This window comes from Dendropsophus ebraccatus, chromosome 14, assembly GCF_027789765.1.
Source record: "Dendropsophus ebraccatus isolate aDenEbr1 chromosome 14, aDenEbr1.pat, whole genome shotgun sequence".
Taxonomy (NCBI): domain Eukaryota; kingdom Metazoa; phylum Chordata; class Amphibia; order Anura; family Hylidae; genus Dendropsophus; species Dendropsophus ebraccatus.
This window is the reverse complement of record NC_091467.1, coordinates 8,470,293-8,614,471: the sequence shown is the minus strand read 5'-3', so window position 1 is coordinate 8,614,471 and position 144,179 is coordinate 8,470,293. Positions and strand designations below refer to the sequence as shown.

At 47.7% G+C, this 144,179-nt stretch overlaps 7 protein-coding genes across 21 annotated transcripts; 4 read left to right on the top strand and 3 right to left on the bottom strand.

The window, feature by feature from the left end:
* Positions 1–12,977: 12,977 nt before the first annotated feature.
* Positions 12,978–29,524, top strand: NSFL1C (NSFL1 cofactor). The gene is made up of 9 exons (XM_069954045.1): positions 12,978–13,123; positions 15,584–15,681; positions 16,667–16,741; positions 23,656–23,824; positions 23,933–24,025; positions 24,129–24,238; positions 25,127–25,264; positions 25,358–25,522; positions 29,136–29,524. The coding sequence occupies exons 1-9, from the start codon at positions 13,019–13,021 to the stop codon at positions 29,296–29,298; spliced, it is 1,116 nt and encodes a 371-aa protein (XP_069810146.1). The 5' UTR covers positions 12,978–13,018; the 3' UTR covers positions 29,299–29,524.
* A 7,134-nt stretch (positions 29,525–36,658) lies between these two features.
* On the top strand, positions 36,659–44,830 carry FKBP1A (FKBP prolyl isomerase 1A). Its single transcript, XM_069953690.1, has 5 exons — positions 36,659–36,785; positions 37,319–37,366; positions 42,811–42,923; positions 43,009–43,162; positions 44,296–44,830. Exons 1-4 carry the CDS (start codon positions 36,749–36,751, stop codon positions 43,135–43,137), a joined length of 327 nt encoding a protein of 108 aa, XP_069809791.1. The 5' UTR covers positions 36,659–36,748; the 3' UTR covers positions 43,138–43,162; positions 44,296–44,830.
* Positions 44,831–54,990: 10,160 nt separating this feature from the next.
* On the top strand, positions 54,991–68,457 carry SDCBP2 (syndecan binding protein 2). Its single transcript, XM_069953689.1, has 9 exons — positions 54,991–55,110; positions 56,617–56,678; positions 57,067–57,178; positions 59,406–59,506; positions 61,036–61,197; positions 61,280–61,455; positions 64,276–64,447; positions 64,712–64,803; positions 67,181–68,457. Exons 2-9 carry the CDS (start codon positions 56,628–56,630, stop codon positions 67,233–67,235), a joined length of 921 nt encoding a protein of 306 aa, XP_069809790.1. The 5' UTR covers positions 54,991–55,110; positions 56,617–56,627; the 3' UTR covers positions 67,236–68,457.
* An 87-nt stretch (positions 68,458–68,544) lies between these two features.
* SNPH (syntaphilin) lies at positions 68,545–81,497 on the bottom strand. Of its 6 annotated transcripts, none has more exons than XM_069953110.1 (5): positions 81,456–81,497; positions 75,630–75,720; positions 75,436–75,540; positions 75,192–75,341; positions 68,545–70,911 (listed from the first exon to the last, which is right to left on the bottom strand). In XM_069953110.1, the coding sequence occupies exons 1-5, from the start codon at positions 81,469–81,471 to the stop codon at positions 69,984–69,986; spliced, it is 1,290 nt and encodes a 429-aa protein (XP_069809211.1). In that variant the 5' UTR covers positions 81,472–81,497; the 3' UTR covers positions 68,545–69,983. The 6 variants fall into 6 exon arrangements, with proteins under 6 accessions (XP_069809211.1, XP_069809212.1, XP_069809213.1 ...); XM_069953111.1 differs by having other exon boundaries at positions 75,630–75,717; positions 81,456–81,491; XM_069953112.1 differs by lacking the exon at positions 81,456–81,497 and adding an exon at positions 78,377–78,808.
* A 4,348-nt stretch (positions 81,498–85,845) lies between these two features.
* On the bottom strand, positions 85,846–117,292 carry RAD21L1 (RAD21 cohesin complex component like 1). 5 transcript variants are annotated; one of them, XM_069952335.1, is made up of 13 exons: positions 117,169–117,292; positions 109,459–109,636; positions 108,906–109,035; positions 108,716–108,815; positions 106,080–106,171; positions 101,005–101,160; positions 100,429–100,524; positions 99,800–99,913; positions 99,389–99,618; positions 90,238–90,337; positions 89,316–89,446; positions 86,842–86,919; positions 85,846–86,617 (listed from the first exon to the last, which is right to left on the bottom strand). In XM_069952335.1, exons 2-13 carry the CDS (start codon positions 109,600–109,602, stop codon positions 86,429–86,431), a joined length of 1,560 nt encoding a protein of 519 aa, XP_069808436.1. In that variant the 5' UTR covers positions 109,603–109,636; positions 117,169–117,292; the 3' UTR covers positions 85,846–86,428. The 5 variants fall into 5 exon arrangements, with proteins under 5 accessions (XP_069808436.1, XP_069808437.1, XP_069808434.1 ...); XM_069952336.1 differs by lacking the exon at positions 117,169–117,292 and adding an exon at positions 117,095–117,115; XM_069952333.1 differs by lacking the exon at positions 117,169–117,292 and adding an exon at positions 116,718–117,084.
* TMEM74B (transmembrane protein 74B) lies at positions 116,853–134,098 on the top strand. 5 transcript variants are annotated; one of them, XM_069952342.1, is made up of 3 exons: positions 116,853–117,394; positions 119,211–119,359; positions 128,343–129,744. In XM_069952342.1, the coding sequence occupies exons 2-3, from the start codon at positions 119,348–119,350 to the stop codon at positions 129,069–129,071; spliced, it is 741 nt and encodes a 246-aa protein (XP_069808443.1). In that variant the 5' UTR covers positions 116,853–117,394; positions 119,211–119,347; the 3' UTR covers positions 129,072–129,744. The 5 variants fall into 5 exon arrangements, with proteins under 5 accessions (XP_069808443.1, XP_069808441.1, XP_069808444.1 ...); XM_069952340.1 differs by having other exon boundaries at positions 116,853–117,502; XM_069952343.1 differs by having other exon boundaries at positions 116,853–117,502; positions 119,211–119,773.
* Positions 134,099–135,459: 1,361 nt separating this feature from the next.
* On the bottom strand, positions 135,460–140,267 carry PSMF1 (proteasome inhibitor subunit 1). 2 transcript variants are annotated; one of them, XM_069952188.1, is made up of 7 exons: positions 140,245–140,267; positions 138,605–138,767; positions 136,863–136,945; positions 136,267–136,437; positions 136,126–136,179; positions 135,667–135,813; positions 135,460–135,591 (listed from the first exon to the last, which is right to left on the bottom strand). In XM_069952188.1, the coding sequence occupies exons 1-7, from the start codon at positions 140,250–140,252 to the stop codon at positions 135,540–135,542; spliced, it is 678 nt and encodes a 225-aa protein (XP_069808289.1). In that variant the 5' UTR covers positions 140,253–140,267; the 3' UTR covers positions 135,460–135,539. The 2 variants fall into 2 exon arrangements, with proteins under 2 accessions (XP_069808289.1, XP_069808288.1); XM_069952187.1 differs by lacking the exon at positions 140,245–140,267 and adding an exon at positions 139,851–140,050 and having other exon boundaries at positions 138,605–138,751.
* Between the last annotated feature and the right edge of the window lie 3,912 nt (positions 140,268–144,179).

The window sequence follows — 144,179 nt, the reverse complement described above, 5'->3', positions numbered from 1 at the left end:
AAAAATAATGATGTGCAGCTGAATATGAGATGAAACCTGTGTCTGTAGCTTTAAGAAGCTGCGTCATCCTTTGCTCTGGTTACAGCTCGCCATATTAATCGCCCCGATGACTTTGATGGTGATCATTACGATTCTGCTGATCCAGAATATTGATCGCTGACTGGACTTATTGCAATCAATGGCAGCAGGACCCTGCAGTAGCCTGACCTGCTGAGCCCATGTGCAGGGGTGTATGGGGGGGATCAGGGACAGGCACCCCTCTAAGCTGTGCGCTAGAACATGTAGGCTTCCTCTATAGGGGCTGGAGGGTGTGTGTAAGCTATTGCTCCCTGGTATCAGCCATCCTGTTTCTCTTCCCATTGACAGGTTGCAGAATCTCTCTGGCCTTAGCTGGCTGATAACAGGGAACAATAGGCTGCAAACAACTGCACCGAAAATAGTAGGAAGTAATAGTCACAACATGCAGCCCCCCAGCTGTCGCAAAACTACAATTCCCATCATAACAGGAATGGAGTCGTAATTATGCAAGCTGTGAGGGCATGATAGGGGTTGTAGTTTTACAACAGCTGGAGAGCCACTGGTTGGAGAACACTGCTCTAGGTGCCTCAGGCCGGACATGCTGAGAGTTGTAGTGCCGCAGGTTGGAGGACACTGCTCTAGGTGCCTCAGGCCGGGCATGCTGAGAGTTGTAGTGCCGCAGGTTGGAGGACACTGCTCTAGGTGCCTCAGGCCGGGCATTCTGAGAGTTGTAGTTCTGCAGGTTAGAGAACCCTAATCTAGATGCCTTAGGCCGGGCATGCTGAGAGTTGTAGTGCCACTGGTTGGAGAACACTGCTCTAGGTGCCTCAGGCCGGACATGCTGAGAGTTGTAGTGCCGCAGGTTGGAGGACACTGCTCTAGGTGCCTCAGGCCGGGCATGCTGAGAGTTGTAGTTCTGCAGGTTAGAGAACACTAATCTAGATGCCTCAGGCCGGGCATGCTGAGAGTTGTAGTGCCACTGGTTGGAGAACACTGCTCTAGGTGCCTCAGGCCGGACATGCTGAGAGTTGTAGTGCCGCAGGTTGGAGGACACTGCTCTAGGTGCCTCAGGCCGGGCATGCTGAGAGTTGTAGTGCCGCAGGTTGGAGGACACTGCTCTAGGTGCCTCAGGCCGGGCATGCTGAGAGTTGTAGTGCTGCAGCTTGGAGACCACTGCCCTAGATACCTCAGGCTGGACATGCTAAGAGTTGTGCTACAGTTTGAGGAGCACTGCTCTAGATACCTCAGGTGCAGCCACAGACTCTTGAGCATGCTGGTAGTTGTAGTACTGCAGCAGCTGGAGAGCCGCAGGTTGGGATTACAGCCTGGCAGAAGTATGATTGCAGCTCTGGGAGTGAGTGCAGGATAGACAGCGGCTGTGTGTGACAGTGTGTTGTGTGCCTCATCCTCCTCTCCTGCCTCATCCTCCTCTGCTGATGGGCGACCTTCTTCTATAGTGACCCCATTTAGGCTGCGCGCTCGCCTTCCCCCGCTGTTCTGCCATTCATACACCGCGTCCATTTATATACAAGGTTAAGCACATTGAGCCCCTCTATAGATCCTGTACCTGATCTGCGTCTCCACGGAAACGAGAAGAAAACGCGGAGGAAACGGTGACCAATCCGGGAGGGTGAAACCGATACATAGTGTAAGTGGCTGATGGGTAACCAAGCCGTGTATCACCGCCAGCCACAGTCTCAGCTCTGCTACATCTGCTGCACAAAGCACAGTATCATGGGAGAGGATTAGATACAGCAGACAGTATCGCACATGAGAGGCTTAGATACAACTCCGCAGACTATCACACATGAAAGGCTTAGATACAGCAGCTCAGCACACATTATCACACAAGATGCTTAGATACAGCTACTCAGCAAACAGTATCACACATGAGAGGCTTAGATACAACAACTTAGCAGATAGTATCACAGCTGAGAGGCTTGGATACAACAACTCAGCACACAGTATCACAGCTGAGAGGCTTTGATACAGCAGGTCAGCAAACAGTATCACACGAGAGGCTTAGATACAGCTCTTCAGCAGACAGTATCACACATGAGAGGCTTAGATATAGCAGCTCAAGGACAGTATCACACATGAAAGGCTTGGATACAGCAGCTCAGCAGGCAGTGTCACACATGATGGGATTAGTTACACTGGAAAGCAAGCAGTATCACAGGATTGGATTAGATACATCACTCATCAGATAGTATCACACATAAGAGGATTAGATACACATCTCAACTACCAGTATCACATATGATAGGATTAGATACATAGTTCAGCAGACAGTATCACACATGATAGGATGACTGTGACAGAGGGATATACAGTACTGTATATACTGTGAAAGAGGGATATACTGACATATACTGTGACAGAGGGATATGTGTGTATATATATATATATATATATATATATATATATATATACACTACCGTTCAAAAGTTTGGGGTCACATTGAAATGTCCTTATTTTTGAAGGAAAAGCGCTGTACTTTTCAATGAAGATAACTTTAAACTAGTCCTAACTTAAGGGTACAAACACACACACCGTATACGCAGCGTATTTACTGCTGCGATATGCAGCAAATACGCAGCAGATTTGTGGGGTCAATTAAACGCTCAAAATGGCCAGAAAAAGAGAACTTTCATCTGAAACTCGACAGTCTATTCTTGTTCTTAGAAATGAAGGCTATTCCATGCGAGAAATTGCTAAGAAATTGAAGATTTCCTACCACAGTGTGTACTACTCCCTTCAGAGGACAGCACAAACAGGCTCTAACCAGAGTAGAAAAAGAAGTGGGAGGCCGCGTTACACAACTAAGCAAGAAGATAAGCACATTAGAGTCTCTAGTTTGAGAAACAGACGCCTCACAGGTCCCCAACTGGCATCTTCAATAAATAGTAGCCGCAAAACACCAGTGTCACCATCTACAGGGAAGAGGCGGCTGCAGGATTTTGGCCTTCAGGGCAGAGTGGCAAAGAAAAATCCATATCTGAGACTGGCCAATAAAAGAAAAAGATTAAGATGGGCAAAAGAACACAGACATTGGACAGAGGAAGACTGGAAAAAGTGTTGTGGACGAATGAATCCAAGTTTGAGGTGTTTGGATGACAAAGAAGAACGTTTGTGAGACGCAGAAGAAATGAGAAGATGCTGGAAGAATGTCTGACGCCATCTGTTAGCATGGTGGAGGTCATGTGATGGTCTGGGGTTGGTGCTGGTAAGGTGGGAGATTTGTACAGGGTAAAAGGGATTGTGAATAAGGAAGGCCATCACTCTGCACCGCCATGCCATACCCAGTGGGCAGCGCTTGGTTGGAGCCAATTTCATCCTACAACAGGACAATGACCCTAAACACCTCCAAATTGTGCAAGAACTATTTCCAGCAGAAGCAGCAGCTGGTATTCTATCATAGGTAATGGAGTGGCCAGCGCAGTCACCAGATCACCACCCCATTGAGCTGTTGTGGGAGCAGCTGGACCGTATGGTACGCCAGAAGTGCCCATCCAACCAATCACACTTGTGGGAGCTGCTTCTAGAAGCGCGGGGGGCAATTTCTCCAGCTTACCCCAACAGATTAATAGCTAGAATGCCAAAGGTGTGCAATGCTGGAATTGCTGCAAAAGGAGGATTCCGGGAGGAAAGCAAAGTGTGATGTAAGAACAATGTTATTTCACATACAAATCATTATTTCTAACCTTGTCAATGTCTTGTCTCTATTTTCTATTCATTTCACAACGTCTGGTGGGGAAGAAGTGTGACTTTTCATGGAAAACACAAAATTGTTTGGGTGACCCCAAACTTTTGAACGGTAGTGTGTGTGTGTGTGTATATATATATATATATATATATATATATATATATATATATATATATATATATACTGTGACAGAGGGATATATATATATATATATATATTGACATATACTGTGACAGAGATATATATATATACTGACATATACTCTGACAGACATATGCTCTATATACTGACATATACTGTGACAGAGGAGGATACTGACATATACTCTATATACTGACATATACTGTGACAGAGGGGTATACTGACATATACTCTATATACTGACATATACTGTGACAGAGGAGGATACTGACATATGCTCCATATACTGACATATACTCTGACAGAGGGGTATACTGACATATACTGTGACAGAGGAGGATACTGACATATGCTCCATATACTGACATATACTGTGACAGAGGGGTATACTGACATATGCTCTATATACTGACATATACTGTGACAGAGGGGTATACTAACATATACTCTATATACTGACATATACTGTGACAGAGGAGGATACTGACATATACTGTGACAGAGGAGGATACTGACATATACTCTATATACTGACATATACTGTGACAGAGGGGTATACTAACATATACTCTATATACTGACATATACTGTGACAGAGGAGGATACTGACATATACTGTGACAGAGGAGGATACTGACATATACTCTATATACTGACATATACTGTGACAGAGGGGTATACTAACATATACTCTATATACTGACATATACTGTGACAGAGGAGGATACTGACATATACTGTGGCGCCCATTAAATGTAATCTGTTAGTGACTGTGTGCGCTATAATGTCAGATTGTGCCCACAGCAGCCAATCACAGCTCAGATTTCAGCTCTGGTAAAATGAAACAAAAGGGAGGAAACAGCGCCCCCTTATCCTCAGGCTGTGTGTGGTATTGCAGTTTAGTTCTATTGAGGGGAATGAAGCTGAATTGTAATACCGTACACAACCTGTGGACAAGGGTGGCGCTGTTTTGGAAGAATACACCTATGTTTTTCTAATCCTGCATAATCCCTATAAGAAAAAAGCAATGTGATTTGTTTCAGTGCGGGAAACCAGAGAGTTTGGGTTATCATGGTTTTTAGTAATTTCCCCAATGAAGTGGCTGCAGCTCCGCTACGGTATGTGTCTGCACTATGCCTTACTACCAGTGTCCTATATTATAGCGGCATAGAAAGGAAGCGGCCGGATCCCTCCTGCTGCAGTCAGTCCCCTGTGATCTGCCACTGGCCGGAGGGGCTGAGAACACAGGAATGACCTGAGCGCCACCTTGTGGATGATGACGACATGACACACACATTACACCACTGAAAGTAAGTGAACCCCGAATATCATCCCTGATTACTGAACTTCTCTCCCTAAAACCTGGGACATTAACCGGCATGTTTTACTGACTCAGAAACTGCAACAACTTTAGCATCAGTGTCCACTCACATCCACCTCAATGGGAGACGGCGAGAACAAAATGTATAGGGGATGTGTAGATGTGTTATGGGTAGTGGCGTAACTACCAGGGTCGCAGCGGTCGCCGCTGTGATCCGGCCCGCCAGAAGGGGGGGCCGCGGGGCCCCCCTCATCAATCACTCTTGTGACCGCAAGCACTGTTTTGCTTGCGGTCACAAGAGGCCGACTCAGTCTGCCCTAGGATCATGCGCGGCTGCCGGGGGTGTCGCGTCCTATCCCCGGCAGCGTGCGCATCATAGAGTTCCCTGTGCGCCTGTTACCTCCGGCACCGGGAGCGCACATTAGAGACGCTCCCTGTGCTGGAGGTCCCAGCCTCGGCACACAGGGAACTTTATGATGCGCGCGCTGCCGGGCATAGGACGCGACACCCCCGGCAGCTGCGCATGATCCGGGGGCAGACAGAGGCTGAAGAAGGAGAGGATCGCCGGGGGAGCAGGTTGTGTGTGTTTTTTAAAAAAAATTTTATTTGTTTTCACGGAGGAAAGAGGGGGCTATCTATAAGGAGGGGGGAGAAGGGGGCATCTATATAAGGAGGGGAGAGGGGGGCATCTATAAGGGGGGGGCCATCTATAAAGGGGGATACACAAAGGGGGCATCTATAAGGTGGCTACATAGTATGGGGCATATACTATAACGGGGCATACACAGAGGGGGACCATCTATAAGGAGGCTACATAGAGGGGGGCATACACTATAAGGGGGTCACATAGAGTCAGCCTACCCACTAAATGAGGGTGTAAAGGGGCCAATACAGATGTGCAGTGTGTATATAGATGAGGATGGTGCCAGAGTGAGGAGACTAATATGTCTGTCTGGCAGATTCTGTGAATTCGTGGCTCAGAGAAGTTCTTATGATGGCCCAGGACAGAAGGAGAAGAAGATGAAAAGGGAAGAACTCCGAGCAGAGAAGACGCCCTCTGTGAGTCACCTGATGTAACTGCACTGTGATGTATATGGTGTACAGAACCTGTGTGGAGCTGCGTCCACGTCTATATGACTGGATGCGTTGATGTGTACAGTGGATGTTATTCAGTAGCAGCGGTGGTGTTAGTCAGTATGTGGTGGTATTAGTAGCAGCGGTGGTGTTAGTTAGTATGTGGTGGTATTAGTCAGTAGCAGAGATGGTATTAGTATGTGGTGGAATTATTTGTTACTTGTTATCCGGTACTGTGTTTTATTGGTCTTAGTATACAGGGTTTGGTCAGTAACAATATGGTGGTGATGGTAGTGGTTGTGGTGTGGCGGTAATATTTCCTTCCTATATACTGGTAATATTGGTCTCAGTATACAGGATTTGGTCAGCAACAGTATGGCGGTAATATGTAAGGTGATATTTTCTTTTCCTATATGCTGGTGCTATCAGTAATATCTGTCTTGGTGTATATATATATATATGTATATGTATATACACACACACACCAATAGCATCACCTGGTCGTGAAAGGAGCCGGGGGGGAGGAGGGGGGTAATGGGGCCAAGTTGACCTCTCGCACCAGGGCCCAGGAGTCATTAGCTACGCCCCCGGTTATGGGGGATGTGTAGATGTATATGGGGGATGTGTAGATGTATATGGGGGGATGTGTAGATGTATATGGGGGATGTGTAGATGTATATGGGGGATGTGTAGGTGTATATGGGGATGTGTAGATGTATATGGGGGGATGTGTAGATGTATAAGGGGGGATGTGTAGATGTATATGGGGGGATGTGTAGGTGTATATGGGGAGATGTGTAGGTGTATATGGGGGATGTGTAGATGTATATGGGGGATGTGTAGGTGTATATGGGGGATGTGTAGGTGTATATGGGGGATGTGTAGATGTATATGGGGGGATGTGTAGATGTATATGGGGGATGTGTAGGTGTATATGGGGGATGTGTAGGTGTATATGGGGGATGTGTAGATGTATATGGGGGATGTGTAGGTGTATATGGGGGGATGTGTAGATGTATATGGGGATGTGTAGGTGTATATGGGGGATGTGTAGGTGTATATGGGGGATGTGTAGATGTATATGGGGGGATGTGTAGATGTATATGGGGGGATGTGTAGATGTATATGGGGGATGTGTAGGTGTATATGGGGGATGTGTAGGTGTATATGGGGGGATGTGTATATGGGGGATGTGTAGATGTATAAGGGGGGATGTGTAGATGTATATGGGGGATGTGTAGATGTATATGGGGGATGTGTAGGTGTATATGGGGGATGTGTAGGTGTATATGGGGGATGTGTAGATGTATATGGGGGATGTGTAGGTGTATATGAGGGATGTGTAGGTGTATATGGGGGATGTGTAGATGTATATGGGGGGATGTGTAGGTGTATATGGGGGATGTGTAGATGTATATGGGGGGGATGTGTAGATGTATATGGGGGGGTGTAGATGTATATGGGGGATGTGTAGATGTATATGGGGGATGTGTAGATGTATATGGGGATGTGTAGATGTATATGGGGGATGTGTAGGTGTATATGGGGGATGTGTAGATGTATATGGGGGGGATGTGTAGATGTATATGGGGGGGATGTGTAGATGTATATGGGGGGATGTGTAGGTGTATATGGGGGGGATGTGTAGGTGTATATGGGGGATGTGTAGATGTATATGGGGGATGTGTAGATGTATATGGGGGATGTGTAGATGTATATGGGGGGGATGTGTAGATGTATATGGGGGGATGTGTAGGTGTATATGGGGGATGTGTAGATGTATATGGGGGATGTGTAGATGTATATGGAGGATGTGTAGATGTATATGGGGGGGATGTGTAGATGTATATGAGGGGATGTGTAGATGTATATGGGGGGATGTGTAGATGTATATGGGGGGATGTGTAGATGTATATGGGGGAATGTGTAGATGTATATGGGGGGATGTGTAGGTGTATATGGGGGGGATGTGTAGGTGTATATGGGGGATGTGTAGGTGTATATGGGGGATGTGTAGATGTATATGGGGGGGATGTGTAGGTGTATATGGGGGGATGTGTAGGTGTATATGGGGGGATGTGTAGGTGTATATGGGGGATGTGTAGATGTATATGGGGGGATGTGTAGGTGTATGGGGATGTGTAGATGTATATGGGGGATGTGTAGATGTATATGAGGGATGTGTAGATGTATATGGGGGATGTGTAGATGTATATGGGGGATGTGTAGATGTATATGGGGGATGTGTAGATGTATATGGGGGGATGTGTAGATGTATATGGGGGGGATGTGTAGATGTATATGGGGGGGATGTGTAGATGTATATGGGGGGATGTGTAGATGTATATGGGGGATGTGTAGATGTATATGGGGATGTGTAGGTGTATATGGGGGGATGTGTAGATGTATATAGGGGATGTGTAGGTGTATATGGGGGGGATGTGTAGGTGTATATGGGGGGATGTGTAGATGTATATGGGGGGATGTGTAGGTGTATGGGGATGTGTAGATGTATATGGGGGATGTGTAGATGTATATGGGGGATGTGTAGATGTATATGGGGGATGTGTAGGTGTATATGGGGGATGTGTAGGTGTATATGGGGGATGTGTAGATGTATATGAGGGATGTGTAGATGTATATGGGGGATGTGTAGATGTATATGGGGGATGTGTAGAGATGTATATGGGGGGATGTGTAGATGTATATGGGGGATGTGTAGATGTATAGATGTATATGGTGGGATGTGTAGGTGTATATGGGGGATGTGTAGATGTATATGGGGGATGTGTAGATGTATATGGGGGGATGTGTAGATGTATATGGGGGGATGTGTAGATGTATATGGGGGGATGTGTAGGTGTATATAGGGGATGTGTAGGTGTATATGGGGGATGTGTAGATGTATATGGGGGGATGTGTAGATGTATATTGGGGATGTGTAGGTGTATATGGGGGATGTGTAGGTGTATATAGGGGATGTGTAGATGTATATGGGGGATGTGTAGGTGTATATGGGGGGATGTGTAGATGTGTATGGGGGATGTGTAGATGTATATGGGGGGATGTGTAGATGTATATGGGGGGGATGTGTAGATGTGTATGGGGGATGTGTAGATGTATATGGGGGGATGTGTAGATGTGTATGGGGGATGTGTAGATGTGTATGGGGGGATGTGTAGATGTGTATGGGGGGATGTGTAGATGTATATGGGGGATGTGTAGATGTATATGGGGGATGTGTAGGTGTATATGGGGGGGATGTGTAGATGTATATGGGGGGATGTGTAGATGTATATGGGGGATGTGTAGGTGTATATGGGGGGATGTGTAGGTGTATATGGGGGGATGTATAGATGTATATGGGGGATGTGTAGATGTATATGGGGGATGTGTAGGTGTATATGGGGGGATGTGTAGGTGTATATGGGGGGATGTATAGATGTATATGGGGGATGTGTAGATGTATATGGGGGATGTATAGATGTATATGGGGGGGATGTGTAGATGTATATGGGGGATGTGTAGATGTGTATGGGGGATGTGTAGATGTATATGGGGGGATGTGTAGGTGTATATGGGGGATGTGTAGATGTATATGGGGGATGTGTAGATGTATATGGGGGGATGTGTAGATGTATATGGGGGATGTGTAGGTGTATATGGGGGGATGTGTAGATGTATATGGGGGATGTGTAGATGTATATGGGTGGATGTGTAGATGTATATGGGGGATGTGTAGATGTATATGGGGGATGTGTAGATGTATATGGGGGATGTGTAGGTGTATATGGGGGGATGTGTAGATGTATATGGGGGGATGTGTAGATGTATATGGGGGATGTGTAGATGTATATGGGGGATGTGTAGATGTATATGGGGGATGTGTAGATGTATATGGGGGGATGTGTAGGTGTATATGGGGGATGTGTAGATGTATATGGGGGATGTGTAGGTGTATATGGAGGATGTGTAGGTGTATATGGGGGGATGTGTAGATATATATGGGGGGATGTGTAGGTGTATATGGGGGGGATGTGTAGATGTATATGGGGGGATGTGTAGATGTATATGGGGGATGTGTAGATGTATATGGGGGATGTGTAGATGTATATGGGGGGATGTGTAGATGTATATGGGGGGATGTGTAGATGTATATGGGGGGATGTGTAGGTGTATATGGGGGATGTGTAGATGTATATGGGGGATGTGTAGATGTATATGGGGGGATGTGTAGCTGTATATGGGGGGATGTGTAGATGTATATGGGGGATGTGTAGATGTATATGGGGGGATGTGTAGATGTATATGGGGGGATGTGTAGATGTATATGGGGGGATGTGTAGGTGTATATGGGGGATGTGTAGATGTATATGGGGGATGTGTAGATGTATATGGGGGGATGTGTAGCTGTATATGGGGGGATGTGTAGATGTATATGGGGGATGTGTAGATGTATATGGGGGGATGTGTAGATGTATATGGGGGGGATGTGTAGGTGTATATGGGGGATGTGTAGATGTATATGGGGGGATGTGTAGGTGTATATGGGGGATGTGTAGGTGTATATGGGGGGATGTGTAGATGTATATGGGGGGATGTGAAGATGTATATGGGGGGATGTGTAGATGTATATGGGGGGATGTGTAGATGTATATGGGGGGATGTGTAGATGTATATGGGGGATGTGTAGATGTATATGGGGATGTGTAGATGTATATGGGGGGATGTGTAGATGTATATGGGGGATGTGTAGATGTATATGGGGGATGTGTAGATGTATATGGGGGATGTGTAGATGTATATGGGGGGATGTGTAGATGTATATGGGGATGTGTAGGTGTATATGGGGGATGTGTAGATGTATATGGGGGATGTGTAGATGTATATGGGGGGATGTGTAGATGTATATGGGGGGATGTGTAGATGTATATGGGGATGTGTAGATGTATATGGGGGGATGTGTAGATGTATATGGGGATGTGTAGGTGTATATGGGGGGATGTGTAGATGTATATGGGGATGTGTAGGTGTATATGGGGGATGTGTAGATGTATATGGGGGATGTGTAGATGTATATGGGGGGATGTGTAGATGTATATGGGGGATGTGTAGATGTATATGGGGGATGTGTAGATGTATATGGGGGGATGTGTAGGTGTATATGGGGGATGTGTAGATGTATATGGGGGATGTGTAGGTGTATATGGAGGATGTGTAGATGTATATGGGGGGATGTGTAGATATATATGGGGGGATGTGTAGGTGTATATGGGGGGGGATGTGTAGATGTATATGGGGGGATGTGTAGATGTATATGGGGGGATGTGTAGGTGTATATGGGGGATGTGTAGATGTATATGGGGGATGTGTAGATGTATATGGGGGGATGTGTAGATGTATATGGGGGGATGTGTAGATGTATATGGGGGGATGTGTAGGTGTATATGGGGGATGTGTATGTGTATATGGGGGATGTGTAGATGTATATGGGGGATGTGTAGATGTATATGGGGGGGGTGTAGATGTATATGGGGGATGTGTAGATGTATATGGGGGATGTGTAGATGTATATGGGGGGGGGGTGTAGATGTATATGGGAGATGTGTAGGTGTATATGGGGGATGTGTAGATGTATATGGGGGGATGTGTAGGTGTATATGGGGGGATGTGTAGGTGTATATGGGGGATGTGTAGGTGTATATGGGGGATGTGTAGATGTATATGGGGGGATGTGTAGATGTATATGGGGGATGTGTAGATGTATATGGGGGGATGTGTAGGTGTATATGGGGGGATGTGTAGGTGTATATGGGGGGATGTGTAGGTGTATATGGGGGATGTGTAGGTGTATGGGGATGTGTAGATGTATATGGGGGATGTGTAGATGTATATGGGGGGGATGTGTAGATGTATATGGGGGGATGTGTAGATGTATATGGGGGATGTGTAGATGTATATGGGGGGATGTGTAGCTGTATATGGGGGGATGTGTAGATGTATATGGGGGATGTGTAGATGTATATGGGGGGATGTGTAGATGTATATGGGGGGATGTGTAGGTGTATATGGGGGATGTGTAGATGTATATGGGGGGATGTGTAGGTGTATATGGGGGGATGTGTAGGTGTATATGGGGGGATGTGTAGATGTATATGGGGGGATGTGTAGATGTATATGGGGGGATGTGTAGATGTATATGGGGGATGTGTAGGTGTATATGGGGAGATGTGTAGATGTATATGGGGGATGTGTAGATGTATATGGGGGGGATGTGTAGATGTATATGGGGATGTGTAGATGTATATGGGGGGATGTGTAGATGTATATGGGGGATGTGTAGATGTATATGGGGGGATGTGTAGATGTATATGGGGGGATGTGTAGATGTATATGGGGGGATGTGTAGATGTATATGGGGGATGTGTAGATGTATATGGGGGGATGTGTAGATGTATATGGGGGATGTGTAGGTGTATATGGGGGGATGTGTAGATGTATATGGGGGGATGTGTAGGTGTATATGGGGGATGTGTAGGTGTATATGGGGGATGTGTAGATGTGTTATGAGGGATGTGTAGATGACACTGTTATGGGGTCTCCTCGGTTATGTGAGGGGTAACCAACTGTCCTCAGGTCTTTGAGAAGGAAAGCTCTGTTTCCCGGGGACAGTAGAGGCGGTGGCACAGGCCGTCTCCCTGGGAACGTTATGCGCCTGGCCATGTTTCCGGGGACAGTCAGTGTGGCTGCACAGTAAGATGGCGGCTCAGCAGGAGGAAGCGGTGCGGGAGTTTGTATTGGTGACCGGCTCGGAGGAGGAGAGGGCGCGCTTCTTCCTGGAGTCCGCCGGCTGGGACCTGCAGGTAGGTGGCCGGGCAGTCGGGGAGAGAGGTGAGGCCAGCGGGGAGGAGAGGCCGGGGAGCCCGGGGACCAGAACGCAGTGTCATCTCCGCGGACCCACCCGAGTCCCATCCACGGCTCCTCCCCCGTCCCCCAGCCCTCTCATCCTACAGCTCTGTGCGGCCGATGAACCACAACTCCCATCATGCCTCTACATCCCGTCTATGTTAGGATATGCTGGGACTTGTAGTCCCCCTCATTGCAGTGAGAGGATATTACAGCCTGGTGCTGCTTAGTCCATGAAATGTCACATGACCGGGGCCGGTTATACGGCCGATCGGTGACCGGTGGGACATTACAGCCGCCAGTGTTATACGCTGCATCATGGGGCCCGAAACACCGGAAACCAAAGAGGAGAACATTCATGATGGGAGTTGTAGTACTTGTACAGTCTGGGGGGGGGGCTGCCATAGTGGGTACAGGTCTCTATTACCGTCTATCAGAGCGGTCACAGTCACCGAGTGCACAGAGCAGATTAGAAGTGTCCAGGTGTGTAGGTGACAGCCATCATACCTGCCTGCCAGCTGTCACCGCACCCTGCTGCCCTGGTCTGTACTGCCAGAAGGTGAGAGGCTGCAAGCTGAAAACAGGACCAGGAGCAGTCACAAAGCTGTCACTCCGCACCGTCAACTTCTAGAGCTCTACCATCCCCCCCAACTTGTCACTCCGCACCGTCAACTTCTAGAGCTCTACCATCCCCCCCAACTTGTCACTCCGCACCGTCAACTTCTAGAGCTCTACCATCCCCCCCAACTTGTCACTCCGCACCGTCAACTTCTAGAGCTCTACCATATCCCCCCCAACCTGTCACTGCGCACCGTCAACTTCTAGAGCTCTACCATCCCCCCAACCTGTCACTGCGCACCGTCAATTTCTACAGCCCTGCCCCCCCCCCAACCTGTCACTCCGCACCATCAACTTCTAGAACCCTGCCCATCCCCCCCAACCTGTCACTGCGCACCGTCAACTTCTAGAGCTCTACCATCCCCCCAACCTGTCACTGCGCACCGTCAATTTCTACAGCCCTGCCCCCCCCCCAACCTGTCACTCCGCACCATCAACTTCTAGAACCCTGCCCATCCCCCCTAACCTGTCACTGCGCACCGTCAATTTCTACAGCCCTGACCACCCCCCCCCCCCAACCTGTCACTCCGCACCGTCAACTTCTGGAGCCCTGCCATCCCCCCAACCTGTCACTCCGCACCATCAATTTCTAGAACCCTGCCCATCCCCCCCAACCTGTCACTCCTCACCGTCAACTTCTAGAACCCTGCCCATCCCCCCCAACCTGTCACTCCGCACCGTCAACTTCTAGAACCCTGCCAATCCCCCCCAACCTGTCACTCCGCACCGTCAACTTCTAGAACCCTGCCAATCCCCCCCAACCTGTCACTCCGCACCGTCAATTTCTAGAACCCTGCCCATCCCCCCCAACCTGTCACTCCGCACCGTCAACTTCTAGAGCCCTGCCCATCCCCCCCAACCTGTCACTCAGCACCATCAACTTTTAGAGCCCTACCCATCCCCCCCCCAACCTGTCACTCCGCACTGTCAACTTCTAGAACCTTGCCCATCACCCCCAACCTGTCACCCCGCACCGTCATCTTCTAGAACCCTGCCCACCCCCCACCCTCCCAACCTGTCACTCCGCACCATCAACTTCTAGAACCCTGCCCCCCCCCAACCTGTCACTCCGCACCGTCAATTTCTAGAACCTTGCCCCCCCCCCCCCCCCCCCCCCAACCTGTCACTCCGCACTGTCATCTTCTAGAGCTCTGTGACTCAGCAACTTCCTCTCCTAGAACCGGTTCCCCAAATTGTGACTCTGCACTGTCATCTTCTACAGATCTGCCTATTGCCCACTTATCCTGTAACTCAACAGCTTCATATTGTTGAGCCCTGCTCCACAACCTGTGACTGCAACCTCATCTTCTAGAGCCCTGCCCCCCGACCTGTGACTCTACAGCCGCTGCTTCTTCTAGAGCCCTGCCCCCCAACCTGTGACTCTACAGCCCTGCCCCCCAACCTGTGACTGCAACTTCATCTTCTAGAGCCCTGCCCCCCAACCTGTTACTCTACAGCCGCTGCTTCTTCTAGAGCCCTGCCCCCCGACCTGTGACTCTACAGCCGCTGCTTCTTCTAGAGCCCTGCCCCCCAACCTGTGACTCTTCAGTTGTTGCAGAACTTCAATTCCCAGCATGCACTGAGCACATCAGGCTGTCAGGGCATGCTGGGAGTTGTAGTTTGGTATCAGCTGGAGAGTCCCAGGTTGGGGGACCCTGCTGTACTGTGTATAAGTCAGTATCTGTTATTACATGTGAGCACAGTAGTGGCAGTGCAGGGCATCATGGGAATTGTAGTCCATGCTGCTTTCTAGTATTTCTATGTAAACCCCTTTAACCCTCTTCCTCTTGTGGTTGCAGCTCGCTCTGGCCAGTTTCTATGAGGACGGAGGAGATGATGATATAGTGACACTACCACAGCCGCCCCCGGGCTCCACTTCCCGCAGTTCTGGACCCAGGTAGGTACCTGGACGGCCTTATGCTTCCTTGTATTTTGAGCTCTCCAGCTGTGGCAGAACTACAGTTCCATCATACACAGAAAGGTAAAGGCATAATGGGAGTTGTAGTTCTGCGACAGCTGGAGGGCCGGAGTTTGACACCCCGGTTCTAGATACTTCTACATCACTGACATTTCCTATTTATCCTGTTAGCCCCTTCCTGACATTCGGCTGATACTACTACTTTATAATGTCAGGAAGGTTGTGACTAGGGATGGTCCGAACCCACCGAGGTTCGGGTTCGGATGAACCCGAACGCTCTGCATCGGATTCCCGCTGTCTGGCTGCTCCGTGCAGTGGGCGGATCCAGCGGGAGTAACGCCTGAAAAACTGGGATACAGCCTATGGCTATGGCTGTATCCCATTTTTCCAGGCGGTCCTTCCGCTGGATCCGCCCACTGCATGGAGCAGCCAGACAGCGGGAATCATTACCGAGGGTTCGGGTTCATTCGGACCATCCCTAGTTGTGACCACTGTATCTAAGCAGAATGTGATACCCCCCATATTTCCAGTTGCAATTTACCTAGACCCAGATATGTCTGTAAGGTATATAATTTTTTTTAAGGTGTCAGTGTCCATTTAAGTGGCCTTTAATTCACTAGGGATTTTTAGAGACCTTGACTGTTAAGTGAGTGTAGTGGGCATGCTCTGTGAGGCGGTTATATGACTATAATGGGTGGAGGGCATAAAGAATCTATAGACCCCAAACAGACATGCTCCTTTCCATTAGACTGTTCCACCTCCTATGTTATCATGTGTCAGAGCAGAGTGTAGTGCAGCAGCCATAAAGTGAGACAGTGCTGCTGCGTTGTACCCTCTCAATCATCATCATCATCTGCTTCCATGACTGTTATATTTATTAGATCTGCCCCCCCCCCCCCCCCCCCCCCCCCCAAATACCCTGACAGACCCGGCAATAACTCTGTATCATTTTCACCTGCTACAGTGATCACAGGGTGACGTCATTCCGAGACCTGGTGCACGCACAGGAAGAAGAGGAAGAGGAGGAGGAAGGGCAGAGGTCAGAGCTCTTTTCCGTTCGCCAGGTGTTGTGTGGATGACATGGATAGTGCTGCCTGCTAACACTTGGTTACAGCTGCACTGAACCCTCTGAAGGAAGCTGAGATGCAGGGAGCTGTTTGTTGTAGAGTTGATTTAGTAGTCAGTATTTCATAGTGGGAAGAGAAGAGAAATCTTACTGTAGGTGTATGGCAGGTCTGTACTATACTAGTTACGTTGTTATATTCTAGGTTAAAGGAGCAGTATTATAGTAGTTATATTCCTGTATATAGGAGCAGTATTATAGTAGTTATATCCCTGTATATAGGAGCAGTATTATAGTAGTTATATTCCTGTATATAGGAGCAGTATTATAGTAGTTATATTCCTGTATATAGGAGCAGTATTATAGTAGTTATATTCCTGTATATAGGAGCAGTATTATAGTAGTTATATTCCTGTATATAGGAGCAGTATTATAGTAGTTATATTCCTGTATATAGGAGCAGTATTATAGTAGTTATATTCCTGTATATAGGAGCAGTATTATAGTAGTTATATTCCTGTATATAGGAGCAGTATTATAGTAGTTATATTCCTGTATATAGGGGCAGTATTATAGTAGTTATATTCCTGTATATAGGGGACAGTATTATAGTTATATCCCTGTATATAGGAGCAGTATTATAGTAGTTATATCCCTGTATATAGGAGCAGTATTATAGTAGTTATATTCCTGTATATAGGAGCAGTATTATAGTAGTTATATGCACAAGACAGAAATGGCTGCACATCGCACCCATGGCTGACATGAAAGCTTATTCAGCTACATTTAAAACCAACATCAGAAGTTAGTATATAATTTGGCCAAACCATATTGCCTCATGTACCACGTGCAGGTCTTCTGATACACGAGTCCCTAACCAAAAAAACATCACTGTGCCGGTCAGCGACCACAATCCCCGCAAAATGTGCGCAAGCAGAGAAAGGGGGGCCACGGAATGGCCTTGCAACCCCATTGTCACAGGACCAGACCCTAAAGGGCCCCCCCGGACCCCGCAGGCGCCACCGGCGGAAAAAGTGGACGCCAAGCAACACAAATGTGAACCAGCTCTTACCTCTCTCTCCATTCCTCTGCAGGTAGAATGGGAGAATACTAGGAGATCCTCCCCTTATGTACACAGGTGCTTCCTGCTAATTTGGATCACATGGGTCTTACAAAGCACGAGTGCTAGCCACAATGAAAAAAGGGACAGAATACATAAAATATGCACAAGCCAACAAGACAGAAATGGCTGCACATCGCACCCATGGCTGACACGAAAGCTTATTCAGCTACATTTAAAACCAACATCAGAAGTTAGTATATAATTTGGCCAAACCATATTGCCTCATGTACCACGTGCAGGTCTTCTGATACACATGAGTCCCTAACCAAAAAACACCTGCAGAGGAATGGAGAGAAAGGTAAGAGCTTGTTCACACTTGTGTTGCTTGGCGTCCACTTTTTCCGCCGGCGGTGCCTGCGGGGTTCGGGGGGCCCTTTAGGGTCTGGTCCTGTGACAATGGGGTTGCAGGGCCATTCCGTGGCCCCCCTTCTCTGCTTGCGCACGTTTTGCGGGTATTGTGGTCGCTGACCGGCACAGTGATGTTTTTTGGTTAGGGACTCGTGTGTCAGAAGACCTGCACGTGGTACATGAGGCAATATGGTGTGGCCAAATTATATACTAACTTCTGATGTTGGTTTTAAATGTAGCTGAATAAGCTTTTGTGTCAGCCATGGGTGCGATGTGCAGCCATTTCTGTCTTTTTGGCTTGTGCATATTATAGTAGTTAAATTCCTGTATATAGGAGCAGTATTATAGTAGTTATATTCCTGTATATAGGAGCAGTATTATAGTAGTTATATACCTGTATATAGGAGCAGTATTATAGCAGTTATATTCCAGTATATAGGAGCAGTATTATAGTAGTTATATTCCTGTTTATAGGAGCAGTATTATAGCAGTTATATTCCTGTATATAGGAGCAGTATTATAGCAGTTATATTCCAGTATATAGGAGCAGTATTATAGTAGTTATATTCCTGTATATAGGAGCAGTATTATAACTACTATAATACTGCTCCTATATACAGGAATATAACTACTATATCCCTGTATATAGGAGCAGTATTATAGTAGTTATATTCTTGTATATAGGGGGCAGTATTATAGTAGTTATATTTCTGTATATAGGAGCAGTATTATAGTAGTTATATTCCTGTATATAGGAGCAGTATTATAGTAGTTATATTCTTGTATATAGGAGCAGTATTCTAGTAGTTATATTCCTGTATATAGGGGGCAGTATTATAGTAGTTATATTCCTGTATACAGGAGCAGTATTATAGTAGTTATAGCAACGGGAGAAAATAAATCCAAGCACTCACTAGACGAGTTGATCTTCGGTCAGTTTAATCAAACATCACAGGGAGGAAGCAGTGACATTGGTGCGGGAGCGTATAGCAGACAACTGTTTCGCGCCTCAGCGCTTTGTCAAGTTCTGTGATGTATGATTAAACCCACCGAAGATTAGCTCGTCTGGTGAATGCTTGGATTTATTTTCTCCCATTGCTGTATTTACTGCCCTTGTCTCTGTCCGAGCACCGCCGATACAGATCAATATGGTGAAGGAGTGTTCAGCACCTGTGTGCAATCGTAGATTAACCAGGACTCTGACAGTGGCGGCGCCTATACCTTTGTTCACATTATAGTAGTTATATTCTTGTATATAGGGCCAGTATTATAGTAGTTGTATTCTTGTATATAGTGGCAGTATTATAGTAGTTATATTCCTGTATATAGGAGCAGTATTATAGTAGTTATATTCCTGTATATAGGGGATAGTATTATAGTAGTTATATTCTTGTATACAGGGAGCAGTATTATAGTAGTTATATCTCTGTATATAGGAGCAGTATTATAGTAGTTATATCTCTGTATATAGGAGCAGTATTATAGTAGTTATATTCTTGTATATAGGAGCAGTATTATAGTAGTTATATTCCTGTATATAGGAGCAGTATTATAGTAGTTATATTCCTGTATATAGGAGCAGTATTATAGTAGTTATATTCCTGTATATAGGGGCAGTATTATAGTAGTTATTGTTTGTGTGGAGCAAGAGACCTCAGCACAACCGATGGACAGCTATCCAAGCCATATAACGAGTGGAGCACAGGTGTAGGTAGAGGTGGTAGTCTCCAATAAAGATAGCCTAAGTGAGCGGTGCACGGACGGGAAAGACCGTCTATGTAATGCGAACAGGTAGAAAATAAGTCCAGCACTCACCGGTTTCTTGGATGTAGGCTTACTTCTTTATTTCATTTCAGAGTGTGAACAGGGAGGGAAAGGGTGCGCGGCGTGTCTCTAATGGCGACGGCCGTTTCTGGCCACTAGGGCCTTTCGTCTAGCCGAGAGCATGCGCCGTGTAACAGGAAGGGATGTGAAATAGACACAGGTAACACACGTGATCAGTAGTATAAACTTATCTATAGCAATAAAACATTACAAGAACACTGTAAGATCATTTCTTTCGTTAAGGCCAAGCGGGCCCGTAGCTTTTAAAACTATCAATATCACTATTCACCCTCCTCAGGCACAGCATCTGTCCATAAGGTATAGCTTTTTTAACGACAGGGGGGTGTGAACCAGTTAAAAAAGCTATACCTTATGGATAGTTTTAAAAGACAGGCTGGTGATCTGGAGGAGAGACTTACACGCAGAGGATACCCTAAGAGACAATAAGAGACGCATACAACCGGGCTCTAAGTCAAGACAGGTCTGAATTGCTACAATCCTCTACTCGCAAAAAGGTTACAGATAAGATTCATGTTCATTTTCCAAAATTCGCCACTTAATGACGTCATTAGGCAAGCCATAAATCGCCACTGGTTCCTTTTAGAGAGCGATCCCGACCTGCACGATATTGCTAGCCGCAAACCGTGCATTACTCATAGAAAAAATAAGACTATAGGAGATATGCTCAGTAATAACATGGACCAAGAAAAAAAGAAGAAAAAAAACACACTGGTTGAATGCGTCTCTCCCCGAAGGTAATCGTAAGTGTGGTCAGTGCAACTACTGCCCGCAAATGCTTAGCGCCGCATACATTCATTTAGGAGGCAAAGATTGCTACATAAAAGATTTTATAACTTGCAGAACAACTTACACTGTGTACGCCCTGATATGCCCATGCAAAAGATTCTATATAGGTAAAACTAAGCGCCCCCTCTGGAACAGATACAAAGAGCACATGTATTCTGTACGCACAGGAAAAGGGGTACCGCGCCTGATAGAACATATCCGCAAAGAGCATGGGGGCGACACCAAATGTGTAAAGTTTTTGGGCCTGGAAAGGGTTAACCCCAGAGGTAGCAGTACAGACCAACACCGGACTCTACTGAAAAAAGAGTCCTTATGGATTACAGGTCTAGAAGCTACGGGCCCGCTTGGCCTTAACGAAAGAAATGATCTTACAGTGTTCTTGTAATGTTTTATTGCTGTAGAGAAGTTTTTTTATACCACTGATCACGTGTGTTACCTGTGTCTATTTCACATCCCTTCCTGTTACACGGCGCATGCTCTCGGCTAGGCCCTAGTGGCCAGAAACGGCCGTCGCCATTAGAGACACGCCGCGCACCCTCTCCCTCCCTGTTCACACTCTGAAATGAAATAAAGAAGTAAGCCTACATCCAAGAAACCGGTGAGTGCTGGACTTATTTTCTACCTGTTCGCATTATAGTAGTTATATTCCTGTATATAGGGGGCAGTATTATAGCAGTTATATTCCTGTATATAGGAGCAGTATTATAGTAGTTATATTCCTGTATATAGGAGCAGTATTATAGTAGTTATGCGGTTCAGGGAAGAAACAGAGTGCTGCACCTCACACCTATGGCTGATACTAGTGGCGCTAGGCTAAAAAAAAACACATCAGAATTTTGTGTATGAATTGATCAAGCCATACTGCCCCATGTACCTCGTGCCGGTATCTGATACACATGGGTCCCTACACTAAGTCCACACCGTGCCAGTCAGTGGCCACCAACCCCGCAGGCGTGCACAGTCAGGGAACGGGGGCCATGGGACGGCCCTGCGACCCCCATGCCACAGGACCAGACCCAAAAACACCACACCAGAACCCGGCCAGCACCGCCGGCGGAGAAGGTCGCCCCCAAGCAGCACAAGTCTTGATAAGGAATTACACTCACCATAGCTGCAGCAACACGGTGTGGAGTTAGCGTAGGGACCCGTGTGGACCAGAGGACCTGCGCGGTGGTACACGGGGCAATATGGCTTGATCTATTCATATACAGACACTCTGGTGTTGATTTTTAATATAGGCCTGGCGGCATTAGTATCAGCCATAGATGGGATGTGCAGCGGTTCCATTCTCTCCAGTTCGTGTTTTGCAATTCTCCCTCTCTGAACAGCTAGCACTCCTTTATAAGACCCACATGACCAAAATTAGCAGGATATGCCTGTGCTCACATGTCTGGACCCTATGTCTTCCCCATTCTGTGAGAGCAGCAATGGTAAGTGTAATACCATATCCATACTTGTGTCGTTTGGGGGCAGCCTTCCCCGCCGGTGGTGCTGGCTGGGTTTTGGTGGGGCTTTTTGGGTCTGGTCCTGTTACATTGGGGTTGCAGGGCCATTCCATGGCCTCCCTTCCCTGCACGTGCACGCTTTGCGGGGTTGGCGGTCGCTGACCGACACGGTGTGGAATTAGCGTAGGGACCCGTGTGGACCAGAGGACCTGCGCAGTGGTACACGGGGCAATATGGCTTGATCAATTCATATACAGACACTCTGGTGTTGATTTTTAATATAGGCCTAGCGGCATTAGTGTCGGCCATAGATGGGATGTGCAGCGGTTCCATTCTCTCCAGTTCGTATTATAGTAGTTATATTCTTGTATATAGGGGGTGGTATTATAGTGGTTATATTCCTGTATATAGGAGCAGTATTATAGTAGTTATATTCCTGTATATAGGAGCAGTATTATAGTAGTTATATTCCTGTATATAGGAGCAGTATTATAGTAGTTATATTCCTGTATATAAGAACAGTATTATAGTAGTTATATCCCTGTATATAGGAGCGGTATTATAGTAGTTATATTCCTGTATATAGGAGCAGTATTATAGTAGTTATATCCCTGTATATAGGAGCGGTATTATAGTAGTTATATTCCTGTATATAGGAGCAGTATTATAGTAGTTATATTCCTGTATATAGGAGCAGTATTATAGTAGTTATATTCCTGTATATAGGAGCAGTATTATAGTAGTTATATTCCTGTATATAGGAGCAGTATTATAGTAGTTATATTCCTGTATATATGAGGCAGTATTATAGTAGTTATATTCCTGTATATAGGAGCAGTATTATAGCAGTTATATTCCTGTATATAGGGGGCAGTATTATAGTAGTTATATCCCTGTATATAGCAGCAGTATTATAGTAGTTATATTCCTGTATATAGGAGCAGTATTATAGTAGTTATATTCTTGTATATAGGAGCAGTATTATAGTAGTTATATTCTTGTATATAGGAGCAGTATTATAGCAGTTATATTCCTGTATATAGGAGCAGTATTATAGTAGTTATATTCCTGTATATAGGGAGCAGTATTATAGTAGTTATATTCCTGTATATAGGGGGCAGTATTATAGTAGTTTTATTCCTGTATATAGGAGCAGTATTATAGTAGTTATATTCTTGTATATAGAAGCAGTATTATAGTAGTTATATCCCTGTATATAGGAGCAGTATTATAGTAGTTATATTCTTGTATATAGGAGCAGTGTTATAGTACTTATATTCTTGTATATAGGAGCAGTATTATAGTAGTTGTCTGTGGACAATGATATTCTGTCTTTCTGGCAGGTTTTATGCCGGTGGCTCAGAGAGGAGCGGGCAGCAGATTGTTGGTCCTCCCAGGAAGAGGAGCCCTAATGAATTGGTGGAAGATCTCTTTAAAGGAGCCAAAGAACATGGAGCTGTTGCTGTTGACAGAACTAGTAAAAGCCCTGGAGAAGGCAGCAGTCGGTCATCGGTAAGACTAGGAATGAGTTTCTTATACAGTTGGCATTATAGCAGCTGATACTCCATGTTGTACAGACATATATAGCTGTAAATGATAATCCTCTCTGGTTCTTCTCAGCCATTTACAGGTGGTGGGTACAGGTTGGGGGCAGCCCCTGAGGAGGAGTCTGCCTATGTAGCCGGTGCCCGCAGACACCATCAAGGACAGGATGTGAGTATGTAACCATATCCTGTGTCTGGCGATCTGCAGGATGGGGTGAGCTGGTGCTGCTGCTTTGGTTTATAGATGGTTAGCTTCTCATTCTCTGCTCTAGGTCCACGTTGTTCTTAAGCTGTGGAAGAATGGATTCAGCATGGACGAGGGTGAACTACGTAGCTATCAGGACCCCAGCAATGCCCAGTTCTTGGAAGCCATTCGCAGAGGGTAAGTCATCTCCTACAGTGTTTCTTAGTACTGAGGTTTCTCTTTAAGGGGCTTTCCCACCAACAACACTCAAGGGGCACCCCAGCGAAAAGCTTTTTCTTTTAGATCAACTGGCGTCAGAAAGTTATATAACTTTCTAATTTACTTCTATTTAAAATATCAATTCTTCCCGTACTTATCAGCTGCTGTATGTCCTGCAGAAAGTGGTGTATTCTTTCCAGTCTGACACAGTGCTGTCTGCTGCCACCTCTGTCCATGTCAGGAACTGTCCAGACCAGGAGAGGTTTTCTATGGGGATTTCCTACTGCTCTGAACAATTCCTGACAATGGACAGAGGTGGCAACAGAGAGCACTGTGTCAGACTGGAAAGAATACACCACCACTTTCTGCAGGACATATAGCAGCTGATAAGTACTGGAAAACTGGAGATTTGTTATTGGAAACCTATATAACTTTCTGCAACCAGTTGATTTGAATGAAGAAAAAAATTGTTGCCGAAGAACCCCTTAAACCTCTTATCTACAGGATAGGGGGTAAGTGTATGATTGCAGTGGTGTCATCCAATGGTCTTGAGAACAAGGAGTCCATTGTCTGAATGGAGCAGTGGTCCTGCATGTGCGTGGCTTTGTTCTCTACGGGGAGGGTGAGAGAGCTCTGGTAGTGACTTTCCTATCCAAGAACAAGGGGGTCAGGTAATGACTTTCCATCAGGCCACAGCCCAGTGTCCACTGATATTATTAATCGGTGGAGTGTCAGGAGAGCCCCATCCACTCTAAACATCTAGAGAAGGAGGAATGGAGGGATGCAAGTTATGTCTCTAAGGTGTTAACAGGACGCTCTCCTCGCAGCAGCTATTCACCTTTTATCCCTACTGTTTCTGGGTAACAGGGAGATTCCGGGCGAGCTACGCAGATTAGCCCAGGGCGGACAAGTGAACCTGGATATGGAAGACCACCGTGATGAAGACTTTGTGAAACCTAAAACTTCCTTCAAAGCCTTCACTGGAGAGGGTCAGAAGCTGGGCACGTAAGAGCGGGGTCCCCAGCCATATTGGTGTCTATGTATTAGGACATTACTTGTTTCCCTAACGCTTACTTTTTGTCCCCCTGTTGCTGCCAGCACATCCCCCAGTGTCCTCAGTGCAGCGTCCCCATCACAGCAGGCGGAGAACGAGGCCAGAGCCAGCTCATCCATTGTCATCGAAGAGTCCGATCCCATCACTAACATCCAGATTAGGCTGGCAGATGGGGGCAGACTGGTGCAGAAGTTCAATCACAATCACAGGTACGATTTCTGTTACTGTCAAGTATATTCACGCCCATTAACCTCTTAAGGACATAGGACGTATGCGTACGTCATATGTCCTCACTTGCACATCAAAGCGGGGCCGCGCGGCGGCCCCGCTTTGAAGTGCCGCGATCTCGGGTGCCGCGAGTAGCCCGGGACCGCTGCTATTAGCGGGCACGGTCTGATCGCCGTGCCCGCTAATTAGCTAATCGGAGGCAGCTGTCAAAGTTGACAGCTGCCTCCGATTACCGGAGGCAACGTTTCCCTGGGGTCTAGTGGGGGAGATCGCTCCTCCGGGACCTTGTCCCGGAGGAGCGATCTCCGTTACTGATGCCGGCCGGGGACGCGTCCAAGATGGCGCCGTCCTCGGCTCGGCACTCGTTCGTTTTCGGCTGCAGCAGCCGAAAGCAAACGAGTGCCGATCTCATGGATCTCTGCAGCATATCTATGCTGCAGAGATCTCAATGAGAGATCCAAGTGTATATACTAGAAGTCCCCTAGGGGGGCTTCTAGTATATGTGTAAAAAAAAAAAAAAAAAAATGTTAATAGTAAAAAGCCCCCTCCCCTAATAAAAGTCTGAATCACCCCCCTTTTCCCAGGTTTTAAATAAAAGTAAACAAATAAATAAATAAACATGTTTGCTATCGCCGCGTGCGTAATCGCCCGAACTATTAATTAATCACATTCCTGATCTCGTACGGTAAACGGCGTCAGCGCAAAAAAATCCCAAAGTGCAAAATTGCGCATTTTTGGTCGCATCAAATCCAGAAAAAATGTAATATAAAGCGATCAAAAAGTCGTATATGCGCAATCAAGGTACCGATAGAAAGATCACATCATGGCGCAAAAAATGACACCTCGCACAGCCCCATAGACCAAAGGATAAAAGTGCTATAAGCCGGGGAATGGAACGATTTTAAGGAACGTATATTGGTTAACAACGGTTTGAATTTTTTACAGGCCATCAGATACAATATAAGTTATACATGTTATATATCGTTTTAATCGTAACGACTTGAGGAACATGCATAACAAGTCAGTTTTACCCCAGGGCGAATGGCGTAAAAACACATTTCCCCCAAATAAAAGAAATGCGTTTTTTTTCAATTTCACCACACTTTGAATTTTTTTCTGGTTTCGCAGTGTACTTTATGCAAAAATTCAGCCTGTAATTGCAAAGTACAATTAGTGACGCAAAAAATAAGGGGTCATGTGGGTTTCTAGGTGGAAAAATGCAAGTGTTATGACCTTTTAAACACAAGGAGGAAAAACCGAAAACGTAAAAACGAAAATGGGCCATGTCCTTAAAGGGTTAAGACCCGGGCGTTCACAGCATTGTCACGGGATTACACGGCACATGCGTTTCGCTGAGACATACCAGATTTACCAGAAATCTGAAATCACCGGAGTGGAGCATGCTTGAATGCGGAAGACTCTGTATTTAAATACCAGAGGGTGAAGAAGTTGGATGCAGCCCCAGGGAGTTCTGAAAAACATGGATATGGCTTATGGTTGCATTTATGTTTTCCAGACTGCTGAGGTTCGAGAGACCAGAGCGTTCTAATCTTCACCCATAGCAAGAATAAGGGGGTCTGGTTTGTCATCTTAGATGAGCTGGTGACCCAGAGCAGGATACTTGTTGGGGGTAGTCAGAGATTCATAGCTACATAGAGGATGAGGCAGGGCTGCAGCTGCACAGGGTATCTTAAAGGAGAAGTCCGGCCAAAATTAATTTTTGATATGTTGTTACTTATGAAAAGTTATACAAATTTCTAATGTACATTAATTATGGGAAATGCACATATACTGCTATTTCCCTTAATTTAGTAGATCAGGAAGTGTTAGAAATATCTCTGAAGAAGTGACGTCACGACCCAGGGTGTAATTCCTATGGAGTGTCCAGCAGGGGGCGCTCTCTATATAGAAGTCTATGGGACTTTATTGTTTCTATGGGTTTCTATGTAATGTAATGTAATGTAGTGTACAGTGCTTTATTGAATGAATACATCTATGGAATACTTTGGGGAGCAAGTGTCCTTGCTCCCCAAAGTATTGCATAAATGTATTCATTCAATACATTCAATACACAGTAAGCCCGCCGATCCGCCGCATTTCCGCCGAATTTCCGCCGCATTCCCGCCGATCCGCCACACGCTGATCCGCCGCATTCCCGCCGATCCGGACCATATACATTGAACTACAGCTCCCATCATCTGCTTCTAGTATGAACAGGAGATGGGAGCTGTAGCTGGGTAATGGATATGACATGCCGCCGGGCGCAGGGGGGAGCCGCTCAGTACACAGGAGCGCTCCCCCCTCCTCCTCCTCCTTCCGTGATAACTTCCGCCTATACCAATGCTGACTCCCTGCCTGGCCGCCGCTCTCCGCTCTCCCCCCCATACATACCGGCTCCCGATGCATCCTGGTGTCCGCGCTGATGCCGGGAGCCGGTATATGTGAGCGGGGAGCGGCGGCCAGGCAGGGACTCAGCATTGGTATAGGCGGAAGTTATCACGGAAGGAGGAGGAGGAGGGGGGAGAGCTCCTGTGTACTGAGCGGCTCCCCCCTGCGCCCGGCGGCATGTCATATCCATTACCCAGCTACAGCTCCCATCACCTGTTCATACTAGAAGCAGATGATGGGAGCTGTAGTTCAATGTATATGGTCCGGATCGGCGGGAATGCGGCGGATCAGCGTGTGGCGGATCGGCGGGAATGCGGCGGATCGGCGGGCTTACTGTGTATTGAACGTATTGAATGAATACATTTATGCAATACTTTGGGGAGCAAGGACACTTGCTCCCCAAAGTATTCCATAGATGTATTCATTCAATAAAGCACTGTACACTACATTACATTACATTACATAGAAACCCATAGAAACAATAAAGTCCCATAGACTTCTATATAGAGAGCGCCCCCTGCTGGACACTCCATAGGAATTACACCCTGGGTCGTGACGTCACTTCTTCAGAGATATTTCTAACACTTCCTGATCTACTAAATTAAGGGAAATAGCAGTATATGTGCATTTCCCATAATTAATGTACATTAGAAATTTGTATAACTTTTCATAAGTAACAACATATCAAAAATTAATTTTGGCCGGACTTCTCTTAAAGGGGTTCTCTGGTAAAAATCATCTTCTTTCAAATCAACTGATTTCAGAAGTAATATTTATTTATTAACTACTATATAAAAATCTCCAGTCTTCCAGTACTAATCAGTTGCTGTATGTCCTGCAGGAAGTGGTGTATTCTTTGCAGTCTGACACAGTGCTCTCTGCCGCTACCTCTGTCCAGAGCAGCAGCTCCATAGAAAACCTCTCCTGCTCTGGACAATTCCTGACATGGACAGAGGTGGCAGCAGAGAGCACCGTTTCAGACTTAAAAAGAATACACCACTTCCTGCAGGACATACAGCAACTGGTAAGTACTGGAAGACTGGAGATTTTAAAATAGAAATAGATTACAAATCTATATTGATTTTGAAAGAAAGATTTTTGTCTGAGTAACCTTTTATACACTGTAACATAGGGAGCAGAATCGGGAAAGGTTTGGGGTCCTCTCCACTTAGTCACTAATATTACCGTGATGTTCTGTCTCTGCAGGATCCGTGACATCCGTATGTTTATTGTAAGCGCCCGGCCAGCCATGGCCGCTACCAGCTTCGTACTCATGACGACTTTCCCAAACAAAGAGTTGACCGATGAAAATCTGACCCTGAAGGAGGCAAACCTTCTAAATGCCGTCATTGTGCAGCGATTAATATGACATCACGCTCCCCCCTCCCCCATCCCGCCATTCTACTCCACTCTTCCCTGCTGTTCTGATCTCCGCTGGTGACATGGAGCCATTCTGTCTTGTAGTCCTGGGTTCCCCAATGCTTCGGGTGGACTCCTGATATCCTCTCTAGACGTACACTTTGCAGGATTTGTAATAAGCATTGGACTTAAAAATAAAAAAAAGAATTAAATAGGAAATAAAATAATAAAACCTTCCCCTCTGTCTTAGTAATTTTACTGTAACCCTGAACCTGAGTCCTGAGCTGTGACTATTGATCCCGAGCACCTGTGGTAAGGATAGAGGAAAAGCTTCCTGTATGTCTATGTCAGCCTGTAGCTTTCTGTCTGTCACCAAACTCCAACTCCCATAGTGCCTTGGTCTCTATGTCATCACAGCCCTCATCTAGCCCTGGCATCTCCAGCTGTTGCAGAACTACAAGGGCATGATGGGAACTGTAGTTTTGATGTATTGTGGGATGCTATTCTGTGGAGTGCAGTTATTACTGCTCATTTGAATGTGGCATGCTGAGAGTTGTAGTTGAGCAGTAACTGGAGAGCTACAGGTTGAAAGCCAGTTTAATTCTATCTTCCATGATAGTACCGGGAGAAAGTGTCCCCCCCCCCCCCAGGGCAGGAACCTGCAAGATACAAAGGCAGAACCTCCCACCCAGGCGTGTAATTACCACCATGGCAGCTGCTATGGTGCCGGCTGCATCAGGGGGCCTGGTGGGCCACACCTGCAGTATACTGCCCCCCCCCCCCCCCATGCTGTCATAATTTGCAGCACTCGGTGGCCAAGAAGGCCTCCTGGATGCTGCAATTGTTCAACTGCAAATACTCCTGATGAGCACTTGCAGTTAAATGTGGCACTGTGCTAGAGCAAGAAGCCATCGGCTCCCCACCCTGCCAATTTTTTTTGGCCACAGGCAGCACTGTGCCTCCATGGGGGGGACGCCTAACATGGGGCACTACCTACTGGGGGGATTTTAGAGGAGATGCCTAACATATGCCATTTACTGAGGGGAGGGCTAATAAACATGGGGATTACCTAGAGTGGGATGTCTATAATATTGGGGAATACTACATGCTGGAGGGTGCTGACTATTAAGAGGTTTTACCTACAAGAGGTGGGGGGGGGGGGGTTGAGTTATGGCTCTGCTACTTTAACTATAGTCACCTGGAAATACTCCCCCTACTAATCAATCTATCTACAGATACACATTATTCATCAATATGTAGCATAAGGTTATGATTACACGTGACTGCTTTGTGGTCAAGGGGGCAGAGATGCTTTGGGGCCCACCCATTACTATCCTGAACGCTGTGGCTTGTACTATACCTCTGCTTGGTGTGTGTGTGGCATGGAGCTGCTGAGAGGCCGGAGCACTGGAGAACGCTGGAGCTGAGGAACAGATGTATGCAGGCTCGGGTGATGTCACATATGGGGCGGGTAGTTTGAACCTTCATCTTGGATTCTCCTGTTCAAGATATCGATAAGTTGCTTAAAACATTTAGAAATGCAAATTGAGGAATGTAGGGGCCATATTACATGGTGTGATAATGGTGCAGCCCCACTCACCCAAACACTGGCCGAGACGGGACAGTAGCAATGCCAGTGACTGGCTCAGCGGCCTGTCGCCTTAGATCAGGGATGGGGAACCTTTGGCCCTCCAGCTGTTGCAAAACTACAATTCCCATCATGCTTGGGCAGCCGAAGCTTTAGCTTCGGCTGCCCAAGCATGATGGGAATTGTAGTTTTGCAACAGCTGGGGGGCCAAAGGTTCCCCATCCCTGCCTTAGGGCCCTATTCCACCGGACGATTATTGTTCAGATTATTGTTAAATCGTTCGAATCTAAACGATAATTGTTCGGTTGAGATGCAGTTAACGATTAACAACCGAACGAGAAATCGTTGATCGCTTTATAAGACCTGGACCTATTTTTATCGTTGCTCGTTCGCATTGAATAAGACATCGTTCGGTCGTTCGTCATAGATACGAACGCAATACGAATAAATAGCAAAGAAAAACGATCGCAATTACGATCATAAGTAACGATTATCGTTCCATGGAAATGAGTGAACGTTTTCAGGTCTTTCGCAATAGCGGTCGTTTGAGATCGTTAACGATTATGCAAACGATAATCGTCCGGTGGAATAGGGCCCTTAGATGATTTTTAAACCTGCTGAAAGACAATTAGCTGAAGATCAGATCCTCAGCTGATCATTACATGGAGCCATATCGGCCTAGTCGGACAGATACTCGCCCCGCGTAAGGTTAGCAGGTCTGAACAGGAGATTTTGGAGGAAAAAAAAAGGTTCTTTATTAATAAAAAAATAAAATAAAAATGTGTCGGCTCTCATTGACAGAGAATGAAAAAAGCCAGAAAGCGAGGCGTCTATTCCCAAGTCTGTTACTGCAGATATCTGCTTGAAGGAAACGACTGCTGCTTTGTGGGACCAGGTACCTAACACCCAGGGTCCTATTAGACAAAGCGATTTTTAGTGTTAAACGATGGCAAACGAGATTGTAAATCGTTCACCATATTACACTATATGACCGTTTACTATGGAAATGACCTTAGAAAACCTCTGCAGTTCCTGTCTTGGCCAGAGATGCCAGCAGAGAGCACTGTGTCAGACTGGAAATACAACATTCCCTGCAGGACATACAGCAGCTGATAAATACTGGAAGACTGGAGATTTTTTAATAGAAGTAAATTACAAATCTATATAACTTTATGACACCGGTTCATTTGAAAGAAAAAGATTTTCGCTGGACAACCTCTTTATGTCTTCCTTTCCCTTTGATGAGTTAGGTATGGTATGGAATAGGTGAGGGGATGGGTTCCCTCCCGTGTGACGTTACGCCTTAAAGGGGTACTCCGGCTGGGTGGCATTTTTTTCCTGGGATCGGGGAGGAGGTGGCTAAGGGAAACGTCCACTTACCTCCCCGGTTCCAGCGGCGGGTCTCCCATCGCGGCACTCCAGTTCCTGGCCGCTTCCTGGTGTCTGACTCGGGCCCGAGACGTGACATCTCAGGTCCGCTCAGCCACTCAGTGAAGGAGGCAGGATCTGAGCGGACTTGGAACGGATCCCGCCTCCGTCACTGACTGGCTGAGCGGACCTGAGACGTCACGTCTGGGGCCCGCGTCAGACACCAGGAAGCGGCCGGGGACTGGAGCGCCGCGATGCAGGACCTGCCACTGAAACTGGGGAGGTGAGTGGACGGCGTTTCCCTCATCCCCAGTGTCAGGAAAAAAATGCCCCCTCCCCCTGCGCCGGAGTACCCCTTTAATGCACCTGTCTTATCAAACGTTTTCCCCTTTATGGTGCCTTTACACAGACAGATTATCTCACAGATTCTTGAAGCCAAAAGAGGAGAAATCTTTCTGTTAAGACCTGTTCTCTGTTTATAGTCTGTTCCTGGCTTTGGCTTCAATAGTCTCAGATTAATCTGTCTGTGTAAACGCACCATTAGGTTCTGTTCACACAGAGTAAAATTAGTGGAATTCTTTGAGCGGAGAGCGGGAGATGCGGAATGCGCGTGAGCTGTCCCATCGAAACAGACGACGGATTCCGCAGTGGAGAGCTCCGCAGCTTAATTCCGCCAATTTTACACTGTGTGAAATGGCCCTTAGAAGCAAATCCCCATAGAAAACCTCTCCTGCTCTGGACAGTTCCTGACATGGACAGAGGTGGCAGCAGAGAGCACTGTGTCAGACTGGAGAGAATACACCACTTCCTGCAGGACATACAGCAGCTGATAAGTAATGAAACACTGGATATTTTTAAGTAGAAGTAAATTACAAATCTAGATAACTTTCTGAAACCAGTTGATTTGAAAGCAAAAGATTTTAGCTGGAGTACCCCTTTAAGATTCTCATCCTTTTCTTGATCCCTGTTTGCTGTCAGTGAATGGAAACTTTATGTACATCCAGAGGCTGCATTATTATATACAGGTACATGGTCCATTATACAATGTCGGATGGAAGGAAAGATCCTCAATCAGCGATAACGTCTATCTGTATTGGGATCATCCTGCCCTGTTTCCATGTGACACAGCTGCAGGGTTTGTTACAGTGTATCAGAGATCTTACTTGTATACACCAGACATATAGATGGGGGGGGGGTATACATCTGCCACCCATTGCTCCAGTATAATGTCATGTTTGGATCTGATCTCCTTGCTAGAGTGAGAACCTGAAGCCACCAGAGAGCTGTGAGCTTCTGTATAATTCATGTGGCTCACAATGGCGGTATTAATAATACAGGCCGGCTTATAAGTAGTACTAGTGTATATGTATATTCCAATACTAGAAGTGGCAGCAGCAGGAAACAGGCTCAGGGCGGCTTTTCTCTATGGGAACAAAGGGCATGGGACCACAGACAGGGGTTTGATAGGATAATCTAGAGAAGGAGTAGGGAACCTTGGCTCTCCAGCTGTTGCAAAACTACAACTCCCATCATGCCTGGACAGCAGGGGCGTAGCTAATGTCCCTTGGTCCCTGGTGCAAGAGTTCAACTTGGGCCCCCCCCCCCCCCTCCTCGACCAAGCGATGCGACAATGCGATACATAGATAATAGCTAGAGACCGATATTACCAATAATACCAGTATATAGGAAATATTATCACCATAAATATTACCGCCATACTGTTACTAACCAAATCCTATGTACTGAGACCAATATTGCCAATAATACCAGTATACAAGGGGGAAATATTACCACCACACCACAACCACTACCACCATATTGTTACTAACCAAATCTAGTATACTAAGACCAATAAAACACAGTACCAGATTACAAGCAACAAACATCACCACATAATGACTAATACCACCACATACTGACTAACATCACCACATACTGACTAACACCACCACTGCTACTAACATCCACGGTACACATATCACCATCACCTCATCCAGTCATATAGAGGCTGACCCAGCCCTACACAGGTCCTGTACACCATATACATTACAATCAAGTAACTCACATTGGACGTCTTCTCTAATCGGAGTTCTTCCCTTTTCATCTTCTTCTCCATCTGTCCTGGGTCGTTATGAGAACTTCTCCGAGCCACGAATCCACAGAATCTGACAGACAAACATATTAGGCTCCTCACACTGACACCATCCTCATCTCTCTACAAGTTGCATATCTGTATTGGCCCCGTTACACCCTCATTAAAGTGACTGTACCACCAGGCCCAGGCTGAAGCACTGGAGGCGGCCGACCCATCCTTACTGGGAGGTTATCCTAGCCCCTCTATGATAGGGTTCCATTGATTCTAATGAAGTCACGTCATGGAAGGGCTAGGGTTTCTTTCCACTGGGGGTGGGTCGGCCCGCCTCCAGTGCTTCAGCCTGGGCCTGGTGGTACAGTCACTTTAAGTGGGTAGGCTGACTCTATGTGATCCCCATGATAGTATATGCCCCCCTCTGTGTAGATGGTCCCTAGCTCAGTCTTCCATATGGATGGCCCCTTGTGCATCTCCTTGACAGCCCGTCTCTGTGTAGTCCCCCTATAGTAGATTCCCCTTCGTGTATTCCCCCTTATAGATGGCTCCTTTGATGTCCCCCTTATAGATGGTCCCCTCTGTGTATCCCCTATAGTATACACCCCCCCCCCCCTGTGTAGTCCCCCATATAGGTGTCCCCCATATTGATGCCCCCCCCTTATAGATGGCTCCGTGTGCGCCGCCGGAGAAGTAACAACTCCGGTGCACATAGCTCCCTGGTGCCTATGCTGCCTGGGAATCCCGGGGACACCACTAGGAAGCTGAGCATTGCCGGGGGTCCGTCCGACACTGACTCTTATGACCGCAAGCAAAAGACTGCTTGCGGTCACAAGAGTAATCAATGCGACAGGAACCCGCGGCAGAGGACGGCCGGAGGCAGGGGATAAATCGTGGGGCGCGGGTCCCCTTCGACGCCGGGCCAGGTCGCAGTGGTGACCCCTGTGACAGCGGTGACTACGCCACTGCTGGACAGCCTTCGGCTGTCCAAGCATGATGGGAGTTGTAGTTTTGCAACAGCTGGAGAGCCAAGGTTCCCTACCCCCGCTCTAGTGTATAGATTGTGAGTCTGACTGGTATATGGTGAGTGAGGACAGTCCCTGTACAGGCTTTGGAATATGTTGGTGCTATATGATTGAATAACATAATGACATGAAGTATCCACAGAATCTCCCACCTATCGGGGGCGCTGTTGGCATAGCTCGCCCCATATCTCCCATACATTGTAATGTGATAGCCATTTTTTGTCCACTGCCATACAATGTGGAAGGAAGAAGACTTAAAGGGGAATTGCGGTGAAAATGTTTTTCTTTTAAATCAACTTGCGTCAGAAAGTTACATAGATTTGTAATTTAACTTTTAGTTAAAAACCTCCCGTCTTCCAGTATTTATCAGCTGCTGTATGTCCTGCAGGAAGTGGTGTATTCTCTCTAGTGTGACACAGTGCTCTCAGCTGCCACCTCTGTCCATGTCAGGAACTGTATTTTCTATGGAGATTTGCTACTACTAGGGACAGTTCCTGACATGGACAGAGGTGGCAGCAGAGAGCACTGTGTCAGACTAAAGAGAATACACCACTTCCTGCAGGACATACAGCAGCTGATAAGTACTGGAAGACTGGAGATTTTTACATAGTAGTAAATTACAAATCTATATTACTTTCTGACACCAGTTGATATGAAAGAAAGAGTTCCCCTTTAAAATTGCTCCATGCAGAGACTGGACAAGCAGGGTATCCTGGGAGATGTCCACTGTGAAGCATACAGAATTGTAATGCAGCTCTAGGCTATAAGCTTGGCGGTAACTTTATATGGCACTAATATAGGGGGCGGGGCATAACTTAGGGGGTGTGGTCATATTATGGGCGGGGCAAACTGCAAATTCTGACATAAGATGGTGCTACGGAATATTGTACATGGCACTTACAGACCTCTATATAACATAACTATAGACACTGCGGCCACTGTAGAACTACAAGTCTCAGCATGTTGTATGGGAGCGGAGATGAGCCCCTTCCTTCCTTATACCGACTACATTGTTACAACAACAAAGGGTTCCTTCAGGGCCTCAGGTCACATACTATAAGCACCCCCTCCCGTCTCAGGCGGCCATTTTTGAACCTGGAACCCCACCCTCAGCCTCTAGCAGCGTTAGACGCTGTAAGAACGAAGCTGCCAGTGTTAAAAATGGCCGCCGCGAGCGTCCCCGCCGCTACCTGACAAACAAAGCGTCTATGAGGGAGCCGGCGTGCTGACGTCACGAGAGCGAGGCTCAGGGAGCAACCAATGCGAGGAGCCTATTGAAGGACGTCCCTCCCGTTGCTGACGTCAGTACGTTTTCCTTTTATCCCGACGCGGCGGCGGTGGCTCGTCCTTAGTGTGAGCCTTACCGTGTGAGCTGTGTGTATCGGAGACCAGAATGGGAGTGACTGTGGATTGCATCCGGCCCGGGGACGGTAATGTCTGCTCTGCACGGAAGGGAGGGGGAGATGTCACGTGATGCACGTATAATATCCACGTCGTGTAATACGGAGGAGGGGGCAATTATACAGCGGAGGGTCGTGTAATACAATGAGAGGGTGGGGGAGGGGCGACTATAACACTGCAGGGGGGGATACGTGTGTTTTATATATATATGTGAAATATACACATAGCAGAATAGTGAGTGCAGCTCTGGAGTATAATACAGGATCAGTAATGTAATGTATGTACACAGTGACCCCACCAGCAGAATAGTGAGTGCAGCTCTGGGGTATAATACAGGATCAGTAATGTATGTACACAGTGAGCCCACCAGCAGAATAGTGAGTGCAGCTCTGGGGTATAATACAGGATCAGTAATGTAATGTATGTACACAGTGAGCCCACCAGCAGAATAGTGAGTGCAGCTCTGGGGTATAGTAGGATGTGTAGTGTGGGTGCACAGTATATTAGTAGATATGGGTTTATCTCCTGTTCTGGTTATGACTGTATCCTCTTTCCTCCTCAGGACAGACTTACCCAAAGAAGGGCCAGAAGGCGGTGGTGCACTATGATGGTGAGTCTCATGCTCTGTGTTGGTCTAGTAATTGATGTATAGTAATGGGTGGTGTGTTTCCAATGTATAAGCCGCAGCTCTGTGCTTGTATATTAGCGCCCCCTCGCTGTAGTATAGCTGTGCTTGTATATTAGCGCCCCCTCGCTGTAGTATAGCTGTGCTTGTATATTAGCGCCCCCTCGCTGTAGTATAGCTGTGCTTGTATATTAGCGCCCCCTCGCTGTAGTATAGCTGTGCTTGTATATTAGCGCCCCCTCGCTGTAGTATAGCTGTGCTTGTATATTAGCGCCCCCTTTCTGTAGTATAGCTGCTCTGGCGTATTAGCGCCCCCTGGCTGTAGTATAGCTATATTGTTTGGTCAGTGGGGTCACCAGGGTCCGGTGTCTTCCTGTGTGGATGAAGCAGTGGTGAGTCTGTATACAGCTGTGGGCACAGTGGAGATGAGCAGCCGCTGTACTAGTCTATGGTTGTCAGAGACTCTGTGATCCGGTAGATCCCGTCTGCTGCTTCTCCAGTGTTCTCTCCTCCATGCGGAGTTCCCCTGGCTCAGGATATCAGGAGCCGCATGTTTCCTGCAGTCTCCCCCGCTTCCTGCTTAACTTCCTGTCACTAGAAATTTGTCCCTTTTTGTTGTTTTGTTTTCCCTTTGCCGACCTCATACTGCATTATCCCTGATGTCAGCACAGACTGTATACCTCACAGCTGAGGGTTTGTTACATTTGTATCCAGTGTGAACCAGACTGATAGTGAAGGAAATTCAAGTACAGTGTATATCAGAAGCTCAGAGAGGTGCGTGGTTCTCTATGTACCTAAATAGGTGGGAGAGGTGCGTGGTTCTCTATGTATCTGGATAGGTGGTAGAGATGCAGAGCTCTGTATGTACCTGGATAGGTGGGAGAGGTGCAGGGTTCTCTATGTACCTGGATAGGTGGGAGAGGTGAAGGGCTCTGTATGTATCTGGATAGGTGGTAGAGGTGCAGGGCTTTCAATGTACCTGGATAGGTGGGAGAGGTGCGGGGCTCTGTATGTATCTGGATAGGTGGTAGATGTGCAGGGCTCTGTATGTATCTGGATAGGTGGTAGAGATGCAGAGCTCTGTATGTACCTGGATAGGTGGGAGAGGTGCAGGGCTCTGTATGTACCTGGATAGGTGGGAGAGGTGCGGGGCTCTGTATGTACCTGGATAGGTGGGAGAGGTGCAGGGCTCTGTATGTATCTGGATAGGTGGGAGAGGTGCGGGGCTCTGTATGTACCTGGATAGGTGGTAGAGGTGCAGGGCTCTCTATGTACCTGGATAGGTGGGAGAGGTGCAGGGTTCTCTATGTACCTGGATAGGTGGGAGAGGTGCGGGGCTCTGTATGTACCTGGATAGGTGGGAGGGGTGCGTGGTTCTCTATGTACCTGGATAGATGGGAGAGGTGCAGGACTCTCTATGTACCTGGATAGGTGGGAGAGGTGCAGGGCTCTGTATGTATCTGAATAGGTGGGAGAGGTGCGGGGCTCTGTATGTACCTGGATAGGTGGGAGAGGTGCGGGGCTCTGTATGTACCTGGATAGGTGGGAGAGGTGCGGGGCTCTGTATGTATCTGGATAGGTGGGAGAGGTGCGGGGCTCTGTATGTACCTGGATAGGTGGTAGAGATGCAGAGCTCTGTATGTACCTGGATAGGTGGGGGAGGTGCGGGGCTCTGTATGTACCTGGATAGGTGGGAGAGGTGCAGGGCTATCAATGTACCTGGATAGGTGGGGTGGGTGCGGTGCTCTCTATGTACCTGGATAGGTGGGAGGGGTGCGGTGCTCTCTATGTACCTGGAAAGGTGGGAGAGGTGCAGGGTTCTCTATGTACCTGGATAGGTGGGAGGGATGCAGGGTTCTCTATGTACCTGGATAGGTGGGAGAGGTGCGGGGCTCTGTATGTATGTGAATAGGTGGGAGAGGTGCGGGGCTCTGTATGTACCTGGATAGGTGGGAGAGGTGCGGGGCTCTGTATGTATCTGGATAGGTGGGAGGGGTGCGTGGTTCTCTATGTACCTGGATAGGTGGTAGATGTGCAGGGCTCTGTATGTATCTGGATAGGTGGTAGAGATGCAGAGCTCTGTATGTACCTGGATAGGTGGGGGAGGTGCAGGGCTCTGTATGTACCTGGATAGGTGGGAGAGGTGAAGGGCTATCAATGTACCTGGATAGGTGGGGGAGGTGCAGGGCTCTGTATGTACCTGGATAGGTGGGAGAGGTGCAGGGCTATCAATGTACCTGATAGGTGGGAGAGGTGCAGGGTTCTCTATGTACCTGGATAGGTGGGAGAGGTGCAGGGTTCTCTATGTACCTGGATAGGTGGGAGAGGTGCGCGGGGCTCTCTATGTACCTGGATAGGTGGGAGAGGTGCGGGGCTCTGTATGTACCTGGATAGGTGGGAGAGGTGCGGGGCTCTCTATGTACCTGAATAGGTGGGAGAGGTGCGGGGCTCTCTATGTTCCTGGATAGGTGGGAGAGGTGCGGGGCTCTGTATGTACCTGGATAGGTGGGAGAGGTGCGGGGCTCTCTATGTACCTGGATAGGTGGGAGAGGTGCGGGGCTCTCTATGTACCTGGATAGGTGGGAGAGGTGCGGGGCTCTCTATGTACCTGGATAAGTGGGAGAGGTGCGGGGCTCTCTATGTACCCTGATAGGTGGGAGAGGTGCGGGGCTCTCTATGTACCTGGATAGGTGGGAGAGCTGTGCGGGGCTCTGTATGTACCTGGATAGGTGGGAGGGGTGCAGGGTTCTCTATGTACCTGGATAGGTGGGAGGGATGCGGGGCTCTCTATGTACCTGGATAGGTGGGAGAGGTGTGCGGGGCTCTCTATGTACCTGGATAGGTGGGAGGGGTGCAGGGTTCTCTATGTACCTGGATAGGTGGGAGGGGTGCGGGGCTCTATATCTACCTGGAAAGGTGGGAGAGGTGCAGGGCTCTGTATGTATCTGGATAGGTGGGAGAGGTGCGGGGCTCTGTATGTACCTGGATAGGTGGGAGAGGTGCAGGGCTCTGTATGTATCTGGATAGGTGGGAGAGGTGCGGGGCTATCTATGTACCTGGATAGGTGGGAGGGCTGCAGGGTTCTCTATGTACCTGGATAGGTGGTAGAGATGCAGAGCTCTGTATGTACCTGGATAGGTGGGAGAGGTGCAGGGCTCTGTATGTACCTGGAGAGGTGCGGGGCTCTGTATGTACCTGGATAGGTGGGAGAGGTGCGGGGCTATCTATGTACTTGGATAGGTGGGAGGGGTGCGGGGCTCTGTATGTACCTGGATAGGTGGGAGGGGTGCGGGGCTCTGTATGTACCTGGATAGGTGGGAGAGGTGCGGGGCTCTGTATGTACCTGGATAGGTGGGAGAGGTGCGGGGCTCTGTATGTACCTGGATAGGTGGGAGAGGTGCGGGGCTCTGTATGTACCTGGATAGGTGGGAGAGGTGAAGGGATATCAATGTACCTGGATAGGTGGGGGAGGTGCAGGGCTCTGTATGTACCTGGATAGGTGGGAGAGGTGCAGGGCTATCAATGTACCTGATAGGTGGGAGAGGTGCAGGGTTCTCTATGTACCTGGATAGGTGGGAGAGGTGCGCGGGGCTCTCTATGTACCTGGATAGGTGGGAGAGGTGCGGGGCTCTGTATGTACCTGGATAGGTGGGAGAGGTGCGGGGCTCTGTATGTACCTGGATAGGTGGGAGGGGTGCGGGGCTCTGTATGTACCTGGATAGGTGGGAGAGGTGCGGGGCTCTGTATGTACCTGGATAGGTGGGAGAGGTGCGGGGCTCTGTATGTACCTGGATAGGTGGGAGAGGTGCGGGGCTCTGTATGTACCTGGATAGGTGGGAGAGGTGCGGGGCTCTGCATGTACCTGGATAGGTGGGAGAGGTGCGGGGCTCTGTATGTACCTGGATAGGTGGGAGAGGTGCAGGGCTCTGTATGTATCTGGATAGGTGGGAGAGGTGCGGGGCTATCTATGTACCTGGATAGGTGGGAGAGGTGCGGGGCTCTCTATGTACCTGGATAGGTGGGAGAGGTGCGGGGCTCTCTATGTACCTTTATGTTGCAGCCCCTTCAGCTTTATGGTAAACCCCCACCATTTACTCTGCCAGACCCCCATGGATCCCAGTGCGTATCCCTATTTATCTCTTAGTGACTCTGTCCCCACAATCTGACCCCCCCAAACCACTTGTACCTTTGGATAGCGGCTTTTAATCCAAGATCTGTCCTGGGGTCCATTCGGCAGGTGATGCAGTTATTGTCCTAAAAAACAACTTTAAAACTTGCAGCCCTGTGTCGAATTGGCGTGGCCTAGAGTGTCTGTGTCCTAACCTTGCACTGCCACTCCGTCCCTTCTCATCATTAAAGGGGTACTCCGACGGGGGACTATTTTGGAATCTGGCCGGGGAGGAGGTGGCTGAGGGAAACTACGTCCACTCACTTCCCCGGTTCCAGCGGCGGGTCCCGTATCGTGACGCTCCAGTCCCCGGTGCCTGTCCGCTTCCTGGTGTCTGACGCGGGCTCGAGACGTGAGGTCACAAGTCCACTCAGCCAGTCAGTGACAGAGGCGGGATCCGTTTCAAGTCTGCTCAGATCCCGTCTCGAGCCCGCGTCAGACACCAGGAAGCAACTGGGGACCGGAGCGCTGCGATATGGGATCCGCCGCTGGAATCTGGGAGGTGAGTGGACGTCGTTTCCCTCAGCCACCTCCTCCCCGGCCAGATCCTAAAATAGCCCCCCCACCGGAGTACCCCTTTACAAATTTCTCCTATTCCTCACTTGTCTGAACACTGCACAGGTGCCTTAATGATCCAACACGTGCAGTGTTCACACAAGTGACTATTAGGAGAAAACCTGCCTGGAGCATTCCTAATAGTGAAGAGGGCGGGAAGGTGGGACGGAGGGGCGGTGCAAGCCTAATGCACAGACACTATAGGCCAGTGCTTCTCAATTCCAGTCCTCAGGCCTAACCAAAAGGTCATGTTTTCAGGATATCCCTACAAAGAACACGTAATAATGCCAGAAACACTGAGTATAATTATATCACCTGTGAAATACTAAGGAGATCCTCAAAACATGACCTGTTGGTGAGGCCTGAGGACTGGAATTGAGAAGCACTGCTCTAGGCCACACCAATATGACACAGGGCTGCAAGTTTAAAAGTTGTTTCTTAAGACAATAACTGCATCACCTGCTGAATGGACCCCAGGACAGATCTTGGATTAAATGCAGCTATCTGATGCTACAAGCGGTTTGGGGGGTCAGATTGTGGGTACAGAGTCACCTTAATTTTACTATAACTTCATTATAATAGAATCCAGGCCGTACAGGTGTAATGTCTCCTGGTTGTCTAGTGCCCATAAACTCTCCGATCTCTCCGCTTACAGTAGCATCAGCCATTGCGTACATCTTTCATGACTCCTCTTTGTGTGTTTCAGGGTATCTTCAAGATGGAGGGAAGTTTGACTCTTCTCGTGACAGGAATAAGCCCTTCTTCTTCACTGTTGGGAGGAACGAGGTGATCCGCGGCTGGGAGGAAGGCGTGGCACAGGTGAGCGGGGCATGGCATGGGCACTGGCCTCCTCCGCTCTGTGGTGACGCCCTCAGACTTACTGCTTCCTTTTTTTATATTCCAGATGAGTGTGGGGGAAAGAGCACGGCTGACCTGCACCCCAGATTATGCATATGGCCCTAAAGGGCACCCTGGCATCATCCCCCCTAATGCCACCCTCATCTTTGACGTGGAGTTGCTACGATTAGAGTGAGGGTCACCCCGACCCTAGAGCGTGGGTAAGTCACCCTAACACCACATGTCGGAGAGCAACGCAGTGCAAAGCTTCAGTATAGTAAGAAGTAGAAGTAGGTTTTGTCCATCTTGCAGAGCTGCACTCACTCTTCAGGCTGCTACTGGAAACCATCAGCAAGCTTGTTGTCAGACTCCACTCTTAACAGGTCTGATAATGCAGGGGGGCTTTATGTCCCTCCATGTCAGATGACTGTGCATTGCCTGGTGATCATAGAAACCATCACAGCAAGCTGAACAAGCAGGGAGTGCTGCGAGACTTCAGCTCAGAAGCCTGTGAATTTTTGAGTGCAGCTCTGAAGTATAATACAGGATGTAACTCAGGATCAGTAATGCATGTACACAGTAACCCCACCAGCAGAATAGTGAGTGCAGCTCTGGGGGTATAATACAGGGTCAGTAATGTATGTACACAGTGACCCCACCAGCAGAATAGTGAGTGCAGCTCTGGGGTATAATACAGGATGGAACTCAGGATCAGTAATGTAATGTATGTATACAGTTACCGCACCAGCAGAATAGTGAGTGCAGCTCTGGGGTATAATACAGGATGGAACTCAGGATCAGTAATGTAATGTATTAACACAGTGACCGCACCAGCAGAATAGTGAGTGCAGCTCTGGAGTATAGTACAGGATGTATCTAACTCAGGATCAGTAATGTATGTACACAGTGACCCCACCAGCAGAATAGTGAGTGCAGCTCTGGAGTATAATACAGGACGGAACTCAGGATCAGTAATGTAATGTATGTATACAGTGACCGCAGCTCTGGAGTATAATACAGGATGGAACTCAGGATCAGTAATGCATGTACACAGTAACCCCACCAGCAGAATAGTGAGTGCAGCTCTGGGGGTATAATAAAGGGTCAGTAATGTATGTACACAGTGACCCCACCAGCAGAATAGTGAGTGCAGCTCTGGGGTATAATACAGGATGGAACTCAGGATCAGTAATGTATGTACACAGTGACCGCACCAGCAGAATAGTGAGTGCAGCTCTGGAGTATAGTACAGGATGTATGTTCTTCCATACCTCAGCATCATCTTCCCCTCATGTTATTTCCTCAGGTACAGCTGCCCACATTTTTTGACATTCTTCTCTGATTCCTCTTTAAGGTGCGTCCGATGTCTCTACTACCGTGTGAACAGAGTGCAGAACACAGTGGACACTAAGCCTGACCCCTCTACCCTCCACACCTCCACATGCTGCCTTCTTGCCTTCCTACTCTGGGCATTACTGAGCAATCCCATTGGATGCCCTTTATGAAAGGGTTAAGGTGGCTGCGCCAGTCACTCTCCCCCCCTTCGAGCCGGTAACGTCAGAGCTCTATAAGGAAGTAAGGTTTCTTCTTTTCCTCACCCGCTGATGATGCCCCGTGCGATGCCAGCGCACTGGAGGGATGAGGACAGCGCTTGTAATGTACCCTCTGACCATTCCGGAGCTGTCTGCCCTGCGCTGCGGAGCCTGCCAATTGTCATTCCAGCTCTGCAGTGCCACGTCTGCTTTTTCCCCGTAGGTGGCAGGGTTCTGTCCTGTCTGTGCCGCATGCAGCCCCCACCCCACACAATCACATTAAACAGCTTTTCTCTACCTATTGGAGGTCTTGTGTCTCTGCTGTGACGTCACAATAAAGAATCTGTTTCCTGATGACCCTGTGTAAGGTCTATGAGACACTCATGTAATCTGTAAGTCACTGGGTGAATGGGTCTCCCATTGTAGTGTATGGGGCAGGTCCAGTCACTTCCCTGTAGTTACAGCTTGTTCTGTGTCTCCTCACATATACAACACAGGGGATTCTGAACATTGCTGTAGCTGCAGGCCGGCCTTTTGTCTCTTCTATCCACGGCCTTTTGTCTCTTCTATCCACGAGTTACTAATCTTGTATAGAGGAAGTTGCCGGAGCCTGAACTTTAATGGAGTTTTACTACTTCTTCCAGAGTCATTTATATCATCCATTAAAGCTCCGATCAGCCGTAGTCATCGCTTCTCTCTTATATAAATAATTTGGCCTGGTAAACTTTGTCTATTTCCTTAGGAGAATGGTCTATGAGGAGCGCCCCCTGCTGGCTACAGATTGTAAGTTCATAGGACCATGTGCACACACAGTGTTCCACAACTTTGTTCGTTTTATTTTCCAGTGGTCACTTTCTAATGTGTTTTTTTTTTTTTTTTTCCAAAAAGTTATTTCCTGCATTATACTCCAGAACTGCACTCACTATTCTGCTGGTGAGGTCACTGTGTACATACATTACTAATCCTATATTATACTTCAGAGCTGCACTCACTATTCTGCCTTCTCTGCTGGTGATATGATTACACATAACATTTTGTAGCTATCTGCTCCTTGCTCACAGAGTAAGAAAGAACGAAGGATTAGAACCCTGGTCTCCCACATACTATAGCTATGTGACTTGCTGATACCACTGACCTACAGCCAGAACTGGAGACCATGGGTGAGATTTCTCAGTATCATCAGTGAGAAGTGATAGAAAGGCGGCTCACTGGAGAATAGGAGAGTCCCAGGAATAGGCTCATGAATGGCGGACCAAGACTCCTTCCAGACTAAAAGTCCTTCCCCAACGCTGCACATTATTTACATAGCATCAGGTGTCCTGAAACAACATCCACATAGAGCACCCAGGAGCCGACATCAAGCTCCTCCACCAGGGACTTCACCAAGGAGTCTTCTTCTCACCCCAAGTTTTGGCTTAGTGGTTAGTACAGGTAGCAAGTTACAATTTAACGAAAGGGCAAGCCAGGGATTTGGACCCAGGGCTCCCAAGGGAAGACCTGTACAAGCAAGGCTTCAGGCCACAGACATCTCAGATGTGATCCTCAGTGTCAGCTCTAAAACTTATACACAGCAACATAATCTACTAAATAAGAATAATGGGCAATAGTGGCCACACCAGCAGCTATCATGATGCTTCCATAATCAATGGGGATGCAGTATATCAAGAGGCAGGAAAGGGATTTGAACCGAGGTCTCCACACTACACACAACTTGCTCCTAGGAGACTCACCACTCTTTGTTGTGTTCCACTTCCTTGAGGATTTATACACTATTGCAAAAGAAAGTGATTACACCTATAAGGAGCTGTCCCCACCAATATCCTAACAGCCAGCAATGGGATTTGAACTCTGGTCGCTCACATATAATGTAAGTACTCATATTCTGAGCCTATAGACAGAACCAGAAACCTCATGTGATACTTCTCAGTGTCACCAGTGGTAGGTAACACAAGGTTTACACAAATGTCTTAAAGGGGTAATCCAGCGCTATGAAAACATGGCCACTTTCCCCCTACTGTTGTTTCCAGTTTGGGTCAGGTTTTGAAACTCAGTTCCATTGAAGTAAATGGAGCTTAATTGCAAACCGCACCTGAACTGGAGACAACAGTAGGGGGAAAAGTGGCCATGTTTTTGTAGCGCTGGATAACCCTTTAAGAACGGGACAGCCTATGGTTGTATCCTTCTTTTCCAGAACTCCCTAGGGATGCATCCAACTTCTTCAGCCCCCTGTGCTCTAATATAATAGAGAGGCTTAATATAGTAACCAGGTCCTTCTGTGCCTCCATGTAGTAGATATGCCTCTGCTTCCATACAGTAGTTAGGACCCTCTGTGTCTCCATATAGTAGTTAGGTCCCTCTTTGCTCCCATATAGTATTTAGGCCCCTCTGAATTGCCGATATATGGTAGTTTGACCCTCTCTGTGCCTCCATATACTACATTAGTATTATAGTAGTATTAATTTACATGAAGAGAGAGAAAGCCTGCACTCACCCCAGAGCTACTGACTGTATATTAGGCTTTACTTGCTTTCCAGGGCAATCAGGGGTGTACACCTGCTCCTTCCATCCCTTCCTCCCCAATATTATGGTAGATATATTATTAAAGATAGGAGCAGTATTATAGTAGTTATGAACTGGAGAGAATGGAACGGCTGCACATCCCATCTATGGCTGATACTAATGCCGCTAGGCCTATATTAAAAATCAACACCAGAGTGTCTGTATATGAATTGATCAAGCCATATTGCCCCGTGTAACAACGCGCAGGTCCTCTGGTCCACACGGGTCCCTACGCTAACTCCACACCGTGTCAGTCAGCGACCGCCAACCCCGCAAAGCGTGCACGTGCAGGGAAGGGAGGCCATGAAACGGCCCTGCAACCCCAATGTCACAGCACCAGACCCAAAAAGCCTCACCAAAACCCAGCGGGGTTGGTGGCCACTGACTGGCACGGTGTGGACTTAGTGTAGGGACCCATGTGTATCAGATACCGGCACGAGGTACATGGGGCAGCATGGCTTGATCAATTCATACACAAAATTCTGATGTGTTTTTTATTTTAGCCTAGCGGCACTAGTATCAGCCATAGGTGTGAGGTGCAGCACTCTGTTTCTTCCCTGAACCGCATTTTGTTTCTCTCTTTTCTCCGTGTTTTGCACTCCTCCTGGTGAGACCCACATGACCGTAATTAGCAGGAGACACCTGAGTGCACATGGTTTTAATCCCTCCTGTTTTTTTCCCATTCTGTCTGCTGCAGCTATGGTGAGTGCAATACCTTATCCAGACTTGTGCTGTTTGGGGGCGACCTTCTCCGCCGGCGGTGCTGGCCGGGTTCTGGTGTGGTGTTTGTGGGTCTGGTCCTGTGGCATGGGGGTCGCAGGGCCGTCCCATGGCCCCCGTTCCCTGACTGTGCACGCCTGCGGGGTTGGTGGCCACTGACTGGCACGGTGTGGACTTAGTGTGGGGACCCATGTGTATCAGATACCTGCACGAGGTACATGGGGCAGTATGGCTTGATCAATTCATACACAAAATTCTGATGTGTTTTTTATTTTAGCCTAGGGGCACTAGTATCAGCCATAGGTGTGAGGTGCAGCACTCTGTTTCTTCCCTGAACCGCATTATAGTAGTTATATTCCTGTATATAGGGAGCAGTATTATAGTAGTATATTCCTGTATATAGGAGCAGTATTATAGTAGTTATATTCTTGTATATAGGAGCAGTATTATAGTAGTATATTCCTGTATATAGGAGCAGTATTATAGTAGTTATATTCTTGTATATAGGAGCAGTATTATAGTAGTTATATTCTTGTATATAGGAGCAGTTTTATAGTAGTTATATGCACAAGCCAAAAAGACAGAAATGGCTGCACATCGCACCCATGGCTGACACGAAAGCTTATTCGGGTACAAATCCACACACCGTATACTCAGCTTATTTACTGCTGCGATACGCAGCAAATACGCAACAAATACGCAGCAGATTAGATCTAAATAACTGAACACAGCATCAAATCTGCACCACCAAATCTGCTTCAAATCTGCTGCGTTTTTGCTGCGTATCTGCTGCGTATACGGTGTGTGGGTTTGTAACCTTCAGCTACATTTAAAACCAACATCAGAAGTTAGTATATAATTTGGCCAAACCATATTGCCTCATGTACCACGTGCAGGTCTTCTGATACACGAGTCCCTAACCAAAAAACTGTGCCGGTCAGCGACCACAATCTCCGCAAAACGTGCGCAAGCAGAGAAAGGGGGGCCACGGAATGGCCCTGCAACCCCACTGTCACAGGACCAGACCCTAAAGGGCCCCCTCGGACCCCGCAGGCGCCACCGTCGGAAAAAGTGGACGCCAAGCAACACAAGTGTGAACAAGCTCTTACCTCTCTCTCCATTCCTCTGCAGGTAGAATGGGAGAATACTAGGAGATCCGCCCCTTATGTACACAGGTGCTTCCTGCTAATTAGGATCACATGGGTCTTACAAAGCACGAGTGCTAGCCACAATGAAAAAAGGGACAGAATACATAAAATATGCACAAGCCAACAAGACAGAAATTGCCTAATTAGCAGGAAGCACCTGTGTACATAAGGGGAGGATCTCCTAGTATTCTCCCATTCTACCTGCAGAGGAATGGAGAGAGGTAAGAGCTTGTTCACACTTGTGTTGCTTGTCGTCCACTTTTTCTGTTTGGGGGGGCCCTTTAGGGTCTGGTCCTGTGACAATGGGGTTGCAGGGCCATTCCGTGGCCACCCTTCTCTGCTTGTGCATGCTTTGCGGGGATTGTGGTTGCTGACCGACACAATGATGTTTTTTGGTTAGGGACTCGTGTATCAGAAGACCTGCACGTGGTACATGAGGCAATATGGTTTGGCCAAATTATATACTAACTTCTGATGTTGGTTTTAAATGTAGCTGAATAAGCTTTCGTGTCAGCCATGGGTGCGATGTGCAGCCATTTCTGTCTTTTTGGCTTGTGCATATTATAGTAGTTATATCCCTGTATATAGGAGCAGTATTATAGTAGTTATATCCCTGTATATAGGAGCAGTATTATAGTAGTTATATTCCTGTATATAGGAGCAGTATTATAGTAGTTATATTCCTGTATATAGGAGCAGTATTATAGTAGTTATATTCCTGTATATAGGAGCAGTATTATAGTAGTTATATTCCTGTATATAGGAGCAGTATTATAGTAGTTATATTCCTGTATATAGGGGACAGTATTATAGTAGTTATATTCCTGTATATAGGGGGCAGTATTATAGTAGTTATATTCCTGTATATAGGAGCAGTATTATAGTAGTTATATCCCTGTATATAGGAGCAGTATTATAGTAGTTATATTCCTGTATATAGGAGCAGTATTATAGTAGTTATATCCCTGTATATAGGAGCAGTATTATAGTAGTTATATTCCTGTATATAGGAGCAGTATTATAGTAGTTATATTCCTGTATATAACCTGTCTCCCCCTGCCCTGAGCTTATCTGCAAGATGACATCGTATCAATAAATCATCATAACTGCATCAACCCGGTGAGTGCCGCTGGTCTTTACTTCCTCAATGGCTTGTGCTGATTAAATGAATTGCTTTCTCATTTACGCTGAGCACCACTGTAATGCATGAATGTCACTGAGATCACTCAGCCAACAAAGACTACAACGCTCCTCATCTCACAAAGACACTTAATCTGAAAACATAAACAGCTCCACACAAATCACGGGTCACTGATAGTGCCAACACATCTATTTGCTTGTGCTTATAGTAGTTATATTCCTGTATATAGGGAGCAGTATTATAGTAGTTATATTCTTGTATATAGGAGCAGTATTATAGTAGTTATATTCCTGTATATAGGAGCAGTATTATAGTAGTTATATTCCTGTATATAGGAGCAGTATTATAGTAGTTATATTCCTGTATATAGGGGCAGTATTATAGTAGTTATATTCCTGTATATAGGAGCAGTATTATAGTAGTTATATTCTTGTATATAGGAGCAGTATTATAGTAGTTATATTCCTGTATATAGGAGCAGTATTATAGTAGTTATATTCCTGTATATAGGAGCAGTATTATAGTAGTTATATTCCTGTATATAGGAGCAGTATTATAGTAGTTATAGTCCTGTATATAGGAGCAGTATTATAGTAGTTATATTCTTGTATATAGGAGCAGTATTATAGTAGTTATATTCTTGTATATAGGAGGCAGTATTATAGTAGTTATATTCCTGTATATAGAAGGCAGTTTTATACTGTAGTAGTTATGCTAGTAGAAGGAAAAGGCTTGGGCACTCACCATATCTCTGCAAAATTCTCGTTATTAATCCATGAAATGCAGGGAGAGGGAGTGTTCAGGCAGGTGCGTACTCACAGACAACGATTGTTTCGTGTGTCATTGCATATTCTGGTGGAGAAAAGGACCAGAAGATGCGCTGATGCGCGAAACAATCGTTGTCTGTGAGGACGCACCTGCTTCTCTCTGCACATTTCATGGATTAATAACGAGAATTTTGCAGAGATACGGTGAGTGCCTAAGCTTTTTTCTTCTACTAGCTGCACTGTACACTTATGCCTTGGAGCACCACCGTACAGTCCGAATCACTATTTTGTCCAGTGAAGCCCAGATACCTGAGAGCAGCCAGTGTTGCCCCCCCCCCCCCCCCCCCCCCCCCCCACCTACTCCACACCTGAACTGTAGTAATTATATTATTATACATAGGGAGGGGGCCAGTATTATAGTAACACTGCCCCATATGTAATGCCGCCACCTATGTGCCTACCTATAGAACTGATAAATCCCTGTTGTCCTAGATACAGTATGTTATCATTTATTATCAGACAGTCCAGGAGCTCACCTGACCCTGTTAGTGCGTGACACGTATGGTGATGTAACACGTCTGCTATCTGCGGGTGTGTGATCACAGGACAGCTCTCACTATTTATAGCATCATTATTGATCTTTAGACTTTGCATATACTTCTCGGTTATAACAATGGAGCAGATGTAACAGTGTAATGCTGTCCAGGCTTTTTTAAAGGGGACGTCCCTCTGAAAGGGATGGCCGGAATCTGCCGTAGATACTTATCAGACGACATTGTTGGAGGCCCCATTGATATCCAGTGGATGAGGGTCTGAGTCCCATTCAATACAGCTCCGAGATTTCCCCATCTGGACACAATGGGGGAGATTTATCACACATGCTGTAAAGTGAAACTGGCTCAGTTGCCCCTAGCAACCAATCAGATTCCACCTTTCATTTTCCAAAGAGTCTGTGAGGAATGAAAGGTGGACTCTGATTGGTTGCTAGGGGCAACTGAGCCAGTTTCACTTTACAGCATGTGTGATAATTTTCCGCTAATGTCCTCAGCAATGCTTCTCTATAACACCAGTAAAATCCAGTAGAGTCCACTGGCCTAAAGCTTAAAGGGGTTATCCAGCGCTACAAAAACATGGCCACTTTTCCCCCTCTCTTGTCTCCAGTTCAGGTGTAGTTTGCAATTAAGCTCCATTTACTTCAATGGAACCAAACCCCACCCAATCTGGAGACAAGAGAGGGGAAAAAAGTGGCCATGTTTTTGTAGCGCAGGATAACCCCTTTAAATATGTCACAATCACAGGGTCCAGGAAGCTGAGATCTGAGGAGCTGTTTGCAGGACCCTACAGTAAACAGCTTGGGGACGTTGTCTTGGACGTGTGCCCTGTGGCTGTTATTATACAGACACCGTCCATAGCAGGTACTGTTATAAGTGAACTGCAGGTGGTGTGGGGGCAGCGGATGGCATTCTCAAACGGACATCTATATAGCGAGTAGAGATGAGCGAATCTACAGTAACAATGAAGCGAAGCGCTTAGTTATCTCCACAATCCGCTCTTCAGCTGCTGCCTTATATATCACTGCCGCTCCACCCCGGGGGCTGGAAAAGCTGCATCCAGTCCTGGGAAATGTCTCCCAGTTTCCCAGGACTGGATCCAGCTTTTCCAGGCACCCGTCATGGAGCGGCAGTGAGTTATAAGGCAGCAGCTGATGAGCGGATTGTGGAGATAACTAAGCGCTTCACTTCGTCAACCAGCGTCATCAGGGCACTATTGTTTAGGGTGCGTTCACACGTACAGGATCGGCAGGAGATTTGATGTCACAGATTTGAAGTTGCAGATCCTGTACGTGTGAACGCTCCCTTAACGTTTATTGTGTGTGTAATGTGGTTATTTTGACACTGACACTAGCCTGGTCTTTGTATGGCACCATTATCTGATGATCATATGGAATCAGTACACAATATATTACACTATATAAATACACCATACCATATATTACCACACAATATATTACACCATAATAACGTGAATTTATGGAATGATTTATTGGGTATTTATACAGTGTACGGTATTATTTTTGCTTCATATGACACTATAATTAAGGTATTTTACAGCACTTTTACATGGCACCATTATGTAGGCTCTTTATGGCACTATAATTTAGGAACAGTTAAAGTGATTGTACCACCAGGCCCAGGCTGAAGCACTGGAGGCGGGCCAACCCAGCCTTAGTGGGAAGAAACTCCACCCCCTTCATGACGTGACTCCATTAGAATCAATGGAACCCTATCATAGAGGGGCATAAATGTTAGCAAGGCAAGGGAAAAGGGGTATTACTGCACTATGGTGTTAGATAATTACAGGTGGAACAGTATCTATTGCTGCACTGCAGTGTTGGTTTACTACAGGTGGAGCAGTATGTATCGCTGCATTATGGTGTTAGATAACTACAGGTGGAGCAGTATTTATTCCTGCACTTTAGTATTGGTTTACAACAGGTGGAGCGGTATGTACCTCTGCACTATGGTGTTAGATAACTAAAGGTAGAGTAGTATTTATTGCTGCACTGCAGTGTTGGTTTACCACAGGTGGTGGGTTATGTACACTGCACTGTGGTGTTGGGTTAGTTCAGGTAGAGCAGTATTTATTCCTGCAATTTGGTATTGGTTTACTATAGGTGTACATACTACCTCTGCACTATGGTGTTAGATAACTACAGGTGGAGCAGTATTTATTTCTGCAATTAGATGGAGTAGTATGTTTTGAAGCAATGCTATGTTACTTTACTACAGGTGGAGCAGTATTTATTTCTGCACTGAAGTGTTGGTTTACCACAGGTGGCGGACTACGTACACTGCACTGTGGTGTTGGGTTAGCTCAGGTGGAGCAGTATTTATTGCTGCACTGCAGTGTTGGTTTACCACAGGTGGCGGACTACGTACACTGCACTGTGGTGTTGGGTTAGTTCAGGTGGAGCTGTATTTATTGCTGCACTTCAGTGTTGGTTTACTACAAGTGGTGAAACGTGTACTCCTGCACTGTGGTGTTGGGTTAGTACAGGTGGAGCATTATATATTGCTGCAGTTTGGTGTTTGATTATTAAGATGGAATGGTATGTATTTAAGTACTGTTGTGTTTGTGTACTGCTGGTTGGTACACCTTGGTGTTGGTTTTCTATGGGTGGAGCAGTATTTATTTTTGGACTGAGGTACTAGTTTACCGCTGGTGAAGCAGTATTTATTCCTGCACTTTGGCTCTGGATTATTGCTGTTTTCTAATATTTATGCACTGTTTGGTGGTACTATTATTATTCTGAAGGTCCATGAGCCTTTTTAATAAATTTGACACTTACATACAAAGACTTCATATACACACAAATATATTTACACCTCCAGTGATACATTGCCCCCATGGTTCTTTATAGTAGTATTAGGGTACTATGTAGCATTATTATTATTTAGGCAACGTATGGCACTTTAATTTACACCCTTTTTGAAACTAATATATTGGGCACAGTATGACACTATTATTTTAGGCATTCTGTGACACTTATTTGTGGATTATTTGGCACTTTTATACATATATTGTATGGCACTATTATTTGTGGATTATATGGCATTGTTATACATACACTGTATGGCACTATTATTTATGGATTATATGTCACTGTTATACATACACTCTATGGCACTATTATTTATGGATTATATGGCACTATTACATATACACTCTATGGCACTATTATATATACACTCTATGGTACTATTATTTATGGATTATATGGCAATATTATATATACACTCTATGGTACTATTATTTGTGGATTATATGGCAATATTATATATACACTCTATGGCACTATTATTTATGGATTATATGGCAATATTATATATACACTCTATGGCACTATTATTTATGGATTATATGGCAATATTATATATACACTCTATGGCACTATTATGAAAATCAGCTGTGGAGTGCTGTGCAGTGCACACCAATAGTTTCTCTAAACCCCATTCACACACGTGACTTTGAGGGCAATTATGTGACGGGTCCCCTTTAAGACATGTGCACTGAGTAACACCTAGTGACTAGTGGAAAGAGGCTGAAATCCATTGATGTCATTACAGGTACGCAGCTCTCCTGCCATCATGTCTAACCTGTTCTCCCACTTCCCATTTCTGACCTCACAGTCTTGTGACCCGTGTGATGTCACTGCCCCTCCCTGCTGGAGAAAACATATAGAGAGCGAGCAGAAGGACAGGTGAGCCAGAGCCAAGAAGAGAGCGAGCGCACACTCACCAGGTGAGCACCTGTCCTCCTGTTACATCTCCCCAGTATAACAATCAGAGGAGGTGTAACACATACTCAGCTCATAGATGTAGCAGAGTGGAGTGTGTCATATTTGAAGTGTTATGTGGTCTCACGCTTACCACAATAGGTAACGTACTAACTCAGCTCTGCTACATCAGTATATATTTATATAGCAGGGTGTATACAGGAGGTAGAAGAGCCCTGAGAATTTTATGGCTTTGAGTCCCTCGTTTCTTAATTTTTTTTCTTTTTCTTCCTGTCATTCCGGTCTCATGTTTACTTGTGTTTGTGGCCCCCGGGGGACAATATGTCGTCCTCGTCATATGTCTACCTTGAAATCTTACACCCTTCCCCTTCTCTATAGCCGTCTCCCCCTCCTCTATGTTATCCCATAGTGTTACATGAGAATCTTTTGTCTTTTTCATGTTTAATTGTATATTTGTGTCTCCTAATGTTGTTTCCGGTATATTGCCACCCAGCTTTCCCAGGCTTCTGAATGGCAGATCAGTGCAGATTGTATAGAAATGCTGTGGGGCGATATAGGCCGCCATATTGCATGTCACCCAGCTTTCCCAGAAACAGATAATAGGAAATGCTAGAATGTATAACCTATAGAACTGGAGCCTGTTGTGAAACTACAACCCCCAGCATGCCCTGACAGCCGCAGCTGGGAGTTGTAGTTTCACAACGTCTAGCAGCTGTAAAATAATAATTGGCCAGGTAATTGTGATGATCCCCGACCTGACGAATATTACGGACAGTATCACCGGTCGCACCCACAAGGTGACGCCGATTTACCGCCTAATAACCGGACATTGTGACCAGGTCAGGTTGTGATTCACAGGGATCCAGTGACCACATCACACACTCACTTCCTGCAGTGTCGGCTTCCTTGTACATTTCATGGTCACCCAGCTTTCCCAGACCCCTGAATGTCTGTTCTTCCTAGTAATGCGATGACGCATCCCCCTGCTCTAGTAACATCACCCAATAGTAGAGTCACTAGGGAGAGTCGCCGTTCTGGAGGCTGGGAAAGCTTTGTGACTAGTGCACCAGTCTCCTCTAACTAGATCTGCAGAGCATTACACCATCTCCAATTACCTGTAACTAGATCTGCAGAGCATTGCACCATCTACCACTTACCTGTAACTAGATCTGCAGAGCATTGTACCATCTACCACTTACCTGTAACTAGATATGCAGAGCATTGCACCATCTCCACTTACCTGTAACTAGACCTGCAGGGCATTGCACCATCTCCACTTACCTGTAACTAGATCTGCAGAGCATTGCGCATTCTGCAGTTCTGTCTAACTGGATCTGCTGAGCCCTGAGCACTTTTCCTACAAGTATGTGTAAGGGTTATGTTCCCACTTTGGTAAAAATATCCCCATTGAAGAGCATTGCCTGTAACGGCTGATACCAGGGAACACTAGCCTGCAGAGCGCAGCACCTCCCTTCTTGCCTTGTATAACCAGTAGGCTGCTCTTGTTTCAGGTCCGGCAGTCATGTCTCTGTACCCGTCTCTGGAGGATCTGAAGGTGGACCGGGCCTTACAGGTGAGCTCCCCAGTCAGATCCCTTTATTTAAAGGGCCCCGCCCCCTTTCTCTTCATAGATTTGAGGTTAGGCGCCTCACCGCTTAACCTAGATTGTTCTCATTTGTGTGATTGCACAAGAGCATGCTGGAAGTTTTTGCAGCAGCTGCAGATAGGCAGGTGAATTACCCGTCTTATACAGGTGACTACACCACATAGGAAAGCCCTGAGTCACAGGATGGTGGTGACATCACGTGACGCCCGTCCGGCCTCCTTGTGTTTGTGCCATGTGACATTCCCCGCAGGATCACACCGTTCTGTTATCTCACGTGATACAATAACAGATATGGCGCCATCACGGGTGACTCATGGGTTAATGGAGAGTGACCGCTTGTTTCTGTCTCTTTCAGGCACAGGCCATCCAACAACAACAGCACCATCATCATCAACAGCAGCAGCAACAACAACAACAACAGCATGCCGCCATCATGCCATCTGCCCCCTCAGGGCCCGCTGCACAGGGTAAGTGACAGCTCATAGGATCACAGGGGATGACTACAGAGACCCCCGGGGCATCAGAACGGACGCCCCCCCTTTATAATGGAATAGTGGTCTAGTAAAGATACTGCATACTCCCCCACTGAACTCTAGAGCAGCCATATTGACCATCACTCAAAAGGACCCCCAGCTAAGCTGCCCCCTAGCTGTCAGACAATGGCATTACAGCTAGGCCCTCATCATCGTATTACAGCAAGAATAGGGAACCTTCAGCTTTCCAGCTGTTGCAAATCTACAAATCCCATCATTCCCTTTGTTTAACCAGGCATAATGGGAATTATAGTTTTGCAACAGCTGTAGGGAGGAAGGTGATGATGGCCTAGATGTAGTGCCATTGTCTGACAGCTAGGGGGCAGGATAGCCTGGCAGTACTGAAACCACTCCTCTACCATAGTAAGACGTATTTTGATGGAGGCCTCATTTAAAAGGGATAGTTCACCCAAAAAGGTTTCTTCCTAATAATCTAGTCCCAGCAAGTGCCAGAGATTTGTAAATTACTTTTTTTTAAAAATATCCAGTCTTCCAGTACTTATCAGCTGCTGTATGTCCTGCAGGAAGTAGTGTATTCTCTACAGTCTGACACAGTGCTCTCTGCTGCCACCTCTGTCCATGTCAGGAACTTTCCAAAGCAGGAGAGGTTTTCTATGGGGATTTGCTGCTGCTCTGGACAGTTCCTGACATGGACAGAGGTGGCAGCAGAGAGCACTGTGTCAGACTGGAGAGAATACACCACTTCCTGCAGGACATACAGCAGCTGATAAGTACTGAAAGAATTTCGATTTTTTTTTTTTTAATAGAAGTAAATTACAAATCTCTGGCACTTTCGAGTACCAGTTGATTGAATAGAAACATTTTTTTTGTGAACTACCCCTTTAAATATGGTCTGCAGCACATTAGACCCCAAGCTGATCTTTGTAGAACAATCTGGAGTTGACACATATACATAGTAGAGAGGAGGCGCGGAGCAGCAGCAGGCCTGGACATGCAGAGTGTTTGTCACAGTGTATCAGGGTGTGACAGTATCTGTAGATACCGCAGTGTGTTAGTCTATAGTGGAGTGATCCCTCTAGTGGAGGAGCTCGGGTACTGCAGCCTCCTGATAGACTCCACAGGTTGATGTACAGAGTCCGGTCTCCTTATCTGGTGCTGATTGGTTTTCCATGATCTCTGTGTTTTCTCAAGGTTAGAGATCAGCGGTGTAACCAAGTTGACGAGCCCTGCAGATAAGCGGCCACACGTCGCCCACATGTAGGAGGGTGCGGGCTCTGACTCAACCACATCTATATTTACATGTCTATTTACTGTGCTGTTACGTGTAATCTATTGTTCTCTGTTATCAGCCTAGGGATCTGAGACCGCCATCAGTCACATGACTGATATGTGGTAGAGGGGTCTTTGGGGAATGACAGCCCCCATAGACATTGATATGTGGTAGAGGGGTCTTTGGGGTATGACAGCCCATATAGACATTGATATGTGGTAGAGGGGTCTTTGGGGTATGACAGCCCATATAGACATTGATATGTGGTAGAGGGGTCTTTGGGGTATGACAGCCCATATAGACATTGATATGTGGTAGAGGGGTCTTTGGGGTATGACAGCCCATATAGACATTGATATGTGGTAGAGGGGTCTTTGGGGTGTGACAGCCCAAAAAGACATTGATATGTGGTGGAGGGGGTCTTTGGGGTATGACAGCCCCCCATAGACATTGATATGTGGTGGAGGGGGTCTTTGGGGTATGACAGCCCCCCATAGACATTGATATGTGGTGGAGGGGGTCTTTGGGGTATGACAGCCCATATAGACATTGATATGTGGTGGAAGGGTCTTTGGGGTATGACAGCCCCCCATAGACATTGATATGTGGTGGAGGGGGTCTTTGGGGTATGACAGCCCCCCATAGACATTGATATGTGGTGGAGGGGGTCTTTGGGGTATGACAGCCCATATAGACATTGATATGTGGTGGAAGGGTCTTTGGTGCATGACAGCCCCCCATAGACATTGATATGTGGTAGAGGGGTCTTTGGGGTATGACAGCCCCCCATAGACATTGATATGTGGTGGAGGGGGTCTTTGGGGTAGGACAGCCCCCCATAGACATTGATATGTAGTAGAGGGGTCTTTGGGGAATGACAGCCCCCCCCATAGACATTGCTGGATCATAATTGGGTTTCTTTTATTTCAGGTCTTTACCCAAACCTGTCAGAACTGAACAATTACATGGGACTGTCACTGACCGACGAGGAGCTGCAGCTTAACCTGTCCCTGGTTCCATCTGGAGGAAGCGTGAGTGCGGCTCTTCATCCTTAGTTATCATGTAAAGGGGGCAAATCCGTCTGATTTCCCCCCCCCCCTCCAAGTGATCAGGAGGATGGGAAAGCTCAGCGTCATCTGCTGTCAGTGTATACATCGCTGTATATGTCAGGAGGATGATACAGACCTAATACACCTCACAGCTGATCTGTATCCCCATTATATACAGCAGGCAGCTCTGTATGCCCATTATATACAGCAGGCAGCTCTGTATCCCCATTATATACAGCAGGCAGCTCTGTATCCCCATTATATACAGCAGGCAGCTCTGTATCCCCATTATATACAGCAGGCAGCTCTGTATGCCCATTATATACAGCAGGCAGCTCTGTATCCCCATTATATACAGCAGGCAGCTCTGTATCCCCATTATATACAGCAGGCAGCTCTGTATCCCCATTATATACAGCAGGCAGCTCTGTATCCCCATTATATACAGCAGGCAGCTCTGTATCCCCATTATATACAGCAGGCTGATCTGTATCCCCATTATATACAGCAGGCAGCTCTGTATCCCCATTATATACAGCAGGCTGCTCTGTATCCCCATTATATACAGCAGGCTGCTCTGTATCCCCATTATATACAGCAGGCAGCTCTGTATCCCCATTATATACAGCAGGCTGATCTGTATTCCCATTATATACAGCAGGTAGATCTGTATCCCCATTATATACAGCAGGCAGCTCTGTATCCCCATTATATACAGCAGGCAGCTCTGTATGCCCATTATATACAGCAGGCAGCTCTGTATGCCCATTATATACAGCAGGCAGCTCTGTATGCCCATTATATACAGCAGGCAGCTCTGTATCCCCATTATATACAGCAGGCAGCTCTGTATCCCCATTATATACAGCAGGCAGCTCTGTATCCCCATTATATACAGCAGGCAGCTCTGTATGCCCATTATATACAGCAGGCAGCTCTGTATGCCCATTATATACAGCAGGCAGCTCTGTATCCCCATTATATACAGCAGGCTGCTCTGTATCCCCATTATATACAGCAGGCTGCTCTGTATCCCCATTATATACAGCAGGCAGCTCTGTATCCCCATTATATACAGCAGGTAGATCTGTATCCCATTATATACAGTAGGCAGCTCTGTATCCCCATTATATACAGCAGGCAGATCTGTATCCCCTATTATATACAGCAGGCAGATCTGTATCCCATTATAAACAGTAGGCAGCTCTGTATCCCCATTATATACAGTAGGCAGCTCTGTATCCCCATTATATACAGCAGGCTGATCTGTATCCCCTATTATATACAGCAGGCAGATCTGTATCCCCTATTATATACAGCAGGCAGATCTGTATCCCCTATTATATACAGCAGGCAGATCTGTATCCCCTATTATATACAGCAGGCAGATCTGTATCCCCTATTATATACAGCAGGCAGATCTGTATCCCCTATTATATACAGCAGGCTGATCTGTATCCCCTATTATATACAGCAGGCTGATCTATATCCCCATTATTCTCTTTCTGCAGGAGGTGGCGACCCCTCACACCCTCCCCGGGGGGCTGGTGGCTCCGGTCACCGGTAATGACATCGGCCTGAGACGAGCAGAAATTAAGAATGGAATCCGGGAGGTGATCTTATGTAAGGACGAGACCGGCAAGGTGGGCCTGAGACTGCGGGCTGTGGATAAGGTGAGGGGGTGCAGGAGTGGGGTCCACATGCTGGGGGGCCTGAGATGAGGCGGGGGGGCTGACTCTAATGTCTCTCTTCTAGGGGGTGTTTGTGCAGCTGGTCCAGGCCAATACTCCGGCCTCCCTGGTGGGCCTGAGGTTCGGGGATCAGATCCTGCAGATCGATAATCAGGACTGTGCCGGGTGGAGCAGCGACCGGGCCCATAAGGCGCTGAAGAGAGCCGGACAGGACCGGATCAGCATGATAGTCCGGGACCGGTGAGTAACCCCTGTATACTGACAACATGGGTCCAGAACTCAAGACTTACTCCTAAATAAGTACAGACACAAAAAAAAGCCTTTTCAATTAAAAGTTGTGAGCAGTCTGGGGGCTAGAACCATGGGAGAAGCGCCCGCTAAGTGTATTCCCTCCCTGCTATATCCTGTCTGCAGGAGATTGATCATAGTAAGTCTATGGGACAGTCTTTCTCCTGCAGGAAGATACAGAGAAGCACACAGCCTGCTCTTCTCCCTGCTGACACTTTATAGAGACACTCACCCTATGTCTGTGTAACTGATACTGTTATACTTGGGAAACAAACCAATATGGCCGCCATTACGCCTCCCACTAAGATGGACATCCAGTCTGTCACTCATCTTTTCTAGAAGCCGATAGCCTTATATTGTTATACGTTATAATTTAGGACCAGATGTATGAAGTTTTAGCCTGAACGTATATTCTTAGTCATTCTACAAAGAATCAGAACACGTTTTACAACAGAGACGATGTCTAGAGGTTCCAATCTAGAAGTAGGTTTCAATTCTTTTATTATCTCTACAAACATCTATGAAACAGGAACAAATCATGATACATATCCCCCGTATACTATGTATTCACTGACAGCAGCAGCCGCATATACTCAGTATGAAAATAAACAGAACAGCGCCCTCTAAAGGTCAGGGTATGAGATCAGTATATGGTACAGCGCCCTCTAGAGGTCAGGGTATGAGATCAGTATATGGCACAGCGCCCGCTATAGGTCAGGGTATGAGATCAGTATATGGTACAGCGCCCTCTAGAGGTGAGGGTATGAAATCAGTATATGGCACAGCGCCCGCTATAGGTCAGGGTATGAGATCAGTATATGGCACAGTGCCCTCTAGAGGTCAGAGTATCGGATCAGTATATGGCCCAGCGCCCGCTATAGGTCAGGGTATGAGATCAGTATATGGCACAGCGCCCTCTAGAGGTCAGAGTATCGGATCAGTATATGGCACAGCGCCCTCTAGAGGTCAGGGCATCAGATCAGTATATTGCACAGCGTCCTCTAGAGGTCAGGCATCAGATCAGTATATGGCACAGTGCCCTCTAGAGGTCAGGGCATCAGATCAGTATATGGCACAGCGCCCGCTATAGGTCAGGGCATCAGATCAGTATATGGCACAGCGCCCTCTAGAGGTCGGAGCATCAGATAAGTATATGGCACAGCACCCGCTATAGGTCAGGGTATAAGATCAGTATATGGTACAGCGTCCTCTAGAGGTCAGGCATCAGATCAGTATATGGTACAGCGCCCTCTAGAGGTCAGAGCATCAGATCAGTATATGGCACAGCACCCGCTATAGGTCAGGGTATGAGATCAGTATATGGTACAGCACCCTCTAGAGGTCAGAGCATCAGATCAGTATATGGCACAGCACCCGCTATAGGTCAGAGCATCAGATCAGTATATGGCACAGCGCCCGCTATAGGTCAGGGTATAAGATCAGTATATGGTACAGCACCTTCTAGAGGTCAGAGCATCAGATCAGTATATGGCACAGCGCCCGCTATAGGTCAGGGTATGAGATCAGTATATGGCACAGCGCCCTCTAGAGGTCAGAGTATCGGATCAGTATATGGCACAGCGCCCGCTATAGGTCAGGGTATGAGATCAGTATATGGCACAGCGCCCTCTAGAGGTCAGAGTATCGGATCAGTATATGGCACAGCGCCCGCTATAGGTCAGGGTATGAGATCAGTATATGGCACAGCGCCCTCTAGAGGTCAGGGTATGAGATCAGTATATGGCACAGCGCCCGCTATAGGTCAGGGTATGAGATCAGTATATGGCACAGCGCCCTCTAGAGGTCAGAGTATCGGATCAGTATATGGCACAGCGCCCGCTATAGGTCAGGGTATGAGATCAGTATATGGCACAGTGCCTTCTAGAGGTCAGAGTATCGGATCAGTATATGGCACAGCGCCCGCTATAGGTCAGGGTATGAGATCAGTATATGGCACAGCGCCCTCTAGAGGTCAGAGCATCAGATCAGTATATGGCACAGCACCTTCTAGAGGTCAGAGCATCAGATCAGTATATGGCACAGCGCCCGCTATAGGTCAGGGTATGAGATCAGTATATGGCACAGCGCCCTCTAGAGGTCAGAGCATCGGATCAGTATATGGCACAGCGCCCGCTATAGGTCAGGGTATGAGATCAGTATATGGCACAGCACCCGCTATAGGTCAGGGTATGAGGTCAGTGTATGGCACAGCGCCCTCTAGAGGTCAGGGCATCAGGTCAGTATATGACACAGTGCCCTCTAGTGGTCACAATATGTCAGCTCACAGGTATTATTGGGGCAGCGCCCTCTTCTGGTAACAGGCTTAGATATAAGTGCATTGCCCTGTTGTAATATTTTCCAGTAATCCCCCTCCCCCCCCTCCGGCTCGCTCACTCCATCATGTCTTTCCTATCATTACACAATCTACAAATAGTCCAATATCGATTTTTTAGTAAAAAACACAAAGCAAAATCCATACATCGCGTAGAGGTCATCACCTCAGACAGCCACAACCATGGTCAAATCAAAGTCACAGTCTAACAGCGGCCTTAAAGGGACACTGTAGTGTTATTATATTACCTACATCAGTATACTATATATAAATACTACATCTCCCATAATGCACCACAGCAGAGCACAAACCTTAAACCAGCAGGATAATGAATAAGATTTCACTTCTCGAGACCTGACAGAATTGTGATTACAGCTCTGGATATGACTCACAGAGACCTGTAGGGGGCGCCATTGATTGTGACTTGTGTTTTCCCCCAGTCCATTCCAGCGTACAGTCACTCTACAGAAGGACGGAGTGGGACATGTCGGCTTTGTCTACAAGAAGGGAAAGATCACGTCGCTGGTGAAGGACGGCTCGGCGGCCAGGAACGGGCTGCTCACCAACCACTACCTGTGCGAGGTCAACGGACAGAACGTCATCGGACTCAAGGTGAGCAGATCTATAGGAGACGTGTGCGGGCTGTATATAGTGTGAGGAAGGCCCTATAGTCATAGGGAATATATATATATATATATATATGTGTGATAGCTGTAGGTGATGTATGATGGACGTGCAGGAGAATGGGGGTCTGAGTGTTGTGCATCATACAAGTGACTGTGGTGGTGCGGGGTAAAGCGAGTGATCATTCTCTGTCTATAGAGCGGACGCGGCACAGACAGACGTACGGTATTAAATGTCATTTCCTTCTTTCAGGACCGCGAGATAGAAAACGTTTTGTCATCAGCCGGACGCACAGTCACGGTCACAGTGATCCCGACCGTCATCTATGAACACATCGTAAAAAAGTAAGGCTTCCCCTCTAAGGAGCAGTGCTGAGTAAACCTGTCAAAAGGTTTGTGTTCTGCAACGTTACCCGAACCCAAGCGGTTCTACCTTCCTGCAGCTGCAGAAGTCGGATGCCACCCTAGTGTGTCCAGGAAAACATGGTTACAGTCTGTGCCGTATCCGCGTTATCCTGGCCACTCCATGAGCAGCATCTGACTTTTGCAGCTGCAGGGAATCAAACGTATAGCGTTTGGGTATTGTTCACACTGAGCAAATGGGGCGGAATTCCCAAAGAGATGCTGTCTGACACTGAAGCAGGCGGGATTCCGCAGTGGAGAGTTCCACCATGAAATTCCACCCCATTTGCTCAGTGTGAACATATCCTTAGGGTTCCGGTAACGTTGCCGAACCCCAACATTTTGACAGGTTTGCTCAACGCTATTAATAAGGGTTGTTACTGGGTCTATAGTGGGTCACATCCCTGATAGCGGGGAGCCCCTTTACTTAGCTTTTCTTGAGGGGCATTTCTAGGACTTTTATTCTGAGGTCCTGTCCATATTGGATCAGTGAGAGTCTGACTCCTGGAACGCCACACAAGCTGTTTACAAACTTATAAAATCATGTTTACTTCTAAGCTTAAGGCCTAGTTCACACAAATTAAAAAAATGGGGCAAATAAAGCTGTATTTGGATAAATACGGCCTGAAATAATGATCATGTTCTTTTATTCAGGCCGTATTTATCCAAATACAGCCGTATTTTGTCCTTATTTTTATGTTGTGTGAACTAAGCCTAAGGGTGCGTTCACATGTACAGGATCTGCAACAGATTTGATGGTGCAGATTTAAAGCTGCAGATTCAAAGCAAATCAATTCTAGGCCATCAAATCTGCTGCGGATCTGTTGCAGATCCAAATCTGTGCCACCAAATCTGCTGCAGATCCTGTACGTGTGAACGCACCCTTAAGGAGTATTCTGGGAAATAAAAAGTATATAAAGTTATTTACCTTTATTAAAGGAAATGTAAAAAAAAAAAAAAAAATGGTTAAGTGTTAAGAGGCTGAGCTGCTGCATGCACTCCTCTGGCCTCCCTGCCCTGCATGGCTGATGTACAAGGCTCAGTGTATATCATGCAGAGCAGGCAGAGGGGGAGGGAGGCGAGCATGCCGCAGCTCAGCCCAGCTCCTGGGACACTTTAGCTTAGACGGAAAAGATAATTTATCAACTTTACAAGCAGCCATGAGGTGTATTCCCCTATTCCTGCCCCCGTCTGCAGCTGTAAAAAGTGGAGAGGTCCTCCATGTATGAGCTGCTCCTGATTTTGGAAATTAAAAAAAAAAATCTGCACATGGGTGTAGACCAGGGATGGGGAACCTTTGGCCCTTCAGCTGTTGCAAAACTACAATTTCCATCATGCCTGTACCCTAGGCCTGATGGTAATTGTAGTTTTGCAACAGCTGGAGTGCCAAGAATTCCCTATCTCTGGTATAGAACCTAAGGCGTTGGCCACCCACAGGACATACTGCATCATGTACAGAGCAACGTGCATGAGATTCCAGTATACAACAACGTCTGTAATTCCTGCCGTCCGTTACCATCAAGCCTCAGTGTTCTGCATCAATCTGCAAATGTTCCCTGTGGCAGATGACCCTAATCCCCAGCTGTGGGCCGTGCAAAGCTCCTCAGCGCTCGCTCTCTATTCCCCAGCATCTGTGTTATATAGAGAACTGCACAGTCTGCAGCCGGGCCACCAGGATCATGGACGTCATACAAAGCATCACAGATTAGTACATAAAATGGAAGATCAATGTGATTAATTGTATTATCAGCTACTTAGTAGACTGGACCTAAAAGTGACCTGTGAAGGTGTGAGGAGTTATTAAAAGCGGTTATCCAGCAACAAAAACATAGCCACTTTCTTCCAGTGACAGCACCACTTGTCTCCAGGACATACAGCAGCTGGTAAGTACTGGAAGACTGGAGATTTTCGCCAGAGGATCCCTTTTAGCTCCACTGACTTCAATAGAAAAGAGTAGCAAAACCTACACTCAAACATGAGACAAGAGTCATGCTGTCTCTGAAAGAAAGCGCCATGTTTTTGCAGTGCTGGATAATCCCTTTAAGAGGTTGTGTGTCAGTGTTAAGATTTATAACACAGGATGGGGAACCTTCGGCCCTCCAGCTCCTGCTGAACTACAATTCCCATCATGTCTGGACAGCCAAAGCTTTAGCATGATGGGGATTGTGGTTATGTAACAGCTGGAGGGCCTGAGTTGGACACCTGTGATCTGATAGAAGAAGGAAGACATGGGAGTGAAAGGGTGTCAGGGACCAGGGATAACCCAGCAGCTAGTGAGGACGCTTGTAGTAACCTGACATGTGGATTCGGTGTCTTACAGAATGTCTTCAGGACTCATAAAGAACTCCATGGACCACTCCATCCCAGAGGTGTAATCGTACCCACCAGGAAGCACCTTAAGGAATATGGCCGAGAGCCTGGAGGAGCAGCCAGGCCTTATATGCACTTTACTTCTATATATATATCTATGTAACCAGTCACCTCATTCTGCGGGACCCCGACCACCACCCTATGGACTGTTCCCGTCTTATCCGGCAGAGAGCAGTGTCCAGGAATGGTGACATCTATCATGGAGAGGGTTCAGCTACTATGCGGAGGGGAGGCTGCACGCCGAGGAGCCGTGCTATCCGAGGACATGTCATCTTATCTGTAAGGTTAAAGGTCGGCATGATGTAGACACAGCAGATCAATGACAGTCTGGATCCTTGACGTGATCCATCATCTCACCAGGGCTCTCCAGCTGCTGCAAAACTACAACTCCCAGCATGCCCCGAAAGCCATGATAGGAATTGTACTTTTTCAATAGCTGGAGAGATTGTCTTACATGATTTTTTTTTACTTACCTAACCCCCCTTTTATATGTAATAAATGGAATGTTCCATTTCCTCTTCCTGTAACTATCATTCTGGGAGCCACCGGCCTAACACGCGGCATCTGGTCCTCCAAGGAACAAGAAGATCACAGCTTTTCTAAGCAGTAGATGAAACGGTGGTCAGATCTGGGGTTTAACATACATAGTGAGTATGGGGTTCAACAGTGGAGTCCCCCTTTAAACAGACTGTCAGTAGGTCTATGGTGTCCCATCTCAGGGTAGCATAAACTAGTGACAGAGAAGCTGAACAGAATGATGTATCACTTACATTGTTCTGTGCAGCTGATCCAGAGATCTCCTCCTGAATAACATGGACACTAAGTAGTCCTCTCTATTATGTGCACAAGCTCAGTAGTCCTGGATATTCATGAGCAACAGCAAACTCCGCCCACCAGCTGCTGATTGGCAGTTATCTATCCATGCTGTGTATAGGCAGTCAACTGTCACTCAGCAGCTGGAGGGCGGGGGAAGGGGTGTGGCAAAAATCCTATTCTCCTGCATATTAGAAGAACGGCTCAACAGAATGATGTAAGTAATACACCGATCTGTTCAGCATTTCTGTCACTAGTTTATACTGCCCTCACCATAAACCTAGCGACAGGTTCCCTTTAAGGTTCACAATTGCGTTCTGTTACGTATATATACTTCACTATAACCTTTGACAAGTGCTGGTAACCTGATATGTACAACTGTATATTGTGAATAAAAGAGAAAAGGATTTACAATTGTCGCGTCTTCCTACGACCCCGGCTGACGGGCGCCAACACAGATGGACCACCAGTAAGACGGACCACCAGTAAGACAGACTTGGCTGTTGATGTGGCTCAGGCCAGTTTAATACATTCAGCAGGACGGACAACAAATGACAAGCAACATCAAAAATATAGATCTCTCTATTTATATATATAGATTTATAGTATCGGTGACTTCATTCCAACATCAGCTACAACGTCCTGTCCGCAAAGCCTGGTGGGAGGGAGTGACAGGACCATGTGGCGGGTTTCAGCAGTCACCCACTCCCAGAACATTAAGGGGGGTCGGGTAAGTGCAAAGAAAAGGTTAAGTGCTGAAAAGAAATATTTAGCCCAGTCCCTGTGGAGTCTGCGCTAATGCTCAGCAGCGCCCCCAAGTGAGAGTTAGACACATTGTGACCAGCACAGATACTACAGCTCCTACAGGGGAGATAGGCCAACATAAAGGGGGGAGCACTGCTGTCCCCTAAGTGCAGAGGACCTAGCTAACTATAGCAGAAATGGCGGCGGGGCTTGGCAGCGTGTTCCTGCAACGTGCCAGCTCCTACCCAAACAACAGTTCTGCTGACCACAAAGTAACAGCATGATTCATGTGAGGTCCAATGACTATTACCAGCAGTCATTCATCGCCGCAGGGCATGGGCACACACAAGGGAGGTAGCTGCAGGTACTGAACATGGCGTCAGCTGCAACAGCTGGAAAGCCAAAGGTTCCCTTTCCATGGATTAGGATATGCTCCCAGCATGCACCTGACCGGGGTCATGCTCTGCGTCATAAGCACAATGCTCCAAGCCACTATGCAAAGTCACATAAGCAAGAAAAAAAGGAGGGAGGCAGCAGCAGCAAAGCCAGGGCATGGAGGCAACAAGGGAAGGGTGAAGGGTCAGGGGTCAGAACCAACCAAGGTGAGGACAAGACGCTAGAACAAGTGCAGTCAGGACCGGCCCAGGGTATATACAGCAACAGTTCACACATACAACATATATGTACATAGTACATTCAATGGCCACACACCGCTCCCTCACACTCCAACAGGTCATATGGGTCGCTAGCAAACACGTCATCACAAGCAAGTACACGAGTTTACATGAGAGCGGAGAGGATTCCTGTACATCTAACATGTGGCGATGATACAGACACTAGAGCCTGGTGCAGGTAGATGAGAACCTGTGGACTCCGATCAGCAGCATCTATATATATAATCTGTTCTAGAGGTATATACACAAGTGACTGCGGCAGACCATGCCAGCAACACACAGTGCACCATGCAGGCCACAGTCCCACTTGCATAATGACCCCCAGCGTCAGGAAGAGCAGACGCCCCACCTACACCTCAGGGATGGTATACAGCATGTGAAGGTTGTTGCGAGACACCAGTCAGTGATATATTGGCATATAGTGCACCCACTGGCCTCCGATAGAGGATACCCTTCCCCTTTAAGACCCTCCCCCTCCCAGAATCCTACAAAGTGCTAAGTGTCCAGTGGCAGCCGGCAGGGTTAGGGCTGGCTGGTGGAGGCACTGACAGGGCGACAGCTGATCCTGCGGATTGAGTGCAGGGCCACGGAGCAGCAGCCGCGCATCAGGGAGCTGATGTTATACACAGGCTGTCCTTGCCGCCTCTGTGCCCGGCACAGCCAGGCCACGGTGGGTACCACAGGGATCAGTACGGCCAATAGGTCCACAATAAAATGCCGACTCCAGTAACTAAGAGGAGCGTCGGGATCTTCACCATCTGCGTTTTCCGTGTTGGCATTGCCGTCTGTTACCAGTACCACGCAGCTGGGGTCTGGCTCCTTGGTGGTGGGGCTGGCCGCAGCTTGTGATTGGAGGAGCTTCTCTAATATTGCATCAGGTTCCGGGGAGCCCGGGGCTTCATCTGTCTGCACCCCACAATCGCTGACGCTGCCGGCCTGGACAGCCGCCTCGGCGCACAGTGGTGGGGGCTGCACGGTAAGACACAGAGGGCCGTCCCCCAGGTAGAACTCTGGGCCGGAGGAGACGGCGCTGCTGTCATCCGGGGCGGCATACCCGCTATCTCCAGTGTCCTGAGAGTGGCGATCCCCAACAGGAGGCTCGCTCAGTTTGGTGTAGGTTGAGCTACGAGTGAGGGAGCGAGCGGGTGACTCCCCAGCGGAGCCTCCACCTTCTGCGCCGTGCACCGTCCCGTCATGGGCCAGCTCCATGTTCTGCAGGAGACTTTCTAGTTTTCGGTTCTGGACAGTGATGTCAGTGAAGTATTTCTGCATGCCCATGTCTCCGTCTCCCAGGCGGCCGCGCACGCCATCCATCACCTCCCGCAGCTGCTGGATCTCGCGCTGAGCGGCTTTCAGGGCCAGCTGCGCCTCCACCCGGTGACACTCCTCTTCTATCCAGTCCTCCTGCATCCGGCTCAGCTGGGACCTCAGCTCATCCACCTCTGTGTCTCTAAACCATAAAGAAGACAGCAAAGGGGGAAGGTGAGACGCCATGAACAGTGCCGCTCCATCTCAGAACATTCAGCTCACTCTCATACACCTCTGTACCCATCTCTGGTAAAGTGACAGCTGAGCTGTGATTGGTTGCTGTGGGCGGCTCACAACCGTTTCTATTTACACACTTTGGTAAATCTGGGCCTATTACTCTAACCAGCCAGACCACTGCTTTTAGAGCAGAGTGGTGGTCGGTAACCTAGACAACAAGCTGTCAAGAATGGGAGGGAAAGAGCAGCATATCAGGGGAAGAAGACACGTTTGCTAAATGATTAAATGTGCAAAAGTTTTTAAAGGAGATCCCCTTTAATTTTTCATTTATAAACCAAATGGGAGGTAAAGGAGTCTATAATCTTTAAAGGGGTCTTCCAGCAAACACTTTTTCTTTCAAAGTAGCACAGTCCAGAGCAGCAGCAAATCCCCATAGGAAACCTCTCCTGCTCTGGACAGTTCCTGACATGGACAGAGGTGGCAGCAGGGAGCACTGTGTCAGACTGGGGAGAATACACCATTTCCTGCAGGGCATACAGCAGCTGATAAGTACTGGAATACTGGAGATTTTTAAATAGAAGTAAATTACGAATCTGTATAACTCTCTGACACCAGTTTTTATGGCTGTATGGCTACAATACACACACAGGTACTTCCTTGTTTGCAGAGCTGATCACAGCAGCTACTCCTTACTGCTATGCCATGACATAGTGCTGGTGATGGTGCGCTGGGATGGGGGACGAAATAAAAGAGCAGCACTCAGCGGGTACTGACGCTGAGATGAGCAGTTCTCTGTAGAGCCATTGTCTCCTCACTCCTGCGGATGCTGACAGCATTATGTCTATGGGGACAATAGGTCTGACATCACAGAGCAAAGAGCAGAGGTCGGAGGACTGAGCGGGAGCCAGGAGGGTGAGTATGGGGGAAAGGGGAACACTACCTACAGGCGGCAGCCCCTCTAAGCCCGTGAGCATGTGCAGCATCTAGGGGAGCTCAGATCTGTGGGCGACTGTCACCATTCACTGCTTCCATGTCCTCCGCAGGGGGGGGAGGGGTATTATTACAGCTGTATGGGGGAGCCCAGGGGGCAGTACAGCTATATGGGGGAGCCCAGGGGGCAGTACAGCTATATGGGGGAGCACAGGGGGCAGTACAGCTACATGGGTGAACAGGGGGGGGGGCAGTACAGCTATATGGGGGAGCACAGGGGGCAGTACAGCTACATGGGTGAACGGGGGGGCAGTACAGCTATATGGGGGAGCACAGGGGGCAGTACAGCTATATGGGGGAGCACAGGGGGCAGTACAGCTATATGGGGGAGCACAGGGGGCAGTACAGCTATATGGGGGAACAGGGGGGCATTAGTAGTACACAGGGGAGCGGGGGGGCATTAGTAGTACACAGGGGAGCATGGGGGCATTAGTAGTACACATTGGAGCAGGGGGAATTGGTAGTAGACAGGGGAGCAGGGGGGCATTAGTAGTACACAGGGGAGCATGGGGGCATTAGTAGTACACAGGGGAGCAGGGGGGGCATTAGTAGTACACAGGGGAGCATGGGGGCATTAGTAGTACACAGGGGAGCATGGGGGCATTAGTAGTACACAGGGGAGCATGGGGGCATTAGTAGTACACAGGGGAGCAGGGGGGGCATTAGTAGTACACAGGGGAGCAGGGGGGGCATTAGTAGTACACAGGGGAGCAGGGGGGCATTAGTAGTACACAGGGGAGCGGGGGGGGCATTAGTAGTACACAGGGGAGCATGGGGGCATTAGTAGTACACAGGGGAGCGGGGGGGGCATTAGTAGTACACAGGGGAGCGGGGGGGCATTAGTAGTACACAGGGGAGCGGGGGGGGCATTAGTAGTACACAGGGGAGCAGGGGGGGCATTAGTAGTACACAGGGGAGCGGGGGGGCATTAGTAGTACACAGGGGAGTGGGGGGGGCATTAGTAGTACACAGGGGAGCAGGGGGGGAATATCAGTAGTACGCAGGGGAGCAGGGGGGGCATTAGTAGTACACAGGGGAGCATGGGGGCATTAGTAGTACACAGGGGAGCGGGGGGGGCATTAGTAGTACACAGGGGAGCATGGGGGCATTAGTAGTACACAGGGGAGCGGGGGGGGCATTAGTAGTACACAGGGGAGCGGGGGGGCATTAGTAGTACACAGGGGAGCGGGGGGGGCATTAGTAGTACACAGGGGAGCAGGGGGGGCATTAGTAGTACACAGGGGAGCGGGGGGGCATTAGTAGTACACAGGGGAGTGGGGGGGGCATTAGTAGTACACAGGGGAGCAGGGGGGGAATATCAGTAGTACGCAGGGGAGCATGAGGTGGGCATTATTGGTACACGGGGAGCATTAGTAGTACACAGGGGAGCAGGGGGGCATTAGTAGTACACAGGGGAGCAGGGGGGGCATTAGTAGTACACAGGGGAGCAGGGGGGGCATTAGTAGTACACAGGGGAGCAGGGGGGGCATTAGTAGTACACAGGGGAGCAGGGGGGGGCATTAGTAGTACACAGGGGAGCATGGGGGCATTAGTAGTACACAGGGGAGCAGGGGGGGCATTAGTAGTACACAGGGGAGCATGGGGGCATTAGTAGTACACAGGGGAGCATGAGGGGGGCATTAGTAGTACACAGGGGAGTGGGGGGGCATAAGTAGTACACAGGGGAGCATGAGGGGGGCATTAGTAGTACACAGGGGAGCATGAGGGGGGCATTAGTAGTACACAGGGGAGCAGGGGGGGCATTAGTAGTACACAGGGGAGCGGGGGGGGCATTAGTAGTACACAGGGGAGCAGGGGGGGGCATTAGTAGTACACAGGGGAGCATGGGGGCATTAGTAGTACACAGGGGAGCATGGGGGCATTAGTAGTACACATTGGAGCAGGGGGAATTGGTAGTAGACAGGGGAGCATGGGGGGCATTAGTAGTACACAGGGGAGCAGGGGGGGCATTAGTAGTACACAGGGGAGCAGGGGGGGCATTAGTAGTACACAGGGGAGCAGGGGGGGGCATTAGTAGTACACAGGGGAGTGGGGGGGCATTAGTAGTACACAGGGGAGTGGGGGGGCATTAGTAGTACACAGGGGAGTGGGGGGGCATTAGTAGTACACAGGGGAGTGGGGGGGCATTAGTAGTAGACAGGGGAGCATTAGTAGTAGACAGGGGAGCATGGGGGGCATTAGTAGTACACAGGGGAGCATTAGTAGTAGACAGGGGAGCATTAGTAGTAGACAGGGGAGCAGGGGGGGCATTAGTAGTAGACAGGGGAGCAGGGGGGGCATTAGTAGTACACAGGGGAGCAGGGGGGGCATTAGTAGTACACAGGGGAGTGGGGGGGGGCATTAGTAGTACACAGGGGAGTGGGGGGGCATTAGTAGTACACAGGGGAGTGGGGGGGCATTAGTAGTACAAAGGGGAGAAGGGGGGAATATCAGTAGTACGCAGGGGAGCATGAGGGGGGCATTATTGGTACACGGGGAGCATTAGTAGTGCACAAGGGGGTAGGGGGGGCATTAGTAGTACACAGGGGAGCAGGGGGGGCATTAGTAGTACACAGGGGAGCATGAGGGGCATTAGTAGTACACAGGGGAGTATGGGGGCATTAGTAGTACACAGGGGAGCTGGGGGGGCATTAGTAGTACACAGGGGAGCTGGGGGGGCATTAGTAGTACACAGGGGAGCAGGGGGGGCATTAGTAGTACACAGGAGAGTATAAGGGGCATTAGTAGTAAATAGAGGAGCAGGGGGGAATTAGTAGTAAACAGGGGAGAATGGGGCATTAGTGGTACACAGGGGAACACGGGGGGGGCATAAGAACTATATGGGGGAGCAGAGACCGCATTATTACTATATGGAGGCACAGCAGGACATTATGGCGGGAAGGGATTATTGGGCCCTTGTACAGTGCCGTCAGGCAGTGTAGAATTGCACCACGTTCTTTTTTTTTGGCACCTTTGCTGGAACATTGCCCGGCCGTGTAACCACTCCGCTCAGTAGCTACAGGGGAGAAACCCTACCCATACAGGGGATATGATACCAGTGGGCATGGTACAGCCATCCCCTAGACACGCTGAATGTGGCCCTGGGCAGAAGGCGCACACACAAAATGTAAGTCTAATTTTATTATATATATATATATATATATATATATATATATATATATATATATATATATATATATATACAGGGCATCTGAGGACCATAGATTTGGGGCCGGGGCAGCGGTCCAGCCTCACCTCTCGTGCAGAGCGTCCTGCATGTCTTTTAGCCTGGCTCGCAGGTGCCGGATGCAGACCTCTTTCTGCTGCAGGGGGGTGAGGTATTGCTCGGGGGTGGGCGGCTTGATCCCATGGTTTTCACTGCACAGACTATACTGATTCGATCGTCTATGAAGAGAAGCAAATGTCAATTCCACAGCGGTATCTTATAGAGCTAAGAATAAGCACTAGGTATCCCCTAGAGGGTCCTGAGCACAGTTACCTGGATGCAGGGCTGCTGTCACTTCCTTTATAGGACCCGGACGTGCTGCTGCTGACGGACGACGTCCCGTACGGATCCCTCATGGAGACGGGAGGAGAGGTTCGTCTGTCAGGAGGAAACAAGGCAACAAAATCATTCCAAAAATGTATACCAAAGAGATGTGCAGATATAAGGCGGGTGGGGAGGGGGATTACCTGCGCGAGCCGACTGACGACCTTCTGCCTCCTGGCACTGACATAGGGGCACTGCAGCAGGGGGGCACTAGAGGTCGGCACAGGGCACCTGCTATAAAGGTTTTCATTTAAGGCTTCTTATATATAACCTCCACCCATATGTGTCTGATGCAATGTGGGGGTGCCAGCTGTCAGGATCCCTGCTCTCCTCCATTAGACCCCCAACCATTTCTGAGGTTCTATCACCAGACCCTGGACCTGTGCCTCCCCTGACCATCACTATGCATGATCCAGTCATCTGTCTGCCGCTATTCCGCAGAACACTGCCGGCACCACGACACCACAGAGAGGCCAGCGTGCCCCACACCCATCCGCTCCGCTGTATTGTCTGATACTTGTAAAGGACATGGGAAATAAGAGACAAAGAATCACACACACAAACCTGCAGGGAGACCCCATCCGCCCTGTCACCACACACCAGCGCTATAGAGGAGGAGGAGGAGGATGATGATGTCACACGCTGACATGGCATCCAGCCCATCACTCAGCCATCCCACAGGGTTGCCATAGTAACAGGGATGATGCTCGATTAGGATCCCAGGCTGTCAGATTCAGCGTTTCCCTGCTCCTCCGCCCACAACTCGCTGCAAGCAACAAGATCCAGAACACATACTGCAGCCGCTCAACCGTCAGCAGATGCTCAGCAATAACACCGTACCCACCGCACAATGACATACACTGTGTATATATATATTATATATATACACACACACACGCACATACCCGACTGGTTCTGCCCTGAGAGGTGACCGCCACAGGTGGTGCCAGTATAGACTATCCTCATCACCCTGTACACAGGCACCAAGGGTAGGGAATCAAACCTCGACATCCTACTCTCCAACAACCGACAGGTGGGCAACGACCCATAAACCCAGACAGGAGAAGCTTCTGTACAGAACTAATATGACAGATTCCAATGCCAGGACAGATACTGGGTAGGGTATGTAGACTGGCGACCTAAACTAAAGTCACCATAAACAGTTAAAGGGGTATTCCGCTCAAACATAACTTTTGATGTACGGACATGGAGAGAAAGGAGCGCTGCACCTCACACCTATGGCTGACACTAACGCCTCTTGGCTACATTTAAAAACAAACGCCAGGATGTTGGTATATAATTTGATCAAACCATATTGCCCCATGTACCACGTGCCGGTGTCCTGGATCACATGGGTCCCTACACTAACTCCACACTGTGTCAGCGAGTGCAAGCAGGGAAGGGAGGCCACGGAATGGCCCTGCAACTCCACTGTCCTTGTTCAAGACCTTGTTTACACTTGTTATGCTTGGTGGCTGCTTTCTCCGCCGGCGGGGCCTGCAGGGTTTGGGGGGGCCCTTGGGGAATGGTCCTGTGACAGTGGGGTTGCAGGACCGTTCTATGGCCTCCCTTCCCTGTTTGTGCACGCTTTGCAGTGTTGGTGGTCGCTGAGCGATACGGTGGTGAGTTACTGTAGGGACCTGTACATGGGGCAATATGGTTTGATCAAATTATATACCAACATCCTGGAGTTGGATTTTAAATGTAGAAAAGAGGCATTAGTGTCAGCCATAGGTGTAAGGTAAAACGCTCCTTTCTCTCCATGTCCGTATAACTTCTCATATGTTGTTGCCTATGATGAGACTAACAATTCCTTCCATACTTGTTATTATCTATTCAGTCTCCTTCGCCCAGTTCTCAGCTGCTGCTTTCTGTTGAAGACACAAAAATCTGTGTGTGATCATTTCTCACTGTCTCCCCCTTCCTTTCCCCTCCCGTCTGAGACGGCTGATGTAAACAAGTCCCTGACAGGCTGTATCTGCAATATTGTATCTTCTTTGTAATGCTGGGAGGATTAATCTGAGGGCAAGTTGTTGATGAACGCACTGTGATTATCAATCCCTTTATTACAGAGCTACAAATTTTCAGATAGGGACAGAAGGGGGAGACAGAGAGAAACCCACACACAGATTTTTGTGTCTTCAGCAGAAAGCAGCAACTCAGAACTGGGGGAAGGAAACTAAATCAAGTATGGAAGGAACTGTTAGTCTCACCATGGGCAGCAACATATCAAAAGTTGTGTTTGAGCGGAATAGCCCTTAAAGCAACACCATTAGCTTCTTTCTCTGAAAGAGAGGGCCCTGGTGCTTTATGGGGGTCATTTGGCCCCAATTCCTCTTCCAATGTCTAGGAGCATTACAAAACAACTGAGGGTGTGCGACTCCTAATAGATGTAAAAGAAGTCTGAAGCATCGAGGATAAAGGCCGGAGACCCCCTGGTGAAACCCTCGGGGTCCGCATTGTATTTGCAGTGTGGTACACATCAGTCTCATGGAGACCCCATCTCAGGACAGTTCCATCTACCCCAGGGATCGCAATGATGGCAGACGAGAGAGAAGGGAACAGAGGCTTAGGGTCCATTTACACAGAGAGATTTGAGAGATCTGCCAAAGATTTGAAGCCAAAGCCAGAAACAGGCTATAAACAGAAATCAGGTCATAAAGGAAAGACTGAGATTTCTCCTCTTTTCAAATCCATTCCTGGCTTTGGCTTCAAATCTTTGGCAGATAATCTTTCTTTGTAAATGGGGCCTTAGGGTAAACAATAACGGGAATAGAGAGAACAACAAGAGGCCCCCTCCCCATACGGGCCCAGAGCATCTATAATAAATGTGCAGCGTCCCTGCAATCCCCCATGCTGCCATCACACCCTCGTACTACACCGCTCTCACATCTTCAGCAGAATTGCAGCGTTCTGGACCCCGGAGATCCACCCACACATCCATCCATAATAACAGGAGAGAGAACAGATGCCCCAACCCTGCGGCCGTCACAGCCGATCACGGGAGCGGGAAAAGCTTCAGCCCTGTGTGACCTTCACAAGAGCAGCGGCCAATGCACGGAAGAGCCGCCGCACACATCCGGAGGGAAGACTGGCAGGGAGATATACAGAGACTAACAGCCCCAGGTCACCTTTATGACAAGAGCAAAGGTCGGATTCATGAACGGCGGCCATACACGACCACAGGACCAGGAACGCCAAGCAAGAGAGAATTCTAAGTGCAGTTTGTCCTTGAGATATAAGGGCACCTCCAAAGCGACATTGTCCCCCATTATTAAGAGCACAGCCCCTCCCACCATCATGATGGGAGCTATATACACAGTCATGTATGGGGGGACACTGTCAGCACCATAGCAAGCAAAAGCAATGGCAGCAACCAACCCCTCCCCCCCCCACCAAGAAAGCACCAATGTAAACTATGACCATCTTCTAAGTCATCACTGACCCCTGTAAAGGGATATTGTGCAGATCCAGTCTAAGCAGTAGCCAGGCCTGTCCCATAGACCCCCAACTGTTATGGTACTATGGTAGATACCCCCTGGCACCAGATCAATGATAGGTAACACTGTCAGAGAGAAATACACAACTACCAAATAATGGAACAGACCTTAGTGCTCAGGAATACTAGAAGAAACCACAGGGGTAAACAAGCAGAGCGGCTGAGGGGTGGAGTGCTCCTTTAAGTGTCCGGCTGTCAGCTGCCAGATCTATAAGGAAGCATTAAGTAAGTCTCCTCTGCTGAGCAGCAACCTGATCCCCAGGAGAGACAGAGAACAGATCAACAGTGATCAGCTGGGGCTACCCCACAAACAGGAGATCCCCAGCCTCTACACAGCAACACTCTGCACCCCCTAATACTCTAGTGTCATACTCTGCACCCCCTAATACTCTAGTGTAACACTCTGCACCCCCTAATACTCTAGTGTAACACTCTGCACCCCCTAATACTCTAGTGTATAACTCTGCACCCCCTAATACTCTAGTGTAACACTCTGCACCCCCTAATACTCTAGTGTAACACTCTGCATCCCCTAATACTCTAGTGTATAACTCTGCACCCCCTAACACTCTAGTGTATAACTCTGCACCCCCTAATACTCTAGTGTATAACTCTGCACCCCCTAATACTCTAGTGTATAACTCTGCACCCCCTAATACTCTAGTGTATAACTCTGCACCCCCTAATACTCTAGTGTAACACTCTGCACCCCCTAATACTCTAGTGTAACACTCTGCACCCCCTAATACTCTAGTGTAACACTCTGCACCCCCTAATACTCTAGTGTAACACTCTGCACCCCCTAATACTCTAGTGTAACACTCTGCACCCCCTAACACTCTAGTGTAACACTCTGCACCCCCTAACACTCTAGTGTATAACTCTGCACCCCCTAACACTCTAGTGTATAACTCTGCACCCCCTAACACTCTAGTGTATAACTCTGCACCCCCTAATACTCTAGTGTATAACTCTGCACCCCCTAATACTCTAGTGTATAACTCTGCACCCCCTAATACTCTAGTGTATAACTCTGCACCCCCTAATACTCTAGTGTATAACTCTGCACCCCCTAATACTCTAGTGTAACACTCTGCACCCCCTAATACTCTAGTGTAACACTCTGCACCCCCTAATACTCTAGTGTAACACTCTGCACCCCCTTATACTCTAGTGTAACACTCTGCACCCCCTAATACTCTAGTGTCATACTCTGCACCCCCTTACCCCCCATAGTATAATACTCTGCACCCCCTTAACCTCCATAGTGTAACACTCTGCACCCCCTAATCCTCCATAGTGTAACACTCTGCACCCCCTAATCCTCCATAGTGTAATACTCTGCACCCCCTAATCCTCCACAGTAACACCATGCACCCCCAAGTCCTCCACAGTAATACTGCACCCCCAGATGACCCAGTGTAATACTCTGCACCCTATAATCTAGTGTAACACCCAGTACATCCACCGTGCAAACCTAGCGCCCACACCCCCTGCAGCCAGTGCCACACAGCCCCCCACATCCCCTGCAGCCAGTCACACAGCCCCCCACATCCCCTGCAGCCCCCCACATCACCCCCTGCAGCCAGTGTCACACAGCCCCCACACCCCCTGCAGCCCCCACATCACCCCCTGCAGCCAGTGTCACACAGCCCCCCACACCCCCTGCAGCCAGTGCCACACAGCCCCCCACATCACCCCCTGCAGCCAGTGTCACACAGCCCCCCACCACCCCTGCAGCCAGTGTCACACAGCTCCCCACCACCCCCTGCAGCCCCCCACATCACCCCCTGCAGCCAGTGTCACACAGCCCCCCGCACCCCCTGCAGCCCCCCACAGCCAGAGTCACACAGACCCCCCCACCCCCTGCAGCCAGTGTCACACAGACCCCCCCACCCCCTGCAGCCAGTGTCACACAGACCCCCCCACCCCCTGCAGCCCCCCACATCACCCCCTGCAGCCAGTGTCACCCAGACCCCCCCACCCCCTGCAGCCCCCCACATCACCCCCTGCAGCCAGTGTCACACAGACCCCCCCACCCCCTGCAGCCAGTGTCACACAGACCCCCCCACCCCCTGCAGCCCCCCACATCACCCCCTGCAGCCAGTGTCACACAGACCCCCCCACCCCCTGCAGCCCCCCACATCACCCCCTGCAGCCAGTGTCACACAGACCCCCCCACCCCCTGCAGCCAGTGTCACACAGACCCCCCCACCCCCTGCAGCCCACCACATCACCCCCTGCAGCCAGTGTCACACAGACCCCCCCACCCCCTGCAGCCAGTGTCACACAGACCCCCACACCCCCTGCAGCCCACCACACCCCCTGCAGCCAGAGTCACACCGCTCCCCACCACCCCCTGCAGCCCCCCACACCCCCTGCAGCCAGTGTCACACCGCCCCCCATAAGCTGCAGTGCAGCCCCCCACCACCACCCCGCGCTGCTGCTATCCCGGTCCGGGCGGTGTCACCTGCGGGGCTCTGCATGATGCTGCCGCAGCTCCGGCCGGCGGAGGAGGAGTGCGGGGAGGAGGAGGAGGAGAGGCCGGGGACACCGGGAGCGGGAGGAGGAGGCGCTGCGTCATCCGCTCACACTTAAAGACACAGCATGCTGGGACCTGTAGTGAGGGGGGGGGGGGGGTTACCCCCATAACATGACGGCCAGTGGAGCTCTGTCTTGTACCCTGCACCACTGGACACTGAGAATAGGCTCAGATTCACTGACAGCAAGCAGGGGTTGTGAAAATGGTGAATAACTCCGATCTGAGGCAGCAGATGAGGGAGGGGATGAGACAGGTGACTGGTCTAATACCTGGAACATTCTGACCTTCATGTAGTCAGAAAAGGAACTCTACATCCTCTGGCAGTAAAGCGAGACCACTAACCGCAAACATGCTGCAAAAGTGGCGCTTTCTTCATCTTTGTCGCACATAAGTAACAGGTTTTTTTTTTTCCTTACAGTTTTCCCACAATTACAGAAAATACATGAATGACTCCCCCTAAGGTCCAGGACTTTGTACAGTGAAATACATGGAGACCACATGGCCGGCGCTTTGTTAGGGGATATGCATGTCAATTCTTTGGGCGGACAGCGGAATCTGCCTGAGCATAGACTGAAGCCTACGGGACGGAATCCGCTGGAGGTTATCCGTGTAGATCCCGCAGTGTGCACATACCCCTGGACCCTTGGCTTTGGAAGTCTATAGAGATCTCTGTTCTGGTCATAATGTCTCAGTATGATACAAGGAGTTACAGTAGTAATAAGCCCCTCCGCACAGAGGCACCTGGGGGTCTGCAGAAGAGATGGCAGCCCACCGGCTGCCACTGGAGGGTCCCTATATGTGTAGAGTGGATAGGTTGATACTTGCAGTGAGTTCAGCCCCGGTGGGCGTCATAGGGAAATGAGACTGTGATCCCCACAGGTAAGTATACAGGTAGGAGGACCCCAGCGTAATACAGAGGGAGGTGTAACATAGGGGGTATCCGCTGTACACCCCCGAGGGCCTGTCCTCTCATTGTGGTGGTGGAGCGACCATGGTAGTGGTGGAGCACGGTTCTGCATCATTGTACCATGTGACCTGCGCTATATGCAGTATTACCTGGTACACGTACAAGCACAATTATGCCAGTCTGGAGTTGCCATCAGTTTTGTAAGGTTGGATCGGTCTTTTAAAGGGGTTATCCAGGATTTTTAGAATATGTTGAAAGCTGGAGGGGAAAAAACCCTTAAAGGGGTTACCCAGTGCTACAAAAACACGGCCACTTTTCCCCTCTCTTGTCTCTAGTTCAGGTGCGGTTTGCAATTAAGCTCCATATACTTCTATAGAACCGAGTTTCAAAACCCGACCCAATCTGGAGACAACAGTAGGGGGAAAGTGGCCATGTTTTTGTAGCGCTGGATAACCCCTTTAAGCTCCATTTACTTCAATGGAACTGAGTTTGAAACCCACCCAATCTGGAGACAAGAGAGGGGGAAAGTGGCCATGTTTCTGTAGCGCTGGATAACCCTTTTAATGCTGGAAACTCACATGGCAGCTTTTCTGATAAAACCAGAAGTGGATCCAGCAGGAAGAGAAGTACAAGTCCTCCCTTTTCCATCCCACTTGAATCCACTTCAAACCTGCCAGGTGCGAGACCAGCATCAGAGCGTGTTCACACATCCAGGATCTGCAGCAGATTTTACGCTGCGATCAGTCATTAGGTAACAGTGACATCTGCTGCAGATCCTATTTCCTGCAAACTGAGCTGTTTCTCTCCCATGTAGGTCAATGGAATTTCTTCTATTCACCTCAAAAATTCACACCTGAAGTCAAAAACTCAAGAAAAATAGCCAAGATGATCCTTAGTTTTATATTTGGAGGCCAGAAAATCCCCACAAAAATCTGTGGTGTCTGGGGCCCCCTTAATCTCCTGCACCCCTCCCAGGTTGTCTGCTGCACCTGCAGCAATGACATCATAGACACTGATCACATGACCTCATAGCCAATGGGTGGTCTCTACTAGTATCCAGCGAGCTGCTGCAACGTCTCACACACATAGTACGGGAGGTTATTGCTGCCCCGGGGAGGAAGCGGAGGAGTTCGAGGGATAGTTTGCTTATACATATTCCCTTTAATAAGCTCCATGGAAATGGTGCAAACAAAAACAGAAAGACAAAGGTGCATTGGATGTAGGTGTCTAGAAGTCCAATAATAGATAACCCTCTGTGCTCCTGTGCCCCCCAGAGAATTACAGGGAATCTGCTTATACTGACAGAGAGCTGGGAGGCCATAGAGACACATGGTACCATTCATATATAAATCTGTGCTTCCAGAATGAAGACAAATATTACTGTACTGAACCAAGTAGCAGATGCTTAGAACAAACTTCCAGCACATGTGCTTGGTAAGTCTACAATGAGTGAATGTAACTGCCTGGCAGAAACATACTGTATATCTATACTATGGAGCAGGGGGGATTATACCGCCGAAAATCTTCTATGTAGTGAAGAATAAAATTGGCGTACGTTCTAGGTCACAGATTGATATATGAAAGGTACCATGTGATGGCAAAGATCCCAGCAGGATTGCAGCTGATGGATTCCCAGCCCATATTGGCTCAGAGTTCCGGCCGTTCCTGCATACTCTGCTAGGGAAGAGTCAGTAACTTGTCACATTGGAGCTGGTGCGGAATGTAACAATATATTACACATGAGCAGTTCCCGAACGTATAACTAATATCCCAAACGTATATTATCCTAAATGTTTTTCCAAGTTGGAGACACAGGACGGCAGTGACTGAGGTTCTGTGCTCCCGATGGCTGTAACCTTATATACTGGCGCTCATGGAATAACTCCTGCTTATATAATGGAGTGATTTCAGTTACAGTAGTAAATAAACCAGGGGCGCCCAACCTGCAGCTGTGGTAAAACTACAACTCCCATCATGCTTGGACAGCCAGTGCAGGCATGATGGGGATTATAGTTTTGCAAGAGCTGGAGGTCCGCAGGTTCCCCTTCCCTGATTTTAAAGGGTTTTGCAGCTCTGGTCTATGAAAGTGAATAAAGCTTAAAGGGGAACTCCAGCAAAAATCTTCTTTTTTTTTTTTTCAAACCAACTGGTGTCAGAAAGTTATATAGATTTGTAATTTACTTGTATTTAAAAATCTCCAGTCTTCCAGTACTTATCAGCAGCTCTATGTCCTGCAGAAAGTGGTGTATTCTTTCCAGTCTGACACAGTGCTCTCTGCTGCCACCTCTGTCCATGTCAGGAACTGTCCAGAGCAGCAGCAAATCCCCATAGAAAACCTCTCCTGCTCTGGACAGTTCCTGACATGGACAGAGGTGGCAGCAGAGAGCACTGTGTCAGACTGAAGAGAATACACCACTTCCTGCAGGACATACAGCAGCTGATAAGTACTGGAAGACTGGAGATTTGTAAATAGAAAAATATTACAAATCTACATAACTTTCTGACACCAGTTGATTTGAAAGATAAAGATTTTAGCTGGAGTACCCCCTTAAAAAGAGGTTGTCCAGGGAAAATTTACTTGTCCCCTTTCCACGAGATAGGGGACAAGCAATATCACAGGGAGTCAAACCACTGTACCCCCTGCCAATATCCGTATCGCCCTGGCTTCTTTGTTATGAATAGAGCCGCGGGTCACGTGCTATACCTGCCATTCATTCATAACAAAGAAGCCGGGGCGATATGGATGTTGGCAGGGGGTACAGAGGTTTGACCCCCTGCAATCTTATTTATTCTTATGGAGCCTCCGGAAAAAGAGCAGAGTAAGCACTATTGATTCTAATGGAGACACGTCACAGAGGGGAGGGGATATCATCACACTGGTCGGCGGTGGGCCTACCCCCAGTAAAAAAAAAACAAACAAACTTTAATTGTATTACCACACACACAACCTGAGGAGCAGGGGTGAAGCTGTTTTTTTTTTTTTTTTTTTGCTGCAAGAAAGTAGAAATGCATAAATAGCTTAAAGAGGTACTCCAGCCAACCAAAGTTGAAAACCCCTGGGGGGGGCAAGGAACACAAGAAGCTCTACTTACCCGTCCCCAGGCAGCGCCAGCTTCATGACAGCCGCTGGGCTCCTGTAGCTTCCGGCCCCCGCTGATAGTACCCACTCAGGCAGTTAGTGACTGCAGCGGGGTACTGCCTCACCATAACCAATTGGCTGAATGGACACTTCTGTATGGGACCATGATGTCACTGGTGCTGCAGGAGCCCAGCTGGACCACGGGTAAGTAGACATTGAGTGGAGTGCCCCTTTATGATCCAGTCTCATATATTGCAATCTATATATTTTATAAGGATTCTATGGGAAAATGCCAGCATGATAAGAAACACTAACATAGCAGAGGGTGCAGTGATACAATAGTTTATTGAACAAACTCAATAAATAGGGTGAAACAAAATCGGGTGACAAGACGTAACTAATGGATTAAACATAGTATTTGGTCATGGAAAGGTCTGTGGAAGTCCGGCAGCGATTCCCTGTGGTTCCCAGATGTTGCAAAACTGCAACTCCCAGGATGCCACAGCCACAGACAGTCAGGGCATGATGGGAGTTGCAGTTTTGCAGCAGCTGGAGAACTGCAGGTTGGGGATGGCTGCTGTAAAGTATGCAGCTATTATGTGCAGTCATGTCAGCTCTATAATACAGTGACATGTTTGTCAAGTGATGATCCTGCTGCCCCGTGTCCTTCTCTATCTAATGTGAACTAATATATACTGATGGACGTACAGAAATGTCCAGAGAAAGTCATACAATATAATGTAATACCTTTTATACTGGCTGCTCACATGGATGGGATTCCCAGTGTAGCCAGTGGTGACATCAGCTTTTCAGGGACAAGACTCATCTACACATTTATAAACTGAATATATAATAAATAACTAGAAGACAAACTGAAATAAATAACGGTGTGCCTCCCTTAGATGACGCCTGGGATTACAGGCTATGGAACCGGGGTCCTGGAGAGACCGTGATGTCGCCATATGGAGCGCTCTGTGTCATCTTGATGGCGGACTGGTTCTGAAGCATCAGGAAACTGTAGAACTTGGTAGATACCTGCTTACGCTTTTGGTTCTTACAGAGGTTCTGAAAGGTGAAGGAGCTAACGCCATCCTGGTTCAGCTTCTGCACAATTAGAAGAAGACAAATGGTTTTCCCTGGTTCTAAACCTTGTTACAGTAATCTTGTTAGCTGTGATTTATGTGTTTACTGTTGAATTGTCCGTTCATGGAAAAAAAACTAAATTCTCCATACAGTGTCATGATAGCCCTACATCCAGACATTATGATATGGCCGTATAGTTTGCCATATATTTTAAGGCCAACATAAATCAACTATATGGTTCTTACTCTTAGGCCATTGAGGGCAGTTTGTGTTCTTTTGTTCCATTGTTGCTCATCATTGTTCTGGACGTTCGGAGTTGGTTCCTGAGAATAGAACAAAATGCAAAACAGACACAGATAAAGCAATGGCTAATGAGCGTGTAACACCTGCACATACCGCATATTAAATGTGTCGACTTTTTCTTTTATCCCCATTACTTCTTGGAGAATTAAAACCCTCAACATTCCTATAACATTGATGGGTTAATAACACCATGTGAGGAGTGCATGTGCAAGAACGGGGTTTACATGCAAAGTTCCAGTCTCCTTTGGATGCACATTACAAAGTGCAGAAGCCGTCTTGTTTTCTCCCTATGTCCCTATGTCTTTTATTAAAAACCACAGGAAGCAATGGAAGTTTGGTAAAAAAAATTAGATTAAATTATTTAACAAAAGTGCTGAGCAAATCGGACTACACGGTATTAAATGGCTTAAAAAGAGTATATCTTTAATAGAGTAGATAGATCAGGGGTGTCAAACTCAAATACATAGTGGGCCAAAATTAAAAAATTGGACAAAGTCGCAGGCCAACCTTGATCATTATTAAAATGCAAATTCGGTGTTCCTGGCACTTTCAGTGGTGTGCGTCTCCCAGCACTGTGCGCTATGATAAATGACACATGATACATTGCTATATGAGAAGATTAAACTCCAACCGATGTAATAGCCCCCCCCCCAATATTGTCCCATGTAGTAGCCAACCCAACCAAAATGCCCCACATATCAGCCAGCCCTCCCAATAGTGCCCAAATAGTAGCCAGCCCCCCCAAGTGTCCCATATAGTAGCCAACCCCCCAAGTGTCCCATATAGTAGCCAGCCCTCCCCATTAGTCTCATATAGTAGCCAGTCCTCCCCAATAGTCTCTTATATAGTAGCCATCCCTGCCCAATAGTGTCTTACATAGTAGCCAGCCCCCCTAGTCTCAAATAGTAGCCAGCCCTCCCCAAAAGTCTCATGATAGCCAGCCCTCCCCCCCAGTTTCATATAGTAGCCAGCCCTTCCCAATAGTCTCTTATATAGAAACCAGCCCTGCCCAATAGTGTCTTACATAGTAGCCAGCCCCCCCTAGCCTCAAATAGTAGCCAGCCCTCCCCAATAGTCTTACATAGTGGCCAGCCCTCCCCCCCAGTCTCATATAGTAGCCAGCCCTTCCCCACAGTCTCTTATATAGTAGCCAGCCCTCCCCCATAGTCTCCTATATAGTAGCCAGCCCTCCTCCATATTCTCTTATATAGTAGCCATGGTGGGCCAGATGTAATTCAAACTCTGAATTGCCTGGCGAGCCAAAAATAATGGCCCCACGGGCCAGATTTGGCCCGCGGGCAAGAGTTTGACATGACTGAGATAGATCATTCTTCAGGGGCCATACATCTATGATTGAAGCATGATATTTAATTCAGTAGTCTCTAGTCCATGAACGCATCTTATGTGGAAGAATGAGCTCCTGTCATGAAAAGTAACTTGACATGTCTTCTATTGCAGTAGGTGTTATTGCTGAGACCCGCTGTGATTAGGAGATATCTGGAAAAGCGCACGCCAGCAGCACTATCCACTTCCCAGCTGTATCGCCGTAATGGTTAAATCAGACAATGCAATTCGATGAGGCTACAGTGTCGCGATTACGAGTGGAGTGGACCGTGCCACGATCTCTACCCGGTATATCTCCCGATCACAGTGGGTCTTAGCAGTGACATCTGCTGTGATCAGTAACTGTACAGTTTACAGTTTGTATGAATGGAGATGTGCACATGTCAAACAAATATTTAGGCATAAGTTTTAAATTTTTAAGTGATCAATAACTTTTGACATGCCTGATGACATATCAAGTTATTTTTCCTCACTGGATGAGGATTTGCAGTATGTATAGCTCTGGGTGCATCAGCCAAAAATATCCTATATAATGGGGGAGATTTATGAAGTACTTGTGCGCCGGTCTTAAGTTAGGCCCCGTCCCCAATTTCCCCACCGGATCCACTAAGAGGCGCACACCCCTTAGTGAAACCGGCCTGACCTCCTGGGCAGGTGTAAATTTCTGCCATGATTTACGTAAATCAGGCGCGAGAGGAGGCCACACCTCCTCTGCACACCCCGACCCGCCCATTGGACCAGCGGGGGATACGGCTGGCATACGCCAGGGAGAAGGGGCAAATCTGCACCTTCTTCCTGGCATACACCAGTGGCACAATGATAGTAGAAGTCAATACACATTGGGGCATTTCTACTAAGAGTGGCTTGCCCTGTGGTCAGTTGCCTTAAAGACAACTAATATGGTAAAACCTCTCCAAATGCCCATACCCTTATCTAGACAAGATTTTGTATGTTTTTTTTTATTCCAGCGACAAAATAAAAACTTTCTAGAATCAGGGCACGACAGGCTACAAACTTTAGGTTACAGAAGAGTACAGAGAGTTGTGTTGATGCATAAAGCATTATTCTTTACCTCGGGCACTGAGCTGTCCTTGTCACTTGCTGGGTGGTGGTTGTCATTCAAGTCTAGCTCTGTCTGCAAAGGTTCTTCAGCAATGGAGGAGCTGACCTCTGTTAGTTGGGCTGCATCTTGCTGGGATAAGTCTGTGGACACAGATGAGCACAAAAAAAGATTATTTTTTTACATATCTACAATTACACCTGTGTAAGAGGTTCATAGCCGAAGACATCTTTTACACAGTCCAATTATCAGCTGAAATCTCTTCCCCTATAATCAGCCCACGTAGTGATCAGCCAATGACTGAGCAAGGTCATGACCACATCTATTTTATACATTTTTTTTCGGACAGCTGTCATTTTGCAGCCAAATAACGGTCATTATTGTAAAATAACAGACACTATTTTTTTAAAACAATGGACATTATTTGGTGGCCCAAAAAGACTGTCAAACAGCCAAAAGAACCACATTGTGCGGTAGTGGCCCAAATGTTATACGCAGCCAATAGAGATGAGCGCAACCTGCGCGTGCGGGATTTGATTACCAGTGGCTAAAGTTGGCCTCCCTAGGGAGTCAGAGAAAACATGGATGCAGCCTATGGATGTATCCATGTTTTGTGGGCAGCACTAAGACTGCACCCAACTTCTCCAGTCACAGGTACTCAAATGTGACGCGCTCTGGTTTGCACAGACCCGAGCATGCTCTAGCTGGGCTCATCTCTAGCGGCCAACAATGATGAATTTAAGAGGCTGCACAAACAACATAGAGATTGTTTGTATGGCCCCGCTGCACAATTAAATTGGGCCTTGTAAGGGCTCAGCAAAAGAGCTCTATTAACCGAGATCTGATGGCCTTTATTATGGGTTAATGATGCATCATTAACACTAAATAAAGGCCGGCCATATGTGACGCCAGCATTTCATCTGGACTCTGTTACCAATCTCTTGTTGCTCTTGTCCGGGTCTTTTATTTGCAGCCTGGTCTGGTTGGGTCTCCACTTTCCTGCGGGTATCCACCTTGTTGTTTGATGTGAATAGCTGAGTAAAATCCATATGTCAGTGTCAGCCGGACATTACACAACATCTAATGATGCCATTCATATAAAAACAATTACTTGTAAATAAGTATAAAGACAGGTATCCATTACCGATAAAAAACAAAAAACACACATGCCGATTAGACTGAATTCACACTAAGATTTCCACAATAGATAAAACAACTTTATTTAAAAATGTACTGACAAAATATGCAAACTATGTATTGTGATGTATCCGATTGAGTGTGTTTCCCAGTGAGTGTTGGTACATGTCACTATTACCGTACAGTCCATTATTCGGCTTTCTGGTCGTCTCTTTGACCCTCCAGCCTCACCACACAGGGAGCCTTCTCTTGATGCTCTGCAGCTTTCTCCTGTCTTTAAAGTAGTGTCCTCTTATTACACGCCCGGCCTCCCTCCCCCTCTAAGCTCAGAGTGGTCAGACAAAGAGGACTATGCCAATTATGTAAAGAACCTGTTTTCCCACTTCCTCTTTCACACTTTTTGGGATGAGAGTAATGGGGGGCAAGTTCATTTGCAATTTTAGCCCCGTATATAAGAGACGTCTTCAGACCTTGTCATCAGCTCTAAATATCCAGACATATATTGGACAATAGACCTTAGCTATGTAATTAAATCATATATAATATGATAGAAGGAATCAGAGGTGTTAGGCAGCCACTCCCTGAGGCCTTTAAAGGGGTTATCTGGCGCTACAAAAAGCATGCCCACTTTCTTTCAGATACAGCACCAGTTCAGGCGTGGTTTGCAATTAAACTTCCATTCACTTCAATGGAACGGAGTTACAAAATCCCACCCAAATTGGAGACAAGAGCAGTGCTGTCTCTGGAAGAAAGTGGGCATGTTTTTGTAGTGCTGGATAACCCCTTTAAACATTGCACTCAACATTTATGTCTTTGTTAAAGGGGTATTCCGCTCAGAATCAGTATTGCACTATTACACTGTATGAAGCAATCTCTACAAACTTGTAACTTGCTTATAACATGACCCCCCCCCCTCTAAAGACTAATAATCAGTAATCAGACTTCCTATCTGTGGCGCTCCTGCTCTTCATCCCCTCCCATTGGAGACATGATTCACATGTCCGCTATCTCTGCAGTGGGCAGAGTTAGCTGATTCCAACTCAGCCCACTTCTGAGATAGATCGTGATCTATCTCAGAAGCACCTCCAACCCAGCCCACTCGAGTGACAGAGCGTGTGATCTAGTGCAGTGGGATAATAATAATAATAATAAATTTATTTGTATAGCGCCAACAGATTCCGCAGCGCTTTTTTTTTTCTATGCATACAGTACAGAGGTACATAATACGCAGTTAAATTGGAATAAATAAGTACATAGTTAATAAAAATAACAAAAAATACAAAATACAGAGTATAGACGAGACCTGCTCGTTGGAGCTTACAGACTAATTTTCATAGACACCAGGCATAAGTGCTTTATTTGTCCATGGTCCAGCCATTGTACATAATTAGAATTACAGGATGAGCCAGTAACAACGCCAATGTCTGATGCAGGTAAACATATAAAGTGCAGGAACCGTCAGAGAAATAGAGCAAGGGAAACAGAAGGGGGAAACAGTTTAGGGAACGTTATAAGCGAGCCTGAAGAGATGAGTCTTCAGGGCACGCTTGAAACTGTGGGTATTGGGTATGAGTCTGATGTGTTTGGGTAGGGCATTCCAGAAAATTGGTGCAGCACGAGAGAAGTCTTGGAGGCGGGAATGAGAGGTTCTGATTATGGAAGATGTTAAGGTTAGATCATTTGCAGAGCGCAGAGCACGGGAAGGATGGTAGGTGGAGATGAGGGAGGAGATGTATGGAGGGGCAGAGTTGTGGAGAGCTTTATGGGTGAGGGTGAGGAGCTTGAAGTGGATTCTGGATTTGATGGGTAACCAGTGCAGTGACTGGCACAGAGGAGAGACATCGGTATAGCGGCTGGAGAGGAAGATGAGTCTGGCTGCTGCGTTCAGGATAGACTGGAGAGGGGAGAGCTTAGACAGAGGAAGACCGATTAGTAGGGAGTTACAGTAGTCAAGACGGGAGTGGATCAGGGCGACAGTCAGAGTCTGAGCAGTGTCAGTGGTGAGGAATGGGCGGATTCTGGAGAGGTTTTTGAGATGGAGATGACAGGAGCGTGTAAGAGCTTGGATATAGGGAGTAAAGGATAGATCGGAGTCTAGCATAACCCCCAGACATCGAGCCTGATGCACAGGAGTGATGCTAGTACCACAGACTGAGAGGGAGATGTCGGGTTTAGGTTTGTTAGAGGGAGGAAATACAAGAAGTTCAGTTTTAGAGAGATTAAGTTTGAGAAACAGAGAGGTCATAGTGTTAGAGAGAGCGGATAGGCAGTCACTAGTATTTTGCAGGAAGGCAGCGGAGACGTCACGGGAAGAAGTGTATAACTGGGTGTCATCAGCATAAAGATGGTATTGGAAACCAAACCTGCTGATGGTCTGTCCGATGGGGGCTGTATAGAGGGAGAAGAGGAGGGGACCCAGGACTGACCCCTGGGGAACCCCAACAGTAAGAGGTAGGGGACTGGAAGTAGAGCCAGAGAAGGATACACTAAAGGAGCGGTCAGAGAGGTAGGAAGAGAACCAAGAGAGAGCAGAGTCCTTGAGGCCAAGAGAGCTGAGCATGGAGAGGAGAAGCTGGTGGTCCACAGTGTCAAACATGGGATGTGTTGTAATCTACAACCCGGCCACTTGAGAGACAGAGGGGAGTTGTTTGCCTGAATTCAATCCTCAGTCAGTGTCTCTTCCATACCACTAATCCTGCGCAGAAGTCCCCTGCCTGCTACGATATTAGATAGCAGAGCGGTGCTGCACACGGCATGCCAGGAGGTGTAGTATCCCAGCCGACGTCATCTTCAAGATAGTCCCGGACAGACAAAAACTTAAAATGGAGGCATCTAGGACCCGGGGAGAGGTATGAAAAAAAAACAAAGCCAGAAGTGGATCTGAAAAGAGGAGAAATCTCAGTAATTCCTTTATGACCTCACCTACATTTATAATCTGCTCCTGGCTTTGGCTTCAATATATGCAATTAAAGAAGGTTGATGAGTGAACAATACAGGAGCGAACAATTTGGTCAGTGGAGCTGTGCACATTGTAATCTATGTTGGTCATTAAAGTTGTTCAGTCTGGTGCTATTGTATGAGTAGATGGCGGCCCAACCAATACTGTAAACAGGCGCCGATCTACTACTACTACTACTCGGCTGATTGTGTCTCTATCACACAGAGAGATATCTGGCCAAGTTGGGCCGATTCGGCCGAATATCACTCTGTGTAATAGGGCCCATAGACTTATGTTGGCCAAACCCGCCGCTTGTGGTGGATTCGTCCGCCAGTATAAGGTGTATAGGGCAGCCTATAACAGATGATGTTGGTGGTGATGGAAAATCATGGCCGACCCATTTGTTCAGGGAGAGATGAGCTGCAGAGAGAGTGCTCCCAACAAACAATGATGTTGGTTCAAACTGTCCATTGTGATCAACTTTATTGGAATATGTAAGGGGCGCCTTTAGGAACACATTAAAAACATTGTTGGCATGAGTTGCTCTAAAAGAACTCTATATAAGCTGTGGTCAGTATACAGTATACTATGTATATGGTCTATTCTGACCAGTTAAAGAGGACTTGTCACCACTCCTGCCCGCGAAGCAATTCTGGATCACCTGATCTTCCATCAATTGCTTTACCCATTTTCCATGATAAACAAATAGAAAAGGTAAATTGTTGTGCGTGAAACAAGCGAGGAGCGCCGCACCACATCCAGCAGTCATGTGTCATGTTATTTTATTATGACATAAATAAAAGCTTTTTTTTTCCCTTTAGCAGCTAAAAATAACATTTCTATTATATAACACACATCATACTAGTGCATTAGGCAGGAGTCCTATACCCCTGAGAAACAGCAAGAGAAATGGGTATATACATACAATATGATATTTCTGCTGTCCTGTCCACATTCAGAGGAGATTCTGGGCTCACAATGGACACAGCAGACTACGTTACTTTGCTCCTGGGACATTCAGAAAACTTTGTTGTGGGACTTGAAAGAAACTTTTATATTCTTATTGATGCATGAAAATCTCATGACAATTCTAAGTGTAATTCAACTCAAGTTATTACGAAGGACTAGTACAAGTTGCTCTGTGTAGTCCTGGCTTTGAAGTGGATGGTAACACCTATAATCTATTGGCAATTATACATAAGTTTTTACCCTACCTTAGTTTACCCTTGAGGTTAGGATTCACACAAGTCCTCTATCAGAATGCAGAGGAAGGAGGACATCACTCAGGAAACAAACACAGGGAGAATAGAGATGAGCACCAGCGTGCTGGAGTCTGTCCCAACTCAGACGCTCTGCATTATACTTTCAAGCATGCCCTGAAGACTCATCTCTTTAGGCTTGCTTATAACATTCCCTAAACTTGTTCCTCCTTTTGTCGTCCCCTCACTCTATATCTCTGACGGTTTCTGCACTTTATACGTTTTACCTTCAATCAGACATTGCGTGTGACTGGCTCATCCTGTTCATTTAGACTATGTTCACAATAAATAACCAACACCGCACTAAATAAATTGCATATAGCAGTCCATCCACATCATATCGGACCCCACTCTGTCCGTAATAACTGAACAATGATATGTAACAAGATGTGTATAGCGTATGAGAAATACCTTGTATACCGCTCTTCAATGCTTGCTCCCCGTAGTCGCAAGAAAATATACTCACAAGAGTGCAGGCTTTACTTGAGAATTTTACTCTTTAATTCGGTTTCTCGTACAGGACATAATAAGGTGCTCACTGGCTGATACGTGCTTTCCTCTCAGTCCAAACCATCCCCCTCACGGCGGACATTTCAGAGGATAAGCTCCTCCTTCCTCATGCGCGAGGACGTACAGGTAAGGAACACCTTAAATATCTGAGAAAGGTCACATGATCCTAAATGGCACGGATCATCACAGGTTAAATACCATATATCTCTATACCAACATTATAATGTACAAAGAATAGACGCATGATGCATATTGAAAGAGAATACAATTACAAATCCAGATGTATATCATTAACGCATGCATACTGTAGAAAGGCTTTGAAGCTGCAGACTTCATTCAGTCCATTAGGACTGAGAGTCTCAAACTTCATAATCCACCATGTTTCTTTGCGGAGCAGTCGCTTATGATTCTCCTCCACGTCATTACATAACTCAAGCTGCTCTAATATTTGCCACCTAAGGTCACACACACTGCCGGTTTTCAAAAAAATGGCGCGCCACAGTATTTTAATTTGTCTGCTGGTCTGGCCAACATAGTCTAACTCGTATGGGCACTTCAGAAGATAAATGAGATTTTTATCATTACATGTATAGAATCCTCTTACATCAATTTTTATTCCCTTACTGGGGTGATAAACCGTGTCACCTTTGATAATATTATGACAATGCTGACAGTTCATGCACGCAAATGTCCCCTTCCTACTCGATGCAAGGAAGGTCTGTCTGCATTGTCTATTTTTCTGTATGTCACCTACTGCCTTGTTTTTCTTGTATCCAAAAATAGGACGTTCTTTGAAAATTTTCCCATACTGGGGGTCACTAGCCAGCAAGCCCCAGTGTTTTAATATACACTTTTTGATTAAATTAGCATGTCTGTCATAGGTCATACTGAATAATAATCTATTCTCTTTTCTAATCTTTCTAATCTTTCTTTTTTTGTCTCCTCACTTCACTTCTCTTCATTATTCTGACCTCTTTTTCAACAGTTTTTAAGTCGTGTTCCTTATACCCTCTTTGTATGAATTTCATCTTAATAGCCTAGCGTTTTTTTGATACTCATTCTCTGTACTCGAAATTCTCTTAGCTCTAATAAATTGCGATTTTGGTAAACTTTTGAATACATGTGGGGCATGATGACTGCTCCGAAATAATGTATTATTCCTATCTGTAGGTTTCGAGTACTTAGTGGTATCAAAACCGCTTTCACTTTTCCTCACTTCTACATCCAAAAAGTGAATGACATTAGAGTGATATTCCAATGTGAATTAAATAGATGGGTGACATGAATTTAGCCCAGATACAAACTGCAACAAGGCATCCTCGCTCTCTGTCCAGAACAGGCACACATGGTCCACATAGCGAACCCATGTGGACGAAGTGGGCATGCCACATTCACCAATAAATCTTTCTTCAAAGTCGTGCATGAAAATGTTAGCGAGACTTGGTGCTACCGACAAGCCCATGGATACTCCATGTAACTGCAAAAAGAAATCATTATCAAACCTAAAGTAGTTTCTTGTAAGCACCAAATCTAGCAATCCCATAAGAAAATTAATCATCCGATTAGCCAATTTGGCATTTCTGCAGAGTTGCTGCCTGACACAGAACATACCCTCCTCCTGCGGGATATTGGTATATAAACTCTGTACATCCAACGTACATATGAAATTAATCTCTTTAGGACTTACACCATCCCGGATGTCCAGGACATGTCCAGTGTCACGCAAGCAACGTCCCAGATCTTTTACAATATCTTGGAGGAATGAATCCACATATACCGACAAGGACTGCAGCAGTGACCCGGACCCAGAAACAATTGGGCGACCGGGTGGGCTGCTGCAGTCCTTGTGGATCTTCAGGAGCAGATACAACACGGGATCTCTAGGACAATCTACTTGTAACATTCTGGCAGACCTATCAGTGATCACTTCCGATAATACTGCATCCTTCACAAATGCATCAACCTCTCCTTTAAATTTATTCGTAGGATCCTGACTCAACCTGCGGTACACTTTTTTGTCAGAAAGCTGACGCATAGCTTCAGCGACATAGGAGGTGCGATTCTGAACCACAATCGCACCCCCTTTGTCGGCAATTAAGACGAAATTCATACAGAGAGGGTATAAGGAACACGACTTAAAAAAACTGTTGAAAAAGGGGGTCAGAATAATGAAGAGAAGTGAAGTGAGGAGACAAAAAAAGAAAGATTAGAAAAGAGAATAGATTATTATTCAGTATGACCTATGACAGACATGCTAATTTAATCACAAAGTGTATATTAAAACACTGGGGCTTGCTGGCTAGTGACCCCCAGTATGGGAAAATTTTCAAAGAACGTCCTATTTTTGGATACAAGAATAATAAGGCAGTAGGTAACATACTAGTAAAAAGTGACATACAGAAAAAGAAACAAAGCAGACAGACCTTCCTTGCATCGAGTAGGAAGGGGACATTTGCGTGCATGAACTGTCAGCATTGTCATAATATTATCAAAGGTGACACGGTTTATCACCCCAGTAAGGGAATAAAAATTGGTGTAAGAGGATTCTATACATGTAATGATAAAAATCTCATTTATCTTCTGAAGTGCCCATGCGGGTTAGGCTATGTTGGCCAGACCAGCAGACAAATTAAAATACGCCTAAATGAACAGCGATTAGAAAATTTAAACGACAACAAGGAAAGTAAGGATAAGAAGGAATTCGGAGAGACCACAGTGGCGCGCCATTTTTTTGAAAACCGGCACAGTGTGTGTGACCTTAGGTGGCAAATATTGGAGCAGCTTGAGTTATGTAATGACGTGGAGGAGAATCGTAAGAGACTGCTCCGCAGAGAAACTTGGTGGATTATGAAGCTTGAGACTCTCAGTCCTAGTATGCATGCGTTAATGATATACATCTGGATTTGTAATTGTATTCTCTTTCAATATGCATCATGCGTCTATTCTTTGTACATTATAATGTTGGTATAGAGATATATGGTATTTAACCTGTGATGATCTGTGCCATTTAGGATCACATGAACTTTCTCAGATATTTAAGGCGTTCCTTACCTGTACGTCCTCGCGCATGAGGAAGGAGGAGCTTATCGTCCGAAACGTCTGCCGTGAGGGGGATGGTTTGGACTGAGAGGAAAGCACGTATCAGCCAGTGTGCACCTTATTATGTCCTGTACGAGAAACCGAATTTAAGAGTAAAATTCTCACTCTTGTGAGTATATGTTCTTGCGACTACGGGGAGCAAACATTGAAGAGCGGTATACAAGGTATTTCTCGTACGCTATACACATCTTGTTACATATCATTGTTCATTTAGACTATGTACAATGGCTGGACCATGAGCAAATAAAGCACTTGTGCCTGGTGTCGGCCCCAGTTGTAGTCTATAAGCTCCAATGAGCAGGTCTCGTATACACTTTGTATTTTTATTTATTCTAATTATTTAATTGTGTATTATGTAACCTCTGTATTATATATATGTATATATATTTAAAAAAGCGTTGGAATCTGTTGGCGCTATACAGATAAATAATAAATTTATTATATCATCTCCAAGGGAGAAGATACCAGCTCCATGCAGATGTTGGTCTGACTCAAATAAGGGACCCCAGTAAAAACAGTGATACTAACCACTGAAAATAGTCACAAAATAAAAAGAGGCTAATGTTAAAGTGACACTGTCACCCCCTTTTTGGAATGGGTAAATTTAGCAGTTTTCATACTTTATTTTATATCATACGTTATGGTGCTTGTTCACATAAAAAGTGATCTTTTATTAACGGCAGATTGTATGGTGGGCGGGGCCTCACGGCAACAGAGTCATTTAGCCCGGCCCACAGCACCACCATTGGCCCTGCCCCTCCGCTACATCATCAACACCTAGGCCCCGCCCCCTCTACGTCCATTGGTATGGGCCGACCTAGAGGGGATAGGGCCTAGACCTTAAGGCCAGCCTGTCCCAATGGTCGGCGAGGAAGTGGGGCTGATGTGCTTATGACGTCATGGAGGGGCGGGGCCAACTGTGGCGCTGTGGGCAGGACTAAGTGGCGCTTCTGCTGTGAAGCCACGCCCACTTAGCACAGTCTGCAGTTGATAAAAGATCACTTTTTACTTGAACAAGTACCGTGACGTATGATTTAAAATAAAGGTGTGAAAACTGCTAAATTTACCCATAACACCTGTGTGGAGAAGTCAGAATGCAAAAAGGAGGCGACAGTGTCACTTTAAGTCTAGAGGCTACCTACCTCTAACAGCTCAGCATTATTTATAGGCTGACTTGGGTGAGACAGCAACCACTGCACACTTCCGATCTGCTTCAGCTCCATAAGCTGCAACGTCGGGGGAGCAAGAGCAAAAGTTGTGACAATGTCAGATGTGTCCGCCAGCAGTTCCTGCATTTGCCATCTAGGGATCTCCTTCACATTATCCACCAGCAACCTCCGCTTCCTCTTTGGTCGTTTTTTCTTTTTGATCTCTTAAAATTGAAGGCAGAAAGCATTGTACGTCATTATATAACATACAACTAAAGTGGTCAGATTATGTGCTTATACTTTACGCTTGACTTCAGAAGGTATTTTAGATTTTTCTATTTTGATTTTTTCCGGATAAACTGTGATAAATCACATTTCTTCATTGAGTCATCCTCTAGTCCTTACCTGAAATATCAATCGGAGCCAGGACAAATGCGATTTCCTCATCAGAGACCAGGGTGGTGGTGTTGGCAACTGGTAAATTTTCAATGGAAGACTCTTGGGTTTCATCTAGGTAAGCTGCTTGCAGAATAATATATGAATTAACACACATATAATATATATATTACATATATCACACACACACACACACACACACACTCACATTAAGGGTAGCTACACACATACCAGATCCACAGTGGATTTCACGCTGAAAGTTTGCAGCAAAAACATTTCGCTGCCAGTATTTGACCCGGCCCCTTTAACCCCCTGCAGCATACATTACCTGCACGGCTCCGCAGCTGTTTGTGAGGCTCCCGACTCCCCTCATTCCCCATCAGCCAATCAGTGAGGCTGCAGATCTGTAATCCTATAGACCTTCACACTACCAGGATCCGCAGCGGATTTCGCTGCAAACTCGCAGTGTGAAAACCGCTGCGGATACGGTACGTGTGAAACTACCCATAGTCTGTATTAAAACAATAACTCCTTTTATAAAACACCCGAGTTCCTGAATGTGTTACCACTACTATGAAAAGTACTGACTATATATAATTCAGGTGTAATGAATCATTATATGGAGTGCAAGCACAAACCCTCGGGAGGCTGATCCTCTGGTGGAAGCGTTACATCTTGGCCTATATCCCGATTCCCATTCAATGCAAAAGATTCAATAAAATGCTGATTTTCCTCTAAATAGAACAAAAATACAAAAAGTATAACTTCATTCTATAACAAACAAACGTCACAAGCAACAACAGGAAAATATTGTTGTGGTTGGATCAGGGAAAATTACGGCCAGCTCAAAAAATATCCATAGTCTTTTCCAGCTCCAGCCTTTGTGTTAATATGTAAATTAGAATTAAGTGTCCAGCAGAGCAAGAGCCCAGAGTTAGCCGGCCCATTTCCTTCTATTCACCGCCATCATGCCCGATGCAACGGGGAATGCCCCCTGGACACTAAATCCTAATTTACATATTAACAGAAAGGCTGGAGCTGGAAAGGACTATAGAAATTGAAAAACAAAAATTAAACACACACACATTATATATATATATATATATATATATATATATATATATATATATATATATATATATATATATATACACTCAAGCCATGAAATTATTATTATTTTTTTGCCTTTTAGCTGGTTTTAAATATTTTCTTACCGAAAAAATCTGTTGATGCTCCTTCATCTCCGAAGAAGTCCTCTTTAAAAGGGTCTCCAGGTAGGAAGGCAAAACTCTGCCCAGGTAAGAAACTGTGGGCGCTAACTTCAAAGGAGACATCTCCGCCAGATCCATGCCTGAATGCGTCGAGCTCATCTAGACAGGAAACTCTATATGTAAGCTGTCATATGTTAGTTATTTCATTCCATAAATTGTTATGTGAACAACACATTGCGAGTACATAGTGTGCAGTAGGAAGTTGTGACTTCTTTATTAAAGCAAATTTGGAAACAGGGATTAGGCTAGGTTCACACTGCGTTTTCAGCATCCGTTTAACGGATCCGTTTTTTTTAACGCCCAGAAAAATAGGGTCAGCAACGTTTTTTGGTCTGTTTTGGTCCGCCAAAAGAAACGGATCCGTTTTTTTTTAATAATGGAAGTCAATGGAAAAACGGATGCACACAAATGAATCCGTTTTTTGCAATCCGTTTTTCATGCGTTTTTTGCAAAAAACGGATGCGTTAAACGGATGCTGAAAACGCAGTGTGAACCTAGCCTTAGCAGCATATGACAATTTAGGCCTCTGTATTTCCCACCTTTCCGTTCTAATCCACTCTATTGCTCATCTAGATGTGACATCTTGGATACAGGTTGCTATACACACAGAGGAGGGGTATTTTCTCAGACCAGTGCCTTACACAACAGTCTTAGGCTGGGTTCACACTACGTATATTTCAGTCAGTATTGTGGTCCTCATATTGCAACCAAAACCAGGAGTGGATTGAAAACACAGAAAGGATCTGTTCACACAATGGTGAAATTGAGTGGATGGCCGCCATATAACAGTAAATAACGGCCATTATTTCAATACAACAGCCGTTGTTTTAAGATAACAGCAAATATTTGCCATTAAATGGCGGCCATCCACTCAATTTCAACATTGTGTGAACAGATCCTTTCTGTGTTTTTAATCCACTCCTGGTTTTGGTTGCAATATGAGGACCACAATACTGACTGAAATATACGTAGTGTGAACCCAGCCTCAAAGGGAATCTGTTAACTAACTCTTTATTTACTTATTACAATTAGATACTAAAAATTGTTCCTCTTTTTCAATAGGTTTCTATTTTCTGACTAATTTTTCAATTAATTTCACTTTTTGTACATTGTTATGGGGACGGCCATGTTGCCTGAACTATTCTTTTATTGTTCAGGCTTTACATCGAAATCCATGGACATAGACGACAAAAGACAGACTGTCACTTTGAGATGAATGTGAAATATTACTGGGCGCGCTCTGTGACCTTTTGAAGAGGTCATTCCACAGGGAGCTGCTATTGTCTCCTCTATGTACTGGTGTCACATGTCACTGTGATCTAGAGCCAGCACATGGGCATGCTGAATTTATGTAAAGGCGGACACCTCTACATCTAAAAAATCCAGGTGCATGTGAAGCTGCCCGTGTGTCCTCACTGAAATCTACAACAGCTCCAAGTTGGTGTAAATGTTTTGCCTGCTCCATGTGGTACATCACGCCCATACTCCTAGCTAAACTATATATACAGAAACTTTATGCCGGTGTTGTTCCTAAGCCGCAGAAGATACGTAGCATATATTATGGGCCTGCAGGCTGGTTGAACTGCTATGGGAACTGAATGGTCTTCTTACCGTTCTGCTCACACCCATTGTCTGCACTTTTATTACTAGGCCTAGCAACCTGCCCACGCTCGGATAAACAAATTACCTTCCACAAACTTATAGCAACTAAAAATATAACCGCCAGGCAATGGAAGCAACCTATGGGGCCAACACTTTCAGAAATGACATGTTCTGTGAAGCATAACCAGATGATAGAACGCTCTCTAGCTGTCCAGCATGTTATCTCAAACAATTTCACTCACGTATTGCACAAATGGACTCATGACCCTTAAAGGAAACCTGTCACCCCCCGTGCCGGGGTGACGCCCGCCCGACCCCCTCGGTGGAGCACCATATACTTACCCCTTCCCCGAAGTCCCAGTCCCGGACCCGCCGCTGCGATATCGCCGTCTGAAGTCGTGCGCACGCTCACCAGAGATGAGTCAGATGCTCATAGAGAATGAGGGCTCCAGTCATTCCAGGGGTAAATAAATGGTGCTCCAACGGGGGAGTCGGGCGGGCGGCAGGTTCCCTTTAAGCCCCTATTACATAGGGCGACGGAGTGGAGCAAACGAGTGCTATCAGCGATCACTTGCGTCTCGTTCCCCGCTCGCTGCTGCCGCTATTGCACTATTGCTGGCGGGGGTGCACGGAGAGGTGCGGGGGGGGGCTGCTCGGGTGATCGCTTGATCATCCGGGCAGCCCATAGCATATAGCAGCGGTATGCTCCCGCCACTCCTATTCCGATCAGCAGACATCGTTCAGGTCGGCTGATCGTTGCCTTCTATTCCAAATTCGGCCGATAATCGCTTCGTGTAATAGGGCCTTTAGGTTTTTGGGTAATTTGGTTGATGGACCTTGTCAGGTCCTGATTACAGTGTTTTATTTGGTCATTTCATATTATAGTTTTATTTTATTGCAAACCTTGATTACAAGATAAATAAAGTCATTTTGTGTACAAGTTTGCTGATATTGATTGTATATGCCTGACCTTGTATGTATGTATTTCTGTTTAAACCATAAAAATTGTAAAACACAATAAATAGATAACAGATGGATTATCTTACTATAGGTTAGAGATTGGCACAATAGGATGTTGCAAATATACCAGATTACTGAAGCAATCTACATTATAAGACTGGCCTACATGCCACAATAATTATGGGTTTTAGACACTTGTTAACCCTTTAAGGACGGGGCCCATTTTCATTTTAGCGTTTTCGGTTTTTCCTCCTTGTGTTTAAAAGGTCATAGCACTTGCATTTTTCCACCTAGAAACCCACATGAGCCCTTATTTTTTGCCTCACTAATTACTTGCAATGACAGGCTGAATTTTTGCATAAAGTACACTACGAAACCAGAAAAAAATTCAATGTGTGGTGAAATTGAAAAAAAAAAAAAAAACGCATTTCTTTTATTTGGGGGAATTGTGTTTTTACGCCATTCGCCCTGGGGTAAAACTGACTTGTTATGCATGTTCCTCAAGTCGTTACGATTAAAACGATATATAACATGTATAACTTATATTGTATCTGATGGCCTATAAAAAATTCAAACCATTGTTAACAAATATACGTCACTTAAAATCGCTCCATACCCGGCTTATAGTGCTTTTATCCTTTGGTCTATGGGGCTGTGTTAGGTGTCATTTTTTGCGCCATGATGTGTTCTTTCTATCGGTACCTTGATTGCGCATATGCGACTTTTTGATCGCTTTTTATAAAAAATTTTCTGGATTTAATGCAACCAAAAATGCGCAATTTTGCACTTTGGGATTTTTTTGCGCTGACGCCGTTTACCGTGCGAGATCAGGAATGTGATTAATTAATAGTTCAGGCGATTACGCACGCGACGATACCAAACATGTTTATTTATTTATTTACTTTTATTTAAAACCTGGGAAAAGGGGGGTGATTCAGACTTTTAGGGGAGGGGGCTTTTTACTATAAACACTTTTTTTTTTTTTTTTTTTAAACATATACTAGAAGCCCTAGGGGACTTCTAGTATATATACTTTGATCTCTCATTGAGATCTTTGCTGTATAGATATACAGCAAAGATCAATGAGATAGGCACTCGTTTGCTTTCGGCTGCTGCAGCCGGAAACAAACGAGTGCCGAGTCGGGAACGGCGCCATCTTGGATGAGTCCCCGGCCGGCATCAGACAGGGAGATCGCTCCCCCACTAGACCCCAGGGAAAGGTTGCCTCCGGTAATCGGAGGCAGCTGTCAACTTTGACAGCTGCCTCCGATTAGCTAATTAGAGGGCACGGCGATCAGACTGTGCCCGCTAATAGCGGCGTTCCCGGGCTACACGCGGCATCCGGGACCGCGGCGCTTCAAAGCGGGGTCGCCGCGCGGCCCCGCTTTGAAGTGCTAATGAGGACATATGACGTACGGGTACGTCATATGTCCTTAAGAGGTTAAAGGGGTTATCCATCAGCCACTTTCTTCCAGAGACAGCATTACTTTTCTCTCCAGTTCAGTTGTGGATTGCATTAAAGCGACTCTGTACCCACAATCGGACGCTCCCAAACCGCTTGTACCTTTAGTTAGCTGCTTTTAATTCGAAATCTGTCCTGGGGTCCATTTAGCAGGTGATGCAGTTATTGTCCTAAAAAACAACCTTTAAACTTGCAGCCCTGTGTCAAATTGGCATGGCCTAGAGTGTATATGCCCTAGGATTGCGACAACCCTCCATCCCTCCTCTTCATCATTAGGAATGCCCCTAGAACAATTTCTTCTTTTCATCACCTGTGTGAACACTGCACATGAGCTGGATTGTTAAGGCACCTGTGCAGTGTTCAGGTGATGAATAGGAAAAATCCTGCCCAGACGGGAAGGCGGTGCAATCCTAGGGCAAAGACACTCTAGGCCAATTTGACACAGGGCTGCAAGTTTATAAGTTCTTTTCTTTATTACAGTAACTGCATCACCTGCCAAACGGACCCCAGGACAGATATTGGATTAAAAGCAGCTATCCGAAGGTACAAGTGGTTTGGGCGGTCAGATTGTGGGTACAGAGTCGCTTTGAAATGAGCCTCATTTATCAATCATCATGCACCACTGAGATACATTTGTTGCATTTTTCGGCTATGTTCCAACACAGTATTTTTGCTCAGTATTTTTTAACCAAAACAAGTGGATTAAACCACAGAAAGGTCATGTTCAAAAATTAAGTGGATGGCCGCCATTTAACGGCAAATGACAGCCGTTATTTCAAAGCAACGGCCATTGTTTCAAAATAGCAGTAATTTAATCTACTTAACTTCAACAGTGTGTGAACATAGCCTTTCTGTGGTTTAATTCACTTCTGGTTTTGGTTGAAAATTAATGAGCAAAAAAATACTGTGTGGGAACATAGCATTAGACTGTATTAACAAATCAGTCTCAATAGGTGTAAATCATGTATGAGTTATACACTAATAGTGTTCTCACCAAAGCTTTCATGTCTGCTGTGCTCCTCTTGAATTGTGATCTCCTCAATTCGGCTCTGGTTCAGCGTGAAATGCTCAGCCACATTGATTAAACTGTAAAAAAGATACCATTGAGGAGAAAATCTGGATTTGGGCCTAACAGGGCCCAAAGAAGTTCTGTTCTGATAATGTAGCCTATAGAGTGGTGATCTGTATCTTGTTCAAATCATACAAAAAAATAAGGTGTCAAAATAGGTCAAATAACGAGGGGAAAACCAGATTATATGAAAAAATACTAAGAGGCACAAAGGGCCATCTAGCCCACAGAAATCTGGGTTTCCCCCTCACTACTTATAAGACGTAACTTTAATAGACAATTATGATAAAATTGCGCATTGTACACTTAAAACACCTCTAATATCACATCAGGCGTGTAGCCCCAGATTCAACAGTTCACCAGCCGGTAGGTATAATACATCAGACTGGTAGCTGCAGACTCAGATCTCGGATAGAGGATTATTAAAATACAAGAACAACGCCTAACAACTAGTTTCACTCCTGCTGGAGCTTCATCAGGTATAAGGCTAATGGCGATGCTACGTGATGTAACTGGAAGGTGTGGCGAATTTGTGGCGTCACACTGAAAGATGACATCACACTGAAAAGAAAAAAATAGCACTAGCCAACTAGCATTAGCCATTGTAAAGCAGACCCTCCTCTATGAAACTTTCAGCATGTCTATCACAGTGGGCACCTCCACCTTCCTCCTCATTGCTCACACTAGGATGTGTGCAATCACAGACTAGGACACATCAGCCAATCAGCGAGCCGACTGCAGGACCCATCTGTGAAAGCATCTATCAGAGGATGAAACGTGATTATGGGGCTTTGGATATCCATCACTGGATCAGCTGCGTCATCATCAAATGTACCGTTGTGTTCCAAGGCAGATATGCCATCCAAGACCTCTCGCGCATGCGCACAAACTTAGAAGTCACACAGTATCAGCCAACTGCAATGCGCATGTGCGGCAAAGGGAATAGAGAAATGAGTGCATATGGGCAGCTATGGTGACTACGTAGAATGTAACCAACACACTGTAATAAAAGCGCAGGGATCCTACCTAAATAAGTGACTAAATGGTTAGTATTAATCAATAACTAAATATGAGCATGTAGAAAGGGGGAAGACAACATGAAAGATGATATATGGAATCTTAAAATGATGGAAAGTGAAAAATGAACCACATGATTATGAATTATAAAGTCTAATTCCCCCTTAGGGCATAGACAGCCAAAATATCTACTCTTGGAGATGGGAAAAAATGTTTATAATATACAGTAGATTACTTATAAGATGATGTATAAATTTGTACAAACAAGATAGACCGTGATCGTCTCACACACTCTCATCATAAATATGAAAATAGATTGACCACCATTCACTTCCATAGCTCATGGACATCTATACCCAAATAGGTACAGTACCCAAAATAGGTGACGTATAAAGTGCATGTGTGTATACAGATAGATATAGACAGACAGACAGAGACGTACTATATACGTCCCCGCACCTGCGCTTTTGTTACAGTGTGTTGGTTACGTTCTACATGGTCACCATAGCTGCCCACATGCACTCATTTCTTTATTACATTTGGCACACAGTTGGCTGATACCACGCAATTTCCAAGTTTGTGCACATGCGTGAGAGGTCTTGAGCCGCATATTAGCTTTAGAACGCAGCTGCACATTTGGCGATGACGCAGCTAATCCAGTGACGTATATCGAACGCCCCACAGTAATGTTCCATCCTCTAGAACCTTTCAGAGATGGGTCCCCCAGTCGGCTTGCTGATTGGCTGAAGCGTCTTAGTGATTGCACACATCATAGTGTGATCAATGAGGAGGAAGATGGAGAAGCACCCACTGTGATAGACATGCTGAATGGTTGATTAGCCGATAGTTTCATAGAGGAGGGTCTGCTTTAGAAAGTAAGGCTAATGTTAGTTGGCTATTGGCTCGTGCTATTTTCTATTTTTAGTGTGATGTCATCTTTGATGGCCACAAAACCGCCACACCTTCCAGTGACATCGCGTAGCCACGTTATTTAAGGCCAAACGATGCAGAGCGCATCACCATTAGCCTTATACCTGATGAAACTAGTTGTTAGGCGATGTTATTGTATTTTAATCCTCTACCCGAGATCTGGGTCTGAAAGACTAGGCAGTCTGCAGCTACCAGTCTGATGTATTATACCTTCCTTTAGATTCACCGGCTGGTGAACTGCTGAATCTGGGGCTACATCCCTGATGTGATATTCTGATCCGTGGTAGTAGAGGTGTTTTAGGTGTACAATACGCAATTTTATCATCTCTGTATCGGTTTCTTCTATAGCACTTTTAACTTGCTTGAAGTTGTAGTTACAGAACAGCTTCAGAGATGCTGGCCAGGTGACAGATGCCCTAATTTATCGGGCACATGCCGACAGTTACAAAATAAAACTTATTTTTTGTCCTGATTGTCAATTTCCCCCTTTCCCTGCCTGCCCAGGGGTGGACTCAGACCTCTATGAGTGGAATAGGCATGCTACAGATGCTACCGGGTGGGGAGTTACCGAACTGTAACTGGCTTTACAATTGAAAGCAGATGAGATGTCGTACTTTAGGTCAGGCAATGGCATATCAAAGTCTGAGAGATCTTCAGGGAGTGTGATTGCATTGTAACTCGCTTCCCCTTTTTTCGCTGAAAGATCTAGAACTCCTGTAAAAGTGACAAAAGTTATAAACAACAAACAAGGTCACAATGTATCAGAATTAGTGACAGTTTTGGGTGTCTTGGAGTTGAAGTCACCTGGACGAAATGTAATGTTGATACCGAGTAAAGCTTCGTTGCAATCGGCTAAAAGATATTTTGCCTTTCGGTGATATATTCGTACAATTCCGAGAAGTAAATGACCAGAGGTTCTAAGAGCAATTACATCCTGTTGTATAAAATAAAGGAGAGGGGGTTAATTGTTTTCATTTACTCAACTGATATATGTATAGATGCCTACATCTACAATGGCTATAACTAAAAAGTAAGTAACAAGCCTGGCTTAAAAAAAAAAAAAGAGGCCCACAGTGCTTTAATAGGGGCAATACTGGATGAGAAAAGAGTATATTGGTACAATCGCTCCCACAGTACTACAGTCCCTCCCATTGGTGCACTACCACTTTCCTTATAAATATTGTATGTTACCATTATGTATTGCAACCAAAGGAAGGAACTATATGTCCAGAAATGCATCCTGAAATGAGTATATGACACATAATGAACCTGGTGCAGGTCATGTACGGTGGTTTTGTTCAGCCACACTTGTAAAAGTAAATCTACCCCGATAGTTGTACACCAGAAGGGCACCTACCATTGGATTCAAGATGCGCTGAATGGCCGATTCAAGGTTACAGTCATATATGTGAGCCTTGGTCAGCTTCTTCTCCCAGTGTGCAGCCATCCAGATCTTGGATAGGATCCCACATTTGCCCACAAGCAGATTGGTGTAAAACATGTTTGCACGGAAAGGAAGATGCAGCTAATGGCAACTGAGAAAAGAGAAGGGAGAATGATTGTATAAATTTCCTAAGTTTAGCATACTCACACCGGCTGGTGATCAATTACTGAAGGGCATTTGATGAGCAGCAACAGGCTGCTACTAATGGTGTGTTTACACAGACAGATTTATCTGACAGATTATCTGCCAAAGATTTGAAGCCAAAGCCAGGAACAGACTATGAACTGAGTTCAGGTCATAAAGGAAAGACTGAGATTTCTCCTTTTTTCAAATCCATTCCTTGCTTTGGCTTCAAATCTTTGCCAGATAATCTTTCTGTGTAAACCGACCCTTATGCTACGTTTACACGGAACGATTATCGGGCGAATTTTCGCGATAACGATCGAATTCGAACGATAATCATACGTGTAAACGAGGCAAACGATCGATAAATCGTTCATTTTGATCTTTTGTTCTTAAATCGTCATTCGCAAAAAATTCGCCGATCATTCCGTGTAAACAGTCGTTCACTGATTTTACCTATCTGATGTGTGAGATAGGCTTAAGCGATCGCAAAACGAATTTTCGGTACGATATATCGTTCCATCTAAACGCTAACGATCGTTATAAAAAAAAATTGTTACTTCGAAATCGTTAATTGTACGATTGGGCAAATTATCACTCCGTGTAAACTTAGCATTACTCTTAATTCTTATGGAAGCAGTGTGGCCGTGTTTCATTGTGTGTTCTGAACGCACTGGAAACTGGATACTATTGGGGAAGTGTGGAGCTGGAGCGTTTTTGTTTTTTTTCCCCAAGTGGTAGAACTGTTAGGGTACTATAATGCTGCGTTTACACGTAACGATTATCGTGCGAATTTGTGCGATAACGGTCGAATTGGAACGATAATCGTACATGTAAATGCAGCGAACGATCGAACGACGCACGATAAATCTTACATTGTGATCTTTCATCTGGTCAGCAAATCGTCGTTAATCGTACGCAAAAAATTCGCAAATCGTTCCGTGTGAACAGTCGTTCGCCGATTTAACCAATGTGAGATAGGCTTAAACGATCGCAATGCGAATTTTCGTACGATAAAAAAAAACGTAAATCCGACATCGCTAATCGTACTATCGGGCCAATAATCGTTACGTGTAAACGCAGCATTACACAGAACGATAATCGGCCAAATTGGCCGTATCTGGCAGATTGTCAATCTGTGTAAGAAACACAACGATCAGCCGATGACAACGATCATCGGCTGATCGTTGATATAGGTTTGGACCTATAATATTCGGGCACTGACCGCAGCTGACGAATTGCAAAGTGCATACATTACCTATCCATGGTCCAGGGCTCCTCCTGCGCTCTGATTCTCTCCAGGTCCCACGTGCTGCAGCTTCAGAGCGGCCTGTCTTAGCTGACAGGCTGCTCAGCCAATCACTGGCCAGGACTGCCGCAGCCAGTGATTGGCTGAGCGGCCGACCAGCTGAGACAGGCCGCTCTGAAGCTGCAGCACGCGGAACCCGGGGAGAAGACCGCAAGAGGAGCCCTGCAGCATGGATAGGTAATGTATGCAGTTTAAGCAAGGGTTGCAAGGACATTGCTAATGATGTCCATGCAGCCCTTGTTAAACAATTATCGGGCCGTGTAATAGGCCCAGTAAACGAGCGCCGATCTAGCAGATCTGCGCTCGTTTATAGTTATTATAATATAATAGTACCCTTACTTTTCCATTGACTTTTTTTTTTTTTTACAGTGTTTACTGTAAATATCTTGGTTGCTAGTGATAGCTTGTGTGTATTGTTTTTATTTAGTGTTTATGTTGAAGAGGAAAAGATATTGTTTATTTTATATGTGGGTGGGGGGATTTTGTTTATTTATTTGTAACTTAATCCGTCCTATAACACTGTGTACCAGTCAGGTACTCAGGCACCCATGGCAGACCTGGGGGCCTTCATAAGACCCAACCACCGTAAAAAGTTGTACCGGCCGTCAATAAGGAAAACTCCAGATATGAAAAAAATAATGACTATTGAAATGTATGTGAAAAGTTATATAAAAGGTTCAATATAACGTATAAACCTCTCTCAGCTGTTTCGCCTTACTAGTAGTTCATTGCTGACCAGGAAATGCTGAAAATGTCCCTCCATCTAATCTACTCAGTCTCCTGGTCCTCTGCAGGAGATGACGATCATGTGACCCCAGGTCTCACTCTGTGGGCCTGGCTTGGTGTAAAGGACTACCTCCTTACACGCGTCATCGATGTAAGCCGGGCCCCAGATGTCACAGCGAATCACATGACCCACACTGTTCCTGCACATAAACAGCTCAAGCCAATAGTGGGGCAGCATTTCCAGCACCAGAGGGAGGTGTATGTGTTTTTATTACCATTTTGCGTTACTGGAGCGTCTGACTGGGGGTGCATGTGTCACAGAAGGAGGAGAAGGGGCAGAGAGATGCCAGGGAGCAGACGGGGTTCCATGGTGCATGAAAGAAGACGCCAAGACCGTGGGACGCAAAGACTACAGGGAAATGTAACCTTATAGCTGTACTGGGTCTGAGAAGCAAGAGTGGCCACAGTGCAGGCAGCAAGGTGCATCTAAGGAACGGAAGAACGGGAAAAACAACATGTACAGTGTCAGGAGACAACATGGGCTTTTAGAAAGTTTTGTTTTAAAAACCAAGGTTTTTGGCTTATAATCATTCAGTGTATTTACACATGTTGAAAAGCAACGATCAGCAGACATTCACAATGTTGGCTGATCATGATTTTTTAACATGTTATGTAACAGGACTGGTGGCAGTAGATTACCGCTGACTTCAATGGGCCGCTCAAACAATCTAAGGATTGTTCAGGCGTCCCCTCCTGCTGCTCCCCACTCGCTGTCTATGGGTATAATAGCATAGTGCAGCAAGTGGGGAATGAGGGGCACACGGGCACTAAACTGACAGGTTGGCGCTCTCTTCCCCAGCGCATCGGCCCGTATAAAACAGTCTTAACTTTGTTTTTTCCTGGACAAGTTGCGCTTTTTACAGGCACCATCGTGGGAGGCAAATAAACAAAATAACAATTCTGGTGTAGTTTATTCTATATGTTCACAGCCTTCATGTGGGGTAAATAATGAGCCTATTTTATAGTTTAGGTCGTCACGGATGTGGAGATACCAAAAGGGGACATTTTTTAAAAATATTTAATATAGTAAAATTACTTTACCTTTTATACGTGTTAATACTGACAGCTGATCTCCTGCGATCCCCACACTACCTAATTCTAGGTCTTGTCAACATAACGTTAATTGACAGCTTAACCAGCCTAGCCATAGGCACAACTATATGGCAGACCTTCAGGCTGCTATAGAAATCCATCTGCATCCCAGCGCGTGTACCAATCTGATGTAAATGGGCTGACAGAAGCCACTTAGATGCTGTGGTGGTCAAACTGTGATTGTGTCTTTTAAGGGGTTAATTCGAAGGTTTCTTTGCTCTTGTCATACCACAGTCGGGCCCCCATAATACTTTGCACAGATCATCAGTACCAGGTTACGTTTCCCTGCCGACAAGACATTGTGGTCTTCGAGTGGTTAAGTAAATTCTCCAGGCAACAATAATACAAACCCCTGATAAATAATAAATGTATATATGTTGTTTCTGAAAGGTCTGTGATTTTTGGTCACCCATGAAAAATGTAATAAAAACTAAGAATGCTACATGAGATGAGCTTCCAGCTCCGTTCTGAGAGCATCATCTAATAAATCTTCCATTGAGACGTAACTCCCTGTAGGGATAAACATTCCAGCTGGAGTCAACCCCAAGGGTTCTTGTTATTAGGAACTTACCATGGGAACCCTGACTGACTACACCGCATTACAGCCTGTACATTACATCAAGCCGACTACATAGAGGTTTCTCAAGAAACTTTTAGGGTAAGCTGTCACACAATAATAGCGGGGGAAGCCATTCCACAAGGTGACAGGTAGAGTGCACGGATCTCACCCCAAATAATCTAAATATATAAAAAGGAAAAAAAAGGACTGTGGAGGTTCCTGTCCCTGGTTTAATGTATACTCTCTTTAAAGCTCCCAACCCCCCGCTAGAGCACCTTATACGTACCTGATCCCACTTCTTGAGACAGTCGAGTGACGGAGATGTCAGCGCCCAAAGCCCGGCGTGTGCGCTCCTGAGATGAATCCAACTCTCAGAGAATGATGGCGAGTCCGATGCTCCGTCATTCTCTATGAGCGTTGGACTCATCTCAGGAGCGTGCGCGCGCCGGGCTTCGGGTGCTCAAATCTCCGTCACCCAACCGTCTCAAGAAGTGTGACCCAGCGCAATCAGGTACGTATAAGGTGCTCTAGCGGGGGGTCGGGAGCCTGTCACCCCGGCACCGGGGGTGACAGGTTTCTTGTACTATCACATTCCATACTTAATTTTGTGTATATATTGAAAACTTATCTTGCTTCAGATTAGCTGCCGTTGGTGCAGCCTGGTCAATGCTTCAGCGTCTCCTACTGTCACTGCAGTTTCCTTCCTTTTCCCATCCTGCTGCGAGTTTGTCTGCTATAGTGTATACAGGGCAGCGAGTTTGTACCCTAAGGGTATAAACCCACACACCGTATATGCAGCAAAAACGCAGCAAATACGCAGCAGATGTGATGGTGAAGATTTGATGCTGTGTTTAGTTTTTTAGATCTAATCTGTTGCGTATTTGCTGCGTATCGCAGTAGTAAATACGCTGCATATACGGTGTGTGGGTTTATACCCTAAGGGTGCGTTCACACCTACAGGATCTGCAGCAGATCTGCAGCAGATTTGATGCTGTGTTCAGTTATTTAAATGAAATCTGCTGCAGAAAATCAGCTGCAGATCCTGTAGGTGTGAACGCACCATAAAAGGGTTATCCAGAAAAACATGGCCACTTTCATGCAGAGACAGCACCAGTTCAGGTGTGGTTTGCAATTAAGCTCCATCCACTTTAAGGGCACAAACACACACGGCATATACGCTGCGTATTTACTGCTGCGATACGCAGCAGATTAGATCTAAATAACTGAACACAACATCAAATCTGCTGCGTATCTGCTGTGTGTGTTTGTACCCTAATGGAAATAAGTTGCAAAACCTGCACCCAAACTGGAGACAAGAGAGGTGCTGTCACTGGAAGAAAGTGGACAAGTTTTTGTAACGCTGGAGACATTTTTCACTAGTGTCCTGTATTCTGACTTTGACCCCAGCTTACTTCTTTGATTTGGTTTCTGCCCACTCCCCTGTACCACCTTAAGCCCCTATTCCACGGGTCGTTTAAAGGAGCAATATCGTTCGTATTCGGCCGATATCGTCCCGTGGAATAGAGTGCAATGAACATCGGTCATGTCGGCTGATCGTTGCAGTCGCTTGTTTTTCAACATGTTGAAAAACAAGCGACTGATATAGCAGCGATCTGCTGCCGTCGCTCCGTTGAATAGGAGCGTTGGCAGCAGATGCTGCTATATCCTATGGGCTGCCAGGACGATCAGCGATCCTCCGAGCAGCCCCTCCCGCACTCACCCACTCGCTGCAGCCGCGTTGAATAGCGGCGGCAGCGAGCCGGGAACAAGGAGCAAACGAGCGCTAATAGAGCTCGTTTGCTCCTCCAAACGACTCGTGGAATAGGGGCATTAATCTTTCCTGTGTTTGTCCTTGGTATGATCGACTCCAAACCTGAGCTGTCTGACCCCACCTGGCCAAGCACACTTTAAAGGGGTTATCCAGGGCTACAAAAACATGGCCACTTTTGCACCACTCTTGTCTTCAGGTCAGGTATGGTTTGCAATTATTCACCATTTACTTCAATGGAACTGAGTTTCAAAACCTGCACCCAAACTGGAGACAAGAGTGGTGCAAACATGGCCATGTTTTTGTAGCACTGGATAACCCCTTTAAAAGTGTGAAAACCAGTGGCCTAAAACCAAACTGGTTAGGTGGGCCAGCTGGTCCACAATCATCAAATCTACATTACAAACTAAGTGAATCGCTTTGTTCGACAGTCGGCTTACACGTCGTCTGCCTTTGATCTCCGTGCTGCTCCACCCCAGGCGTCTGGAAAAGCTGGATCCAGTCCTGGGAAACCTCTCCCAGTTTCCGGGGACTGGATCCAGCTTTTCCAGTCACCCGGGATGGAGCAGCACGGAGATCAAAGGCAGCTGGCGTATAAGAAGACTGTCGAACAAACAAGACTGGGTTCACACTGCGTTTTTCCTATCCATTTAACGTATCCGTTTTTAAATTTGTTACTTTTAACGGACAGAAAAACATACTCAACGCTATTTTTGTGTATGTTAAAAAAAAAAAAAAAACGCATTCCGTTTTGATCCGTTTTTTTTTTATAATGGAAATCAATGGAAAAAACGGATCCAAACAGATGGCGCACTCATCTGTACATATTACAATAAGAATAACGAAGCCTCGTGCAGGAGCCTGTACAGCTACACAAGATGCCGGCACGCACCCCATGTTGGACTTAAAGGGCCTTTACACATTCCATAAATACAAACGATGTGTTACGGATAGGAGTTCGGAGCTCCCGGCATCATCACACTCGCTGTGTCAATACATTAGCGCAAAGATTTGAACAGTTTCGGAGCTCCTGGGATCACAATGGATGACAATGCCGGGAGTTCTGTACCACATAGTCCATGCACGGTCCGGCCCTCTCCCCCTCACGCCATTGTTTAAGAAAAATTTAAAAAATAACACACCAGAAAAAAAAAAAGTTTCTAAACGCCACGTGTGACAAAACGTGTTTATCTTTTTTCCGCCATGACTGTATAACACTCGTACTCACCTGCGGCCGACATCACCACTTTCTCCAATCCGACTTTTCTCTGATAGTTGGCTTCTAAACCGCGCTTCATGTCACTGTAGGGAATATGGCGTAGTCTCCATACCGCCATAGAACAGCACGATATGAGGCAGACCCCTGTTCACACTGTATCTCCGCAGATGGCACATATTGGCGGCAGAGATGCGTAACGTGATGTGAATTTTACCTAAATGCCCCATTTAAGAACCCTCGCCCCGTTATTACGGATACCGCGCTCATTCTGAATACATTTTTTTACATTAAAAAAAAAAAACTAATAAAAACTTACAGTAAAATGGATGACCTATAACTCCAGGGACCCCTCAGCTACAAGACACTTTAGTCTGGATTCTGACTACAACTCCCAGCATGCTTTGCCCAGCTTCACCTCAGTGACCGCCATGATGGAAGCAGGCGGGTCAGTACATACCGGCAAATAGCATTCTATGTGACTGTGTACACACAGTCCGCCATCGGTTCTCTGTGCCCGCCCCTATCTAGCGGCTGAACCGAGTAACAGCAGAACATACACGGACTCCGACGACGTTACAACCCGGGCGGGAACCGAGGGCGGCGGCCTCCGAGGCGGGAGCTTCAAACTGTGAGGCGACGCGGTCACATGAGCTCCCTCGCTCCCTGCCTTCACCGTTCATATATCACCGTTACCTGATGGGGCGGGTGTGACGTTACCCGCACCTGATCGCGTGGCTATTCCCTCACATTCATTAGCACGTCATTACCTCACAGTCTTGCAGTATCTGGCGAAATTCACACTTCAAAAAAACTGACGTGCCAGTTTTGTGCAGCCGCTATTTATTGAATAGCGGACTCACAAGACTGACAGAACAGACAATGTAAAACCTGGCATCAGTCACACTTTACATTGTCAGCTATGGTGATTTGAAATGCGAGCACACCGGAAAGCGCCCGCATTCCAAATAAAATGAAATGAGGTTCATCCGGCAGGTACCGGCTGTGATGCACTTCCGCTGTGTGAACCCGACCTATACATGTATTACATCACAGTCACCTCATGGATGCAGGTATTACATCACAGTCACCTCATGGATGCAGGTATTACATCACAGTCACCTCATAGATGCAGGTATTACATCACAGTCACCTCATAGATGCAGGTATTACATCACAGTCACCTCATAGATACAGGTATTACATCACAGTCACCTCATAGATGCAGGTATTACCCAACATCCACCTCATAGATACAGGTATTACATCACAGTCACCTCATAGATACAGGTATTACATCACAGTCACCTCATAGATACAGGTATTACATCACAGTCACCTCATAGATACAGGTATTACATCACAGTCACCTCATAGATACAGGTATTACCCAACATCCACCTCATAGATACAGGTATTACATCACAGTCACCTCATATATGCAGGTATTACATCACAGTCACCTCATATATGCAGGTATTACATCACAGTCACCTCATAGATGCAGGTATTACATCACAGTAACTCATAGATGCAGGTATTACATCACAGTCACCTCATAGATGCAGGTATTACATCACAGTCACCTCATAGATACAGGTATTACCCAACATCCACCTCATAGATACAGGTATTACATCACAGTCACCTCATAGATACAGGTATTACATCACAGTCACCTCATAGATACAGGTATTACATCACAGTCACCTCATAGATACAGGTATTATCTCTCAGTGACCTCATAGATACAGGTATTATCTCTCAGTGACCTCATAGATACAGGTATTATCTCTCAGTGACCTCATAGATACAGGTATTATCTCTCAGTGACCTCATAGATACAGGTATTACTGCACAGTCACCTCATAGATGCAGATATTACTACATAGTCACCTCATAGATACAGGTATTACATCACAGTCACCTCATTGATACAGGTCTTACCTCGCAGTGACCTCATAAAAACAGGTGTTACCTCGCAGTGACCTCATAGATACAGGTGTTACCTCGCAGTGACCTCATAGATACAGGTATTACATCATTGTCACCTCATAGATACAGGTAATACCACACAGTCACCTCATAGATACAGATATCTGTGAGGTAATACCTGTATCTATGAGGTAGCTGTGAGGTAGCACCTGTATCTATGAGGTCACTGCGAGGTAACCCTTGTATCTTTAAGATAGCTGTGAGATTATACCTGTATCTATGAGGTATCTGTTAGGTAATACCTGTATCCATGTGGTTACTGTGAGGTAATACCTGCATCTATAAGGTAGCTGTGAGGTAATATCTGTATCTATAAGGTAGCTGTGAGGTAATACCTGTATCTATAAGGTAGCTGTGAGTTAATACCTGTATCTATGAGGTAGCTGTGAGGTAATATCTGTATCTATGAGGTAGCTGTTAGGTAATACCTGTATCTATGAGGTAGCTGTGAGGTAATACCTGTATCTATGAGGTAGCTGTTAGGTAATACCTGTATCTATGAGGTAGCTGTGAGGTAATACCTGTATCTATGAGGTAGCTCTTAGGTAATACCTGTATCTATGAGGTAGCTGTGAGGTAATACCTGTATCTATGAGGTAGCTGGGAGGTAATACCTGTACCTATGAGGTAGCTGTGAGGTAATACCTGTATCTATGAGGTAGCTGTGAGGTAATACCTGTACCTATGAGGTAGCTGTGAGGTAACCCCTGTACCTACGAGATAGCTGTGAGATAATACCTGTATCTATGAGGTTACTGTGAGGGCAAGCATTGCCTCTGTATCAGTCTCACGCGCTAATGTTTCCTTTCACTGACAGCAAGCAGAGGTCTGCAGAGTGTTGAGGAGCTGACAAACAAGACAGTGTTCTTATACAATGATGGAGATTTATTTATAAAACCAGGAAATCCCTTTAAGTTGTCACCGAGAGATCTACAATAACCCGGATACCACACGATGATGATGAGGGTGAGAAGATGAGAGTTTCTAGATACGTTAGATACATTCTGCGATTGATGGCTGCGGTTTTTGTCCATCTACTACTCGGCAGATATCACTGCGTCCATTGTATCCGGCGGACATGATGGCAGCACACGGCGCATATAGAAGCAGAGCCGCATAGTCCTGGCAGTGACTTAAGGATCATACAAACATGAATGCTTTCATCTATAAACAGCGCCACGCTTGGCCACAGGTCGTGTGTGGTATAGCAACATTACCCATTCAACGCTGCAATACCAGAAACAGCCTATTGCGGAGACTGGCGCTGTCCTTGGCGGTTGAACAAGCAGACCGCTCTTATTTCATGCAGCCCTGTAGGGATGAGGACTACGGGACAGAATTTCTCCTGATCTGTGAGGTAGTCGGAGAGCCGTCCTCCTGGTGAGTAGTCAGGGTGATCTCCTCTGATGTGGAGCGGACTCTGATGCCATGTGTCTCCTGTAGGGTGCGCACACTGGACCAGAAGGTAGATTCAAGCCTGTACTCCCGGATCCTGGCATGGAGGTCCCTCAGCTGAGCCAGCAGCCTCTGGTCCTGGATACGCATCTCTGACTGGGACAGGGAACAATATGGAGGATTAGTGCCCCTGCCGGGGGTCATGGTGTGTTGGTACAGGGCAATAGAATCCAACTGACTAAGGCCATGTTCACACGGTGTATGACACAGGGTCACAGAACGGCCGGTGTCAGTGAAGATCATCCTGGCCGGTACCGCAGATTATCTTACTTTGTGCTGAATTAGGATGCCCGGAGCCGCACTCTCCATTGTGTGACCTGTTCGGCTCATGCGGCTGCTATTCAATGAATAGCGGCCGCACAAAACTGACATGTCAGATTTTCATGCGGCCCCCTAGCAACCAATCAGATTCCACTTCTAATTACTCACAGACTCTTTGGAAAATGAAAGGTGGAATCTGATTGGTTACTAGGGGCAACTGAGCCAGTTTCACTTTACACCATGTTTGATAAATCTCCCCCTGTGTGTATACACTCCGCCCAGGATTCCCTCTGGATGCCGTGCTCTGTAAAATCTCTGCCCTCTCATCCTCTGTGCTCTATAGTCTCTTTCTTCTTATCCTCTCCTCTATGTGTCTCTGCCCTCTCATCCTCTGCTCTCTATAGCCCCTCCCCTCTCATCCTCTGCTCTCTATCGCCCCACCCCTCTCATCCTGTGCTCTCTATAGCCCCTCCCCTCTCATCCTCTGCTCTCTATAGCCCCTCCCCTCTCATCCTCTGCTCTCTATTGCTCCACCCCTCTCATCCTCTGCTCTCTATAGCCCCTCCCATCTCATCCTCTGCTCTCTATCGCCCCTCCCCTCTCATCCTCTGCTCTCTATCGCCCCACCCCTCTCATCCTCTGCTCTCTATCGCCCCTCCCCTCTCATCCTCTGCGCTCTATAGTCTCTGCCCTTTCATTTTCTGCTTCCTATAACCCCTCCCTTTTCTCTTAGCTGGTGCCCCCCTCCCTCCTGTATCCCCTGTCTTCTTGTCTGCTGCCCCCTCCCCTCTGCTTTATAGCCCCTGCCTCTTATCTGATACCCCCATAGCTCCTACCTCTCTCCTGATGCCCCTCTCCCCTCTGTAGCCCCTACCTCTCACCTTATACCCCCTCCCTCCTATAGCCCCTGCCTCTTACCTGATGCCCCCTCCTCCCTATAGCCTCTGCCTCTCCCCTGATGCCCCCTCTCCCCTCTATAACCCCTGCCTCTCCCCTGATGCCCCCTCTCCCCTCTATAACCCTTGCCTCTCCCCTGATGCCCCTCCTCTATAGCCCCTGCCCTGATGCCCCTCCTCTATAGCCTCTGCCTCTCCCCTGATGCCCCCTCTCCCCTCTATAACCCCTGCCTCTCCTCTATAGCCCCTCCCCCATAGCCCCTGCCTCTCCCCTGATGCCCCCTCCTCTATAGCCCCTGCCTCGCTCCTGATGCCCCCTCCCCCATAGCCCCTGCCTCTCCCCTGATGCCCCCTCCTCTATAGCCCCTGCCTCTCCCCTGATGCCCCCTCCTCTATAGCCCCTGCCTCTCCCCTGATGCCCACTCTGAAGCCCCTGCCTCTCCCCTGATGCCCCCTCCCCCATAGCCCCTGCCTCTCTCCTGATGCCCCCTCCCCCATAGCCCCTGCCTCTCCCCTGATGCCCCCTCCCCCATAGCCCCTGCCTCCCCCTGATGCCCCCATAGCCCCTGCCTCTCCTCTGATGCCCCCATAGCCCCTGCCTCTCCCCTTATGCCCCTATAGCCCCTTCCTCTCCCCTGATGCCCCCATAGCCCCCGCCTCTCCCCTGATGCCCCCATAGCCCCTGCCTCTTACCTGATAACCTGTCTCCTGATGCCCCCTCCCCTATAGCCCCTGACTCTCTCTCCTGATGCCCCCTCCCCTATAGCCCCCGCCTCTCCCCTGATGCCCCATCCCCCATAGCCCCCGCCTCTCCTCTGATGCCCCCATAGCCTCCGCCTCTCACCTGATGCCCCATAGCCCCCGCCTCTCCCCTGATGCCCCATAGCCCCCGCCTCTCCCCTGATGCCCCATAGCCCCCGCCTCTCCCCTGATGCCCCATCCCCCATAGCCCCCGCCTCTCCCCTAATGCCCCCGCCTCTCCTCTGATGCCCCCATAGCCCCCGCCTCTCCCCTAATGCCCCCTCCCCCATAGCCCCCGCCTCTCCCCTGATGCCCCCATAGCCCCCGCCTCTCCCCTGATGCCCCCATAGCCCCCGCCTCTCCCGAAGCCCCCATAGCCCCCCCGCCTCTCCCCTAATGCCCCCTCCCCCATAGCCCCTGCCTCTCCTCTGATGCCCCCATAGCCCCCGCCTCTCCCCTGATGCCCCCATAGCCCCCGCCTCTCCCCTGATGCCCCCATAGCCCCCGCCTCTCCCCTGAGGCCCCCATAGCCCCAGCCTCTCCCCTGATGCCCCCATAGCCCCCACCTCTCCCCTGATGCCCCCTCCCCCAAAGCCCCCGCCTCTACCCTGATGCCCCCATAGCCCCTGCCTTTCCCCTGATGCCCCCATAGCCCCCGCCTTTCCCCTGATGCCCCCATAGCCCCCGCCTTTCCCCTGATGCCCCCATAGCCCCCGCCTCTCCCCTGATGCCCCCATAGCCCCTGCCTTTCCCCTGATGCCCCCATAGCCCCCGCCTCTCCCCTGATGCCCCCATAGCCCCTGCCTCTCCCCTGATGCCACCTCCCCCAAAGCCCCCGCCTCTACCCTGATGCCCCCATAGCCCCCGCCTCTCCCCTGATGCCCCCTCCCCCAAAGCCCCCGCCTCTACCCTGATGCCCCCATAGCCCCTGCCTTTCCCCTGATGCCCCCATAGCCCCCGCCTTTCCCCTGATGTCCCCATAGCCCCCGCCTCTACCCTGATGCCCCCATAGCCCCCGCCTCTCCCCTGATGCCCCCATAGCCCCCGCCTTTCCCCTGATGTCCCCATAGCCCCCGCCTCTACCCTGATGCCCCCATAGCCCCCGCCTCTCCCCTGATGCCCCCTCCCCCAAAGCCCCCGCCTCTACCCTGATGCCCCCATAGCCCCTGCCTTTCCCCTGATGCCCCCATAGCCCCCGCCTTTCCCCTGATGTCCCCATAGCCCCCGCCTCTACCCTGATGCCCCCATAGCCCCCGCCTCTCCCCTGATGCCCCCATAGCCCCCGCCTTTCCCCTGATGCCCCCATAGCCCCCGCCTTTCCCCTGATGCCCCCATAGCCCCCGCCTTTCCCCTGATGCCCCATAGCCCCCGCCTCTCCCCTGATGCCCCCATAGCCCCTGCCTCTCCCCTGATGCCCCCATAGCCCCCGCCTTTCCCCTGATGCCCCCATAGCCCCTGCCTTTCCCCTGATGCCCCCATAGCCCCCGCCTTTCCCCTGATGTCCCCATAGCCCCCGCCTTTCCCCTGATGCCCCCATAGCCCCCGCCTTTCCCCTGATGCCCCATAGACCCCGCCTCTCCCCTGATGCCCCCATAGCCCCCGCCTCTCCCCTGATGCCCCCATAGCCCCCGCCTCTCCCCTGATGCCCCCGGTGCGGGCAGGTGGGCACTCTCCACATTACAGAGATGAGATGTGATTGCAGGAAGGTGAGATGGCGGATGGGGGCAGCACTGATCTTACCAGCTCCCTCCTCAGCCAGGACAGGGCGGGTCCCAGGGGCATCTCCATAGTGCCGGTCACTGCCTGGGGTAACTATGGAGGGGCATCATGGCATCTGGGAGAGGGGGGTGCTCACACATCTACTATATACCCGAGATGCTGATGCCCCTCCTGGCTGGCATTGCCCACCCATTCATTGCCCGAGCTGCAGTGGGGGCTGTAAGATGGCGCTGCCTGGTAAGGACGCGGTGACACCGGTGCGCGGGCCGGCCGGCAGAGGGCGCTGTCACACCTGTCTCCTCCCACATGGTGTATGATGGAGCCGACGGACCGGGGCACCCAGCAGCGGCAGCTATAACCTAGGAGGCAGCCCCGGTGCTGCCTGCCAGAGAGCTGCCCAGGAGGCTGCACACAGGTCAGTGCCTGCACAGGGGGCTCCGGGGAGGAGGGGGCGGGCAGCTGCATAATGGCAGGGGGGCAGCTTTTGTCTCCGACAGGCTGTGTGGTATGGTGGCTGTGTGCTGGAGGACTGACAGGGTGGAGGACACGGGGGTCCGTGTTATATAGAGGGGCACAGGGGTCCGTGTGATATAGGGGGACACAGGGGTCCGTGTGATATAGGGGGGGGCACAGGGGGCCGTGTGATATAGGGGGACACAGGGGTCTGTGTAATATAGGGGGACACAGGGGTCCGTGTGATATAGGGGGACACAGGGGTCCGTGTGATATAGGGGGGACACAGGGGTCCGTGTGATATAGGGGGACACAGGGGTCCGTGTGATATAGGGGGACACAGGGGTCCGTGTGATATAGGGGGACACAGGGGTCCGTGTTATATAGAGGGGCACAGGGGTCCGTGTTATATAGGGGGGCACAGGGGTCCGTGTGATATAGGGGGGGGGGCACAGGGGTCCGTGTGATATAGGGGGGCACAGGGGTCCGTGTAATATAGGGGGGGACACAGGGGGCCGTGTGATATAGGGGGGCACAGGGGTCCGTGTTATATAGGGGGGCACAGGGGTCCGTGTGATATAGGGGGGGGGGCACAGGGGTCCGTGTGATATAGGGGGGCACAGGGGTCCGTGTAATATAGGGGGGGACACAGGGGGCCGTGTGATATAGGGGGGGACACAGGGGGCCGTGTGATATAGGGGGACACAGGGGTCCGTGTAATATAGGGGGGACACAGGCGTCCGTGTGATATAGGGGGGGACACAGGGGGCCGTGTGATATAGGGGGACACAGGGGTCCGTGTAATATAGGGGGGACACAGGCGTCCGTGTGATATAGGGGGGCACAGGGGTCCGTGTGATATAGGGGGGACATAGGGGTCCGTGTAATATAGGGGGGACACAGGGGTCCGTGTGATATAGGGGGGGGGGGCACAGGGGTCTGTGTAATATAGGGGGGGACACAGGGGGCCGTGTGATATAGGGGGACACAGGGGTCCGTGTAATATAGGGGGGACACAGGCGTCCGTGTGATATAGGGGGGCACAGGGGTCCGTGTGATATAGGGGGGACATAGGGGTCCGTGTAATATAGGGGGGACACAGGGGTCCGTGTGATATAGGGGGGGGGGCACAGGGGTCTGTGTAATATAGGGGGGGCACAGGGGTCCGTGTGATATAGGGGGGGGGGCACAGGGGTCCGTGTGATATAGGGGGGCACAGGGGTCCGTGTGATATAGGGGGGCACAGGGGTCCGTGTGATATAGGGGGGGGGGCACAGGGGTCCGTGTGATATAGGGGGGGGCACAGGGGGCCGTGTGATATAGGGGGGACACAGGGGTCTGTGTAATATAGGGGGACACAGGGGTCTGTGTAATATAGGGGGACACAGGGGTCCGTGTGATATAGGGGGGCACAGGGGTCCGTGTGATATAGGGGGGACACAGGGGTCTGTGTAATATAGGGGGGACATAGGGGTCCGTGTGATATAGGGGGGACACAGGGGTCCATGTAATATAGGGGGGACATAGGGGTCCGTGTGATATAGGGGGGACACAGGGGTCCGTGTGATATAGGGGGACACGGGGGTCTGTATAATATAGGGGGGGGGACACAGGGGTCCGTGTGATATAGGGGGGGGCACAGGGGGCCGTGTGATATAGGGGGGCACAGGGGTCCGTGTGATATAGGGGGGACACAGGGGTCCGTGTGATATAGGGGGGCACAGGGGTCCGTGTGATATAGGGGGGACACGGGTCCATGTAATATAGGGGGGGACACAGGGGGCCGTGTGATATAGGGGGACACAGGGGTCCGTGTGATATAGGGGGACACAGGGGTCCGTGTGATATAGGGGGACACAGGGGTCCGTGTGATATAGGGGGGACACAGGGGTCCGTGTGATATAGGGGGGACACAGGGGTCCGTGTGATATAGGGGGGACACGGGTCCATGTAATATAGGGGGGGACACAGGGGGCCGTGTGATATAGGGGGACACAGGGGTCCGTGTGATATAGGGGGGACACAGGGGTCTGTGTAATATAGGGGGGACATAGGGGTCCGTGTGATATAGGGGGGACACAGGGGTCCATGTAATATAGGGGGGACATAGGGGTCCGTGTGATATAGGGGGGACACAGGGGTCCGTGTGATATAGGGGGACACAGGGGTCTGTATAATATAGGGGGGGGGACACAGGGGTCCGTGTGATATAGGGGGACACAGGGGTCTGTATAATATAGGGGGGGGGACACAGGGGTCCGTGTGATATAGGGGGGACACAGGGGTCTGTGTAATATAGGGGGGGGGGCACACAGGGGTCTATGGTATATAGGGAGGACACAGGGGTATGTGTAATATAGGGGGACACAGGGGTCCGTGTGATATAGGGGGACACACACAGGTCTCCGTCTATGTTGTGTCTGTCCAGTGTGATCGGTGCTGAATGGACAGCTCCCCGGCTGACTGCACTGTAGCATGTAGCTTGCTCTGTGGGATGATGGAGTCTGTACTGTGGGATGATGGAGTCTGTACTGTGGGATGATGGGGTCTGTACTGTGGGATGATGGGGTCTGTACTGTGGGATGATGGGGTCTGCACTGTGGGATGATGGGGTCTGTACTGTGGGATGATGGGGTCTGTACTGTGGGATGATGGAGTCTGTACTGTGGGATGATGGGGTCTGTACTGTGGGATGATGGGGTCTGCTCTGTGGGATGATGGGGTCTGTACTGTGGGATGATGGGGTCTGCTCTGTGGGATGATGGAGTCTGTACTGTGGCATGATGGGATGATGGGATGTAGCTTGCACTTACTGTCAGACCCCTTCCCCCCTGGGAGCATTGATCTGCCTGTAGACCTTGTATCTCAGGATGTGCAGGTCCCCACAGGTCACATGTAGTCCTGGCAGATAGATTGTTGATAGGTCTGGGGACACAGTGAAGGCCGTAGCGGTGACGTATGAATCATCTGATATTGATCAGTATTGGGTCATTGCTCTGATCGCTGCCAGTCTTTGTGTCTGTAGCCGCCATTAAGGCTGTGTTCACATGTTATATTGATCAAAACCAGGAGTCAGAGGTATACTGTACTGAAAGGATTTGTACATTTTGGCTAAAATGGTTGAGGTGTAAACCCTGCAGAGCAGAACAAAGCTCAGTGACATCACCTAATAGTCCTAATACAGTGACGTCACATTACATCATCACCTCCACAGTGACATCACATTATATGACCTCTACAGTGACGTCACATTATATCATCTCTACAGTGACGTCACATTACATCATCACCTCCACAGTGACGTCACATTATATCATCTCTACAGTGACGTCACATTACATCATCACCTCCACAGTGACGTCACATTATATCATCTCTACAGTGACGTCACATTATATGACCTCTACAGTGACGTCACATTACATCATCACCTCCACAGTGATGTCACATTACATCATCACCTCCACAGTGACGTCACATTACATCATCCCCTCTACAGTGACGTCACATTACATCATCCTCTCTACAGTGATGTCACATTACATCATCCTCTACAGTGATGTCACATTATATCATCACCTCCACAGTGACGTCACATTATATCATCACCTCCACAGTGACGTCACATTACATCATCCCCTCTACAGTGACGTCACATTACATCATCCTCTCTACAGTGACGTCACATTACATCATCACCTCCACAGTGACGTCACATTACATCATCACCTCCACAGTGACGTCACATTATATCATCTCTACCGTGACGTCACATTATATGACCTCTACAGTGACGTCACATTACATCATCACCTCCACAGTGACGTCACATTACATCATCCCCTCTACAGTGACGTCACATTACATCATCCTCTCTACAGTGATGTCACATTACATCATCCTCTACAGTGATGTCACATTATATCATCACCTCCACAGTGACGTCACATTATATCATCACCTCCACAGTGACGTCACATTACATCATCCCCTCTACAGTGACGTCACATTACATCATCCCCTCTGCAGTGACGTCACATTACATCATCACCTCCACAGTGACGTCACATTACATCATCACCTCCACAGTGACGTCACATTACATCATCACCTCCACAGTGGCGTCACATTATATCATCACCTCCACAGTGACGTCACATTATATCATCACCTGCACAGTGACGTCACATGACATTATCATCACCTCCACAGTGACGTCACATTTTATCATCCCCTCCACAGTAACGTCACAGTCCTGGCCTGACTGATGTGGATAGCGCTTTCTGTTTGGGTCATTAGATCTGCCATAGGGCAGGAATGTGCAGATGTATAATACTCATGTGACCCAGCCCGGTGCATTGTCACAGGTCATTGTCTCCTGCCTATTATTACTAAACTGTTTCTTATCTTACCAAATCCCACAGCCTGAGGAAGTTCTGTGTGATCAGGATGAACAGAACCGGAACCCATCAATGGCTTCTTCAAACACCTTGGAGCTGAGAGATCTCAGTACAAGTCATGGTGCAGATGACAGCACCTACGGCGGGAGCTCGGCCACCATCAGAGGATTTGAGAATCCGGCCTATGAAGAGATTGGGGAGACCGCCTTTGGCCAGGATTCACAGAATGCCCGGGCTCTGAGCCCCCTGTCTGAGGTGAGGGGATGGGCAGCAAAGGAGAATGGATCTCCTCACTCTGAGGACAGTCGGGAAGTGGAGTCAGGAACCAGCACTGTGGATTACGGCTTTATCTGTTCTCTGGTGTTATTGGTTAGCGGTATAGTACTTGTGGCTGTGGCATACACCATACCGCGGGAGGTTCGGGTTAGCCCCGATTCTGTGTCCGCACGAGAGATGGAGAGGTTGGAACTGTACTATGCATGGCTGGGCTCTCACCTGGACAAGTGCATTATAGCCGGGTTAGGCTTGCTCACGTTGGGTGGGACACTCCTCTCCATGCTGCTGATGGTTTCTATATGTAAAGGGGAGCTCTACCGCCGAAGGAAATTCACCACAGCCAGGGGACCGAGGACAAAATATGGCTCCCTCAACTTACGGATGAGACAAGTGACTACAGAGGGTGGACAGGTGCTGGTGGAACACGAAGTTCTGGAAATGACAAACCAGGTTCACCAGCATCAGCACGAGCCATGAATGTAACCGGGATCATTTACAAACGCTGGGAGGTGAGGGGTTAAAAGTTCGAGATGAGCAAATTATTCTGGTATGGAGGTATTAATGTTTAATGAGGTCAGATTATTCCCGTCCTGAGAGGTGCCTGCTGTTCAATCTCAGGAACGTCAAAGGGGGGAGGGGGAGCCACAACGCAGAAGACGGTTCCGCCACTCTATAGCCTCCGCCATGCTGAACCGATTTACCTGCTGTTACTTGTAGTTCCACAGCAGCCGGAGAGCTATACGTTACCTAACACTAGTGTAGAATGTTCCGATAAGTAGAATGTTGTCTGGTCTAGGTCACGCAAGATGTGAATAATACGGGGGAGGGGCTATTGTTCTTACACATTCCCATCCTGCATCATTCACCAGTCACTCAGGGGGATTCACCATTCCTTCTTTTTAAAAAAACAACAACAATAATTTGATCCATTTTTAAAGCCTACAACATGATCCACAATCCACATGGAGCTGTGCAAGATCATGTGCAGAACCAGCCTAAGGCCGTTTCGCAGTCCGTTTTCGTAAAATTTTATGCAAAGTTTTATGCAAAAAACCCCCTGATGCATTTGTGTACATCCGTTTTGATCCGCTTTTTTTATTTATTTCAATGATAAAAAACATATCCTTTTTTTAAGTGTACACAAATATGTTGTCGACCACGTTTTTGTGTAAGCTAATAAAAGCATGTGTTTTGAGACTTTTTTTTTTTATTTTTTCATAAAGACAAAACATAGAAGTACAATTTATCATGAAAAGACGCTTTGTAAGGCGACCAATGAAAAGGACATAAGCCGGTCACATAAAGTCCCTGGTGTAGGAATACGCAAGCGCAGTACAGGGCTCTGCTGCACTGTTGGCCAAAATAAGAGGAGAGGTTTATTTATTTATTTTTTTTAATAATGAAAGTCAATGGGGAAAAAATGGATCAAATTGAATGCACCCAAATGCCCCCATTTTTTTCATCTGTTTTTTTTTTTTTTTTTTTGCATAAAACAGAGCGGAAAACAAAAGTGTGAACCCAGCCTAAGATGAGGACCGCAATATATAGTGCAATAGTATACCGCCATCTTAGTGCTGGCCTTTAAGATTCTGAGCCAAATCCAGCAGTCTATATATAAGGCCTAATGGTGGATGTATTCCCGGTCAGAGGGAGATGCCGGCTAGCTTTACTCTTAGAATCTATGAGAATGTACTTCACATAATAGAATAACATAACAGAACGCTCAAACAACGGCCATTGTTAGAAGTGAGAATTGCATTGAAATCAATGCACAACGGACGTCATTCAATACACTGTAGGAACAACGGCCGTTCTTGTCATGAAATGTACGTTGTGTGAACATAGCCTAGCCATGTAAGGGCTGGGGCTAGATGACGAGCTCTTGTTCCACAGCGCTCTGGCCGGAACAAATACACTATGCTTACCGGCTCAGGGCAATAGGGGGCGGTGTGTGCCACGCTGCTGCTTTCTTTCTGTGACCCCCGTGTTGCACATCGCCCCCCTCAGGCCTGAACCATAGTAGTCGATCTTCATTAGTAAAATGCAGTACTAGATATGACTGTAGCCGCGCTCATCTCTATACAATACAGATACCACATGCACACTCTCTCCACTGCTGTGTGAATAGCAGGATAACACTGCAGTGGATCTACCTCTTGCTCTGGAAGCCCCCTGGGATTTGTGGTTGCACATTGGTGAATGCGATATTTGTACACATACACCGAAGGAACGGGGGCTATACAGCTTATAATGAATTTAAAGGGAATCTGTCAGCACCTATTTTGGTTCTGAGGTGCTGACAGTGTGATGAAGGTCTGTGTCTGTTAGTGTGGTGGGTTACCTTTATTTTTCATATCGGTGTTGTACTTTGTCCCCATCTGTGCCGTAACTTTCTCCACAACTGTCAAAGAGGGGGAGTGGTGATGCGTTCGTGCCGCACTTCGGGCCGCCTCACCACTGCCTCCTCCAGCTTCTCTTGAATATTCATGGCGCCCGTCCCCCAGCCTCCTGGCGACGTCATCTTTAGTTGCCTGGGTCTGTGCATTGTCCGCGCTCCCGCGGCCTGATTGTCGCATGCGCAGTAGTGCACTGAGCGAAGCCATTGAGATGCCCTCAGGCTTTGGCCCTCAGTGCTCCTGCGCCAGTCCGACTCACTACGGCGCATGCGCGAATCAGGCCGCGGGAGCGCGGACAATGCACAGACCCAGGCAACTAAAGATGACGTCACCAGGAGGCCGGGGGTGACAGGCGTCATGAATATTCAACAGAAGCTGGGAGGAGGCAGTGGTAAGGCATCCCCCTCTTTGACAGTGGTGGAGAAAGTTACGGCACAGATGGGGACAAAGTACAGCACCGATATGAAAAATAAAGGTAACCCACCACACTAACAGACACAGACCTTCATCACACTGTCACAAATCTCTGGCACTTTCTGCCACCAGCTGATTTGAAAGATTTTGTGTGTGAACAACTCCTTTAAAGATGTTCTCTAATGTGAGATATTGATGGTCTATGCTCAGGACAGGCCTGAAATATGTGATCGGTGGGGGACCAGCATCCCGGCCAATCGGATGTAAGGGCAAATCACAGTGTCCATCAGCTGGAATCCTTGGGTCTGTGCACCATGTAGTGGTAGCAGTGAGGTACTGCAGCTCAGTGCCCATTGATCAGGTGTCAAACTCAGGCCCTCCAGCTGTTACACAACTACAATTCCCATCATACCCGGAGAGCTAAGGCCTTGGCTGTCCGGGCATTATGGGAATTGTAGTTTTGCAAGAGCTGGAGGGCCTGAGTTTGATACCCCTGGCATAGGCCATCAATATCTGAACCTGGGAAACACTGTCTACCTCCATATATCCTATTAGTAGGTTTCGGGTTAATAGAGAGGAAACTTGTCTCTTGGCCAGGGGGGAGATCTGTTACAGTGAGTGTCTCTGACTTTGGAGGACCTCTTCTCTAGAAAAACCATTGATATGAATGGGCACGGTGCAATACGGGAAAACCGAACACTTACTGCCATGATATCCCACAGAGTATGGCCGATCACCACTAGTTCTGGGTGGGGGGAGAGGGGGGTTTACTTTGCGATCAGCCTATAGGCCAAATCTAGATGCTGTCGCCATTTCTGCCCTGATCAGGCGTCTCTCTCCACCTCAGGTCAATAAAAAATATATATCTTCTGAACCCCAGTACTGTGAACTGTGAAAAAAAAGTGATCCCAAGATTTGGAGGCACAAAAGTGTAGTGATCGATCCATTGTCTACAATTGGCTGGGATCTCATGCACCAGGATCATTACCATCTCTATACAGTGTGACACTGTGCACTAGGGGTGACCTATGGGAGTTACATGGGACTGCAGGTGTATACGGGACCATAGCATAAGACTGCTACAGGTTAACACTACAAGGAGTAACACAAAATATCACATGAGGAATAACCATGTACAGTTACCGCAGCACCTGAACCTTAGAGTAAAGCGCCATCTAGGACACGGTCTACTTACAATATGTGATGGGGACGGTCACAGGAAACACGTCCGGAGTGAAACAACCTAATTCATTACAGAGAGGAGACACTGTGATAGTCAGTGATCAGATGCCCTCATATGCTGAATGTAGTCACATGAGGGTTGTCGTGTTCCTTGTAAGCATTTCCTTTAAAGGGATAAATAAAGCACATGTAACCTCTTAAGTTTTTTTTTTTATTGTTCCAAAAAATGTTAAAGGAGTTATCCAGCGCTACAAAAACATGGCCACTTTTTCCCCTACTGTTGTCTCCAGTTCAGGTGCGGTTTGCAATTAAGCTCCATTTACTTCAATGGAACTGAGTTTTAAAACCCCACCCAAACTGGAGACAACAGTAGGGGGAAAGTGGCCATGTTTTTGTAGCGCTGGATAACTCCTTTAAATAAAAATTACTTGAAAGGGTTATTCAGTCTTAGGAAACATTGCAGAAATGGCGCCCCTCTTGTCTTCAGGTTGGATGTGGTATAGCAGTTCAGATCCACTGAATGATAAATGGAGCTGGATTGTAATACCACACACACACAACCTGACGACAGGTTGTTGTTTTTTTTCCCCCAAGCTTGGATAATTCAATAAAAAAAAAAGTCATGTGTTTCCATGGTTACAGACTACAAACAAACCCTGTGTAGTCTGATCCTGCAGAGACTTCATCTATAGACAGAAAATTAAACTAGTCACGGTAAGTTTGTAGTGTGTGACTGCGGGGATTAAAGGATTCATTCAGCACTACAAAAACATGGCCACTTTCTTCCAGAAACAACACGACTCTTGTCTTCAGGTCAGGTGCAGTTTGCAATTGAGCTCCATTCACTTCTATGGAACTGAGTTACAAAATTCCACCCAAACTGGAGACGAGAGGTGCTGTCTCTGGAAGAAAGTGGCCATGTTTTTGTAGCGCTGGATAACCCCTTTAATAGAGGACTTTTATTACTTTCGATGTATTGGAACAATAAAAATGGATGAAGTTCTATTCCTTTAGGCAGAGGGGATTGGATGCAGGGAAGAGGAGGATGGTAACAAGTGACCTGTAACAGCCGGCTCTGGTGATGGGGTAATGTATGACCACAACAACCGCACCAACCACCCTCATCTGGATTCTACTCATTTATTTTATACAAAGTTCACAAACCATGAATAAGGGCAGAGGTGACAACCCTGACCTGAAGGAGCCGACACCCGGCAAGTACAAGACCCCCGGGGCGAGATCAGGGGGGGCTCACCCTCTGTTACTCCACCAGCGCCATTCATCAGAGATATATGCCAAGGACTCTCTGCCATTGTGTCTTGTTACTGGTTTCTAATAAAGACAGAAGAGCAGAACATTGTCCCGGCTGTGTGCTGTTATTTTACATTAACCCTTACAGTCCGCAGCTTAGAAGGCCGACCGTGGTATAAGAGGAGGTTATATTACTGCTGGAGCGTTATAGGAGGAGCGGCTGATATCAGTCACATATGATGTAATAGGAGGTTATATCAGTGCTGGAGCGATATAAGAGGAGCGGCTGATATCAGTCACATATGATGTAATAGGAGGTTATATCAGTACTGGAGCGTTATAAGAGGAGCGGCTGATATCAGTCACATATGATGTAATAGGAGGTTATATCAGTACTGGAGCGTTATAAGAGGAGCGGCTGATATCAGTCACATATGATGTAATAGGAGGTTATATCAGTGCTGGAGCGTTATAAGAGGAGCGGCTGATATCAGTCACATATGATGTAATAGGAGGTTATATCAGTACTGGAGCTTTATAGGAGGAGCGGCTGATATCAGTCACATATAATGTAATAGGAGGTTATATCAGTGCTGGAGAATAATAAGAGGAGCGGCTGATATCAGTCACATAGGATGTAATGTCTGGAGGGTATATCAGTGCTGGAGCGATATAGGAGGAGCAGCTGATATCAGTCACATAGGATGTAATGTCTGGAGGTTATATCAGTGCTGGAGCGTTATAAGAGCGGCTGATATCAGTCACATAGGATGTAATAGGAGGTTATATCAGTGCTGGAGCAATATAGGAGGAGCGGCTGATATCAGTCACATATAATGTAATAGGAGGTTATATCAGTACTGGAGCGTTATAAGAGGAGCGGCTGATATCAGTCACATAGGATGTAATAGGAGGTTATATCAGTACTGGAGCATTATAAGAGGAGCGGCTGATATCAGTCACATAGGATGTAATAGGAGGTTATATCAGTACTGGAGCGTTATAAGAGGAGCGGCTGATATCAGTCACATAGGATGTAATAGGAGGTTATATCAATACTGGAGCGTTATAGGAGGAGCGGCTGATATCAGTCACATATGATGTAATAGGAGGTTATATCAATACTGGAGCGTTATAAGAGGAGCGGCTGATATCAGTCACATAGGATGTAATGTCTGGAGGTTATATCAGTGCTGGAGCGTTATAGGAGGAGCGGCTGATATCAGTCACATATGATGTAATAGGAGGTTATATCAATACTGGAGCCTTATAGGAGGAGCGCCTTATATCAGTCTCATATAATGTAATAGAAGGTTATATCAGTACTGGAGCGTTATAGGAGGAGCGGCTGATATCACTCACATATGATGTAATAGGAGGTTATATCAGTGCTGGAGCGTTATAAGAGGAGCGGCTGATATCAGTCACATAGGATGTAATAGGAGGTTATATCAGTGCTGGAGCGTTATAAGAGGAGCGGCTGATATCAGTCACATAGGATGTAATAGGAGGTTATATCAGTGCTGGAGCGTTATAAGGAGGCATGGGTCACAGCAATGAAGCAGCCGGGTCCAGGGCGACATCTGCAGGTTCCAGTTTTAATGCACTTAAAATAAAAAAAAATGCTTATAATACTAATATTGTCCCAAACCAGCAAATAACATGGAATAGTGCAATGCCTACTGAGCGGCCACCGGGGGCATCACATGAACATGTCATCATACCCCGGAGGCGGCAGATGATCAGGATCAGGCCTGGGAAGAAGGAAAAGGAAGGTCAGTAACTTGTACGTCCTATCAACATCTCAACCCACTTTCCAAAAAACTCACCCAGGACGGCGAGAACCAACCGGGCCAAAGGGATCAAACCGTGCCCCAGGAGGCACTGCTCCAGGAGGGAGGCCACCTAAGGGATCAGGTCTGGGTCTGGTGCGACCTGCATGAAAGGGATCCATGATCATCCCACCAGAGCGCCCCCTGCAGGAAGACAACAACAGCTGGCGGTATAGTGCGAGTAATAAATCTGTTACCAATGGTGGCAGCCTATACAGAGCTACCCATGCCCATAGATTGTGTGCAGCACTGCAGTAACCATCATCTTCTATAGTAGAACACTCTCTGCATAACCAATATGTATATTATTTTATCTATACATTTTAGAGAATTTGAAATTTTTTTTTTATTTTCCTGTCTTGATCCTGAGTTAAAGCTATTATACTCCAGAGCTGCAGTCACTATTCTGCTGGTGGGGTCACTGTGTACATATCACATAGCTGTAGGGTAACTCACCCCAGTGGGTCCAGGTCTGCTGCACCATAGGGAATGTGCCCGGGGGGGTCTGTCCTAGAAGAGAAGATAGAGCAGGTTTGGAGGGGACACTACGAGGATGGTAACAAGAAGAGATGATAGAAGAATGAGGGGAGCACCTACCAGGGAGGGTGATGTGATGGCGGAGCCCTGGAGGGGATTCTGAGGGGGTCATCTTCTGCAGGTCTCTCCCGCAGCCGCTCTGTCCTCACATTCTCCTTCTTGGAGCCAAATAACGGGGAGAAAAGCTTTGTGTTCAGCTGACGCTTCAACTCCTCTCTCTTCTTATAGACACTGCAAGAGACACAAACCTGCACATCAACTGGGCACACCTCTCACACTCACTCGGCACACCTCTCACACTCACTGGGCACACCTCTCACACTCACTCGGCACACCTCTCACACTCACTCGGCACACCTCTCACTCACGGTGAGTGTGATTCTGCAGGCACTGACCTGGGGTACTGCTGGAGGTGGGCACTGACCTGGGGTACTGCTGGAGGTGGGCACTGACCTGGGGTACTGCTGGAGGTGGGCACTGACCTGGGGTACTGCTGGAGGTGGGCACTGACCTGGGGTACTGCTGGAGGTGGGCACTGACCTGTGGTACTGCTGGAGGTGGGCACTGACCTGGGGTACTGCTGGAGGTGGGCACTGACCTGGGGTACTGCTGGAGGTGGGCACTGACCTGTGGTACTGCTGGAGGTGGGCACTGACCTGTGGTACTGCTGGAGGTGGGTACTGTCTATGAACTCCTCAATGGTCAGGGTGACATCGGAAACCTTGTCAGACTGAAGCTCCTGCAGAAGGGAACAGAGGTCTGATCCGCAGCCAAATGAATGGGGGGGAAGGGGTGTGGGGGCACATACTGGGCTCAGAATAATCCAGAAGTGTAGATAAAAGTTATGGGAACTTGTACAACTATTTTATTGTTCCAAAGTATCTAAAATAAAATTAAAAAAACTTTGCAAATAATATTGATTAAAAATTGTATACAGCTCCCATGCAAATACGGTATATATGTCTCCATGATAAGAAGGAGTGATGGTCGGCACTTCCAAGAGTAAAAAGGTTTCTTTATTTCTTTGCTTTAAAATCCATGTCACAATTCCAATATATATACAAGGCACGAACTGACGCGTTTCTGGCACGCAGCCCTTAGTCATAGATGACTAAGGGCTGAGTGCCAGAAACGCGTCAGATCGTGCCTTGTATACACATTGGAATTGTGACATGGATTTTAAAGCAAAGAAATAAAGAAACCTTTTTACTCTTGGACGTGCCGACCATCACTCCTTCTTATTATCTACTACTGTTGAGGTGTTGGATTCCTCTAGGTCGTTGCACCAGCCAGGTGAGCTGAATGAACTCTTGCTGCATATATGTCTCCATGGTTACTGATTACACAGATGAGGTAGATGGAGCAGTAGATCTACAGTGTATACAGCCCCTCCGACATCTACAGTGTGTACAGCCCCTCCGACATCTACAGTGTGTACAGCCCCTCCGACATCTACAGTGTGTACAGCCCCTCCGACATCTACAGTGTGTACAGCCCCTCCGACATCTACAGTGTATACAGCCCCTCCGACATCTACAGTGTATACAGCCCCTCCGACATCTACAGTGTATACAGCCCCTCCGACATCTACAGTGTATACAGCCCCTCCGACATCTACAGTGTATACAGCCCCTCCGACATCTACAGTGTATACAGCCCCTCCGACATCTACAGTGTATACAGCCCCTCCGACATCTACAGTGTATACAGCCCCTCCGACATCTACAGTGTATACAGCCCCTCCGACATCTACAGTGTATACAGCCCCTCCGACATCTACAGTGTATACAGCCCCTCCGACATCTACAGTGTATACAGCCCCTCCGACATCTACAGTGTATACAGCCCCTCCGACATCTACAGTGTATACAGCCCCTCCGACATCTACAGTGTATACAGCCCCTCCGACATCTACAGTGTATACAGCCCCTCCGACATCTACAGTGTATACAGCCCCTCCGACATCTACAGTGTATACAGCCCCTCCGACATCTACAGTGTATACAGCCCCTCCGACATCTACAGTGTATACAGCCCCTCCGACATCTACAGTGTATACAGCCCCTCCGACATCTACAGTGTATACAGCCCCTCCGACATCTACAGTGTATACAGCCCCTCCGACATCTACAGTGTATACAGCCCCTCCGACATCTACAGTGTATACAGCCCCTCCGACATCTACAGTGTGTACAGCCCCTCCGACATCTACAGTGTGTACAGCCCCTCCGATATCTACAGTGTATACAGCCCCTCCGATATCTACAGTGTATACAGCCCCTCCGATATCTACAGTGTATACAGCCCCTCCGATATCTACAGTGTATACAGCCCCTCCGATATGTACACTGTATATAAACACATAGATAGTGTATACAGAGATGCAGCTATATCTTACCATGGCGTTGACTATCAGGGTGCCGTCCACTGTCAGTGCTTTGAGCAGAATCTGTGCGGTTCCCTGTCTGTAGCGCAGGGTGTACAGCTCCTTGTTGTTCGCCCATCCTGCCGGAAGTCTCTCTGTGCCCGTCTCCTGAGCCGCAGCCTGCAGGTGAGAGAAGCTGTGGAGATGGGTGGGCACACAATGTTACCATGGCAGCGACAGCTGTCCACTGACATCTACAGTCACACAGGAGGGACTGACATCTACAGTCACACAGGAGGGACTGACATCTACAGTCACACAGGAGGGACTGACATCTACAGTCACACAGGAGGGACTGACATCTACAGTCACACAGGAGGGACTGACATCTACAGTCACACAGGAGGGACTGACATCTACAATCACACAGGAGGGACTGACATCTACAGTCACACAGGAGGGACTGACATCTACAATCACACAGGAGGTACTGACATCTACAGTCACACAGGAGGGACTGACATCTACAATCACACAGGAGGGACTGACATCTACAATCACACAGGAGGGACTGACATCTACCGTCACACAGGAGGGACTGACATCTACAGTCACACAGGAGGGACTGACATCTACAGTCACACAGGAGGGACTGACATCTACAGTCACACAGGAGGGACTGACATCTACAATCACACAGGAGGGACTGGGACATCTGGGCAGGCGGGGGTGACGCAGCTGTAACATGGGGCGGGGGTGACGCAGCCGTAAAACGGGGCGTGGGTGACGCAGCCGTAACACGGGGCAGGGGTGACGCAGCCGTAACACGGGGCAGGGGTGACGCAGCCGTAACACGGGGCAGGGGTGACGCAGCCGTAACACGGGGCAGGGGTGACGCAGCCGTAACACGGGGCAGGGGTGACGCAGCCGTAACACGGGGCAGGGGTGACGCAGCCGTAACACGGGGCAGGGGTGACGCAGCCGTAACACGGGGCAGGGGTGACGCAGCCGTAACACGGGGCAGGGGTGACGCAGCCGTAACACGGGGCAGGGTGACAGCCATCCTCGGGCAGGGTGACAGCCATCCTCGGGCAGGGTGACACAGCTGTAACATGGGGCAGGGTGACAGCCATCCTCGGGCAGGGTGACACAGCTGTAACATGGGGCAGGGTGACACAGCTGTAACATGGGGCAGGGTGACAGCCATCCTCGGGCAGGGTGACAGCCATCCTCGGGCAGCACAGCGCTGTACTCCGCGCCCACAGGGCAGCACTATCACCTGCTCGCCGATGCCCAGACACTGGAGGCCGTGGCTGATCAGCTCCCAGTGGATGAAGCAGACCAGCGAGTCCTGGGGCCGGGTGATCTCCGCAGACACCAGCTCATACAGCAGCTCTAACCCCGGAGACGCCATGTTTGTGTACACCGCAGACATCAGTTCCGGGATCACCGGCTACAGACGCGAGGTACTGGTTCCGCACGCACTGCTCAGCTCGGCCACTAGATGTCGCTAGAAGCTCCCTCACACGCAGGACTAGATCCGAGAGCTGCTGTTCTGCGTGTAACTCACCACTAGATGCCGCTAGAGAGTTATCTACAACTATGAGAATGACTACATGGACGTCATTAATCAGATGATTATCTCATAGGAAGCTGCACGGACATCCTATTACCTTATCATCACTGGTGATAGTAGGAATGTCCTCACATCATATCAGTGGTGATCCATCCTCTGGGCAGCCTGTGACTGTAGTAATGTCCTCATATAAGCCATGTGCAGAAAGGGAAATCATATCACATCATATCAGTGGAACAGGGACTTCAGTCCTTGAAGTGGATGATAGACAAATAGATAAATGTAAGGATCTGATCACCTGTGACCGGATAGTGATGTATAGATCATCTCCAGAGCGGCCGCTTCTGTATGGTCTGCAGTGGTTATTATTGACCAAAAGGGTCCGAGGAAGGAAAACCAGAGACTGGGGACAGGGTCATGGGGCCCAGAGATCACTGATCAGACTTTCAGATGTCTATGATAGAAAGAAGTCAGATCGCTGGGTATGGGGCCCCACAGACTGATCAGAGTCCATGTGACCCCCCTCCATCATGTCTACAATGGGCATCAAATATGCAAAAGAACACTGCAGAGACACCATCACGTGTCCTGACGTCAGTGAACTAGCCAGACATTCCTCTGGGAAGGAACAACCAAGCCAAGGAATGTCTCCAATTAAGGAAACCACCCAAGCAAGGTATCCATCCACAGACAGCTGTTTCGGGGTTTTTGCCCCTCATCAGTGTGGAGTAGGTTTCTGGCTAGTGGGAGCAATGACTAGTACCCTGAAACAGCTGTCTGTGGATGGATACCTTGCTTGGGTGGTTTCCTTAATTGGAGACATTCCTTGGCTTGGTTGTTCCTTCCCGGAGGGAAGGTCTGGCTAGTTCACTGACGTCAGGACACGTGATGGTGTCTCTGCAGTGTTCTTTTGCATATTTGATTTCCCAGGGGGCAATGTTCTAGAATACACTGATGTTGAGACACGTGATGGTCTCTCTGCGGTGTTTTGGTTGATCTCCCTGAGGTCAACCAGCGTCCTTTTACAATGGGCATCAGGCCTGGAGCATGGAGTAATAGAAGAAGGCCTCTGCTGTGATGGGTCACGGTTTCCAAGATGTGGACGGCCGGGTGCGTGTGCGTCACTTACCTGGGGAAGAGATGGAACCAGGAGGCACTATGGGACGAAGACAAGATGGCGGGAGCAGTGTGATGGGCAACGTTCTGCTGGAGGCCTTGTGACCTGGCATCATGTGGATGTCACACCTACCTAAGGATTGTACACCCGTCCTTCATGGAAGCAGGACCCCCTAATAGCAGCAGATAATGCCCCATGGGCCGCACTGCAGACATTGTACAGGTAGGAGGGAGATGACAAGAGATCAGGGTGGTGACTCGTCCTCCAGATTCCCCAGATCTCCATGCCATCGACAATCTGGGATCCATGGAGGCCGCTTCTCACACCTTACAGGATCTGCTGCCGATACCACAGGGGGCGTCTCAGGGCTATGGGTCAGGGGGGACACATCACAGGGCTATGAGGTCCGGGCCTCAGGGAACACATCACAGGGCTATGAGGTCCGGGCCTCAGGGGACACATCACAGGGCTATGAGGTCTGGGCCTCAGGGGACACATCACAGGGCTATGAGGTCCGGGCCTCAGGCGACACATCACAGGGCTATGAGGTCCGAGCCTCAGGCGACACATCACAGGGCTATGAGGTCCGGGCCTCAGGGGACACATCACAGGGCTATGAGGTCCGGGCCTCAGGCGACACATCACAGGGCTATGAGGTCCGGGCCTCAGGTGACACATCACAGGGCTATGAGGTCCGGGCCTCAGGTGACACATCACAGGGCTATGAGGTCCGGGCCTCAGGGGACACATCACAGGGCTATTTGGGTCCGGGGCCTCAGCCGACACATCACAGGGCTATGAGGTCCGGGCCTCAGGGGACACATCACAGGGCTATGAGGTCCGGGGGGGACACATCACAGGGCTATGAGGTCCGGGCTTCAGGGGACACATCACAGGGATATGAGGTCCGGGCCTCAGGGGACACATCACAGGGCTATGAGGTCCGGGCCTCAGGCGACACATCACAGGGCTATGAGGTCCGGGCCTCAGGGGACACATCACAGGGCTATGAGGTCCGAGCCTCAGGGGACACATCACAGGGCTATTTGGGTCCGGGGCCTCAGGGGACACATCACAGGGCTATTTGGGTCCGGGGCCTCAGCCGACACATCACAGGGCTATGAGGTCCGGGCATCAGGGGACACATCACAGGGCTATGAGGTCCGGGCCTCAGGGGACACATCACAGGGCTATGAGGTCCGGGGGGGACACATCACAGGGCTATGAGGTCCGAGCCTCAGGGGACACATCACAGGGCTATTTGGGTCCGGGGCCTCAGCCGACACATCACAGGGCTATGAGGTCCGGGCCTCAGGGGACACATCACAGGGCTATGAGGTCTGGGCACTCAATAGACAAACCTGCAATAAGTGGAATCCCATTGATTTGTGCAGCTTTCTGTCTGGATAAGATGGCTGCAGTGTAACCCTTACAGGGGGATGTACTCAGAACCGGATGAGATGTCCTCTATCTGCCCCTCGTGTCTCGGTCACCATCCTCACAGTGTCCGCCCTGTTATCACTGCCCGCTTCCTTAATCAATCACATTATTTCCTTCCTCTGTGTCACACGTCTTCCTTCTGATTATCGCCTATATATATATAATACTCTCTGACCTCGGAGGCTTCCTATCAGGTCATTCGGTGGAGATCCTGCAGCTTCCTGCATTGCTCGAGCTGCTCACACATACTGGGACTTGTAGTCCTTCTAGAGGGGCAATCCTGCGGCTCCATCATACCATAGTTATATCTATGGCTATACTGGGACTCTGGTTATATGTCACCATCCAGTCCCTAGCCTTAGGGTGGGTTCATACTGAGGAATTCTTGCGGATAATATCCACGGAATTCCGCTGTCTGTTCGCGCGCACGCCTTTCCGCCGGCTCCATAGACACCATTCTATGGGCCGGGGTTTTCCGCTATCCGCCAAAAGAAGAGACATATCACTTCTTTCGGCGGATAGCGGAATACGCCGGCCCATACAATGGTGTCTATGGAGCCGGCGGAAAGGCGCGTGGACAGCTGAGGGAATGCCGCGGAGTTTATCTGTGAGAATTCCGTAGTGTGACCCCACCCAAAAAGGGGATGTCTAATAGAGCAGGATTGCTTCCAATGTGGGGATATTTTATTAGGTTTGATTCTAATAATTCTATATACCCCCAGCAGGGCCATAAAGGGGCAGGAAGAAACCAGCCTTACCCCTCTAAGTCTTGGGAACCAGGGGCTATAAGGCAGTGCATCATGTGACTCCTCTTTGTTTTCCAGTCTTAGAAAAACATGGCCGCTTTCCTCCAAAAACAGCACCACCAATATCCTCAGTTTATTTATGGTTTTGTAGCTCCGATCTATTGAAGTGAATGGAGCTGAATTGTATTACTGCCTACAACCAAATGACAAGGGTGGCGCTGTTTTTTGCATGAAATAGTTGTATTATTTTCTAATCCTGAATAACCCCTTTAACCCCTTAAATGCTACATTCAATAGCAACCACCACATGGCTACTGAATGCTACACGGCGACTTTGGATGCAATGTTGGTCGCTCTCCTAGAATTGTGCTGTATTGTTGGCCATGACTAATATTCCTCCTGGGTGGATTGCTGGCCATTGTTGGGTCATAGTTGCAGCCATTTGCAGGTTGCAATGTGACCCCATTCCCTTACATTAGGGGGATCTTTGGCTATGAGAACCTTGTGGTAGCCAGAGTTACCCATGGGTCGCCATGACAGTTGTGCTCCATGCAATGACTTGCCTTGTATATGGGCGGCCATATTGGTTATCACTAGGGATGATGCTCGGGTCCATCCATCTGATCCTTGAATTGTGCTTATCTCTAGTTGTCACCCAACTTTCCTATATACAGAGAGAGCGGCTGGGGATAAGGAGGACACAATGTCTGATATTTACAGGGGGGCTCT

Excerpts from the sequence above, each read along its gene's own strand:
- TMEM74B (XM_069952339.1), top strand. The coding sequence starts at position 128,244 with ATGTATAATACTCATGTGACCCAGCCCGGTGCATTGTCACAGGTCATT.
- RAD21L1 (XM_069952335.1), bottom strand. The coding sequence starts at position 109,602 with ATGTTTTACACCAATCTGCTTGTGGGCAAATGTGGGATCCTATCCAAG. Across the intron at positions 109,036-109,458 it reads AGCGCATCTTGAATCCAATG|GATGTAATTGCTCTTAGAAC; the intron begins GTAGGTGCCCTT and ends TTTATACAACAG. Across the intron at positions 99,914-100,428 it reads AGAGGATCAGCCTCCCGAGG|CTTACCTAGATGAAACCCAA; the intron begins GTTTGTGCTTGC and ends TTCTGCAAGCAG.
- PSMF1 (XM_069952187.1), bottom strand. The coding sequence starts at position 140,006 with ATGTCTGCGGTGTACACAAACATGGCGTCTCCGGGGTTAGAGCTGCTG. Across the intron at positions 136,946-138,604 it reads CCCTGATAGTCAACGCCATG|GAGCTTCAGTCTGACAAGGT; the intron begins GTAAGATATAGC and ends TCCCTTCTGCAG. Across the intron at positions 135,814-136,125 it reads GCAGACCTGGACCCACTGGG|GGGGCGCTCTGGTGGGATGA; the intron begins GTGAGTTACCCT and ends GTCTTCCTGCAG.
- SNPH (XM_069953110.1), bottom strand. Across the intron at positions 75,342-75,435 it reads GACAGCAGCCCTGCATCCAG|ACGATCGAATCAGTATAGTC; the intron begins GTAACTGTGCTC and ends TTCTCTTCATAG. Across the intron at positions 70,912-75,191 it reads CAGGACGCTCTGCACGAGAG|AGACACAGAGGTGGATGAGC; the intron begins GTGAGGCTGGAC and ends TTTATGGTTTAG.
- SDCBP2 (XM_069953689.1), top strand. The coding sequence starts at position 56,628 with ATGTCTCTGTACCCGTCTCTGGAGGATCTGAAGGTGGACCGGGCCTTA. Across the intron at positions 59,507-61,035 it reads TGGTTCCATCTGGAGGAAGC|GAGGTGGCGACCCCTCACAC; the intron begins GTGAGTGCGGCT and ends CTCTTTCTGCAG. Across the intron at positions 64,448-64,711 it reads AGAACGTCATCGGACTCAAG|GACCGCGAGATAGAAAACGT; the intron begins GTGAGCAGATCT and ends TCCTTCTTTCAG.
- NSFL1C (XM_069954045.1), top strand. The coding sequence starts at position 13,019 with ATGGCGGCTCAGCAGGAGGAAGCGGTGCGGGAGTTTGTATTGGTGACC. Across the intron at positions 13,124-15,583 it reads CCGCCGGCTGGGACCTGCAG|CTCGCTCTGGCCAGTTTCTA; the intron begins GTAGGTGGCCGG and ends TTGTGGTTGCAG. Across the intron at positions 23,825-23,932 it reads AAGGCAGCAGTCGGTCATCG|CCATTTACAGGTGGTGGGTA; the intron begins GTAAGACTAGGA and ends GGTTCTTCTCAG.
- FKBP1A (XM_069953690.1), top strand. The coding sequence starts at position 36,749 with ATGGGAGTGACTGTGGATTGCATCCGGCCCGGGGACG. Across the intron at positions 37,367-42,810 it reads GGCGGTGGTGCACTATGATG|GGTATCTTCAAGATGGAGGG; the intron begins GTGAGTCTCATG and ends TGTGTGTTTCAG. Across the intron at positions 42,924-43,008 it reads GGGAGGAAGGCGTGGCACAG|ATGAGTGTGGGGGAAAGAGC; the intron begins GTGAGCGGGGCA and ends TTTATATTCCAG.